Source organism: Oncorhynchus mykiss, chromosome 24 (assembly GCF_013265735.2).
Source record: "Oncorhynchus mykiss isolate Arlee chromosome 24, USDA_OmykA_1.1, whole genome shotgun sequence".
In the NCBI taxonomy this organism is placed as follows: domain Eukaryota; kingdom Metazoa; phylum Chordata; class Actinopteri; order Salmoniformes; family Salmonidae; genus Oncorhynchus; species Oncorhynchus mykiss.
This window is the reverse complement of record NC_048588.1, coordinates 2,422,638-2,543,368: the sequence shown is the minus strand read 5'-3', so window position 1 is coordinate 2,543,368 and position 120,731 is coordinate 2,422,638. Positions and strand designations below refer to the sequence as shown.

At 44.3% G+C, this 120,731-nt stretch overlaps 5 protein-coding genes and 1 non-coding gene across 15 annotated transcripts; 4 read left to right on the top strand and 2 right to left on the bottom strand.

Moving 5' to 3' along the window:
- Window positions 1-758: 758 nt before the first annotated feature.
- Window positions 759-8,993, top strand: LOC118943992 (the record flags this gene model as incomplete). The annotated part of the gene is made up of 10 exons (XM_036961063.1): window positions 759-834; window positions 1,016-1,203; window positions 1,600-1,786; window positions 2,481-2,617; window positions 2,757-2,964; window positions 3,254-3,381; window positions 4,107-4,287; window positions 7,405-7,612; window positions 8,221-8,281; window positions 8,481-8,993. Coding segments are annotated over 10 exons (1,887 nt in total), but the record flags the coding sequence as incomplete, so codon positions are not given.
- Window positions 8,994-13,753: 4,760 nt separating this feature from the next.
- LOC110503545 (ubiquitin conjugation factor E4 A) lies at window positions 13,754-42,641 on the top strand. Its single transcript, XM_021581923.2, has 20 exons — window positions 13,754-13,902; window positions 15,640-15,811; window positions 16,143-16,313; window positions 17,148-17,260; window positions 17,604-17,756; window positions 18,841-19,000; window positions 20,976-21,178; window positions 21,375-21,566; window positions 33,758-34,091; window positions 34,169-34,295; window positions 34,554-34,861; window positions 35,838-35,970; window positions 36,231-36,421; window positions 36,541-36,641; window positions 36,784-36,897; window positions 37,476-37,650; window positions 40,273-40,453; window positions 40,786-40,933; window positions 41,027-41,184; window positions 41,426-42,641. The coding sequence occupies exons 2-20, from the start codon at window positions 15,682-15,684 to the stop codon at window positions 41,553-41,555; spliced, it is 3,222 nt and encodes a 1,073-aa protein (XP_021437598.2). The 5' UTR covers window positions 13,754-13,902; window positions 15,640-15,681; the 3' UTR covers window positions 41,556-42,641.
- Window positions 42,642-46,713: 4,072 nt separating this feature from the next.
- Window positions 46,714-90,791, top strand: LOC110503544 (histone-lysine N-methyltransferase 2A). Of its 5 annotated transcripts, none has more exons than XM_036961876.1 (34): window positions 46,714-47,072; window positions 61,097-61,169; window positions 61,727-65,097; window positions 65,808-65,985; window positions 66,220-66,454; window positions 66,554-66,618; window positions 66,710-67,240; window positions 67,453-67,532; window positions 67,695-67,934; window positions 68,582-68,728; window positions 68,935-69,030; window positions 69,285-69,405; window positions 69,638-69,751; window positions 70,084-70,268; window positions 70,587-70,757; window positions 71,126-71,236; window positions 72,118-72,191; window positions 74,350-74,561; window positions 74,738-74,838; window positions 74,966-75,103; window positions 76,979-77,137; window positions 77,449-77,566; window positions 77,854-77,932; window positions 78,018-78,178; window positions 78,393-78,560; window positions 78,656-83,177; window positions 83,292-83,360; window positions 83,454-83,674; window positions 83,892-83,966; window positions 84,147-84,321; window positions 84,892-84,996; window positions 85,219-85,302; window positions 85,705-85,834; window positions 86,160-90,791. In XM_036961876.1, exons 1-34 carry the CDS (start codon window positions 46,827-46,829, stop codon window positions 86,433-86,435), a joined length of 12,831 nt encoding a protein of 4,276 aa, XP_036817771.1. In that variant the 5' UTR covers window positions 46,714-46,826; the 3' UTR covers window positions 86,436-90,791. The 5 variants fall into 5 exon arrangements, with proteins under 5 accessions (XP_036817771.1, XP_036817769.1, XP_036817770.1 ...); XM_036961874.1 differs by having other exon boundaries at window positions 68,932-69,030; XM_036961875.1 differs by having other exon boundaries at window positions 67,692-67,934.
- A 6,920-nt stretch (window positions 90,792-97,711) lies between these two features.
- Window positions 97,712-105,364, top strand: LOC101268927 (adiponectin 2). Of its 6 annotated transcripts, XM_021581491.2 has the most exons (5): window positions 97,712-98,128; window positions 98,408-98,494; window positions 100,614-101,579; window positions 103,805-104,046; window positions 104,164-105,364. In XM_021581491.2, the coding sequence occupies exons 3-5, from the start codon at window positions 101,536-101,538 to the stop codon at window positions 104,697-104,699; spliced, it is 822 nt and encodes a 273-aa protein (XP_021437166.1). In that variant the 5' UTR covers window positions 97,712-98,128; window positions 98,408-98,494; window positions 100,614-101,535; the 3' UTR covers window positions 104,700-105,364.
- On the bottom strand, window positions 101,490-101,570 carry trnaa-ugc. The gene has a single exon. It is a non-coding gene; the product is annotated as a tRNA-Ala (tRNA).
- Window positions 105,365-113,946: 8,582 nt separating the features above from the next.
- Window positions 113,947-117,930, bottom strand: LOC110503543 (E3 ubiquitin-protein ligase RNF26). The gene has a single exon (XM_021581921.2). It carries the CDS (start codon window positions 117,282-117,284, stop codon window positions 115,929-115,931), a length of 1,356 nt encoding a protein of 451 aa, XP_021437596.1. The 5' UTR covers window positions 117,285-117,930; the 3' UTR covers window positions 113,947-115,928.
- Between the last annotated feature and the right edge of the window lie 2,801 nt (window positions 117,931-120,731).

Below are 120,731 nucleotides of genomic sequence, written 5' to 3'. Positions count from 1 at the left end.
GCACCACCCTCATTTTTAAGCTTCCATTCTGTTATTCAAACAATCAGCATGACAGAATGATCTCCAGCCTTGTCCTCATCAACACTCACACACCTGTGTTAAGGAGAGAATCACTGACATGATGTCAGCTGGTCCTTTTGTGGCAGGGCTAAAATGCAGTGGAAATGTTTTTTGGGGATTCAGTTAATTTGCATGGCAAAGAGGGACTTTGCAATTAATTGCAATTCATCTGATCACTCTTCATATCATTCTGGAGTATATGCAAATTGCCATCATACAAACGGAGGCAGCAGACTTTGTGAAAATTAATATTTCTGTTATTTTCAAAACTTTTGGCCACGACTGTATAGGGTAATGTAAGTAGGCCAGTGACATTTTTATTAATTTAATCCATTTTAAATTTAGGCTGTAACACAACAAAATGTGGAAAAAGTCAAGGGGTGTGAGTACTTTCTGAAGGCACTGTATCTCAGTTGGAGATGAGTAACCTGGATTTTTGGATCAAGGACATACGGGTCATTCCTGGAATCATTACTGCAGAGAAAATAAACTTGAGTAATTTTTGTCATGATCTTTTTTGAGGATGCAGTGGAATTTCCACGGTAAGAGGAGTGATCATAATTGTTTATGTTTTGATGGCTACAAATTGTACTAGAGACAACGTGCATAATACAAAATAGGACATTCGCGAATTTGTCATTACACATTTTGGGCATCCTTAATGCCACTTCATGTTTCAACTTTAACTTTTTTCCATTTTCCTCACTCCAAGATTCACCTTAAATCCGAAAGAGGGGACCGACAATCCAGCTTTAGTCATCTCGGAGAATCCTGGTTTGAGAACGAACAGATCTAAAATGATCCGTCATTTTCCAATGCATGGAAGATGGTCTGATTAACATTAGTTCATCAATCATATAATCAAGATAAGCCTGACTTCTTTAGGTGTCCCCGCACAATGCCCATCCTATGTCAATGACAGTGTTTTGTCTTGCCCTCCAGAGCCAGACCCGAGTCCGACCCTCCTTGCTAAAGTGCAAGGAGGGCCAGAGTTTTGGCTTCCATCTGTGTATGGAGAGGAGCTGCCGGGGCTATGTTGTCCGCCAGGTGGATCCGTGGAGTCCCGCAGAGCTCAGTGGGCTCAAGGACGGGGACCGTGTGCTGGAGGTCAATGAGGACTTCTCCCCAGGGTGTGAACCAGATGTCCCGTTATGAAAGTGGAATCGCTTCTTAAAGCTTTGGCACACAGATTTGAGAGCTGTATGTAATGTGGGTCTAATTCATCACGTGGAGCAGAACCAGACTTTAAGAGACCGGAGAGAACCTCTTCTGTTACAAGGTCTTCAACGGTGTCCTCTGCCTCGCTTTCGTTTGAAAATGAGCCACATTGTTCAAAATGTACAATATGTGGCTTCAATGTGAAAGACTAGCGTCCTGTCCAGGTGGTGTACATGCTCATCAAGCTGCCCCGCGCTACATAAACAGGCTCATTCCCTATGGGCTGTTCTGGCTCGGCTGACCTACTTGGTCTAAACAGAGTCTTTGTTTCTTAGCTGCAGCATGTTCTGCTCTGATTGACATGTGGTGCAGAGGATCCAGGCATGTGGGCTGCAGCTGTTGCTGCTGGTTCTGAAGGGGGAGGAGTATAAGGAGGCGCTGGCCCAGGGACTGGACCTCCAGGCTCTGACCAGGGCTTACCGAGGGGAGACGTGTTCCCGACCCAGGCTGTGTCACATCACCAGAGACTCTGTCTTAGGTCTGGGGATCAGCATCATCCCCATTGAAGGTAGAAACAAGTTTTTCATTCCGTAATCTTTTTTGGCAGATCATTTGCTAGACAGTCGGAAGGAGAGAGGGGGAGATGGTGAGGCCGATAAGCGTGGAGTCCAATTTGAGAAACGGCGGACTATAGATATAGGGTTAGTCGAGAGACGGTCGAGAGATGGTGATGTTTGCCACTCAATCAAACGCTGGCATCTCATCTTTTAAATATCAAAATCTTGTGCAGAGTTCATGTAAATGTTTAGGCCTGCATAGTACGATTATGAGGCTGAAAAGATTTGTCATGGGCCCCAGATGCACTGTTGAGAGCATCTTGACTTCAATTTTAGAAAACAGGGTTCCAAAAGGGTTCTTCGGCTATCCCCATAGGAGAACCCTTTTTGGTTCCAGGTAGAATCCTTTTGGGTTCCATGTAGAACCCTCTGTGTCAAGGGTTCTACCATGAACCAAAAGTGTTCTACCTGGAATCAAAAAGGATTCTTCAAAGCGTTGTTGGTAGTGTATATTGTGTTATAATTTCATATTTTTCTTATTTGATCATTTTTTCATACTTTTTAACTCTGCTTTGTTAAGTAAGCATTTCACGGTAAAGTCTGCATCTTTTGTATTCGGCGCATGTGACAAATAACATTTGATTTGATTACCTACGAGAGGATCTCAGTGAAGGCGTTTGATTGTGCCTGTTTGAATCTCTCCAGGTCAGAAGGGTCGATACACGTTGAGCACAGTAAGTGAGGGCCCTGCAGAGAGGGCAGGGGTGCGTAGTGGAGATAGACTGGTGTGGATCAACGGTGCCATGGTATCAACGCTCACCCATTCAGCTATCAGTAAAATGGTAAGCATTACAGGCCCTCCTTCTCAGAAATGCTCTTGACAGATGTGTGTCTCTGTATATGTCTTAGTAAGTCTGTGTGTGTGCACGTCCAAGCATGTTCCTCACTTCCCCCTCATGTTTAGCGATTTGTACTGCTCAGGTGAAGAAATGTAGCGTCCATGTTACCGTCCTAGTCATCAACAGAGAAAGTGAAGCGAGCTACATCCGGCAGAAACTGCCCATCTTGCCTATCATGGCTGGCTCTCACAATCTGCCACACAGACCTCAAACGATGCATGTGGTCCAGGGGTCAGATGGATACGGCTTCCTATTACGACAAGGGAGGTTGTCATCGGGGGGTCGTAATGGTGAGTGAGAATGATGCACACATATGGTGATGTTTTCTCTTTTGCTAGAAACTTCCATTTGTTGCATGCATGACCATGTTACACGCACCTACTATGACCACCGTATCATTTCTTATTGTCATATCTTAATGTTCCTGACTAAGTCTGTGGAAAATGTGCTGCATAGACAGACATACTCGACACGCTACAAACCTTGTAATAGGACATTAGAAAGACTCATACATGCTTAGAACAAATAATAAGCATTATACCTGCTGGCTGAGCTACATTTTGTTGCTGTTGATTCCAGCTCACCTACTCCGTGAGGTGGATGTGGGGAGTCCAGCAGAAGAGGCTGGTATGCAGGATGGAGACTTGCTGCTGGCGGTCAATGGGCATCCTTCGGAGTCCATGGAGCGTGAGAATATTGTCAGGAAAGTGAGGAAGAGTGGCAAGTGGGTTAGCCTCACCACCATACCCATGCATGAAGAGACTTCTACACGCAGGTGTGTAAGCGGACGGAGGCCATGTGCAGTTTGGAGAATAGGAGTTAAGTGAGTTCTGGTGTTAGAATATTGATTGTTTAGGAATTGTGTCAACTAAAAATACCTTCCCGGTCAAAAAACACTGTCTATTCTGTTTCCTACTGCAGTTGGGTCTATCTCCCCTGCTATTCCATGAGGACAGTCTGCCAAAAGGAGAGGGGATGAGGAAGACACAGTCCCCTTGGCACAAAGATTCAGGATGGGCTGAGTAAAAATGAGCACGGTTCACTTCCCTGTCCAAGACTCTGTGTCCTCGAGAGAGAGAAGAATCAGGCTTTGGGTTTAATCTGGGTTGTGTTCAACATGAGCCTTTCATGGGACTTTCATAGGGCAGGGATTCTTTTGAACATCAACAACATAACACCATGGTCATCTAGCTCTCTCTCATCTATTTGTTGTCATCTCTACCATTATGTTTCCTGACATAAATAGGCCATTTGAAAAATTCCCAATCAAAGTTGTAGTAATGAGTAACAGCTTTCATCAATCAAAAGTTCCCGATATTGATCTGCTGTGTTTTCCACAAGCATTGTTATAATGACCGAGGGTAGGTGTTAAGATGTTTCCTATGAGAAATGAGTGGCACGGTTATGACTGCAGTTTTCTTTTGTCCTGCAGGTGGTGGTAAAGGGCTTAGGACATAGGGCTGGACTGTGGGAAGGGGATGTCGTTGTGGAGGTGAATGGCCAGAATGTGGAGAATGAGTACCTTGAGGACGTTGTGACGCTGATAAAGAAGAGCACGACGACTTTGAAATTACCGGTTGCGGAGAGGTCAGAGTATGAGAGACTCAAACAGAGTGGGCTTCCAATCACTCCTGGGGTCATACTCCACAGGAGAGGAACACTCACATGTACTCACAGACACAGACACAGACACACAGACACACACACAGAAAGAAACAAATGTTAATACAGAACCTACAGATCAATAATATTTAATAATCGAATGCGTTGCAGGTTTTAGAGAAAACAAATGATGCTTTCTTGTGAAGGAATGCTGAGAAGTGACCAAAGTCATTATGAAGACAACATCTCACCTAACAGAGGAGGACCTGGCATTAGCACAGCATCAACAACAACATAGCTGCAATCATTAATTCATGTGCCAGTGATAACACTGCAAAACAACGCAGGATGAAATAAATGAAGCTGTTCCCTCTACTTCTGAATGCAACCTGAAAGAGAAGGGCTGAATTAGATGCCAATATTTTGGCCAGACCCATAGGGCTCTGGTCAAAAGTATTGCACTACAAAGGGGAAAGGGTGCCATTTTGGGGCATAGCCATGGTGAGTCTGCTTTCATCTGAAACATGTCAGAGGATTTAATCCCTTCTCTACACATCTCCCAATCTCACATCTTCTTTTTGAGGACTATTACCGACAGAGCTATGCTAAGGACCTGCTTCTTGCGAAATAGGATTTGCAGAGTAGATTGCACACCGTTTAAATTATTGATATCACTTGTGTGTGAGAAAGGGATAATGAAGTTTAGGTTTATTCTAAGGTGTAATCAAGATAAACTAAAAAAAGATGGGGAAAAACAATAGTGGGGCTCAGTTGAGAATCTATGATCATTATTGTATGTGATGATTCAAGGTGTACAAAGTGTAAAGATCTATAATTAAGTACTTGATAAGCCATACAATTGCATAAAACTAGCTCAATGTACAGTACACTACATTTGGACACCACTTCAAATGAGTGGATTTGTATATTTCAGCCACACCTGGTGCTGACAGGTGTATACAATCGAGCACACCGCCATGCAATCGCCATAGACAAACATTGGCAGTAGAATGGCCCATACTGAAGAGTTCAGTGACTTTTAATGTGGCACTGTTATAGGATGCCACCTTTCCAAGAAGTCAGTTCGTAACATTTCTGCCCAGCAATGTCACATCTAGTGAAAAGCCTTCCTAGAAGAGTGGAGGCTTTTATAGCAGCAAAGGGGGGGACCAACTCCATATTAATGCCCATGATTTTGGAATGAGATGTTTGACGAGCAGGTGTCCATATACTTTTGATCATGTAGCGTATATAAGAAAATTAATTAAATTGATTAAGAGAAACATATTCATGAAAACATTTCACTTTGAACAACTACACCATCTAGTGACCGTTTAAAAGCCTGACTAACGATGGAAATGTGCCTTTTTTGTAGCGTTCAGTGTTACATTGAACATACTGTACATATTGCACTGTATACAACTTCTGCTATTATACTGGCCCTTAGTCTGTGGAAAAGTTGCATAAAACTGCTATTCAATGCATAGAGCTGGCCATGCTCTTTAAGTGAGGTGTTGATGAACATAAATGAAGGTCAGCTGTAATGTAGTAAAGGCAAAATAATGACACATGGAAACAGAAATAATGTCAATGCTAGTTTTTATTTGACGCTACTTTGAAATACCTCTTTTCCAGAGGGAAGGGAAAAAAACAACACAGAAACTAATTTAAGCTGATGTTGGAGAAACTGAAAAAAAAAACAAATCGGGCAAGCTCCTGGAAATACATATATCACTAACAATAACTCAACTAGGTACACTGAAATGTATTTAAAAAACGATTTAAAGCCAAACCTACAATAATCACACTTATGAACTAGTACTTATTAATCCAACCTGCTCTTAAGGACCCACAGGGTGTGCAAGCCTTTGTTCTAGCCCAGTTCTAGCATACACTTTTCTACTAATAAGATAATTAGTAGAAATCAGGTGTGGTAGAACGCAGCTTGAACAAGAACTCACACCTTTTTTTTGTGTTTATTTTTTACCCCTTTTTTTCTCCCCAATTTCGTGGTATCCAATTGGTAGTTACAGTCTTGTCTCATCGCTGTAACTCCCGTACGGACTCGGGAGAGGCGAAGGTCGAGAGCCGTGATCCTCCGAAACACAACCCAACCAAGCAGCACTGCTTCTTGACACAATGCTCACTTAACCCGGTAGCCAGCTGCACCAATTTGTCGGAGGAAACACCCTACACCTGGCAATCTTGTCAGCGTGCACTGCGCCCGGCCCACCACAGGAGTTGCTAGTGCGCGATGGGACAAGGACATCCCTGCCGGCCAAACCATACCTTAACCCAGACGATGCGGGGCTAATTGTACGCTGCCCCATGGGTCTCTCGGTCGCGGCCGGCTGCAACAGGGCCTGAACTCTAACCCAGAATCTCTAGTGGAACAGCTAGCACTGCCTTAGACCACTGCGCCACTCGGGGAGGCAACAAGAACTCACCCCTGATACAAAATACTAACAAATCACAAACTGCTGGGAAACACCCATAAGAAGATGAGTCTTTCAGTACAAAACAATTATTGCTGATGCTGATGGAACTCTCTAGAAAGGCCGCCAAATGAGCAGCAACGCTCCTCTGGGTGTAAATTCTGTGGATTTGGAAACTAGAAGTGCTCCTGAGTAGAATGCACCACTCTTTTACTGTGACACAACCTGCAGATAATTTTGTATCGTGCAATAAATTATAGGAGTACGCACAAAGCCGGCGCTAGAACGAATCAGTTGACGGGCCTTTGATTTCCACCATAGGCATATATGCTTTTTCACCGGACCCCCTATGTGTGCCCGCGCATGCGCGTTAAATTCTAAAATGTATGTCATTGTCACTCCTGCTCCAGCTCTCGACGTTGGCGGTCTACTAACCAGCGGTCCTGGCAACCCACATAGCGGTCCTGGCAACCATCATTGCACACACCTGCCCCTCATCGTTAAGCACACTTGAACTTCATCACCACACTGATTACTCTCCTTTCATATAGCCCTCTGTAGCCTCAGTCATCAGGCAGTATTGGTTTCGATTACATTCAGTAAGCGTCTACGGTTTTGTATTTTCGTAATGTTAATTATTATTAAACCTTCTGCTTCCTGACTCTGTGTATACATTACATAATACTGCCTCAGAAATTATGGAAGCAGTGGAAGATTACACCATCTTCCCTACGGTTGAGGAACAGGGTCATCTACTCCACCAACACCACGACCAGCTGGCTCTACTGGGTACGACCATGAAGGAGGTCCTCCACGTTCTTTACCGCCTTGACACCACCAGTCAGGGTCTCCTACCACGGGCCGTCACTGTGAGCCAGTCCCCCAGCCATCCTCCCCCCAGGTCAGCGATGCCCGACTGTCCCTTCTGGAAAAGTATGATGGCACTGAATCGCAATGCCGTGGTTTCCTCCTGGATGGAATGAGCTGATGCTCCGCACTCTATTCCACGGTGGACTGCGTGAGGAGGTCCAGACGGAGTTGGGATGACAATATATCCTTGGCCATCGCGATGAGAGCATGCATCTGTCTGGATAACCTTCTTCGGGAGTGCCGGTGTCCACCTAGCCACTCACCTCCCTCCTTTGGCTGTTCTGAAGCAGAGCCTGAACCCATGGAGTAAAGGGGCCACACATCTCGACGGCACAATGGCCTAGCCGTAGACAGCTGTCCCTATTGCGGCCGGAAGGGGAACCAGCTTCAATGGTGTCCCAACTCGGGGTCCACTAGAGCAGAGGGACGGCCCTGTGACCTTCCGTCTCCCAGGGTAGGCGTAAGTATTCCATTATCATCGTTTTCCGACAAACTCTTTTTGGTTCCTATTTCGCTGGCAAGAGTTTTCTCTACAGTTCTAGTGGACTCCGGTGCTGCAGGGAACTTTTTCGACCAGGTCCTCGCCTCCTCCCTTAACAGAACTTCATACCTGCTCTCCTCTCCTCTTTCCTGTCCAAGCCCTGGATATGCGACTATTGGGATCCGGCACAATTACGCACACTATGTCAACTCATGTTTGGTATGTACTCAATCCAAATCTCCCCGGCACACCCCAGCAGGGAAACTACTTCCTGTGCCTCAGCAGCCTTGGTCACATCTGTTCATTGACTTTAATGTCTCTTCCCCCACTTCTGATGGTTTTACCACTATTCTGGTGGTTGACTGATTCTCTAAAGCCTGGGGGTTTCTCTCGCTCTGTTCTACCTACTGCTCTCCAGGTCATTGAGGCACTATTCCAGCAAGTCTTCCGGCCCTATGGCTTTCCTAAGGACATTGTTTCTGATGTGGTACCCAATTCACGTTGCGGGTCTGGAAAGCCTTTATGGAGAAGCTGGGGGGGCACGGTCAGCCTCACATCTGGGTGCCGGCCTCAGTCTAACAGGCAGGTGGAGAGGACCAACCAGGAGCTGGGGAGGTTCCTAAGGAGACCGCCCTCTGAAGGATCAGCGGACCGCCACCGCAGTGAGGCTCCCGTGTTCCATTCTGGTGATCACGTCTGGCTCTCCACCAGGAACCTTCCGCTCTTCCTGCCCTGCCAGAAGCTGAGCCCTCGGTTTGTGGGAACCTTGAGGGTCAATGAAGTAACCTATCCTTTAGAGCTCCCCACCAACTCCCGGATCTCACCCTCCTTTCATGTTTCCCTCCGCAGGCTGGTGGTTCCTGCTCCCAACATCATCCGGGTTTCCATCTCCGCCATCCGTTTGGTTTCTCAATCATTGTCATGTGTTTAATCAGCAAAAAAAATCTGAACTAAATTCAACCAAGGCTAGAGCACCAGCCTCAGCCATATGAACACATTGCCATGCTATGTTGTCTTAGGTCTCTTTTATTGTTGTGTTAGCTCTTATTTTTAATCCCCGTCCCCGCAGGAGGCCTTTTGGTAGGCCATCATTGTAAATAAGAATTTGTTCTTAACCGACTACTTAAATAAAAATGTATACACTGTGGAGCTAAAGGAGTGAGTGCATAGAACTCCCAGAGAGCCTGCCTATAGGCCAATGCATCAGTAGGCCAATAACTTCCATGTCAACTAAGTAAAATGCATAGGGCTAAAGCTGACAAATAAAAACAGTCAAATATCCTGATGCAAATTCAGGTTCTTTCAATCCCATTCATCTCTCTACTCTGCCTCCCTTTTCTATTCATCTTGACTTGAGCTATTGCTATAATGAAACATTGTATCAAATTGTCAACTAGATCCAGCCTGAATTTGTCTCTAGCAAACTTACAACACTGGATCAACAAGCCTATTTCAGGCACTGCGCGTTTCCCACACCAGCGAGCACAGGACAGAGAGCTGTTTTAAATGTTTCCACTGGATATATGGAATCATCAGATCATGATATTTAGCTCTTTCACACCAAGGCTTGGTGATTATCAAGGCTGGGAGTGTTGGAAATATTTTTAAAATACTGAGGAACTGTCATTTTTCAATGGCTGTTTAAAAAAAACAGACTTGACTTTCAGTGAGGTGAAGAAACATTACTGAAGCTCAGTTTATGGCGAGTTAAGACGATCAGACATTGGTATTTGGGCACTTTCTGATGTTTGCATACAGCAGGCCAGGAAGGCCTACTTCTATGTATGCTCAGGCACAGGAGCTCTCTCAAAGTTATCAGGGCAGAGGAACCAGACACATGCTCATATGGAGCTTCCAAACAAAAGACAATTAACAAATCAGAACAAAAACTCAATGGTTATGAAATACACCAAAACTTGTTTCTCACAAGTGTAGCAGGTTGTGAACTCCGTAAACAACTTTTCACTAAGAATGAAAACGGTAAATGGCTAATTAATACATGCATTAATATAAATTAATGTAACCAAATGATGGGTGATTAACGGCACATTTACTAGGCCTACTGGTATACATACTATATGTAATGTGAAATTGATAACATTTTACGATCAAAGGGCAAACAATTGGCGGGAGACTCCATATCTTCGCCATACACCCCTCCCCGTCTTCTTGTTGCAACATTTCAAATTATACTCAAGACACACTACCTTCACACATATTTTAGATGCTTTTCACTGACAGCTGCAACCCAATCAGCCCGGCATATTGCAATGCAAGCTGCCCAAATAGGCATAGGCCTACACTATTATTTTTTTTAAAGCTACTGATCCTCTGTGACTAAGTCATGCTTTCTGGTGAAGTACTTTGAATGTTTTTATTTAGACAGGAGTAATTATATAATTTTGGCAAAACATCAATTTACTTTATTAAAACTTGTTGACGCCAGGGGTTCCCCTTGGGGAACGCGTTTTTTTTTTCAATAATATGCCATTTATATCCATAAATTTCCATTTACATTGAATTCATGTTCAGAAAATACTCAAATGTCCGCAGAAAATGTAGGTAGCGCCGCAAGATAACGTAAATAGACATCATAAACTTTGACTAAATATACATGTTCTACATATAGTTAGAAAGATACACTGCTTCTTAATGCAATCGCTTTGTTACATTTATTTTTAACGTTACAGAAATCGGTCACTATTCAATATTCTGAGACGGCGCTCAGATACAAGCTATATTTCTACGCTATGTTGGAGTCAACAGAAACACAGATTTCAGCATAAATATTCCCTTACCTTTGATGGTCTTCGTTCAGAATGTACTGGAAGGGTTCATACTTACCCAAAACATTGTTTGGTTTCAAGTCTTGCGTCTTTGTATTAGCTACTGCTAATAACATCAGCTGAAATGCACCCAAAATGTCCTCTGGTCCAGAAAAGTTGCGCATCAAAACTTCAAAATTACACATTATATGTCGACTAAACAGGTCAAACTAAGTGCAGAACCAAGCTTTAGGATGTTATAAACATAGAAAACAATTTTCTATTCAACCGGTCATTGTTTGTCCTTCTCCGGATTGCTGGAACAAAGGAATGGCTGGGACCAATTCGCGCCCTAACGCACAGGTATTTTCTCGCGGCACTCACTCAATTCACTCCCATAGGGCCAATTCTCGCGGGATTTGAACGATTAAACGCTCTACTGAATGAGGACATCTAGTGGAAGACATAGAAAGTGTCCCCAGATCCATAGCTGGTTGGGAAGGGTGGGGGCGATGACGTCAAAGTTGCCCCAACTTTCATGACCACAAAACTAGTTTGGAAGAATGCCTGCCCTGTGAGTTCTGCTATACTTACAGACATAATTCCAACGGTTTTAGAAGCTTTAGAGTGTTTTCTATCCAATAATAATTATTATATGCATATATTAGCAATTTTTGACAGATTTTTTTTCAGTTTACTATGGGCACGCAATTTCTCCAAAGGGGGCAGTAGTCAGCCATATCTTTAACAGGTTGGGAAGACCGCATCCTTATCAGTGCACTCGCTAACTTTCCTTTCCAATTTGCAAGAGGCTGAAACCAGAGATCTGTAATGACAAGATGCTTATGTCTCCATCCTAACAATTGCTGTAGTTGTCCCAAAGGTGGGAAGGCAGGCGACAAGTTTAGGTCTGTATATTATGCCCATACAAACGCATTGGGCGTATTCTGGACAGATTTTGGCGAGACTGAGCTCTCTCGCTTCGCCTCTTCCTCGTTGCTAAAACTCTCTTACCGTAGGAAGTATCCGATGAGCGAAACAGTGCCCTTCTTCTTCTTAAGAGGTTTAACGGTGGTTGGCATTCAATTTGTTGCATTACCGCCACTCTCTAGACTGGAGTACAACTCCTTTATTCTTTGCTTGAAAAATAAAAAAGTACTAAATAAAATACCCTACCATCTAACACTACACTCACTAATTTCAAAAGTATATACAATAAAATGAACACCACCCTGCTCCACGAATTAAATGTATTTATTCCTACCTCATGCCATCATCCTGAAAGGATGGGACATAAACACATAAACACACCCTGTAACTCTTCTGATGTCAAGTCTCACACACCCAAATACCTCTGCCACCACAACCTCCATTTTCTGCGACTTCCGTTCCATCCCTGCAGTACAGTTGATAGCCATTGCTATAAATGCTAAAAATCCAATCTTACTGAAACTTATATCACTTTTTGGCCAATCCCTCTGTACTGGTATGTCTCTACTACTCTCACCACTTCTCCCTCTGTACTGGTATGTCTCTACTACTCTCACCACTTCTCCCTCTGTACTGGTATGTCTCTACTACTCTCACCACTTCTCCCCTTTAACCCATCTTCCTCTACTTTCTTCATTGCCTCAGCATATGACAACCTCTGCTCTACTCTAACCCTGGAAACCTCAACCTGCTTCCCCCACACGGGACATGTCTGATCCCCAGCTCCATGTGCCCCCCTACAATTAACACATTCCACTACTTTCCCCAATACTACACATTCCTTTGTCTCGTGCCCTTCTGCACATTTCTCACACATTGCACCCTCCCTCCTACACACTGCTGCCACATGACCATAAACTTGACACCTGTAACATCGTAATGTATTCGGCACATGCGCTCATACAGGATAACTCATGTATCCTAACTTCACTTTGTAGGGGAAAGACAACTTCAAGACTCTAAAGAACAGACAAGGACACTTCTGTCTCCCCACCCTGTCTGCTTCGCATCAAACGACGAGCATCACAAACACCAGGAATCATTCCCCTCTACTGGTCAACTTTTATATTCACTGCTACCCCATCACTCCTTTCATTGGTGCCCTTTTCTTGAAAGCGAAACAGTTCAATTTTCTTTCCCCATTCGTCTAACGTCGAACGCCTTCTCCCTCTGCCCGACAGAAACCCAAACAATTATTACCAGACCACTTCTGGTTACCCTCACCGATTCCACATGACCCAACTATTTTTTTCACCCACCGTGAAACCACAAATGGATCAGCCAAAAGGCAAGAGTCCACCTTTTCCATAAACTTCACTCCTACTGTCACAGACTCTTCTTTTTTCTGATCCTCGGTGCATACTTCGGTCTCTGATAACTTCACCGCATCTACCACCTCCGATTCTCCTTCTGTCCAAAACAGCGCCCCTCTCAAATCTTACTATACGTAGTTCATGTATCTGATGCTGTTTGGCCAGAAATAGTATGACATGTCATACTCTTTTGGTCCAGACAGAATCAGATACATGGTCTACACATTCTGGTACAAAGGGGCGCTGTTTCGCGACCAATAAAATATGTGTATGCGTCCAATAAATAATATGATTTGATTCTTCTTTCTGTCGGCGCGCGTCTTGGTCAAATAAATGATAAATATTTCAATATTTGATTTGGACCGACAAGGAGGTACGCTAGGGCGGGCCAGGCCCCCTAAATCCATAACGCCGGCCCTGCACACATAAAAAAAACATTGTTGACCATTTAAGCTTGACATTTTTTTTATTTTTATTTATTTTTACAAATAAACAAATAAATGACATAATATCTTATTTAAACGTTTGAATTATTATTTGTATGATACTAGTATAAAATGTTTCGATAATTGTTCAAATGATCCATCGTTTTCGCACTAATTATTTATTTACAAAGTATACAGGGTGGAACTTTCATTCTGAAAGATTTAAAAAATACGTGACCCGGAAGTACTTAGTTATCCTGCCTGCTTTCAGAGCGGTGCCAGAATCACAGTAGAGGAAATAAAGCATTTCTAGCTAATTTAAATACACGTATCTGCTGTTGTTTCAGGTATGACAATACTCCGATATTTTTGTGTTTGACATTTGTCAAAAGAGTTGGGTTTTGCCCCTTAACTGAAAAAGGACAGCGGTCTTAACAATTTACCTGGCTAATGTAATATAGTCCAGCTGCTAGCCTAACATTAGCTAGCAAGATAGCCAACTAAATACGACGCAAGCGACTGCTAGCTAGCTACTTGAGCGGAACCGGTAAATCACTGACAACTAGCTACATCATCATCATCATCTTGCTTATTGAATCGTTTCTGTAATTGATTCTAGGTATTTAAAGATGCGTAACAGTAGCTAGCTATGTGCCCTCCCTTCAAATAAAACATCACGGAACACCCTTTATTCGTTTGTTGTGATAAAGCTTCATCAAGTCACCAATTGACAACTCGTTAATTAGCCAACCAGGCTATAGCTAGCTAGTCAGCAATCTAACTAGCTATGTTACTAACGAGCGCGTTTGACAGGTGTCAATGTTAGTTTACTGACACTTGAAGTTGACAGAACCTTTCCTATGCAAGATGATGGAAATAATGTTACATTACGCCAAATGAGAGTGTCAGATGGAAGACGTCCATCTGTTGACAGTCTGTCTATGCTGCCTTATTTCAGTCAAACCGTAAACATCCTCATTCATTCAGGACTCTACTGTGAAATGTTTTACAGGGTGCACACGTGAGCCTAATTTGAAAAATGATAGGAGCGCAAAGAAACATTTCAGGTATTAAAGGGACAATCCGTAGTAGAAACAATAACAACGAAGATGCCCCGCCACGGTTACTGTCAACGTTTGAGAGATGCTGCTGGAGAAATGTAACCACACTCGACTTACCACCCATGATAAACAAATTATTGTTTTAACTATGGTTTGAAGTTATACAGTGTTTGTTTACATGTACCTTGTTTACAAACAATGTGGAAAAACAGGCTTATATTTTGGCTTCTAATGGGGCTCATTGGGTCATTTGTTATACTTTTCAAGAATCAATGGGTTTATATAATATATTTATAAGTAAAACAAAATTGATGTAGTATATGCAGATTGCACCTTTAATTATACCAATTGCCACAAAATACAGGGTTTAGGAGAACCAGATTTTTTTTTTTTTTTAAAGGTATGGATATAGCCTACATTGGGCCTGTATGATTCCTAGCTACTCTTGAAGCTCATCTGTAGCTCTCCAATTTTCCTTAATTTCTGTGCCTCGACATGTCTGCATTCTACTAAGGCGGCGGGCAGCTGGACAGGGAAGAAATTATTACCTGGGTGATTTAGTTTTTCTAGTTTTTCTTTTTCTATTGTTTCTACCAAATTCAAATTCCATGTAGCACAGCAAAATATTTAAGATCATATGCCTCCAAAATGGTAGCACTGTAGAGCCCTATCAATAAGCTAATCAGTCAGTCTGTGATTCACAGTTTTCAATAGAAAGTGTTATTAAATCAATTAAAACATTGGGTTCTTGTTATTCCTCAGGTCTGAATGAAAATTCATACTGTATGGGTTTAGCCTAGGGGTACCGCTCTGTTTGAGTTATCGTTCCACTTCTTGCCACGGAGTATAATATAAGGAGTGGATAGTTAGAAAAATAGGTTCTGGATTTTAGAATCTGGGTTCCCTTGCATCCCCAGATTGCCCTCACAGACTGACACGGCGTTTAACACTTGAAACAACTTCTGTAGATTTGTTTGAACTAATCTAGTCCAGTGCGTTACCACAGTGTAACTTTCTGTCCAGGCTGGTGCCAGCACCTGTGGATGGAGTCTATGCTCCAGTGAGATGACTGACCAGGGCAACAACAACCAACACATCTCCCGCAACCCATTCGCTGCCCTTTTCAGCTCCCTCGCCGACGCCAAGCAGTTTGCATCGGGCCAGAAACCACATTCGCACCATGGTGAACCACCCTGTGAGTTAACCCTCCTAAGGAGGAGTTACAAAGCGTGCACGCTTTTGCTCAAGCCCAGCTCTAACACACGTGACCTGACTAATCGGCTGCATGACATGACCTTGATTATCTCAATCGGTGGCGTTTTAGTGCTGGGCTGGAATAAAGGCCTGCAAACCTTATAGCTCCCCAAGGTTGGCCACTCCAGCTCTAATAGTTCCACTGTGTTACTCATTTTGGTCTGTGTCTAACTTAAACATTACTGATATGATGCGGCTCGCTCACTGGCTTGATGCTCGACAATGACCTCATACGGTTTCATATATCTGCTGGCTTATGTCATGTGTTGCAGCGGAGGACTCTGAGGGGAGTCAGTCGGAGTCGGAGAACTCGGACAGCATCGAGGACAATGACGACTCGGTGGCCGAAATCAGCCGCTCCTTCCTGTCGCGGCAGGAACTGTGCGAACAGCTCAACATCAACCACATGATCCAGAGGATCTTCCTCATCACCTTGGACAACAGTAAGTGCGGGAAGTTAGATTGGAGCGTATTAGGGTTTTTACACAATTTCTACTTTGTTTAAGGCACTTTCCCCCCCATTGGAGTAGCAGCGTGATGCCACTTGTCCCTTCTTCTAGTTTACTGAATCTTGTCATGTAAACAACCCCTACTGTTTCCTGGCTGGCTTTATCTGATGTAGCGTAGTGATATGAAGTAAAGCAAATCAGTCTGTTTCCCAGGCAACCATTTATGTGCCCATATACAAGCAACGGCCCAATTCATCACCCATCAACATCCCCATTCTGACTGTCTCCTTTATTCCCCTGTGTTTTCTGTTGATTGATCTGAGGTGCTGATTTGAAACGTGGTTAATGTGTGATTACAGCTTTCTTAAACTCCTTTGTAAGGGAATTCAGTACAACCATCCTTCCTGGCAGTCTTTTCGTCATGACATCTCTCTGTGGCTGTACTAGATTAGATGGAGAGCATCAGCCAACTGACTGACTCAGAGGCTGTGTCATCAAGGGAGTCTACAGGTCCCCGATTACTGTCATCCTCCTCTGCTCATCATCCCTCACTGACTGGCATGAAAGTGCCCCGATGATGGAGCCCCTTTCTGTCAATTTCTAGTCTAAATCTAATTGGCTCGTGCTCATTGGTGATGCCTGACCGCTGGCCTCTTAGTATTCCATTTTAGGGCCGTCCAGTAAAGAATAAATGACTCACCCCAACTTAATACTCATAAACTGGATACTGGAATGAGTCATGAATGACCGTTTCTGCTGTAAGTGAAAAGTAAAATGGTCTTAAGTGTTTGGAGTCTGCTCTTCAACATGTCTGTTGTTTGACCTCAGGTGACCCCAGTCTGAGAGGAGGCAATGGGATTCCGCCACGCTGTGTGTTCCTGGAGGAGATGGCCGCTGAGATTGATGGGCAAGACTGGCTGGACATGGACAACATCGAGCAGGTACAATAGGATTGGACTTTGGGAATGGTGGTAGCGAACTGTTCACTGGTCAGCTCAGTTGACCTCTATGCCATGAGATTCGCATACGGTATACAGTACTGTGTCTTCTTCTCATTACGATTTCCTCGCTGGCTTGTATTTTCAGGGGACTAGGTCTATTATATATACACAGTTCATCGTCTACTCTAAGAAGATGGTATAGTGAAAAATACATAGCGTACAATGTTCATAGGAACGTTATGATCCACAGGGAGCAGAGATCAGTAAATAAGTACATAATGTTCATAGCACAGAATGTTGGCTAAGTTTGACTATTTAAAAAACATTTTTTATCCTGTATTAGGCACTCTTCAACAGATTACTGATGCTGGAGCCAGGGAACCACCTCATCTACATGACCTCGTGTAATGCTGTGAATCTCTCTGCTGACCGAGACGCTGGGGACAAGTGCGCCATACCGTTCCTCTACGCCTGCTACCAGAGAGCCAAGGAAGAGGTGGGGTCACATACACAGCACTCACTCTCATTCCCAATTTCTTCCTCCACGAATTGCCAGCCAGAATTCAGTCAGGAAAAGTGTGCTGTAACAGGCATACACAGTGTACAAAACATTAGGAACACCTGATCTTTCCATAACAGACTTGCCAGGGGAATCCAGGTGAAAGAAGGTATGATCCCTTATTGATGTCACTTGTCAAATCCACTTCAATCCGTGTAGATGGGGCCTCCCGGGTGGCGCGGTGGTCTAAGGGATCATCATCAGTGGTCTAAGGGATCATAGCTTTCACCTGGATTCCCCTGGCAAGTCCGTCATGGAAAGAGCACTGTGTATGCTGTGCCACCAGAGATTCTGGGTTCAAGCCCAGGCTCTGTCGTAGCCGGCCGCGACCGGGAGGCCCATGGGTGCACGCTGACCAGGTCGCCAGGTGTACGGTGTTTCCTCCGACACATTGGTGCGGCTGGCTTCCGGGTTGGATGTGCATTGTGTCAAGAAGCAGTGCGGTTGGGTCGTGTTTCGGAGGACGCATGGCTCTCGACATTCGCCTCTCCTGAGTCCGTATGGGAGTTGCAGTGATGAGACAAGACTGTAACTACTACCAATTGGATACCACGAAATTGGGGAGAAAAAAAGGGTAAAATAAAAAAATCAGTGTAGATGAAGCGGAGAAGACAGGTTAAAGAAGGATTTTTAAGCCTTGATACAATTGAGACATGGACATGTGGCATTCAGAGGGTGAATGGGCAAGACAAAATATTTAAGTGCTTTTGAACGGGATATGGTAGTAAGTGCCCTTAATGTTTTCTACACTCAGTGCCTAAACCATGGTGTATAGGACAATGTAAAATGAAAATATCAGAGCCTGCACAGTTCGGTTTGCCACAATAGTGTGAAAAGATAAATCGTTTTACTGAACATAATGAGGATAAAGATAGGATAAGGATAAATCTGCTGTTTATTTCTAGATCATTTCAGTCTGCATATAGGCAAAATAAAACATGTTTAGTTTGTGCTCCATCGCTGACAATGATGTGACAAATTCCTAACCTCCCTGCTCCCTCCTGACATTACACACCCCCAGGTCACCAAAGTACCGGAGAAGCTGCTGTCGTATGCGGTGCGCTGTAAGAACCTGACGGTGTCCAACACGCGCACAGTCCTGCTCACCCCCGAGATCTACATCAGCCAGAACGTGTATGAGCAGCTACTGGATTTGCTGCTGGAGGGAGTCGGCGGAGCCCGTGAGTCCATTCAATTATTAAAGCAGCCCAACTGTCTGAGGATCCATCTTCTGTTCTATCTCAGTAGCCAAAGAAAATGGTGTTGTCTGCTGCTCAGGTATCGACTGTTGAGGCCTCCCAAGACAGGATGTGCTGTAACTTAGGCTAGTTTGCCCCTGCTGATGAAATAACTGTTACTGTTTACTGCTTTGAACTTGTCGATCTGCATTTATGAGAGTACAATATCCTCACTTTGCTATGTGTTGTTGTTATGTGGTTTGTGTCCGGAAAATGGTGGGAAAGAGGCCTGTACAATTCAGAGAATATACTTTACTGATCTGTTAAGTTATTTTTCCTAATATACAGTACCAGTCAAAAGTTCGGACAGCTACTCATTCCAGGGATTTTATTTATTTATGGAATATAAATGGAATCATGTAGAAACCATAAAAGTTTGAGATTCTTCAAACTAGCCACCCTTTGCCATTCTCTCAACCAGCTTCATGAGGTAGTCACCTGGAATGCATTTCAATTAACTGGTGTGCCTTCTAAAACGTTTATTTGTGGGATTTCTTTCTTTCTTTAATGCATTTGAGCCAATCTGTTGTGTTGTGACAAGGTAGGGGTATACAGAAGATAGCCCTATATTATGGCAAGAACAGCTCAAACAAGCAAAAACAAACGACAGTCCATCATTACTTTAAGACATGAAGGTCAGTCAATATGGAACATTTCAAGAACTTTGAAAGTTTATTCAAGCGTAGTTGCAAAAACCCTCAAATGCCATGATGAAACTTGCCCTCATGAGGACCGCCACAGGAATGGAAGTCCCAGAGTTATCTCTGTTGTAGAGGATAAGTTCATTAGTTACCAGCCTCAGAAATTGCAGCCCAATTAAATGCTTAACAGAGTTCAAGTAACAGACGCATCTCAACATCAACTGTTTAGAGGAGACTGTGTGAATCAGGCCTTCATGGTCGAATTGCTGCAACAAAACCATTACTAAAGGACACCAATAATAATAAGAAGAGACTTGCTTGGGCCAAGAAACATGAACAATGTACATTAGACCAGTGGAAATCTGTCCTTTGGTCTGATGAGTCCAAATTTGAGATTTTTGGTTCCAACTGCCGTATCTTTGTGAGACGCAGAGTAGGTGAACGGATGATTTCTGCATGTGTGATTCCCACCGTGAGGCATGGATGAGGAGGTGTGATGGTGTGGCGGTGCTTTGCTGGTGACACTCTGTGATTTTTATTTTATTCAAGGCACACTTAACCAGCATGGCTACCATAGCATTCTGCAGCGATAAGCCATCCCGTCTGGTTTGCGCTTAGTGGGAATATAATTTGTCTTTCAACAGGACAATGGCCAAACACACCTCAGGCTGTGTAAGGGCTATTTGACCAAGAGGGAGGATGATGGAGTGCTGCGTCAGATGACCTGGCCTTCACAATCACCCGACCTCAACCCAATTGAGATGGTTTGGGATGAGTTGGACCGCAGAATGAAGGAAAAGCAGTCAACAAGTGCTCAGCATATGTGGGAACTCCTTCAAGAGTTGGAAAAGCATTCCAGGTGAAGCTGGTTGAGAGAATGGCAAGAGTGTGCAAAGCTGTAATCAAGGCAAAGGGTGGCTACTTTGAAGAATCTCAAATTTAAAATAGATTTAGATTTGTTAAACTTTTTTTGTGGTTACTACATGATTCCATATGTGTTATTTCATAGTTTCGATGTCTTCACTATTATTCTACAATGTAGAAAATAGTAAAAAATAAAGAAAAACCCTATAATGAGTAGCTCTGTCCAAACATTTGACTGGTACTGTATACCTAAACCCTTTTATGAGCCAGGAAATGTATGGTTCTGTAAAGTACAGTATATTCTCTGCATTAAACAGGCCTATTATACAGGGTTTTTACTTTTCTATACCTATGCCCCTTTTTGAGCCAAGAAGTACCCTGACATTAAGTGTGGTTTCTGTTGTGCGTTGCAGAGCTGGAGGAGGTGGTGGAGTTCGTGGAGGAGGTGATCGCTGGCCTGTTGGCTGACCAGGAGGTGCGCACCTTCAGCGAGGTGATCGGGCCTGTGCTCGATATCTTCCAAGGCCGTGTGAAAGATTTGGATCTCTGCCAGCTGCTACTCTTCTCCTACTTGGACCTGCTCCTCTACTTCAGCCGGCAAAAAGATATCGCTACGGTCAGGGGCCGTAATGCATTGTCATCACTCCTCTGGACTGTTTTCTACAACCCTGATTATATTCTATGTTGTTCTATTTATAACAAGAGTATTATTATTTTAACAACTGCATTCATATGTCTACGATAGACAACCTTGATCTCAAAAGTAGTTTACTCTTTGCTAATATAATATACTTCAAATTGTCTTCCTCCAGGTATTGGTGGAGCACATCCAACCCAAAGATCCCAACAATGGGCTTCAGTATCAGAAGACCCTCCTTGGCACTGTGTTGAATATCTCTTGCCTGCTGAAGACCCCGGGGGTGGTGGAGGGTCACGGATTCTTCCTAAACCCGTCACGCTCCAGTCCACAGGAAATGAAGGTCCAGGAATCCAACATACACCAGGTAAGGGCTCTAGAAATAGAGGCTTTGGTCAAAAGTATTGCCCTATATAGAGAATAGGGTATTATTTGGGATGGACCCCTAACCTTATCATCTTCTATGTCTCCAAAACTCCACTTAGGCCTACATCCAGCTTACTGCCAAGAGTCAGACAGATTCTAAGGGTCAGACACTAGCTTAGTCTAAGCTTATGTTTGAGTCACTCTCACTCAGATATCATGTGAACGTGACATAAGTCCTGGCAAAATGTGCAGAATTGCTGGAAATTAGCTTTAAACTGAAAAAATAAATACAAAATCACCTCATAGCAAAATGTGTAGAATTTGAGGATATTACCTTCGAAACTGCAATATTTTCTCTCCACCCCATGGCAAAATGAGTAGAATTGCATGAAATGACTTTTAAAAATGTGGAGAATTGCTGAAAGTTTTACTTTAACAATGCATAAACAATTATCCGCTGCCAAGAGGGCGGGCACTAAAATGTTTTGTTTCTCCCCGAAAGGCCAGATCGCTTCTGCCTGATGAGCTTCCCCGAAATTTACCGGAACTTTCCAACACCTTTCCCATATTTAAATATTTTTTGGCTACCCAACCAAATTAACATAGAAATGTAAGTTATAGATCTGTCATTCTCATTGAAAGCAAGTCTAAGAAGCGGTATATATGTTCTATGTGCACTACTTTTATGCTTCCCGGTCTTAAATTTCATTTTTGCGTCCTTTAATTTCGGTTTTGTGCACCAGCTGAAAATTCAATATTTTGGATTATGCAAAATGTATTTCATAGCGTTTTCATAGCAATTTTAGCAACCAGTAAATGGCGTAGCGATTTCTGCATAGTGCTTATTTAAGTCATTTGAAACATATTCAAGTTATTAGCCTTATGAACATATCAACTTGGTTGCAGTTTCTGTGCCACCACGCTTCAATAATTTTTTATGCATCTTTAATACTGGTAATCAGAATGTGTTGTTTGGTGTCAAGTTATATGGCTACAATTTGAGTAATTTTTTAAGTGTGATTTTATGATTGCTTACTACAACACAAGTCAATTGTTTGCTTCAAGATATCTCTAGTAGAACCCATGTCCTCAACACCCAGACTAGCTGCAGGGTGCTAGAGTGGAGACCATAAAACACAGCATTTGCAAGACAGAAATAGTAAATAATTGTTACATAGCCAACAAATAAGGTGAATACATGCATTTTCCCTCACAGTAATTTTTAAGTTTGATTTTATGATTGCTTACTACGAAGATGTTGTTTAAAGATCCCCAAAAAACGATTGTTTACCTTTTTTATATTTCTAAATCATGTCTATTTCTTCGGCCCGCGGCCCACTACTCAGATTATATGTTGGCACACCAAGACCAAAAGTTTGACCACCCCTGTTTTAAACAGCATTTTGATCCGTTTCAGACAAAAACAGGGTATCATAGTATTCAGGGGTATTTATAAAAATAAAAAAAATCTGAATTGAACAAGAAATGGCATGCTGAAATGATCCACTGACAACATAACATGGGGCTTTGTCAGGAGAGTTCACCACAAGATCTTATAAACACACCAGTAGAACAACAAGTGTAGGTTACAGCGTTGTTAAGTGATTACCTCTTGTCCAGAGTATGTGAGTGGAGAGGTTCCAACCAACTCAATGCACCAATTACACAGCTCTACCCGGGGAAGTCCCATTTAGTTCTCTTATAGTTCTATTTTCATGATTCATTAAGTTTGCGTCGTTCATGTGACCGACCAATACCTCACAAGGCTTCTTCTCTCTAAGCTGAGACCTTGAAACTGAGATATCCCTTTCTCAAAACAAGGTTCTGGGTGTACTGACAAATTTCAGATACTGATAGTGAAGATTTGTTCAATCAGTCACTTGCATGAACACAGAAATTGGTTATTAGAAAAGCACAAACATAAACATGTCCATCACATTCCATCCTCTTATCACTTTTGTGATAAGTCATTCCATTTTAAGGTAAGCATTAGATTTTAGCTTCTATATCATATTTCTATTAAAGTAAGGGAGATCAACACATAAAACCAGACACTTCATCATTTCAAACGCTTCATCCTGGGTTATACAGTCATTCTGGGTTATACTTGTAAAACCATTGCTGTAGAATGTTTTTACTTAAGACCGCTTCATACAGTTACACAAATGCTTCATTACACAATTTAATTGATTGATTCTGGCAATGACATTTCAGCTGGAGCCTTTGTTGCGAGTGGCATGTTAATTACAGATCTGTATCTCAATGCATTTCTAGTATAAAGTACTATACATTTCGCAGTGTGCAGACCTCCACAGTCAGTCTGATACCCCAAATAAACAATTTTGGAAGAGCCTAAATTCTTCGAGAGAAGACAGACCAGAACAACAGTTTAGTTTAGGGCATTTCTGATTCAGGAAATCCATACAAATGATTTACTGTATGACAAATGTCAAATTATTCACTGATTTCTAAGACAAATGCCAAAGAGAATACCAACGCCCAGTTGAAACCATTTTTTATACACCCCTATCATCTTGGCGATCTCACCGCAGAGTTACAGGGTCAGGGAGTCAGAGGGCGTATCCTTAGGGAGAAATCCCGCTCATCCATCAGACCCAGTCTGGTGAGATTTGTTATTGAAGCAAGACAAAAACAAAGAAAACAACAAAACAGCAATACATTTCTTCATTTAAAACTAGAGGTGGGGAAAACTTCAATCCATTTGAAGTAACTGTCACCATTACCAACATTATATTTTTCCTTTTATAGGCAGGCATGTGAACAAAATCAATTTGCATATTTACCAAAGGGCCCCGGGGGACTGGTAATTCCCCCTTTGAAACACATGACTAACTGTGATTCATGCATCACAAAAAAAACACTGCCTTTTAAATCAAGATAACAAATCAAATTAGAATTACGACCCTTGATGACTCCATCTTAACTTAATTGTATCCCATAAGGTAATTGTAAAATAGACTAGAGACAGGTGTCCCTCATTCAGGGGCAGCTCTCTCTCTGTCTCTTGTTCCGAATCACACATAGGACTGTTAATAAATTATACTCTTCTTCCTAATTATCTAGTGTTTACATAGCCGATTTAAATCTCACCCAATGTCTCAAGTCTTTCTAGTGAGGGTGATCAGGCCTCACCAGAAAGTCAGATCAGAGGTCAGGCAGCCCTATTAAGTGAGTGTTTGTTTCCCTGTAAATCAGACATTATTTAAAGATATTTCAAACATTTTGTGTATCAGGTTTACATTGGGGTTTTCAGTGCATTTGTTATCAAGATCATTTATATGTGTGCAACCAAAAGTCTGACATTAGAAACTTCAGAAATGTTCATTTGTGTACCCTTTAAGTTGCATCATTTCTAACCCGTGAAAAATCCACGAAAACAGAAATAAAAAGACCCCACACAATAAATCAAACAAGCATATTAACCGCTAACAAATATTAATCAACAGGTGGGTTGTGTGTGGGTGCTGGCGTATGTGTGGTAAAAATTGTAGGGTAAAAATAAACAAAATGGCCAGACCTTACCCATCAAGCTGAATAGGTACCTTCTAAAGTAAGCAATCCCAGAATCCCTTTCTTGTAATCAATGTTATTTTGACCTGGTGCATTGACATACAGTTCTGTACGAACTGTCCCTGGGACATAAACTAGTCAAAAGATGAAACCTGTTGTTTAACAAATCTGCTAGTACCTTCAAAAAGTTGGTGCTGGCTTATGAGCTCAATATTCGGTACTAAAAACATTTACCTGGATTTACTTCATTCTGAACACAGTTCCAAGTAATGGAAACATATATTTGTTTAAGAGGACATTACCTTCTTTTTTAAAACACTGGTGCTACGCAAACTATAGAATTTAGAAATTGTCAAAAAAATGTCTTATTCAATTATTCATACCTCTGTCCCAAATGTCCACACTGTGTCTCTTACAGCCTGTTTGAGTTCAGTGTGTACTGGCGGCCATCTATTGTTCCACAGGATGCTTATCTCTAACCCAAACACCAGATAGCGGCCTCTAATTTAATATCAGTCCCAATGCTCAATCCCTCTGTTTGTCATGTGACCTTGTATTGAAATATTTACTTCAAATTACTAAGATATTGCATTATCAGAGTGCTATCTGAAAGCCAATTACCATTCACTTTGTTACTTTCACTAGTCTCCATATCTATTTCCTTCAAATAGGACTCCCTTCTTCCCAATTGGAAGACCTTCTCAATATATTACTACTAATACACATGGATCACTCTCAAACCAAGTTCTGCTTTTCCCCCTATTGCAAGGTTTTAAACAAAACAAAACAAACATGATATCTTTCTCCATATTGTAAGGGATTGTTTTAATTTGTCTACCCTAACGATGTTACTCTATTTTTATTAACAATCTCTGTTGGATATTCACTTTCTACTTCATACTTATTAAATGTCTTATTTTAAGATTCATACAGTTGAAGTCGGAAGTTTACATACACCTTTGCCAAAAACATTTAAACTCAGTTTTTCACAATTCCTGACATTTAATCAGAGTAAAAATTATCTTGTCTTTGGTCAGTTAGGATCACCACTTTATTTTAAGAATGTGAAATGTCAGAATAATAGTAGAGAATTATTTATATAATATTTTATTTATTTCATCACATTCCCAGTGGGTCAGAAGTTTACATACACTCAATTAGTATTTGGTAGCATTGCTTTTAAATTATTTAACTTGGGTCAAATGTTTTGGGTAGACTTCCACAAGCTTCCCACAATAAGTTCTGTGAATTTTGGCCCATTCCCCCTGACAGAGCTGGTGTAACTGAGTCAGGTTTGTAGGCCTCCTTGCTCGCACACACTTTTTCAGTTCTGCCCACAAATGTTCTATAGGATTGAGGTCAGGGCTTTGTGATGGCCACTCCAATACCTCGACTTTGTTGTCCTTAAGCCATTTTGCTACAACTTTGGAAGTATGCTTTAACTTCCTGACTTGATGTCTTGAGATATTGCTTCAATAGATCCACATAATTTTCCATCCTCATGGTGCCATCTATTTTGTGAAATGCACCAGTCCATCCTGCAGCAAAGCTCCCCCACAACATGACGCAGCCACCCCAGTGCTTCACGGTTGGGATGGTGTTCTTCTGCTTGCAAGCCTCCCCCTTTTTCCTCCAAACATAACAATGGTCATTATGTCCAAACAGTTCTATTTTTGTTTCATCAGACCAGAGGACATTTCTCCAAAAAGTATGTTCTTGTCCCCATGTGCAGTTGCAAACCGTAGTCTGGCGGTTTTATAGCAGTGGCTTCTTCCTTGCTGAGCGGCCTTTCAGTTTTATTTTTACTTGACCTTTATTTAGGTTATGTCATTATAGGACTTGTTTTACTGTTGATATAGATGCTTTTGTACCTGTTCCCTCCGGCATCTTCACAAGGTCTTTTGTTGTTGTTCTGGGATTGATTTGCACTTTTCGCATCAAAGTACGTTCATCTCTAGGAGACAGAACGCGTCTCCTTCCTGAGGAGTATGACGGCTGCGTGGTCCCATGGTGTTTATACTTACGTACTATTGTTTGTACAGATGTACGTGGTTCCTTTAGGCGTTTGGAAATTGCTCCCAAGGATGAACCAGACTTGTGGAGGTCTACAATTTTTTTTCTGAGGTCTTGGCTGATTTATTTTAATTTCCCTATGATGTCAAGAAAAGAGATACTGAGTTTGAAGGTAGGTGTTGAAATACATCCACAGGTACACCTCCAATTGACTCAAATGATGTCAATTAGCCTATCAGAAGCTTCTAAAGCCATGACATCATTTTCTGTAATTTTCCAAGCTGTTTAAAGGCAGTCAACTTAGTGTAAACTTCTGACCCACTGGAATTGTGATACAGTGAGTTATGTACGTGAAATTATCTGTCTGTAAACAATTGTTGAAAAATGTATTGTGTCATGCACAAACTAGATGTCCTAACCGACTTGCCAAAACTCTAGTTTGTTAACAAGAAATTTGTGGAGTGGTTGAAAACAAGTTTTAATGAATCCAACCTAAGTGTATGTAAACTTCCGACTTCAACTGTATGTAATGCTTTGGAGGGATCAATGTGTGTTAACTGGTCTAGCACTGTCTATCAGTCCCCTGTAGATGGCATGCCCTGTCCATAATAAGTCTGGCACCTTAGACAGCATAGACACAAATTGGTTTTGAACATCATCATTTGGGATATCAACTTAAACTCCATCGTAAAGTAAATTGTAGCCTTAAGTTTAGTTGTTCAACATTCATTGGTTCTATTTATAGTTGTAATGGTTAGGGGTAAGTCAAGTCCCGTACCTTTACCAAAAGTGGATAAATGCCAATCTTTGTCTTAGACTCTATTTCCCAGACTCTTTAGATAGTCATACAAGGCCTTAACCTTATCTTTATCTAATGATCCATAAAGAGACCACTCTGAACATTTGTCAGAATACTTTTTACACCACTTACAGTGGGGCAAAAAAGTATTTAGTCAGCCACCAATTGTGCAAGTTCTCTCACTTAAAAAGATGAGAGGCCTGTAATTTTCATCATAGGTACACTTCAACTATGACAGACAAAATGAGATAGAAAAAATCCAGAAAATCACATTGTAGGATTTTTAATGAATTTATTTGCAAATTATGGTGGAAAATAAGTATTTGGTCACCTACAAACAAGCAGGATTTCTGTCTCTCACAGACCTGTAACTTCTTCTTTAAGAGGCTCCTCTGTCCTCCACTCGTTACCTGTATTAATGGCACCTGTTTGAACTTGTTATCAGTATAAAAGACACCGGTCCACAACCTCAAACAGTCACACTCCAAACTCCACTATGGCCAAGACCAAAGAGCTGTCAAAGGACACCAGAAACAAAATTGTAGACCTGCACCAGGCTGGGAAGACTGAATCTGCATTAGGTAAGCGGCTTGGTTTGAAGAAATCAACTGTGGGAGCAATTATTAGGAAATGGAAGACATACAAGACCACTGATAATCTCCCTCGATCTGGGGCTCCACGCAAGATCTCATCCCGTGGGGTCAAAATGATCAAAAGAGCGGTGAGCAAAAATCCCAGAACCACACGGGGGGACCTAGTGAATGACCTGCAGAGAGCTGGGACCAAAGTAACAAAGCCTACCATCAGTAACACACTACGCCACCAGGGACTCAAATCCTGCAGTGCCAGACGTGTCCCCCTGCTTAAGCCAGTACATGTCCAGGCCCGTCTGAAGTTTGCTAGAGAGCATTTGGATGATCCAGAAGAAGATTGGGAGAATGTCATATGGTCAGATGAAACCAAAATATAACTTTTTGGTAAAAACTCAACTCGTCGTGTTTGGAGGACAAAGAATGCTGAGTTGCATCCAAAGAACACCATACCTACTGTGAAGCATGGGGGTGGAAACATCATGCTTTGGGGCTGTTTTTCTGCAAAGGGACTAGGACGACTGATCCGTGTAAAGGAAAGAATGAATGGGGCAATGTATCGTGAGATTTTAAGTGAAGCATTTCAAGGTCCTGGAGTGGCCTAGCCAGTCTCCAGATCTCAACCCCATAAAAAATCTTTGGAGGGAGTTGAAAGTCCATGTTGCCCAGCAACAGCCCCAAAACATCACTGCTCTAGAGGAGATCTGCATGGAGGAATGGGCCAAAATACCAGCAACAGTGTGTGAAAACCTTGTGAAGACTTACAGAAAACGTTTGACCTCTGTCATTGCCAACAAAGGGTATATAACAAAGTATTGAGATAAACTTTAGTTATTGACCAAATACTTATTTTCCACCATAATTTGCAAATAAATTCATTAAAATTCCTACAATGTGATTTTCTGGATTTTGTTTTCTGTTTTTGTCTGTCATAGTTGAAGTGTACCTATGATGAAAATTACAGGCCTCTCTCATCTTTTTAAGTGGGAGAACATGCACAATTGGTGGCTGACAAAATACTTTTTTGCCCCACTGTACGTACATCTACGTGTGGGTGTGCAAGTTGTATATTATTGTTTTTGTTCCTGTTCATCAGATATCTTGTAACCCATTATACTCAATATTATGTTACTTTATCTCTAGTAACCCATTATACATTTGTGTTACATCACAGATTACTCTTCTACACCAGTGTTCTATACATACAGAGGTTTAAATATTCACTCCAGTGTACTATTTGACAGCAAATTGGAATAGTACTCTTTCATATTTCCATACAGAATCTCTATATAAAGTTATAAATCTTTGGTTATTCACATCCATAGCAACTATCACAGCACAGCAGCCCGAGAGGTACACATATCTTTCATATCGAGGAAATCAGTGTCCGGGGACTGTTATCCTCTCAATTTTTTGAGATCGATGGGCCGGTGGTGGACAGAACCCCTAGATAACGTTATGGATCTAAAAACTCAGCTCACACAACTGGTTGGGGTATTCATTCTTTCGTTATTTAACTATAGTTAGGTATTCACATCAACACCACTCCATGTGCATCCTATGCACCATATGTATCTATACATATAAAACAACACCCCGTGCTTAATAACACTTGTGCTATTATTAGTAGTCCCAGACTCAATCAGCTTATTATCCAAATTTAAATCTTAATAGTAGTAATTTCAATCAATTTATTATCCAAATTTCAATCAGCTTAATATGTAATTTCTCATATCGCACAACGATTCTTTGTCGTTACTTCCTATGCACCATATGTATCTTCACTATACATATAGAATAGCACCTTGTGCTATTATCAGTGGCTGCAGACCACGTAGACACTTATCTTATTAATGCCTACAGACAGCTGTCAGCAAGGCATGGTACCGTTACTTGCCCTCACTCTAGTCTTCTGTCTTATGTATCATTGCCACGGTTCCTCTAGTTTCTGCAGTCCCAATAGTCTCTTAAATATCTATAGTCCCTGAGCATCCATAGTCCCTATAGCATCACAGTCCCAATAGCATCCATAGTATCTACAGTGCCTTGCGAAAGTATTCGGCCCCCTTGAACTTTGCGACCTTTTGCCACATTTCAGGCTTCAAACATAAAGATATAAAACTGTATTTTTTTGTGAAGAATCAATAACAAGTGGGACACAATCATGAAGTGGAACGACATTTATTGGATATTTCAAACTTTTTTAACAAATCAAAAACTGAAAAATTGGGCGTGCAAAATTATTCAGCCCCCTTAAGTTAATACTTTGTAGCGCCACCTTTTGCTGTGATTACAGCTGTAAGTCGCTTGGGGTATGTCTCTATCAGTTTTGCACATCGAGAGACTGAAATTTTTTCCCGTTCCTCCTTGCAAAACAGCTCGAGCTCAGTGAGGTTGGATGGCGAGCATTTGTGAACAGCAGTTTTCAGTTCTTTCCACAGATTCTCGATTGGATTCAGGTCTGGACTTTGACTTGGCCATTCTAACACCTGGATATGTTTATTTTTGAACCATTCCATTGTAGATTTTGCTTTATGTTTTGGATCATTGTCTTGTTGGAAGACAAATCTCCGTCCCAGTCTCAGGTCTTTTGCAGACTCCATCAGGTTTTCTTCCAGAATGGTCCTGTATTTGGCTCCATCCATCTTCCCATCAATTTTAACCATCTTCCCTGTCCCTGCTGAAGAAAAGCAGGCCCAAACCATGATGCTGCCACCACCATGTTTGACAGTGGGGATGGTGTGTTCAGCTGTGTTGCTTTTACGCCAAACATAACGTTTTGCATTGTTGCCAAAATGTTCAATTTTGGTTTCATCTGACCAGAGCACCTTCTTCCACATGTTTGGTGTGTCTCCCAGGTGGCTTGTGGCAAACTTTAACACTTTTTAGGGATATCTTTAAGAAATTGCTTTCTTCTTGCCGCTCTTCCATAAAGGCCAGCTTTGTGCAATATACGACTGATTGTTGTCCTATGGACAGAGTCTCCCACCTCAGCTGTAGATCTCTGCAGTTTATCCAGAGTGATCATGGGCCTCTTGGCTGCATCTCTGATCAGTCTTCTCCTTGTATGAGCTGAAAGTTTAGAGGGACGGCCAGGTCTTGGTAGATTTGCAGTGGTCTGATACTCCTTCCATTTCAATATTATCGCTTGCACAGTGCTCCTTGGGATGTTTAAAGCTTGGGAAATCTTTTTGTATCCAAATCCGGCTTTAAACTTCTTCACAACAGTATCTCGGACCTGTCTGGTGTGTTCCTTGTTCTTCATGATGCTCTCTGCGCTTTTAACGGACCTCTGAGACTATCACAGTGCAGGTGCATTTATACGGAGACTTGATTACACACAGGTGGATTGTATTTATCATCATTAGTCATTTAGGTCAACATTGGATCATTCAGAGATCCTCACTGAACTTCTGGAGCGAGTTTGCTGCACTGAAAGTAAAGGGGCTGAATAATTTTGCACGCCCAATTTTTCAGTTTTTGATTTGTTCAAAAAGTTTGAAATATCCAATAAATGTCGTTCCACTTCATGATTGTGTCCCACTTGTTGTTGATTCTTCACAAAAAAATACAGTTTTATATCTATCTTTATGTTTGAAGCCTGAAATGTGGCAAAAGGTCGCAAAGTTCAAGGGGGCCGAATACTTTCGCAAGGCACTGTATGGTCCCTATAGCATCATAGTCCCTACAGCATCTATAGTCCCTCAGCATCCGTAGTATCAATAGTTTATATAATCATAAATGCTATGGTCTCTATAGACTCTATAGTCTTGCCGCATAAACAGAATAACACACTCAGTAACTCCACACTCACACAACTTTCACATCCACTACATGCTATTACTTGACTTAGGATTAGTGGTACCCTCTCCTCCTTCATTTTAGTTTTTTAGCAAAAACAAATGTTGCCCCCTTTTTCTTCCCAATTTTTGCGATATCCAATTGCGATCCAGTTACGATCTTGTCTCATTGCTGCAACTCCCCAACGGGCTCGCAAGAGGCGAAGGTTGAGTCATGCGTCCTCTGAAACATGCGTCTTAACACCCGTCCGTTTAACTCAGAAGCCAGCTGCACCAATGTGCCGGAGGAAACACCATTCAACTGACAACCTGAAGTCAGCCTGCAGGCACCCGGCCGGCCATGAGTCACTAGAGTGCGATGAGCCAAGTAATGCCCCCCCCCCCCCCCCCCCCCCCCCGGCTAAACCCTCTACTAACGAGGATGATGCTGGGCCAATTGTGCGCCGACCTATGCTCCACCGGTTTTCCTCGCACACCCCCCACTGGAAAGCTCCGCAGGCAGAATCAATCATACAGTTCGTGACGCCAATTCGATCTCTTAAAAGTTTAGTTAATTTTTGTTCTATTATCTATCTATATCCATAATTTATTTTGGCTCAATAATCCTGGCATTTTCCCACTTTCGAGGAGCTTTCCATTTTGATAGGGTTATTTTGCCTAAAAACCTTTAGGCCTACCTAATAGAAGAGGAAAAAAACAACTCCATCTCATCCACAGCCTGGCAAGAGTGGCCAAAAGGGTGTTTAGCATCCCCAGTGGCTCTGCAGGTGTGGAGAGGGTATTCTCTGCTGCTGGTCTGCTCTCCAGGCACCATCGCATGAGCCTGAAGCCACAGACTGGCCAAACTCATGTTTGTTAATTAATTACACTGAGCCTAATAAGGCATTTTTCATCAAATTTGTATTTAATTTGAGAGAAGTCAGAGCCGATATGCACAATTTATAGACTATAATGATTTAATACAACAAATGCTTAAATGTTGAGAGCTTCATGTCCCTACCAGCCTATGGTGTCGTACTCGCAAATGCTTCCCAATATATTTCTTTGTAGGCTATAGCCTTGAAATAATATAGCCTAAATAATTAATTTTCGTTCCTTCTTAAGCTCCCTGTCTGGATCCTGATCTATTTAGAGTTTTATATGCTGTTTAATATGACAGGTAGCATATTTGAAATGGTGAGCGCTTCTAAATTACTTGTCATTCAAATCATATGGTTTGGTTTCAATACTTCAAAACCAAATGGTAGATCCAGATAGTCACGAAATTAGATGGGTGTTGGTTAAATTGTGATTTTAATGAATGGAGCGAATTTGGAGCAGCAGCGTGCGTGGAGCGGTTTTTAGCGAAGTGGTTGAAAATGACATGGAGTGCCGGAGCTTGCGCACCGCTCCATGAGTAATGAGCGGGATTTCCGACCACTCAACTTCGCTCACTTACTCTGCTCTCCTTTCCTCCCAGTTCATGGACCAGTTTCATGACAAGCTGCACCAGCTCCTGAAGAACCTGCTGCAGCAGTCAGGTGAGACGCGCCATCTGCTGCTCTCCTGGCTGGGCGGCTGCCTGCAGGCCAATGCCGGGCGCGCCAAGATCTGGGCCAACCAGATGCCCGAGATCTTCTTCCAGATGTACGCCTCAGATGCCTTCTTCCTCAACCTGGGCGCCGCGCTGCTCAAGCTGTGCCAGCCCTTTTGCCGGCCGCGCTCGCCCAAGCTGCTCACCTTCAACCCCACCTACTGCGCCCTCAAGGAGCTCAGCGAGGAGGAGCGGCGCAACCGCAACGTGCATGCCAGAGGTGTGTGTGTATATGCGTGCATGCGTGTCTGGGTCATTGGATATCCTTTTTACATAATAAAATCTCTATTTTATTAGGTCTGGACAAAGAGACGTGTCTCGTCCCCCTTCCCCCCCAGCAGTCGGTGGAGTACGCCCAGTCATACAGCCTCCTCACTGAGAACCTCATTCTCACCCAGATGACCCTGCACCTAGGCTTCCACAGGTAACTAACTGGCCCTGTTCAGAAGGGTGCAACGTTAGAGAACATTCAGATATAATGCAAATTATAGGATAGATATGATTGTCTTTCAAGTAGAATAGGGAATCATGTCAGGTCCATTCTCATAGTGTAATCCTTCATAACAGCTGAGCCATGTGTACTGTATCTAATGTTGTGAACTGGACCTTGACAAATTTCCGTTGTTCGCTCTAACATATGGTTATTAAAGTTGTATTGTGTCTTCTCCTTGCCTCTCCCTAGACTCCACGAGCAGATGGTGAAGATGAACCAGTCGCTCCACCGGCTGCAGGGTACATGGCGGGAGGCCCAGCTCACGGGCGGACCGGCGGCCGAGCAGCTCCGCGAGCAGTTCGAGCGCCTCATGACGGTCTACCTGTCGACCAAGGCAGCAGCCACCCAGCCGGGCATGCTGCAGTGCTGCCTCAACCTGCAGGCGTCCAGCGCCACACTCCTGGTTCAACTGGGCCTTAGCAACCAGGGGCCCGAGCACGCCCAGCTCTCCTTCCCCCTGCCGCCGCTACACAACAGCCTGCTCTGTCACATGCCAGGTAGTTAGCCCTCCCTCCCTCTGTCATTTTACTTTTTTGATTTTATTTAGCTGGGCGACTTAGTCATGGCATTTAACTAAGGTAGGAAAGACAACCAAGTACCACAGTCATTGCAGGTCAAACTTTCCGTCAACCTTACTTACTTAGACCAATCACCCCATGAGGAGCACAGGCCATCAAGAACTCAACTTTTGGCAGTCATTTCAAAGTTGACACCATATCTTCAGTCATTTGAAAGATGCTCTTATGCTGGCTTGCAGTCAGTGCGTACAATAGAGGTTTTCAACCAGTGTGCCACTACAGGGACTCTCAGGTGTGCCGCAAATGTTTTCCTAATCTTGATAATTGTTTTGAACACTCACTTATAAACTTGACCCGTGGAGTGGGCGCACCAGTGCCGCTCAGATAATACATTGAATGGCACATGGTTACATCTGTATCGTTGTTTCAAGTCCAGTTAGCTCAGGCTGTTGTTACATTTGTATCATTTGAGGGGCACGCATCACGAGCAAAGTCATTTGTATCATTTTACTTTACCTGTGAGAACCATTAGCACAGACAAGTCTGATTAGGCTTAGCTGTACAACAGCCGCTGCCATAGAAACAAACGGAACATGGCTTTGTGGCGGTGGTTGCACAAGTACAATGGAGAAAACCGCTCGTCTGTAGCGGCTGTTGACAGTGCTATAAAATGACAGTGCTATAAAAGAGTTGTGAGAGAATAACACATATGTCGGGAGCAGAGGAGGCTGGTGGTAGTACCTATAGGAGGTTGGACTCATTGTAATTGCTGGAATGGAATTAATGGAAACACCTAACACATCAATCACATGGAAATGTTTGATTCCATTCCAGCCATTTAAAACGAGCCCGTCCTCCTATAGCCCCTCCCACCAGCCTCCTCTGGTGGAGAGTGTCTTAAAAGGATGACTAGTAGGAGGGGTTGGTTATCACAAGGATTCTTGTACGTCTGCAGAGTTCTTTGCGGAGAACTTGGGAGATTTCTTTGTCTTCCTCCGCCGCTTCGCCGACGAGGTCCTGGAGTCTTCTGCTGAGAGCTTGGAGCAGGTCCTCAACTTCATCACTGTGTTCATGGGAAACGTGGAGAGGTAGGGGAAAGAGAGGGAGATGCCTTGAGTTCATCCACGCACACATGCACAGTACTCGGCCACATGTTTACACCTCTGTGCATAATATCCATGTGTCCTGGTACACACAATGCCTTGAGGTCTGTTTATCTCAATTGTGGATCCCCATCGGCTGTTACCACAGTCACTCTTCTGGATGTGATATTCCTAAAGGGTTTTATGTGTCTACCATTTGGACTCATCTATGTTCCTATTGTGTTACCCTTTACCCATGTACCCAGGATGAAGAACCCTCATTTGCGGGCAAAGCTGGCAGAGGTGCTGGAGGCGGTGATGCCCCACATGGAGCCGGCATCGGCCGGCTCGGCCCAGCCAGTCATGTTCCAGCGTCAAAGGGTCTTCTGCTCCTACCGCCACGCCCCTCACCTGGCCGAGGCGCTCATCGCTGTGTTTGTGGACATTGAGTTCACTGGTGGGTTTAGTGTGTGTGTGCGGCATATGTGTGTGTTTGTGCGTGCTAGAATCTAAACCTTTGTGATGAAGCTCAAGTGCATGCGTGATGTCACTTATGTTATTGACTTTTCTCCTCAGGTGATCCTCACCAGTTTGAACAGAAGTTCAACTACAGGAGACCTATGTATCCCATCCTCAAGTACATGTGGGGGAAGGAGAGCTACAGAGAGAGCATTAAGGCAAGCTCATTTCCCTTTTTCTTTCTTAGTTACCTAGATGGTACCACATGTGGAGTCGTCCTTATTGAAGACACACGGTATTGTTCTTCAGTTCTGCACCATTATGTACCAAAATGCTTATGTGGAATGTTGTTTACTTCAGAGTCTTGCTGTTTATGCTTCCGAGAACCTCGAAGCCATGAATCCTCCACTCTTCCTGCGGTATCTGAATCTCCTGATGAACGACGCCATCTTCCTACTCGACGAAGCTATACAGGTGAGAAACTGTCAGCGTTTAGCTCTCGTTTTATGAAAAGGACATTCCTGGTATTGACTTATAGCCATCTCAGTGGCGGCTGGTGCCACTTTAAATTGGAGGTCGGTTTTATTTTAATGGCTAGAATGGAGCCAACAAACGGTATTAAACACATTTCTATGTGTTTGATACCATTCTATTCATTCCATTCCGACCATTGCTATAAGTCGTCCTCACCTTAACAGCCTCTACTAATCCATCTTTTTTTATGGGGGGCAGAGGCAAATAAAAGACTGTAAAAACACCAGCAAATCAGCTACAATTGGTTTTCATTTTGGAAATCTGCTCCAAAGTATTCCCACGCATACTAAAGAGATACTCGTAAGCAAAGTTTTGAAATGCTTATGTTTTAGTCAAATATTATATATGTTTGGGCTTCTTGTGGTCAATTTGCCATCTGCAATTTGCCATCCGCTCAAGAAGAAATTGGCCCGCGATTGAATCTAGTTGATGTCCTCTAGTTTACAAGAAGATCCTACATTTCAACTGTGTCAGATGTTGTCACTACTTCTGTCTGGCCTGGTCCTTGTCGGTGGTAGTACCTGAGCAAGATCAAGCTACTACAGCTGGAGAAGGACCATGGCGAGTGGGAGGGCCTGGCTCCTGATGCCCTCAGAGAGAAGGAGTCCAGTCTGCAGATGTTGGGACAGCTGGCACGCTTCCATAACATCATGTCCAACGAGACCATCGGCACACTGGCTTTCCTCACATCAGGTTAGTTGGAGAAGGAGGATGAATGGATAGCAATGATTGGATAACGTCTTGGACATACGTCTCTACCTAGAGCTACACACACTATGGGTGTTTGTGTATTTTTGTTGATATCGTTGTCCAATTCATTGTTAGTGAAACCATAAGCAGAATTAAGAGATTGCCCTGTTAAAGGTGAATGGCAATCATTTATATTTGATGGCATTGTGTTGTACAACTGACGATACAGACATTAGGAACACCTTTCTCATATTGAGTTGCATCCCCTTTTGTCCTCGGGAACAGCTTCAATTCATTTTTTTTTTATTTTTTTTTTATTTCACCTTTATTTAACCAGGTAGGCTAGTTGAGAACAAGTTCTCATTTGCAACTGCGACCTGGCCAAGATAAGGCATAGCAGTGTGAACAGACAACACAGAGTTACACATGGAGTAAACAATTAACAAGTCAATAACACAGTAGAAAAAAAGGGGAGTCTATATATACATTGTGTGCAAAAGGCATGAGGTAGGCAAATAATTACAATTATGCAGATTAACACTGGAGTGATAAATGATCAGATGGTTATGTACAGGTAGAGATATTGGTGTGCAAAAGAGCAGAAAAATAAAAATAAATAAATAAAAACAGTATGGGGGTGAGGTAGGTGAAAATGGGTGGGCTATTTACCAATAGACTATGTACAGCTGCAGCGATCGGTTAGCTGCTCAGATAGCAGATGTTTGAAGTTGGTGAGGGAGATAAAAGTCTCCAACTTCAGCGATTTTTGCAATTCGTTCCAGTCACAGGCAGCAGAGAACTGGAACGAAAGGCGGCCAAATGAGGTGTTGGCTTTAGGGATGATCAGTGAGATACACCTGCTGGAGCGCGTGCTACGGATGGGTGTTGCCATCGTAACCAGTGAACTGAGATAAGGCGGAGCTTTACCTAGCATGGACTTGTAGATGACCTGGAGCCAGTGGGTCTGGCGACGAATATGTAGCGAGGGCCAGCCGACTAGAGCATACAAGTCGCAGTGGTGGGTGGTATAAGGTGCTTTAGTGACAAAACGGATGGCACTGTGATAAACTGCATCCAGTTTGCTGAGTAGAGTGTTGGAAGCAATTTTGTAGATGACGTCGCCGAAGTCGAGGATCGGTAGGATAGTCAGTTTTACTAGGGTAAGTTTGGCGGCGTGAGTGAAGGAGGCTTTGTTGCGGAATAGAAAGCCGACTCTTGATTTGATTTTCGATTGGAGATGTTTGATATGGGTCTGGAAGGAGAGTTTAGAGTCTAGCCAGACACCTAGGTACTTATAGATGTCCACATATTCAAGGTCGGAACCATCCAGGGTGGTGATGCTGGTCAGGCGTGCGGGTGCAGGCAGCGAACGGTTGAAAAGCATGCATTTGGTTTTACTAGCGTTTAAGAGCAGTTGGAGGCCACGGAAGGAGTGCTGTATGGCATTGAAGCTCGTTTGGAGGTTAGATAGCACAGTGTCCAAGGACGGGCCGGAAGTATATAGAATGGTGTCGTCTGCGTAGAGGTGGATCAGGGAATCGCCCGCAGCATGAGAAACATCATTGATATATACAGAGAAAAGAGTCGGCCCGAGAATTGAACCCTGTGGCACCCCCATAGAGACTGCCAGAGGACCGGACAGCATGCCCTCCGATTTGACACACTGAACTCTGTCTGCAAAGTAATTGGTGAACCAGGCAAGGCAGTCATCCGAAAAACCGAGGCTACTGAGTCTGCCGATAAGAATACGGTGATTGACAGAGTCGAAAGCCTTGGCAAGGTCTATGAAGACGGCTGCACAGTACTGTCTTTTATCGATGGCGGTTATGATATCGTTTAGTACCTTGAGCGTGGCTGAGGTACACCCGTGACCGGCTCGGAAACCAGATTGCACAGCGGAGAAGGTACGGTGGGATTCAAGATGGTCAGTGACCTGTTTGTTGACTAGGCTTTCGAAAACCTTAGATAGGCAGGGCAGGATGGATATAGGTCTGTAACAGTTTGGGTCCAGGGTGTCGCCCCCTTTGAAGAGGGGGATGACTGCGGCAGCTTTCCAATCCTTGGGGATCTCAGACGATATGAAAGAGAGGTTGAACAGGCTGGTAATAGGGGTTGCGACAATGGCGGCGGATAGTCATCAGGGCATGGACTCTACAAGGTGTCGAAAGCGTTCCATAGGGATGCTGGCCCATGTTGACTCCAATGCCTCCCGCAGTTGTCAAGTTGGCTGGATGTCCTTTGGGTGGTGGACCATTCTTGATACACATGGGAAACTGCTGAGCATGAAAACCCCAGCTGCATTGCAGTTCTTGACACACTCAAACTTGTGCGTTTGGCACCTTCTACCATACCCCGTTCAAAGGCACTTAAATATTTTGTCTTGCCCATTCACCCTTTGAATGGCACACACACAATCCATGTCTCAAGGTTTAAAGATCTTTCTTTACCCTGTCTCCTCCCCTTCATCTACACTGATTGAAGTGGATTTAACAAGTGGGATTATAGCTTCCACCTGGATTCACCTGGTTAGTCTCTGTCAAGCAGGTGTTTCTAATGTTTTGTACACTCAGTGTATATGAATATATTGAAACTCATACTCGCTTCTCCCTCTCCATGATATCCCAGAGATCAAGGGTATTTTTGTTCACCCTTTCATGGCCGAGAGGATCATCTCCATGCTCAACCACTTCCTGCAGCACCTGGTCGGACCCAAGATGGGTGCCCTGAAGGTGAAAGACTTCAGCGAGTTTGACTTCAAGCCCCAACAACTAGTTTCCGATATCTGCAACATCTACCTTAACCTGGGGTACGTTTCAAAACTGCAATATTTCAAGGCTAAGACAAGGCTCAAGTAATTTGAGTTGAAATTCGCTTGTTTCTTCAATCTGTACTTCAGACCTGTATTCTGATAGTATTTGAAATCCTTCAAATACTTTGAGCGTCTGCCTGAAGTGCCAGGTGGGACGGGTTTGCATGTTTTGCATGGTTCCATTGGTTCTATTGTGCCAGGCAAGCACAGTCAGGCAAAGCTAAATTAGTTTGTACACTTTGTTAAGTACCATTTGAATCCATGTGTGGCATATGAGGTGGCTATTTGGTTTTTAGTGATTCTAACAATGTCTGTTTTCTCTTTGGCAGTGATGAAGAGAATTTCTGTGCCACTGTCCCAAAAGACGGGCGCTCCTACTCTCCCACGCTCTTCTCTCAGACTGTCCGAGTCCTGAAGAAGATCAACAAGCCCGGAGAAGTTATTGTGGGTTTCGGGCTCCTTGCTGACAAAATAAAGGTTAGATCTGTAGTAGTATAAAATCATATTATACTGTACCACTATGCCCTCTCCATAGCATAACCCTAAATGAATAACTACTTCCTGTCTTAGTCTCATGCAGACCGACAGCTGCAGGATGAGGAAACATACGCGGACGCCCCGGACGAGTTCCTGGACCCCATTATGTCCACGCTGATGCTCGACCCTGTGCTGCTCCCCTCTTCCAATGTCACGGTCGATCGCTCGACTATAGCACGGCACTTACTCAGGTGAGTGATTCCTTTAGGAGTAGTATGTCTACGTGCTGCTGGTTTATTCCAGGGGCTGTATGCATCAAGCATTTCAGAGTAGGAGTGCTGATCTAGGATCAGGTCTCCCCTTGTCCATGTAGTCTTATTCATTGTGATCTAAAATGCAAAATCAGCAGTCTTACTCTGAGATGCTTAAAGCATATGGCCCGAGATCACGTTTTTTGTACGATATCAGGTATCAATTTTCATTTCCCTACAGTGATCAGACAGACCCATTCAACCGCAGCCCACTCACAATGGACCAGATCCGGCCCAACGAGGAGCTGAAGCAACAGATCTTACAGTGGCTGGCCCAGCAGGAGCGGCTACAGATGGGCCCTAGTGGCTAGCCCTGGAAACTTCTCAAATAAACTATGATTGTACCATACCTTCCCTCACCTCCTTACCGACAGTAGTATGCTCCACTTTGACTCATCCATGTGTGCTTGCCTTCAAGCTTCGGACTTCAAACCACATGAGAGACTGTTATCTCCCTCTCATGCAGCGCACTTGTCACTTAAAAACCCTCCCCAGTCAATGGAAGATCCCAGGTCTCAGAAACTGTCAGGAGAGCAGGTAGTGGTACAATTGAAAACTGAGTTGCACTGCTACATTGATATGCTCTATGGTGGTTTGGAATTCTGCCCCCTGCTTCAGAGAATATACTGTTTACTATCAGTGGTTGCAGTCTGGTCAGAACCATTGGTCAAACTGGAAAATAGTTGTTTAGCAATTCCTAAATGATCATCAGCTCTGCCAAATGTTTTATATTTTAAAAGTAGGCAAAGTATACTGAAAACTTGTAGTTCAGAACAAAATAATGTCTTATTAATTTCCCCTTGTCTCTATAGTAACCATAGTCTATATGCACCATCCATCTATGAACCTAAACAAGATTATCTGATGTTATTTAGCATTTACCATTAAAATAATGTGTTATGCAAGCATATAATACCCATAAAATAAAATGTGGTTAAACCAATCTTCATTGAAAGAATCGGTGCCTAAAACCACCAGCCTTGCTTTAATTTCATCAAATGAGACCAGACATTTTTCAAGTTATTATTTTGTGTCTTTGTTCCATTTATGATATTAAATGCGCCGTCAATGGATATGTCTTATATCCTAAACAAGAGATGGTATAGACCGTGGAGGAGACAGGGTGTCACTTGCTTTGGTTATTTACAAACTTGTGTGAGTTGCTCTTGTTTGGAATTTGAGACTTAATTCAAGTAAATTGTGATTTGCTAAAGAAATGAGTAGAACTTGGGAAAGAATACCCATTTGATAGCATGCATTTGTATATGGCATATCTATCAACTTAATGATTACCAGGGTGAAATTATAATGCAATATTTTAAATGTCAAAATGTATTTGGAATGTACAGTATGACTAATAAATAAAAAGCTTTGATGTGTTACAGTATCAAGCTTTCAACAAGTGTTTGCATTACTTTTTCCAGTACCATAATAACTGGCAATAACCAAGTATGGTTATTAATTGGTAGATGTTTGTACGCGAACAGTCACTCATTTATTCCTAATACTCACATACTAAAGTTACCATAACATAACGATAATTGAATGGTATTAGGCACTGAACAAGAAAGTACTTCCTAATTAACACTATCCAGTTACACTTAACACAAATAGAAATGCAACATGTAAAGTGTTGGTCCCATGTTTCATGAGCTGAAATTGAAGATCCCAGAAATTGTCCATATGCACAAAAAGCGTATTTCCCTCAAATGTTGTGCACAAATTTGTTAACATCCCTGTTAGTGAGCATTTCTCCTTTTGAATGTTCATTTCTCTACTACTTCTCTAAAACGTTGTTTTAGAAAATTTGGAAGTAAGTCCAACCGGTCTCACAACCGCAGACCATGTGTTACCATGCCAGCCCAGGACCTCCACATCCAGGTTCTTCTCCTAGGGAGTCATCAGAGATAAAGCCACCCGGACAGCTGATGAAACTGTGGGTTTGACCAACTGAAGAATTTCTTCACAAACTGTCAGAAACCATCTCAGGGAAACTCATCTGCATGCTCGTCATCCTCACCAGGGTCTTGACCTGACTGCAGTTCGGTGTCGTAACCGACTTAGATGGCCACTGGCACGCTGGAGAGATAAATCCCGGTTTCAACTCTACCGGGCAGATGGCAGACAGCTTGTATGGCAGTGTGCAGGCGAGCGGTTTGCTTATGTCAATGTTGTGAACAGAGTGCTTTATGGTATGGGTAGGTACAAGCTAAGGACAATAAACACAATTGCATTTTATCAATGGCAATTTGAAGGCACATCGCTGTGCCATTAATTCGCCATTATCAACATGTTTTAGCATGATAATGCACAGCCCCATGTCGCAAGGATTTGTACACAGTTCCTGGAAGCTGAATATGTCCCAGTTCTTCCCTGACCTGCATACTCACCAGAAATGTCACCTATTGAGCATGTTTGGAATGCTCTGGATTGACGTGTACGTCAGAGTGTTCCAGTTCCTGACAATATACAGCAACATCATACAGCAACATTGCACAGCCATTTAAGAGGAGTGGGACAACATTCCACAGGCCACAATCGACAGCCTGATCAACTCTTATGCAAATGAGATATGCCACGCTGCATGAAGCAAATGGTGCTCACACTAGATACTGACTGGTTTTCTGATCCACGCTCCTACGTTTTTTGTAAGGTATCTGTGACCAACAGATGCATATCTGTATTCCCAGTCATGTGAAATCCATAGATTAGGGCCTAATGAATTTGATTCAATTGAGTGATTCTCTTATATGAACTGTAAAGTAGTCAAATCTTTGAAAGTGTTGCATGTTGCATTTATAATTTTGTTCAGAGTAGCTAAGTACAGCCATTTAGTGATTTGGTTGTTCTAATACACGCTTCTACACACACTTTTTTATTGTTCGACGGTATCTGTACAAAAATTGGAATAGAAAACAAATGTCGACCAATAAAAAAAGTGTGTTGAAGCGTGTACTTGACCAACCAAATTACTCAGTTTATCATGAGTCTTGTGTAATTTTACAAAGATCACTATTACCTTGGTTTGAACCATTTTCTGAGGCCCTATGGGAAATCAACACTGAACGGTGCGGGTCACTTTCAGGTTTTAGCAAACAGTATCAGGGGGTGATTTCAATTTTAAGTGGTGTAAGATCATATCAAACTTTACAAGGCAACAGTTAACATGTCACCCCCACAAATGATGCAGTGCACCCATTGGGCCAAACAGTGTAATTTTGTAGATGACAGATCTCTATGCCAAATCCCTTCATTCACCCAAGTTTCGTCAAAATGGGGCCAGTGGTGTCTGAGATATCGCGTGGGTTAGCTAGACATATCCCTGAGCATGTGTGCCAATTGTCAGATCTGACTGTTAGCATCATGTGTACCAAATTGTGTTGCAATATGAATATCCTTCACTGATTTATATGCATTTACAGTGGCAAGAAAAAATATGTGAACCCTTTGGAATTACCCGGATTTCTGCATAAATTGGTCATCAAATTTGATCTGATCATCTAAGTCACAACAAAAGACAAACATTGTGTGCTTAAATACAATAATTTGTGTTATTAGTTTTTCTTGTCGATATTGAATACATAATTTAAACATTCACAATGTAGATTGGAAAAATATGTGAATCCCTAGGCTAATGGCTTCTCTAAAAGCTAATTGGAGTCAGGAGTCAGCTAACCTGGAGTCCAATCAATGAGACAAGATTCGGGATGTTGGTCAGAACTGCCTTGCCCTATAAAAAACACTCACAAAATTTGAGCTTGCTATTCACAAGAAGCATTGTGAACCATGCCTCAAACAAAAGAGCTCTCAGAAGACCTAAGATTTAGAATTGTTGACTTGCATAAAGCTGGAAAGGGTTACACAAGTATCTCTAAAAGCATTGATGTTCATCAGTCCACAGTAAGACAAATGGTCTATAAATGGAGAAAGTTCAGCACTGGTGCTACTCTCCCTAGGAGTGGTTGTCCTGCAAAGATGACTGCAAGAGCACAGCATTCCCAAGTTTATCAAGACATTTTGATGGAGAATGTTAGGCTATCTGTCTGCCAATTGAAGTTCAACAGAAGTTGGGTGATGCAACAGGACAACGACCCGAAACAGAATGTCTTCAACAGGAGAAAATAAGCCTTCTGGAGTTGCCCAGTCAGAGTCCTGACCTCAACCTGATTGAGATGCTGTGGCATGACCAAGAGAACAGTTCACACCAGACAGCCCAAGAATATTGCTGAACTGAAACAGTTTTGTAAATAGAAATGGCCCAAATTTCCTCCTGACCATTGTGCAGGTCTGATCCGCAACTACGGAAAACATTTGGTTGAGGTGATTGCTGCCAAAGGAAGGTCAACCAGTTATTAAATCCAAGGGTTCACACTTTTTCCACCCTAAACTGTGAATGTTTACACTGTGTGTTCAATAAAGACATGAAAACGTGTAATTGTTTGAGTGTTATTAGTATAAGCAGACTGTTTGTATATTGTTGTGACCTAGATGATCAGTTCAAAATGTATGACCAATTTGTGCAGAAATCCATGTATTTCCAAAGGGTTCACATACTTTTTCTTGCCACTGTATGCCAAGAATGTTTATTGGTCAAACGCAACCATGTTTAAGGTACAAGTCTGCCAGGGGCATCTGGCTCAGGCCCAGGAGGCAGGCCGGTTCCAAATCGAAAGCAATAAACTTTTAGCCGGTCAAAACAGCCTACACGGGCGCCCAGGCGAGATTAATTGAACCCTGTTGATTTGTTGGATATGATTTTAAACCATATAATTAGTTGTTCGTTGCAATTGCCCCTTTGTTTCTAGTTATTTGCCAGGTATGGTAGGTATGGCACCTCTTTCGAAAATATTGTGGACTTTTCTATTATGAACAAATACATTGACTGGATTGATTATTCATTGTATTGGTTATGATGAAATCCCTACTGAATATTTGACATCGACTGTTCTCTTTAGTGGCTTTTGTTTATATATTTATTTAACAAATTAATGAGCCGAAATGTCTTGAGTCAATAAATATTCAATAATTTAATCAAATTTTTGAGATGGATCAAGCGTCAGTAGTTTAGAACTGTTATATGTGTTTTTCCGGCACGGCCCTGGAACGTGTTTAGTTAAGCTTTGCCTTCAGAAAGTATTCACACCCCTTGAATTTTTCCATATTTTGTTGTGTTACAGCCTCAATTTAAAATTAATCTTTTTTTTTGTGGCACTAGTCTACACACAATACCCCATAATGTCAAAGTGGCATTTTTTTTTTACAAATTAATGAGCCGAAATGTCTTGAGTCAATAAGTATTCAATAATTTAATCCGATTTTTGAGATTGATCAAGCGTCAGTAGTTTAGAACTGTTATGTGTTTTTCCGGCACGGCCCTGGAACGTGTTTAGTTAAGCTTTGGCTATAAACTGATTGACTAGGAACATTGAAGAAATGCGTATTCGGGGCCACTTTATGCCCACCCCGCAACATGGTTACGGATGTTTTTCACGTTGGTGAGTGGCTGGGGGTTATGCGAAATGCTGGTTCAGGGCCACGCCCACTGAGTTCTCTGATCTTAGGGCAGACAGGCATAGTGTAAAATGGCGCACAGCTGTCGGTGGCGGTTCCCCGCTCGGCCCGGAGGGAGCAGCAACTTAGGCACCGGGAGGAGAGCGGGCCGAATCCGGGTCACGGCCTCCCTCCGAAGTGGCACTGGGACCCACCCGAACACGGCTGGGCTCGGGCCCGGCTTTGATGCAGCGTTACAGGTCTCATCTGCTATCGGTTGCAACCTGCAGACATTTCGGGATGTTTTGGGGGAGTCGAGTGGTTCAAGCAGCGGGGAGGTAAGCGAAACACCAACTTGATTGTGGTTGGTTGTTAGCTAACTTGTTAACGTTAAATAGCTTCAAGGAGGAAGGTAACATTAAGTGCCCACACTCGCTAGCAATGTTAAACAGTAACGTTAGTACCAAGGAGTTGGATGATGCTGCCTCTGTATGCGGTGTTAGGAGTGTGACCTAACTTGTCAACGCCAATAAGCCAACTTTTTGTTTGGCCTTCATCCCCTCACTGGCTATCAAGCCCATCAACATGCTTCAATCCATGTGCTGCTGTTACTACCCCTTTTACAGTGATGAACCACAAGTCACAACAAGGATGCCCGTGTAGGATTAGTAACGTTAGTTAGCCGAGAAGCACTGACGGTGCTGATGTTGCAAAGAGTTAAAAGTAGCCTGCTCTCTTTCTAGCCACACTTTGGCCAAAGTAAATAAATTGACTCTCTGGTTGTCCAATATTGCCACAGAAGCGAAAATTGAAGGATGGGATCCAAAGCTAAGCCATCGTTAGTTGGCTTAATTGTGGGGTGGTGACTTGTAGAGAGAGAGCATCATATCACAATCAACTCTTCAGATTTCAGAATTAGGTCTTACGAGCCTGTTTGCTACAGTATAACTAGCTTAACAGCTTTAACTTCATCGTTATTTAGCTAACGTTATCTCCGTTTTTTTTAACTGTCTGTGATGTTAGTGTTACATTGACTTACAGTCGCATGGGACCTCCCGGTTAGCGAGCGAGGCTCCTGTTTGAAAACAAAACATGTCAACTTGGGGAGGACAAGGAACCTGAACTTAATGTTTTTGATACTTGCTAAGGCACCTGGCTAGCTAACGTCATTTATACCCACCTCGTTTGAATTGCCCTAGCGTGGTAACGTTACACGCGTTAGTTAGCTTAGCATTAAACGCCGATATTGACGCGTTCAAGAAGCTACGGTTGTCACCAGCTTGCTGCGAGGTGTCAGTGCATAATGCTAATGTTGGCTAACCTTAGAACGAGGCTATTTACCTTGCCTAAATGATCAGCTAGCTAGCATGTATTCATCTTTCTGCCTTGATCCACGCATCTAAAGTTGCTAGGCGCTAGTTGGAAACGACGTTATTAGCGATTTGGGTTTGACTAATGGTCTGTTTAGCTCGCTAGGTGATGGATTTAGGTTGTAGTAGAACTCGCACATTTTGGCTAAGTGTTTAGCTCATGAACCTCTACCACGCTACGCACTTACTACGCGTAACTAGCTATCGCTGATACATAGGAAAATGGGAGGTGGACATGTTTTCCCCCCCCCTCTACACACAGTGCGTAGTACCAAAATAATGTCGGAATTGTGGACATATGATGCCGTGCTAGCGAACTACAATTGTTGGTGGCCTGAAGGATTCGCCAGTATCATGTATGTTTGATGCGTGTTACTCCAAATGTAATCTTTCTAGTACTGTGAGCTCGCAAGCTACAATACGATGCCTTTTTGACGGACCTTGTGATTGTGGGGGTGCGTTCGGTTTAGCGCACTACCATCTTTATTTTTTCATGAAGAGCACGCGTTCAGTGCAGTGTAAGTGTAGACCCTAGTGTGGTAGATCGGGACACGGAGGTTAACTCACCACTTTATCAACGTTGTAAGATGTACTGTTATATTAGAGTACATGTTGGTGTTATTCAGATTTGATGTTTAGATCATATTCTGAGTGTTCTCTAGTCCATTACTCATGTGTGTGATTTCAATGAGCCATTTATCATAAGACCTATTGTGAAACTGGAAACGCCTATTCTGTCCTGTGTGTGTGTACACCTCGTACCATCACTAGTAGATTACCAGAAAGGTTAATATAATTTACTTTGATGTTGGCCAGTGCTATAGAAATGAGTCCCCCTGCCTGGGCTAACACTTTAGGAAGGGGGATCAACATGTCCCGCTCCCTCTATCCCAAGACACACAAAGAGGGGGGGGGGGGGGGGGGGGCGCGCACTATCTGGGATGCGGTGGGACAGGGCCAAAATCCCAGTGGAACTTGCCGCTCGTGGAAGTTGTAGACACAGAGTTGTGATTTCATTCAGAGTGGATGTTGCGCCTGGGCAGGATTGTTCTGGCTCATCACAGCCTGCTGAGCTCACAGAGCAGCCGGACGCTGAGCCCCTCCTTCCAGGCAGACCCGTATCCACTTCAGCCACACAGGGGCTGTCTGAGCTCAACTTTTCTTCTGACAGCTGCCACTTTGGAATATATTAGCCAAGCCTTTTGGAATCCCTCAAAAGAGGGCTTGTAGACCATTGTTGTTCAAATGGCAGTGTTTGTAGGCTATTGAATTTACTGTTAAAAAAACAATTTATTTTATTGATCCAGTCAAATGATGGTTGTTTATTTAAGCGCCCATTTGTCATAGTTGTATTTTTGGGGACATTTGTTTGCCCCCCCCCCCAAAAAAAAAAATCAGTCTCGCTGTCGTTTTGTCTTGGAATTGAACCCGTCTCTCTCTTGGCTCAGATTAAGACCGATGTCAATCCCTCACACAAGTGCAGCTGAATAGATGTCATCAGAGGGAATACTTTGCCCCACTGGTTTTTGCTAAATTTTGTGTTTGGAGGAAGGGGTCCAGCAGGTGTTTGCCCTATTTATATGGCAGAGCTTTGTCTGCTTTTATTCCAGCTTTCATGAAGTGCAGACGGCTGAAAGAGCACAGGCACGGATATCAAAGGGGACGAGCGACGCTTCCTCCCCCAGGGACTATGCTGGGAGGAGAATTAGTCACAGGCCCTCCCATCCACGGCTTTATTCTGCTCTAGCAGGCGACCAAAGGATTTTTGCCTCTGCTTTCAGAGCTGTGAGAAAGCCGTCAATTGTGTGTCTGTTTGGGGCTGGTCCCCCAGACTTTATGTCCCTTATTCCACCTCGCAGGAGGTGTGTCCTCATCTTTGTTTTTATTAGGGTGCCGGTTGGAGCTGCCTCTCCCTGCCCCGTGGGAGTGAGGTGTTGGGATCATGAGCCATCGATCCATCTCCTTGTCGGTGTGTGTGTGGGCAAATGTGAACCAATGTTTTAGTTTTTTTTTTACCTAGTGTTTTGGCACCCGAGAGAGACTAATATCACGTTTTTTTGTGGGACACTCAAAATTCCTCTTCTTTCTTGAGTTTGTCAAATTCTTCAGAGGCCCACCATTGTGAGTCATTGGCCAGAGCCACCTGAGAGGAATTCCCCAGTGGCCTTTTAGTAGGAATGTGTCACCGGAAGGGCATATACAGTATGATCTCCCCAATTGAAGTTCAAAGGAGGGATGGAGTATCGATAGTAAATTGGAGTGAAGCCTCTAGCCCTTAATTTGGCTGCTCCAAATTACTATCATGAGAATATGATCATTAGGCCAATTTGTCCATACCCAGCTCCAGGCCATTTTTTTTATTTATTGGTTTTTGGTTGGATTTAGTCTTATAGCCCACATTAAATAATACAGTTGTGAAGTACAAAATATCATGCCGTTTTTATTCTGCCCGACGTTCATTGCATCAATCTCAATTGTTAAATAAACAGATTGAGTTCTCCCTGTGATCGTGACCTTATTCCCTGACCACATTCACAATTTCGAGACTTTCTTTGCACATTTTATCTTGGCATACATTTTTTTTCTGACGTCTCTCGCCACTAACTTGGGTTTAAACATCACAGTCTCAGGTTAGTGCAGTGATGTACAAGGACAGTCTGATGTACATCACTTGATATACAAGGACAGGCAAAAGGCAGATGTCTCACAAGATTATACCGCATGAATTGTTTCCAATTATGAGGAAAGCATCAAAGTTAAAACTAACTTAACAGTGCTTGTATTTAAAGGGGACTTGAGGTTCTCTAGACATTTAGAATCCCTGGATGTTTGGAGCTGATTTCTACCGCTTTTAAATATCCCAGGGCTGAGAGTTAATGATCGGTTTTTCTACTTGATGTGGAGGTTACAGGGAGTGTGTGTCAGTAGCCCTGATGAGCAGAGCAGCTGTCTGTGACTCTTATTTACCTTGCTTTTTAAAGGGGGCTACTACAGGGACCTTTCTTCTTTGCCTGGTCTTTAAAATTATCGTTGAAATTAAATTTTTGAAACTAGGCAAATACATTTTAATAAACATTTAGCTGAACATCACTAACTGGGGTTTTATTTTTTTCAGGTTATCATCTGATTTTTATAGAACAATCATAATTGGGCTTCTCACCTTGCCAAATATACACCCACGTACTAGTGATGCATAGCAGAATACCTCAAACCACTTCTACATCCGGTCTGATGGTTCTGCGCTTGCAGGGGACAGGCCCAACTAGCAGACCGAAACATGAACATCTCCGCTATGAGTCGGACCTGTTGCTCTGTCTGAACTAATCTATGAGGAAAAGCTTGGCAATGCATGATGTGGTAGTGTAGGTTAAAATTTGCATGTTGTGGATGGGGAAACAAAAGGAAGCAGGGGGTAAAAAAAAATATGGACAGTCTGAGTACACTACACAAGCTTTTCTTGTCACCTTCTTCTGACTAGGTTTCATCCCCTTTCTCTCCTTGGCCTGCTTCTTTGTTTACTACACTTTACATTTGATAAATTTAGTAGATGCTCCAGAGCAACTTACAGGAGCAATTAAGGCCTTGCTCAAGAGCACATAGACAGATTTTTTCACCTAGTCGGCTTGGGGAGTCGAACCAGCTACCTTTTGGTTACTGGCCCAATGTTCTTAACCTCTAGGCTACCTGCCACCCCTGTCCTAGCGAGCCCATAGGCCCTTTTGGTTTTGCAGCACACTGCTCTCCCCGGCCTGCCCGTGGGCATGGAGCGAGTTTGTGCGTCTCTCGCGCATGGCTGGCTGCATGGGGGAGTAAGAGGCGTGTGTGTGTGTGGGAGGCTTGTTTAGATTGGGATTTTGATTGCGTCTGTGGCAGCGTGTTCATCCCCTTTTCATGCTCGCAGTCCCCCTGGAAGCATGCACAGGCTCAGTTGCTGTACCAGGTGGTCAAGATGCTGCTCCCCCTTCACACAACATGCTTTTCTGCCCATCCTCCTTCCCCCTCCTGTTTTGGCTCTGTTTACATCTTGCGGTGTGGTTCACGCGGAGGGAGGAGTGTGTGTGTGTGTGATGTCATCGAGCTACTCGTGTTCTGTTCTGTCACGTTCCGCCCCCTTAGCACTCTCCAACCAACCAACACCTATAACAACTTGCCTGAGAAGATTCTGAGAAATGCTGCCTGTATGAACTCTAGCACAGTGTCAGAGTTGAAGTAAGAGATGGCTAGATTGAAAGATTCTGGTATCAGAGGGCAACATGATTAACAAAATTAGCGTCTGCTACTATATTGCAAATTATCGACACTTGTCGTCATCACCAAAAATGTAGGCTGTATTCCAAATGAAATTGCTGCTGACTGAATGTTTTCTGATCAAAATATTAATAGTATATGGGACGTTAACAAGTTGGCAGTGCTATTCAGGTTGGAATTAAGACTAGTGTGGACTCCTCGACAGCAGCCGCTCTACAAATGGGGCCGAAGGGACTTAAACTGCAGCCCCATATTCTGCTATAAATAAAGATTATGAAATGACACACCCCTACCCCTCTGGCACGAGAAGTGACACTAAAGACTTCCAGAGGAACTCTGAGATATTAATCATCTCACCAGCCCTGCGGGGCTGGTTGGCTGGGGATGCTTTATGGACTGTGGCTAGTTGAGTTAAGGCCTCGCTACGGTGGCATGCAAAGGTGGGCATCTAAGGCCTATGTGTCTGACCTGCATGTATGAGATATCTTTGGCCTCTCAAGTTGCCCAAGTCTAATGGTCTGTAGTACTGACAGTCATAAACAACAATACTTGTGCTATATAAATGGAAGTTTGCTGTTAAACTTAGTCATTTTGCGGTTGATGAGCGGGGTCCCACCTTGGTGTTGGAGGACATTGACTCTGTCTGCTTCCTGTTTTATCTATAATTACTGTTACACACTCATCCTGTGGCCCAGATGTAATTACAAATGGAGGGTCCTGGAGACCGAATAATATTCCATTTCTGTCCAATTCCAATTGAGCAGATCTTTAATTGAATCAATCCAAGGACACACTTCCTGGTCATATGAGTGACTTGTTTTATATCCTGATATAAAACATCCCACACCCCACTGTAGAGACTGCACTGATTAGGTCCACCATCATCATGTATACTTGTAGACAAGGGAACCATATGGCACCCTATTCCCTGCTACTTTTGACCAGAGCCCTATGGGCCCTGTTCAAAAGTAAATCAAATGTATTTATATAGCCCTTCGTACATCAGCTGATATCTCAAAGTGCTGTACAGAAACCCAGCCTAAAACCCCAAACGGCAAGCAATGCAGGTGTAGAAGCACGGTGGCTAGGAAAAAGTCCCTAGAAAGGAGGTGCACTAAACAGGCAATATGGTTCCATTTGAGGTGCATCCTAGTCAACTGAGAGCTCCATTGGATTTTGTTGACCTCACTATGAGTCATGGTTAACATGCTGTCTGCGTAGCTTTGGAATTATTGCCTTCAGGTAACTCTTACCGCTAGAGATGGCCTCGTTCACTGTGCCTTACCTCAACATTAGGCGAGAGTTAAACATTTGAGGAAATTAAAATAAGTAAGTGTGTCTGTGTTATGTCAGGAGATGAGTCCCATCAGGCCCTCTCAAAGATTACATGACTGAGTGGGTGACATCACGGCTGATGTCAGGCAGCCTAGCAACTGCTACTGCTAAGGCTACCTGTGTGACCTGATGGGACTTCCTGGAAGTGATGAAAAACAAATATCATGCTCAACGGTGCCATAGACATCATTAAATACATCTGTGTAGCCTTATTGGTCTGTGACCATCATATGCTACATGCAACATTTATCTAGTTAGGCATATGGGCAATTTTCCTTTTGAGGTATAGGCTACTAAAAAGCCCTTAATTGACAGGGGTCCTGTTAATGCAGAATTGAGTTTTTCACCCAGGGAAAAAAAAAAAAAAAAGAGAATGGCTAAGAAATATCTTGCTGTGTTTTGTAAACACAGATCTTAAATGTTTCTTATTGTAACTTCTGTTCGGCACTGGAAACATTCTCTCAACTCTTATTTTTCCTTAACTGTTTTGTTGGTTAAAAGGGCTTTTAAGTAAGAATTTGACTAAGGTCTATTGTGACAAATAAAATTTGGTAACATTTAGAAATATCCTGGCCATCGGATTTGCTTTTTTATTGTAAGCTCGTTTACTTATGTGGCTGATGGCCAAATAGCTTTGCACTTCTGTTCTCATGTTTTTTATTTAATTTAACTAGGCAAGTCAGTTAAGAACAAATTCTTATTTTCAATGACCGCCTAAGAACATTCGGCAGAATGACAGATTTTTACCTTGTCAGCTCGGGGATTTGATCTTGCAATCTTTCGGTTACTAGTCCAATACTCTAACCACTAGACTACCTGCCGTCCCTGATGAAAACGAAGCTATTTTCTGCTGAATGTTTTCCACTAATGTATTTTCTGTTAAGGGAAAAGTATAGTTTATCGAAGCAACAACAAAAAAATGATATAAAACGCAGGTGAAATGGTTTTATAAAATGCAGGTGAAATGGTTTAATAAAATATAAAATGCAGGTGAAATGGCTTAATAAAATGCAGGTGAAATGGCTTAATAAAATGCAGGTGAAATGGTTTAATAAAATATAAAACGCAGGTGAAATGGTTTAATAAAATATAAAACGCAGGTGAAATGGCTTAATAAAATGCAGGTGAAATGGCTTAATAAAATATAAAATGCAGGTGAAATGGTTTAATAAAATATAAAATGCAGGTGAAATGGCTTAATAAAATATAAAATGCAGGTGAAATGGCTTAATAAAATATAAAATGCAGGTGAAATGGCTTAATAAAATGCAGGTGAAATGGCTTAATAAAATATAAAATGCAGGTGAAATGGCTTAATAAAATATAAAACGCAGGTGAAATGGTTTAATAAAATATAAAATGCAGGTGAAATGGTTTAATAAAATATAAAATGCAGGTGAAATGGCTTAATAAAATATAAAATGCAGGTGAAATGGCTTAATAAAATGCAGGTGAAATGGCTTAATAAAATATAAAATGCAGGTGAAATGGTTTAATAAAATATAAAATGCAGGTGAAATGGCTTAATAAAATATAAAATGCAGGTGAAATGGCTTAATAAAATATAAAACGCAGGTGAAATGGCTTAATAAAATATAAAATGCAGGTGAAATGGCTTAATAAAATATAAAATGCAGGTGAAATGGCTTAATAAAATATAAAACGCAGGTGAAATGGTTTAATAAAATATAAAATGCAGGTGAAATGGCTTAATAAAATATAAAATGCAGGTGAAATGGCTTAATAAAATATAAAACGCAGGTGAAATGGTTTAATAAAATATAAAATGCAGGTGAAATGGCTTAATAAAATATAAAATGCAGGTGAAATGGCTTAATAAAATGCAGGTGAAATGGCTTAATAAAATATAAAATGCAGGTGAAATGGTTTAATAAAATATAAAATGCAGGTGAAATGGTTTAATAAAATATAAAATGCAGGTGAAATGGCTTAATAAAATGCAGGTGAAATGGCTTAATAAAATATAAAATGCAGGTGAAATGGCTTAATAAAATATAAAACGCAGGTGAAATGGCTTAATAAAATATAAAATGCAGGTGAAATGGCTTAATAAAATATAAAATGCAGGTGAAATGGCTTAATAAAATGCAGGTGAAATGGTTTAATAAAATATAAAATGCAGGTGAAATGGCTTAATAAAATATAAAATGCAGGTGAAATGGCTTAATAAAATGCAGGTGAAATGGTTTAATAAAATATAAAATGCAGGTGAAATGGCTTAATAAAATATAAAATGCAGGTGAAATGGCTTAATAAAATGCAGGTGAAATGGTTTAATAAAATATAAAATGCAGGTGAAATGGCTTAATAAAATGCAGGTGAAATGGTTTAATAAAATATAAAATGCAGGTGAAATGGCTTAATAAAATGCAGGTGAAATGGCTTAATAAAATATAAAACGCAGGTGAAATGGTTTAAAATGCAGATAAAAACATGATTTTAATGTATGGTCTGCGTTTGGAAATGTAGGGTTGCTTAGGGTTGCACATTTTGGGGAATAATCAGAGGTGGAAACTTTCCGTGGAAATTAACGATATATTTTATTATTATATTACATTTTTTAAATTTAGGAAAATCCTCGTTCCGATCTCCTAACCCACAATATGTAAATGTACAGAAGAGGTTGCTGATGGTTTATGTTTAGACCAGCATTGCTTAGCAATATAATCTTGCTATGCTAGCTATGCTTATCTCAGGGATTTACCTAAAATGACACTTAAGTTGCAACTTATTCTGTTTAGATTTATTAGATGCTAATTGAACACTTTATCCGTGGGATACTCCTCAGTTCATATGTTAGAATTTCTAGAATCGTGAGATTCTACGTACAGTTGGGATTTTATTTTTGTTTTACCTCTTGTTTGAGGTCAAAAGTGCATAGTTCTGGCATCGGCCAGTTTATTTTTTATTTTTTCCTCTCCAATTTGTTGAGGGGGGGGGGGGGGGGTTAGTCAGTTGGATACTGCTCGGGTGTAGGTACTACATAAACTGATCGTGATGGTGCCCCGTTTTCTCTCCAATTTTGGATCCAGTTGTTAGTAATTAGTATCTTGTCTCATTGCTACAACTCCCGTACGGGCTCGGGAGAGACGAAGGTCTAAAGCCATGCGTCCTCCTCCGAAACACAACCTTCTTATTAACATAGCGCGCCTCCAACCAATGTGTCGGCGGAAACACCGTTGGTTGGCTACCTGGCTACCCCGGACAATTGTGCGTCGCCCCCACGAACCTCCCGGTCGCGGCCGGCTGCGACAGAGCCTGGGCGCGAACCCAGAGTCTCTGGTGGCACAGCCCTAGACCACTGCGCCACCCGCGAGGCCCCTCACTTACCTTTTTTGAGTTACATGTTATGCAGGCCACCATTGGAACTACAAATGAGAGGATGGCGGGGCTTACATTTACTTCCGGGAATGTCAAGGGTTTAAATTAACCAATTATGAGAGGCAAGGCCCTAGCCCACTTGAGCAGCAGTCTGATATTATAAATCAAACCTATTTGATATATGGAGGATCTCTAAACCTACGGGTAGGGAATACTCCTTTTACTCTCATGTTCGCAATGTTTACACTCAAATTGACTACTTTTTGGTTGATGTGAAATTACTCCCCTATACCTGTAATGTGAGGAATCATTACATTATAATCTCTGACCACAGTCCACTCACCTTCTCTCTGAGATTGGGTGACATCGTACCAAACGAGAGGGTCTGGAGGTTGAATCCTCAGCTCCTCACAGAACCAACATTCTGTGAACATCTTAGACCAAATTAAATTTTTCCTTGATACCAATGACAACGGACTTCCCCAGCATTATTGTGGGAAACACTGAAGGCTTATTTGAGAGGCTGTATCATCTCCTTTCAGGCTGCCAGGAGTAGGCAAAACAGAGAAATTGGAACAACAAATTCACTTACTGGATAGTGAAAGTGCTAGCTAGCCATCCATCTATGGAGAAACATAATATTCCAATTTTAAAGAGGTAATTTATCAGGTTCTCACAGCTAAAATTGCTAAATCTTTTCTCTATGCCAAGCAAAAATATTTTGAGTTTGATGACAAACCACACAAATTACTCGCCAGACAACTTAGAAAACATGTGAGTGACCGACTGATTCACAATGTTAAATCTGTATCTGGGGAATTACTCTCTTCCCCCAAAGACATCAATGACAGATTCCGCAAGTTTTACGAGACTCTATATACACATCTAAAGCGGATCCTAACCCCTAATTATGCAAAACTTTTTGAGGGACTGTAATCTCCCTGCCCTGAGCCAGGAAGATTCCAACTTCCTGAATAAGGAAATATCTCTTGGAGAAATTTGCGAAACAATTAAATCTCTACAGAGTGGCAAGACCCCGTGCTCAGATGGATACCCTGGTGAAGTCTATAAATCATTCAGAAACATGCTCTCTCCCTACCTGCACAAAATGTTGTTTCAGGCCAGTGAGGATGGAACTCTCCCACCTACTTTGGATGAGGCGTTCATTACAGTTATACATAAGAAGGGTAAAGATCCGGAAGAGGTAGGGTCATATAGACCAATATCTCTCCTTAATACAGGCTAAAATATTTGCGCAAAAACTCTGGCTAACAGGCTTAGCATTTTAATGGGTAAATTGGTCCATTCAGACTAGACCGGCTTTATCTCTGAAGAATAAGTTTCTGTTAATCTCAGGCGCCTCTTCAACATTATGTATTCGTAGGGGTCACCTAACATGGACCTTGCCGTTATATCTCTTGATGCCGAAAAGGCCTTTGACCAAGTTGAGTGGTCCTATCTATTCAAGGTCCTACAGAAATGTAATATTGGAGATGGGTTCATAAATTGGATCCAGCTTTTATATAGGAACCCCTGTGCGAGAATACTCACTAACCAATCATTGTCGCCCCGATTTAACCTTTTCAGAGGGACAAGGCAGGGTTATGCGCTGTTGCCTATGCTCTTTGCTCTAATTATTGAACATCTTGCTCAGGTGATCAGATCTCATGCAGCAATACACGGCTATAATACTAAAGATAGTCTAAATAAAATGTCACTATACGCAGGTGACATTCTCCTCTATGTAACAGAACCCCAGGCTAGTATCCCAGCTATTCTTGATGTGATTAATTTGTGTGGTACCTTCTCGGGATACAGAATAAATTGGAACGAGTGAATTAATGCCCATATGTTTGCAAAACACCTCTTGGCTAGAATATCTTCCAGTTATGTTCAGAAAAATTTACCTACCAAAGAATTGTAGTTACCAAACAATACTCCTCACTATTTAAAGAGAATTTCCCCTCTCTGGTGCAAAAACTCAAGTCATCTCCATCCCAAAGCCCTTGCTTGGAAGTGTACTTCGCCAGACTGCCAAGAACCTTGCCCTCATCCAGGCCAAGGTGGCGAGACATGCTCGTGATGACACTATAGGCCTTGTTGATCTCTGCACCAGACAGGATGCTCTTGCCAGCATACTTGGGGTGCAACATGTACGCTGCAGTGTGAATGAGCTTCAGGCAGAAGTCTTCATGTTTTTTGATGTATTTCAGAACTGTGGTTTCGTCTGCATAGAGCAACAGGGAAGTGGGCAGGGCAGTATGGATTTCTTCAGACAGGATGGCATTGTCTCCCTAAATCAGTGCAATGGCTACTGCTATAGGTTTCAGGCTGCATACCACTCTCTCCCAAAATACATCATCCAGGAGGATCCTCTTGATGGCGCTGTCCATATCGGCAGACTGTGATATGGCCATTTCTTGGAGCGACTCCTTCCCCTCCAGGAGACTGTCAAGCATGATGACAACACCACCCCAACGGGTGTTGCTGGGGAACTTCAATGTGGTGCTCTTCTCACTTTGCTTGGTGAGGTAGATTGCTGCAATAACTTGATGACTGTTCACATACCTAACCATTTCCTTGGCTCTCTTGTAGAGTGTATCCATTGTTTTCAGTGCCATGATGTCCTTAAGGAGTAGATTCAATGCATGAGCAGCACAGCCAGTGGGTGTAATGTGAGGGTAGGACTCTTCCACTTTTGACCAAGAGGCCTTCATGTTCGCAGCATTGTCTGTCACCAGTGCAAATACCTTCTGTGGTCCAAGGTCATGGATTGCCTTCTGCTCATCTTCAATGTAGAGACCGGTGTGTCTGTCTCTTGTGTCTGTGTTCTTGTAGAATAACGGTTGAGGGGTGAAGATGATCTAGTTAATTATTCCTTGCTCATGAACATTTGACCACCCATCAGATGATTGCAATACAGTCTGCTTTCTCTGATTTGCTTGACCTTCACTTGAACCCTACATCCAGCAAATTAGTAGATATAGCATGTCTGGTTGGAGGGGTGTATGCTGGGAAAAGAAAATTCAGAAATCGCTTCCAATAAACATTGCCTGCAGCATCAGAGGTGAACCAGTTGCATGGACAGTGCGTGCAAGATCTTCATTAGCATTTCTCTGACTGCGTTCCTCCATTGAGTCAAAAACAACTTTGGATTCCAGGAGGATCATGAGCTGTTGCTATCGATAAGGTGGCTGATTCATAATTTTCACCTCAAATAGAAGTAGAGGGACTTTTGTCAGAGGTTGCTTGTTGTGAACGCTGAGGGAACTTTATGCACTTGGCCAGATTATGCATCTTTGCATTCTTCACATGTGATTTGACACAGTATTTGCAAATGTACACAGCTTTTCCTTCTACATTAACTGCAGTAAAATGTCTCCACACATCTGACAGTGCCCGTGGCATTTTCCTGTAAGGATTATATATTTTTTTGTTAAAAAAACAAACAATTCCATGCACAGATAAATCGTTAAGCATTTAGATTAAACAACTCCTTTGTAAAATAAATGTTTTAAAATGAAACGTATGGAAACAGGTAAATTAACACTACTCAGTTAGCAGGCTCAAGCAAGCTAAAACCCACATGGTAGTACAAACTAACAAGTTAGAAATTATTTAAACACACTTCGCTGACTTGTGGTTTTGGCGGCACCGTCTGTTACTCAGCTTTGAGTTGGACAGTTTCAAATTGAGAATGTCTAGCATTCTGACTGAGCCTTGTCCATCTGCTTTAGGCAGCAAATCTGGAAAGCATAGGGAAACGAAATGACTGGAACCCAACTGGAATGAGTCAGCAGCCAGGCGAATGTGAGATTGGACTGCCGTTATTGTCAAGGGGACTAAACTCTGTCCTTGTTTTTGAGTAGTTTCAGTATGGGATGACTGAAGTGTAGAGCTAGGCCTGAACATTGTGGTTTGGGTGGAGCCTTTTGAATTCTGAATCTGTTATTCACTCATCACTTTGACTTGTAAAAAAATAATACATTCATTCTCTTATTCAGTTGAAGTATTTCAGAAAACATTTTGGCCATATTTCATATGTTTCTTGTATTTTCCCTCCATAGGAAGGAGCATTTGGAGGGTTTGGCACAGTCAGTGAACACCGACGAAAACAGAGTCCGCCAAGGACGTTGGCAGGTGAGATTATTTTATTTATGTACACTGCATGACCAAAAGTATGGGGACACCTGCTCGTCCATCTCATTCCAAAATAATGGCCATTAATATGGAGTTGGTTTCCCATTTGCTGCTATAACAGCCTCCACTCTTCTGGGAAGGCTTTCCACTAGATGTTGGAACATTGCTGCAGGGACTTGCTCTCATTCAGCCACGAGCATTAGTGAAGGGCACTGCTGGGTGATTAGGCCTGGTTTGTCGATCGGTGTGGAAGAACTTGACTGGCCTGCAAAGAGCCATGACCTCAACCCCATCGAACGCCTTTGCGATTAATTGGAACGCCGAATGCGAGCCAGGCCTAATCGCCCAACATCCGTGCCCGGCCTCACTAATGCTCTTGTGGCTGAATGGAAGCAAGTCACTGCAGCAATGTTCCAACATCTAGTAGAAGGTGTTCACATAGTTTTGTGTGTGTACACATACACAATCACAATCAATATCTCGTTCTCTTAGAAGTAGTGTTTTGTAGTTCAGCCCCACTTATTTGAAACCCATTCTGTTTCTCTGTTTTATACCAGTTACTCCCACGCAGGAGAAGAAGCCCAGAGGCCGACCCCCACGAGCCCTGACTGCACAGAGAGGGGGCGCAGGCCCTTCCCCTTCGTCTGTCTTGGAGAAACCTGAGGACCAGGAACGGCTTGCGGAGAAGGCCAAGCGGCTGCCCGGGAGGCCGCCTGGCTCCGGAGAGAAGAGGAGAGGCCGTCCTCCAGCCTCTGTCACACAGAGGAGTTGGGAGGCCCGCAGCCATGCAGCCAACAACAATGACAGCAGGCAGGTGGGGCAGGAGCACGCCTCCACAGCTGCACACCGCAAGGTAAGGGCCGAGGACGGGAAGGAGAGGAAGGCCACAAAGAGAACGCCTCTGGGCTCCGTGCAACACGACACAGAGGCCAAGCCTCTCAAAGCGAGCCGCGTGTCCAAGGTGACCAAACTGAAGCGGCTGCGCGAGGTCAAACTGAGCCCGCTCAAGTCGCGGCTCAAGGCCATTGCCAGGAAATGTTTGCCGGTGTCCGGCGTGCCTCGGCGCAGACGAGGACGGCCTCCCTCTGCCGAGCGCCGCAAAGCCGAGGCAGCCGCCGCTGTTGCCCAGGCCTCTGGTTCAGATGAAACCAAACAAAAGGCTTTCAGGGTCCGCCGGGACTCATATAGGGACCCCCACACTCCTCAACAGCAGTCTAAGCTAAGGGCGTCCCACGTTGCTGAGGACGACGACAGCCCCGACGTCCACAGCTCCTCCCCGCCCTCCAGCCCGCTTGCCGAATCCTCTCCTTCCAAGCTGGGCAGGCCACTGAACCTGAGAACCAGCCCTCGCCACGTCAACCCCGTACGGATCGTTCCCCCCTCCAAACGCACTGACGCCACAATCGCCAAGCAGCTGCTGCAGCGCGCTAAGAAAGGTGCGCAGAAAAAGAAACTGTTAGAGAAGGAGGCGGTGGCCATAGAAAGCCAGGGGGGGGCAGGCATGGAGGCCGGCATCCGGAAGAGGAGGAGAACGCAGCTGAAGAACATCAGGCAGTTCATCATGCCCGTGGTGAGCACCGTCTCACTGCGCATCATCAAAACCCCAAAGCGCTTCATCGAGGACGAGGGCAGCTTCGGGGCCCCTCACCCCCACATGAAGATGGCACGGTTTGATGCTGTCCCGCACCCTGTCGCTGCCCCCCAGCCTGCCTTGGCCTCCTCCCCCATGCGGGCGTCTACAGCTGCAGTTGCTACCGCCGCTGCTACAGCCGTGACCGCAGCTCCGGTTGACACCATCCCTCCCCCCGCCACCATCGCAGCCAGCAGTGCTACGGCCGTGGCAGCCAGTCTGCTCAACAACCGCTGCAACAACGGCACCAGCAACGGGCGCTTCAGCAGCAGCGCTGCCTCGTGTGGCTCCAGCGCCATGTCCCAGCACTCCTCCCAGCTCTCGTCGGGCGAGTCGTCCCGCTCCAGCAGCCCCAGCCTGGACGACTCGTCGTGCGACTCCCAGGCTTCGGAGGGCACTCAGGCCCTGTCCGAGCGAGACCACTCCCCGTCCTCCCAGGGAGAGAGGGAGGGGGACTTGCTGCACACCTCCAGGCCGCTGTCGGAGCCCGAGCCGGAGCAGCGGGTGCTGATTGAGAGGGGCCGGCGGGGCCGCAGAGGCCAGGGTGTGGGCAGGGGCAGCCTTGGGGCAAGGGGAAGAGGCAGCCTGGCCACCGGAGGGAAGAAGGCCATCATCAGTCCGGCCACAGGAGTGTTGATGAACAACTCTCAACAGGCTGCCTCCACCGCCTCCTCTTCCCCCCCACCTCCCCCTCTCCTTAGTCCCCCACTGCAGGCCCAGTCAGGCTCCATTACGGCGGAGCATCACCCCCACTCCCCTTGGATCCTGCCCCACCCGTTTCGCCAAGGCCCGTCATTGGTGCTCTCCAGCCTGCAGGACAAGCGAAGGTCCATCTTGAGAGAGCCCACCTTCCGCTGGACATCACGGTCTCGCACCGAACAGCAGTACTTCTCCTCCGCTAAGTACGCCAAGGAGGGCCTTATCCGCAAGCCCATCTTTGACAATTTCCGCCCTCCCCCTCTCACGGCCCAAGACGTAGGTCTAATGCCCCATGGTGCCGGAGGGGTTGCTCCAGCGGGGTACCCCGCGCCAGGCGGTGGGTCCGGAGCGGGCACCCGTCTGTTCTCCCCACTGCACCACCACCACCACCACCAGCAGCACCCCTCGTCCCGCTTCGAGTCACCGCTCCAGAAGCGCAGTCCGCTGCTGCGCGCCCCACGCTTTACTCCCAGCGAGGCACACTCGCGCATCTTTGAGTCGGTCACCTTGCAGTCGTCATCGGGGAGCAGCCCGGGATCGCTGTCTCCCCTCCAGTCCTCTCCCAAGTCAGGCCGGTCGGTGAGACGCAGGAGGAGGAAGACCCTGGGACCCCTGCGTGGTCAGCCCCGGTCTCCCTCACACTCCATGACCACGCGGAGCAGCCAGCCAGGGGCCCCGTCAGGAAAGGCCCCCTCTGAACTGTGTCTGCTGACAGGCTCTGTCTCCACTGGTGCCAGCAGCACCTGTAGCTCCTCCAGCTCTCTGCCCACTAGTGCCTTAACGCCTGCTCCTTTCACTACCTTCTCACCGGGCTCCCTGGGCCTCTCCTCACATGGGCCTTCCTCCTCTGACGGACACAGAGCAGCCGGGAGCCTTGGTGGTGGTACAGGTGGCAACTCCGCCTCTTCCTCCTCTTCCCAACTCTTCCCCCTCTTCACTTCCAGCCCCCAGGAGACAGGCCGCGGTGCCGGGAAAGGGGGGAGAGAGAGGAGCACCTCGGTTTCCCGGGACTCGGCTCCAGTCAAGGAGCTGGAAAGGGAGACTGAGAAAAGCAGAGAACGTGAGAAAGAGAACAAAAGGGAAGGTAGAAAAGATTGGGAGAGGAGAGGGAAGGCGTCCACTCCAGATGCCTCTCCTAATACGACCCCCAGCCTGTTTGCCGTGGAGGGGAGGGACGGGGAGGAGTCTCTGACCTCCGTTGCTCCTAAAAAGACACCTGGGAGGAAGAAGTCTGTGTCCGTGGACTCGGGTACAGAGGCAGCACCTGTAGAAAGGGCTGCAGTCCACTCCTCTATTCCCCCTATCTTGACCAAGGGCCGCGCCTCCAAAAAGACCCGGCCTTCGGAGAGGGGGCCAGAGGCTGAGCCTGGGGAGAAGGAGAAAACAAGTGCCCCTGCCCAGCAGACAGGCCTTCCCCTGGGGCAGACTGGCAGCAAGAAGCCCCCGGCGGTCCCATCCTTGGGCTCCATGCTGGCGCACGCCGAGAAGCTGCCTGTGGCCGACAAGCGGGTGGCAGGCCTGCTGAAGAAGGCCAAAGCGCAGTTGTTCAAGATCGAGAAGAGCAAGTCGCTGAAGTCTCCAGACCATCCTAAAGTTCAGGTTAGTTCCCCTCTTTCTCCCCCTGTTCCTCTCCCCTTCACTGACTATGCTATTTCTGTTGGTTTATTTTTTCTCATCGCTGTCTCAACATAACCACGATAAAATCATTTGACATGATTCTGAGAATCTTTGCTGCCATAAATAGCATTGCGAGTGTTTTGAACACAGACTGAAACTTGATAGCTGGAATCTCCCTGAAAGGGGGTTATAGAAGGGGAATTCTGCCAAGCCACCTTGTACATTATGCAGACAGCCGTGCACAAATTATGTTGAAGTACTCTCCTTCAGAAAACAAAGATGTGTATCTGTTGAGGGAAAAGGGCCTAGAGAAAGATGGTTTACAGATTAGAGCTGTCATGATACTAGTATGGTGATACCTGATTTTCCACCACACAAAAATAAATTTGAAGCAGACTGAACTCTACAGTCCTTTAATAACCTGATGTATGTAAAATATTGTATAGATGGGCAATAGCTTGGAAAATTAACATGTCACTGGGTGATAACAGAAGGCTGTGTTTTTTTGCATCAACTAAGTCTGCTTCATATTTTGTTTCCGTTCCCACGATACAACCCTATTAATATAGATGTCTTTTTTTATTTTTTTTAAATTAAAAAGTACTTGGAAATACACAGTCCCAGAAATTGGGCACTTCAACTCGATCAAGTTACGTTATACTGTGTTGATATCGTTGGCTTTGCTCTGCCAGAGCCAAGAGAGCGACTCTTCGGAGACGTCGGTGCGGGGGCCGCGCATCAAGCACGTGTGTCGGCGTGCCGCTGTGGCCCTGGGCCGCAACCGGGCCGTGTTCCCCGACGACATGCCCACCCTCAGTGCCTTGCCGTGGGAGGAGAGAGAAAAGATCCTGTCTTCCATGGGGAATGATGGTAAGATCCACGTTAAATGGGCACGCCCCCTTTTTGAATATTTGTAATGAAGTAGGACCCACTCGCATACTCAAATGCTCCCCGAACACATCAATGGCATTTCAGGGTAAGGGCCATACCTTATTCTGTTTCATATGTTTCTGGCCTGGTAGTAGAGTGATTTTCCTATTTCCAATTGGGACATTTTGAGTGTCACCATAGTGTGCTGCAAATGTCTCCCAACCCCCACCATAGACAAATCTTCAGTGGCGGGTTCGGAAGAGGCGGAGCCCCAGTCCCCTCCCATCAAGCCTGTGATGAGGCACACCAAGACTATCCAGGAGGGAGGGGCGGTGCCCAGGAAGGGGCGGCGGTCGCGGCGCTGCGGGCAGTGTCCTGGCTGCCAGGTCCCTGAGGACTGCGGAGTCTGCACCAACTGCCTGGACAAGCCCAAGTTCGGGGGCCGCAATATCAAGAAGCAGTGTTGCAAGTAAGTATGAGAATCCCGTTATGTTGAGTTGAGCGATTCCACAATGCCACAACGCCACAATGTTGAATATGTGACTGACTGTATGCGTGTACGTCACAGGGTCCGAAAGTGTCAGAACTTGCAGTGGATGCCTTCTAAGATTTTTCTCCAGAAGCAAGGGAAAGGTCAGTGTCTTTAATAAAGCCTTTTTCCATAAATCCACAATGTCTTCAGTTCTCAGTGTAATTGACGGGATTGCATCATTTGTATTTTTAGGCAAAAAAGACAAGAAGAACAAACTGTCAGAAAAAAAGGAGGCGCTACACCCCGTCAAGGACCCAACAAGCGCTGAGCCTAGTCTCAAACCGGCCCCACCCCCTTTGAAGGAGGAGCCCCCTCACAAAAAGAGTGAAACCCCTCCCCCGAAGCCAGGTGAGGAGAAGCATAAACTGCCACAGTTGCAGTCCCCCCCAGCTGAGAATCCTACCCTCCCAAACGACCAGCCCCCCCAGACCCACAGCTGCGCCACCGCCCTTGGGCAAGACCAGAAACATCTTGCAACGGCACCCACGGGTGCTGCTAGTAGGAAGGAACGAAAGCCTCAGCAGCCCACCCCTCCCTCCTCCCCTTTCTCTTCCTCACCCCAGAGCTCCCCCTCCCCACCAACACCCCAGCCCCCGCAGCAGAGGCCCCAGCCCACCCAGGGGCCTCCAAAAAAGGAGGGAGCAGGGGCTCCCAAGTCTCCACCCACAGAAGCCAAGGGGAAGCCCCAGCAGCAGTGCTTGGCCACACCCATCACAGACACAGGTAGGAGGAGCCATATTGTAATGGTTAGGATTACCCCTTTGTGAAATAGCTAGAAAATAGCTGTTTTCCATTGTATTTTCCCTTGCACACTAGTATATCCTGCTGTTAACACTATGAAATAATATAATTGCATTTCTCTGTTGAAAAGCACTGATTTGCTCTAAATGGCATAGTAGCTATTGTTGGTATTCTTATAACCTGTGTCCCCTCAGCACCCGAAGGGAAGCAAATGAAGAAACAGACTCCTCGCTCTGTCCCGCCACAACCTAAACCCACCAAACCAAAAGAGAAGGTATGTTCTGCAGTTCCCTTTTTGTAAGGCGATGTCAAAGGCAAATGTCTATCATTGGATGGACAATAAAATGATATACAATTTATATTCCATAAGTCCCATGCATGCTCCCTTGGCCTTCATCCCTGACCCCTCTCTCATCCACTTTCCTCTCCCTAGCAGCAGAAGCCGTTAGCCACCAAACCTGAGACCAGTACTTTAAACTTGCTGAGCACTCCCTCGACTGGGGGCACCGCCAAGCAGAAAGTGCCCAGCGACGGAGTGCACAGAATCAGAGTAGATTTTAAGAAGGACCATGATGTGGAAAACGTGTGGGCCACGGGCGGCCTCAGCCTCCTCACCTCTGTGCCAATCACTCCACGGGTCGTCTGCTTCCTCTGTGCCAGCAGTGGCAACGTCGAGGTGAGTCACGAGAGCCTCTTTCTCTCACACCCTCTCACTCACACATAACAACAAATGTGAGAACAGGCTGGCCTTGCTCTCAAAATGAGGGAAAAGGAGCACTTCTTTGTATTTCAAAATAAGAATTGAATAAAGTGAGCTATTCGTCTAACAACATGGTGGAACACCCCCCTGGACATGCCGCTGGTCTATCATGGGGTTGTACCGGACAGCACCAGCGGGCCCACTTCAAGCATTCAACATATGACATATCAAAGGCTACGACTACGGTTGGACGGCATACCGATTTTTCATACCAGGGTATACTGTATTACCAAAGCAATATAAGCAACATGGATCTTAATCCAGGAGTGGATTGATTGTCTCCGCTGTAACCAAGAAGCTTGATCTAGCCACTTAACTAGCAAGTTCGCAAACTAAATGCATAGCTAGAGCCCCGAGCTGGATATCATTTTTTGGCACATCTTAGATAGTTAATTTATAGTTATATAACCGGTGGTGTAGCACGCACCCCTGCAGCCCCCCCATACTGTCGGTATGTCCAATACCTGTTTTCTAACCACATATCCTACTTTAGTACCCATTTGATTAATTTCAACCGTACTGACTGTGCTGCACTGACTGTCCTCCCTCTTATCCTCTTCCAGTTTGTCTTCTGCCAGGTGTGCTGTGAGCCCTTCCATCTCTTCTGCTTGGGGGAGACTGAGCGCCCTCTGGAGGAGCAGTGGGAGGACTGGTGTTGTCGCCGCTGTCGCTTCTGCCACACCTGTGGCCTCCAGCACCAGAAGACTAAAGTAAGGCTCTCCCTTTCGAACGATTTGAGTCTGAGTAACAAAGGCTATTAGAGATTTGGGAGTTTGAGAATACTTTTTGGTTTATCACTATCCCTGTTTTGTCTGGCTCTATTCAATGTCTTCCACCAAGAGGTAGAGATTTACATTTTAGGCCAGGGTAATTAAGTTGCTAACTTGCTTGTCTCCACCTCTTCTTCCCGAAGCAGCAACTTCTGGAGTGTGAGAAGTGCCGAAACAGCTACCACCCTGAGTGCCTGGGACCCAACCATCCCACCAGACCCACCAAGAAGAAACGGGTCTGGGTAAGCATCACGTCATCCTTCCTCATCCAAGCACTAAAATGTGTATTTTTTTTTTTGTTCGTGTATATTCGGGCCAGTAGACCCAAACGTTAAGGCTAGGTGTAGGGATGAAAATTGGATACGTTTTTAGGGTAAGGTTTAGACAGTAACTGCACCCTGGAGACATTTAACGTTTATTTCATATCGACTGCCTTTTGTTTAACCATATTCATTTGTCATGAATTGTCTCTCCTCTGTGCCCTTGTTGTGTCCAGATCTGCACCAAGTGTGTGCGCTGTAAGAGTTGTGGAGCCACAAAACCTGGGAAGGCCTGGGACGCCCAGTGGTCACATGACTTCTCCCGATGTCATGACTGTGCCAAACTCTTTGCTAAAGGTAACTCACAAGCAGGACTATAAATTAAAAGTTTATATTAAAAAATAAAATAAAAAGTTAAGAGCACACATTTCTTGTTGGCAAAGTCCAGGTAGCCCGTTTTGTCAGTCTAGTTTTAGTCCCTAATGAACACGACCCTGGCATCTGTCTCAGTACTATGAAAAGAGTTAGGTTTTGGGGGGAGAGTGTGTGTGTGGTAGCTTTCTATGACACAATGACTTGTGTTTTCCAGGTAACTTCTGCCCCCTTTGCGATAAGTGCTATGATGACGACGACTACGACAGCAAGATGATGCAGTGTGGGAGATGCGACCACTGGGTCCACTCCAAGTGTGAGAACCTCACAGGTTAGCGGGCGCTCTTGTTTCACAACTCGACTCACTGGAAACAATGTCATCTTTCTGTCTGTTTCTCAACACCTCTCCTGTTATGAAGCAATACAGATTTGAACTCTGCACCATTCTTTCTTTTGGCTGCTGTATGTTCACTACTTAAATGTGTTAATCAATTTCAACTTCTGTTGATATACCCAAAAACACTTGTAAAATGTCTTTCCATAGTAATTTACTTCGCATGGACCCGTTGTCAACACTTTTGACACGGAGAATCGACCGATAACCAAACGATAAATGAGTAAAAAGTCAACCTCCCCCTCTACTCCCTTGTCTCCCACTACTAGACGAGATGTATGAGTTGCTGTCCAATCTGCCAGAGAGCGTGGCCTACACCTGCACCAGCTGTACGAAGTGTCAGCCGGCTGAGTGGAGGACGGCCTTGGAGAAGGAGCTGCAGGGCTTGGTCCGCCGGGTCCTCACTGCGCTGCTCAACTCCCGCACCTCCACACACCTGCTCCGCTACAGACAGGTGAGGAGAGGGGATATCTGTGAGAAGGGGATATTGTGTTGCATGTTTAGGGCCGGGGGTTTTTCCTGACCAAGTTGGGAAAGACTTAAAGCTCTGGCTGTTTGGTAGAACCTGGCCAAGTTTTTCCTGCTCATGTGACAGGGTCAGGAAAACCTCTTGGCCCTGGAATGTCAGCTTTAACTAGGGCCTAGAGTTTGTCCTTTTTGGTCACATGAAAAACACCTGGCCCTACAGATTATACCTTGTTTGTTTGTCTGTGAAGTGTAAGGAGAGAGCACATGAAAAGATGTAAACCCCCCCATCTCCATCTCTCGTTAGGCTGTGATGAAGCCGCCTGAGTTGAACCCTGAGACGGAGAGTTTACCCACCCGACGCTCCCCCGAGGGGCCAGACCCCCCAGTCCTGACCGAGGTCGCGCCCCCCAATGACTCCCCACTGGACCTGGAGTCGGTGGAGAAGAAGTTGGACGCGGGGCGCTACAAGTCTGTGGTGAGTCTAAAATCACATCCCACTCGTGTACTCTCACAACCTCACGCCTTCGAAACACATTCAATCAACTTCCCGCTGCGAAAGCTTTGATATTTTCAAACTGTGTCGTCTCAGTCCATTTCAATTATTTCATCCTATCAGCATCCGCCCAGCATTGCGTGATAACACTAGCTATGTGTGTATGAATACACAGCCACATCATCCAGACACCCGAGTAGGGGCATGGTTGCTCAGCCCTGGGGAACTCTCTTCGCTCAGTTCAAACGCAGTTCACTCTCAGAGAGAGAGAGAGAGGGGGGGGGGGGGGGGGGGTAAGGTATGAGATAGAAGGCAGTGTGTCACTCGGTGTGGTGTTTTCTCTCTTTCAGCTTGAATTCAGTGACGACATAGTGAAGATCATCCAGACGGCCATCAACTCAGACGGCGGGCTGCTAGAGAACAGGAAAGCCAATAGCATGGTCAAGTCCTTCTTTATCCGGGTGAGGAGAGCCTACAGGAATCAGCCTATGGAGAACTTGCTCAGCTTCAGTAGTAGTAGTAGTAGTATTCACCCTGATTGAATCCACTGGTAGACACAGGCTGCTTCCCAAATAGTAGGGTTATACTTTTGACAAGGAGCCATACGGCTCTGTGCAAGGTGCAATTTGGGATGCAGCTATAGCTGTTAAAGCCAGAGTCCTCAGTCTATTTCAGCCCAACGGCAGGTGAGATGTAATTCTCCAGTTAATAGACATTGCTATGGATGCACTGACATTACACAAGATTTGCATGATGGTTATAAACATATTTTGAAGCTATACATTGTTTTCTTTTGCCATTTGAGTGATTTTTGGGGTATGGTAAGACAGTGGTGCTAAGCTTATATTCATTCTTCAACTATTGAACAAATGCCCAGGTCTCAGACTGAACCTTTTTAAAGGACCAGTGCAGCTGTTTTTATGTCAATATCAAATCATTTCTGTGTAACAATAAAGTACCTTACTATGTTTTCAATTAAAATGGTCAACAATAGGTTATTAGCAAAGAGCAATTTCTCAAGCATACATTTTGCTATGACTGTCAGAGTGGTCTGAGTGGGGAAAATGAGGTGTTATTGGCAGATGTTTGGAACACTTTCTTATTGGTCTAACTAATTTACTGCATGGTGACATCACCATGGAAGGCCAAAACTCCCATCCCACCAAAACAGGCTTACATTTAAGGTGGTCTTTTCAAATAGCTCTTACACTAAAAGGACATTAGCTTAACTTTCACGGTATTATTCCAACGTCATAGTGTGGAAATGTGTATAAAACACAGAATAATCTGTTTGACTGCACTGGGCCTTTAACATCTATTTCCTCCCCTGTCTCTGTTGCAGCAAATGGAGCGCGTGTTCCCTTGGTTCAAAGTCAAGGAGTCCCGATTCTGGGAAACGCACAAATTCTCCACCAAGTGAGTGTGAACAGCAACATATCAATGAGATTACACAAGACCAATAGATCGGTACACATGCTGCCTGTCGCATTGATGATTCATATTGACTAACTCAATTAATGTGTAACAGTAGATTGGATGAATCAAGAGATGGCTTCTTATTTGCCCCATACCATAAGGTTTTAATCCAATTTTTAAGTGAACTTTTCAAGTACTCTCTGATACATAGGGGCCTACAAGGCACGGGAGCATCTGTGCAAACAAATGACACTGACTGACCTGAGCCCAGTCCATCTATGTTCTCCTCTCCTCTTGCTCCCCAGTGCCTGGATATCATCTTTCCATAGCTCATGCATTGTGCATGCTCCCATTTCCATTGTGAGAAAGGGGCCACCCCGTGTCCCTTTTTGATATATGAGCTTTGAACACTCCTCTGCGGTAGCCCAACCGTTTGACACGCCATTTTAGTCCCTATGTTCAACCGCCAATTGTTAATTGAAATATTTAAAGCGCATGTAGCAGCTATTTCTCAATGCCAGAAACGCATATAGTAACTTGGAAAACATTCCCAAATGGAAAGCTCTTAAATACTTTTTTATTTTATATAATACTGTAATATTGTTCTAAAAGTTGGGTTTGATGTTTTTTTCCAAATCTGCTTCAACTTCAGAAATATTCCCACAACGTACCGTGGTCAGCGTTACACAGTGAGGAAATAAAAATCCATGTTTACCCTTCATATACTTGTGGGTTAAAAAAAAGAGTTGTTGCCGAGTATTATGGGGCTTAGCTAGCAATTGCTTTTGTATTCAAGATGGCCAAGCAACACTTGCTATGCAAATGTGAGTATCTGCCTCTATGGCCACGCAAATGAAACACTTGTTAAAAAGTGGTATACATTTGTAAGAATGAGGCGGGCGAATTGGGCGTCTACTCGTCAATCTGCGGGGCACATTTCATAATTGAGAACCTCCATGGCTTTCAGCATGGAGGGGGGGGGGGGGGCTTCAGCGAAACATTGCTTTTTCAAAGTGGATGCTGTCGCTACCAACAACGTGGTTTTATAAAGTGTTACAAACAGCCAGCAGAGACAGAGAATTGTTCAAGGTTTCACCGGGTAAGTGAAAGAGCTAGTTTACAACCTCTATGCTAGCTGTAAAGCTACCGCATTTAGCTTGTGTCTTCTATCGAAATATCAATTAACACTAAAATAACCAATTTAACACGTCTGCCAGCTGTTGGTAGCTAACTGCTGGTGCTGTCATAATATAGATGGTACAAGCCTATAGGAAACGAGTCGTTTCTGTATTGAGCGCAGTAGCTGGGGCCGAAACTGTGTCGGTGTGCGGATGGTGGGCTAAACCGGAATGCAATGCTTTGGCCATGTGACAATTCACTTTCTGTTTCATCTGCTGCTGGCCTGACTCAAATACGTTTTTCCATATGTAATTAATAAAATGTGATTTTTATTAGATTTTTTATTTTAGTCTTTGATTGTAATTATGTCTGTTGTGAATATTGTAGAAAAATCATCACAGCTGTTTTTCACACTAAAACATGAAGTACAACTTGTGTGCACCAGCTTACATTGTACAATAGACTTCAGTAGACTCACCATGTGAGTCATCAAAATTACCATCTTGGGTTCAGACCTTTCTGACAGTCTCGTGGTTTTTATGTGGGGAGCATAAATTGTACAGTTGTAAACTAACAAATAATTGTTCAATTAGAGTCTATGTATATTAGTTATACGGAACCTACTACATAAATATCTGATGGGCTCTTATTTGCTACCTGGACTTTTTTGTGTTTTGGCTCATTAAAGTTGTTAACCCAATTAGTCAGTCGTTCAGAAGATGATAAACGGTGCGGTTTGGAAATGGGTTTACATTTTGGATCGTTTATGCTCTTGAATATCGACCGAATTCACTGCTTTGGGGTAGAGTTACTTGGGGTAAAACAGGTTGTGTGTGTGTGACCTGTGCAGTTATTGTACTCAATGTGTTAGACCCTGTTCAAATATTCTTACTGTGAAGTACTGTGTTCACTGATCTAAATTGGTTAAATCAATGCAGTAGAAAACCTGCTTTCCCCAATCCAATGTGAACACTTCTTCAAGGGTGGACGGCAGGAAGGATGAATTCAAACAGGGTCTGAGTCTATACTTGTCTTGCAGCAGTGGCCTCCTCCCCAATGCCGTGCTGCCCCCCTCTCTGGACCACAACTATGCCCAGTGGCAGGAGCGTGAGGAGATCGCCCGTGCCGAGCAGCCCCTCAGGAAGAAGATCATTCCGGCCCCTTGCTCCAAGACCCATGTAGAGCCAGACTCCCCCACCTCCCCCCCTCCGCTCAGACCTCTACTTCCTCCACCACTCCCTATGCTCCACGGTGAGTCTACTCAACACAAGTAAAGGGCAACGCCCCGGGACCATAGTAGTGCACTATTCATATGGTGCCATTTGGGATACACTCCTACACTAAGTATGCAATTGATACACTTTCTGATACCATTTCAGTTGCAGGAAATGACGCTGATGTGTTTGACATTCTTGTATTTCTCTCAGACCTGAGCCGTGAAGACAGTCCTGAGCTGCTCCCACCCCCTGGCGTCAGCGACAACCGCCAGTGTGTGCTGTGTCTCAAGTACGGAGATGATCACATCAACGTAAGTAAAAGTTGTGCTAAACAGTCGCTATTAGTTGTGGTACAGCTCTTGGTCGTATTCCCTTTTACTGAAATATATCTTGGTGTTTTCTAAGTACTTTGAGCGTCTGCTGTGTGTCTGGTTGCAGGAGGGCGGCAGGCTGCTGTACATCGGGCAGAACGAGTGGACCCACGTGAACTGTGCCCTGTGGTCAGCCGAGGTATTTGAGGATGACGATGGCTCTCTGAAAAACGTCCACATGGCCGTGATCCGAGGGAAACAGTTGGTAAGACTTATGATCCTAAATACATATTCATACTAGATGTATATTCTTTCTTTTGTATATATAGTGTATATTAATTTAGTATGTGGAAACGCTTTCAAATTAGTGGATTTGGCTATTTCAGCCACACCCGTTGCTGACAGGTGTATAAAGTTGAGCATGCAGCCATGCAATCTCCATAGACAAACATTGGCAGTAGAATGGCCTTACTGAAGTGCTCAGTGACTTTCAACATGGCACCGTTGTAGGATGCCACCTTTCCAGCAAGTCAATTTGTCAAATTTCAGCCCTGCTAGAGCTGCCCCGTTCAACTGTAAGTGATGTTATTGTGATAATTTCTAGGAGCAACAACAGCTCAGCCGTGAAGTGGTAGGCCATAACAAGCTCACAAAACGGGACTGCTGAAGCGGATAGCGTGTAAAAATTCTGTCAGTTGCAACACTCACTACTAAGTTCCAAACTGCCTCTTGAAGCAACATCAGCACAATAACTGTTTGGAGTGTCATGAAAGGGGTTTCCATGGCCGAGCAGCCTCACACAAGCCTAAGATCACCATGCGCAATGCCAAGAGTCAGCTGGAGTGGTGTGAAGCTCGCCGCCATTGGACTCTGGAGCAGAGGAAAGGCGTTCTCTGGAGTAATGAACCACGCTTCACTATCTGGCAGCCCGACGGACAAATCTGTGTTTGACAGATGTCAGGAGAACACTACCTGTATTCTGTATAGTTTGGAAGAGGAGGATTAAGGGTCTGGGCCTGTTTTTCATGGTTTGGGCTAGGCCCTTTTAGTTCCGGTGAAGGGAGATCTTAACGCTACAGCATACAATGACATTGTAGAATATTCTGTGCTACCAACTTTGTGGCAACAGTTTGGGGAAAGCCCTTTACTGTTAAAGCATGACGATGCCCCTGTGCACAAAACAAGGTCTATACAGATATGGTTGTCGTGAGTGTTGGGGAAGAACTTGACTGGCCTGCACAAAGCCCTGACCTGAACCCCATCAAACACCTTTGGGATGAATTGGAACGCTGACTGCGAGCCAGGTCTAATCACCCGACGTCACTAATGCTCTTGTGGCTGAATGGAAGCAAGTGCTCACAGCAGCGTTCCAACATCTATTGGAAAGCCTTCTCAGAAGAGTGTGGGCTGTTAAAGCCGCAAAGAGGGGACCGACTGTATATTAATGCCCATGATTTTGGAGTGAGATGTTCGACAAATGGGTATCTACATACTTTTGGTCATGTAGTGTATGTTTCCCTTAAAAATATGTTGCTATTGTACTTGTAAATTTGCACTTACACATGTGTCTTCTATGCAAGCCAGTTTCTTGGCTAAGAGTTGAGGAAAGACTGACTGCTTTACTTGTTTTTTTTTTATATAAGAAACACTGTTTGAAATTGCGTAGTCAACTTACTCACAGTGCTGACACACACACACTTACCCCACTAGACATGCCACCAGGGGTCTTTTCACAGTCCCCAGGTCCAGAACAAATTCAAGGAAACGTACCATCTTATATAGTGCAAGTGAACAGCAAACCTGGTTTCAAAAAACAAATAAAGCAACACCTCACGGCACAACGCCTCTCCCCCATGTGGCCTACTTGTTATCTGTATGTTCTGACTTGTATGTGGAACTGATAGATGCGCGCGCACACACACTACTACATGTTAATGATTTTAAATGGATGTAAATTGTGAAGTATTTTGTCTCTGTCTTCGTTATGTCGGACCCCAGTAAGACTAGCTGTCGCTAATGGGGATCCTAATGCATCAAATTCTATTATGCATGCCCTCTTGCTAAAAATAGACTGATGGTATATTTATTATTACTAAAATGTTGTTTATCTGTCTTGTGACGTTTGTTTTCCTCTCGGCAGCGCTGCGAGAACTGCCAGCGTCCCGGCGCAACAGTGGGCTGCTGCCTGACCTCCTGCACTAGAAACTACCACTTCATGTGTGCCCGGCAGCGCCACTGTGTCTTCCTGGAGGACAAGAAGGTCTACTGCCAGCGCCACCGGGACCTCATCAAAGGAGAGGTGAGATGCAAAGCTGAACTCCTCCCTTATCTTCTCCAGCCCACCTCCCTTACCCACCTGCAGCATCACAAACAAACATCTAGAACATAAGATATGAAAACTTTACAGATAAACTACCCATTTTTATTATGTCTTTTTTTTTTTTTTTTTATGCTCTGGCTTACTCGTAAAAGGTAAAAACAACATGTATGCATTTAGCCCAACCATTATCTATAGAAACCATATTCCTGCTTGGGTCAAAATGAGGTCGCAGTGAGGAGAAGGGTGCACTTGTGGGCACTTTGTTTGAAATGCATGACTTCCTTGCCCAGGTGGTGTCCGAGTCTGGCTTCGAGGTCACGCGGAGGATCCTGGTAGACCTGGAGGGGATCAGCTTGCGGCGGAAGTTCCTGACCGGCCTTCAGCCGGAGAACATCCACATGATGATAGGTGTGTGTATGTTCATATAAACCCCGCACAGCCATATATAGAGATCTATATGGTTGAGTCCCAAACCGTTATCTGATCATATTTGATCTATTCCAGAGCTAGGCAGCACACCGGCTTCAAATGTTCAACTGCTCATCAAGCCCTTGAATTTGGTAAATCAGCTGCTAGTAGTGAAATGACCAGGAGTCTCCGTGGAGTTTTTTGAGACACTAGCTGGGCCAACAAACATGTTTCTGTATAGCCTCCTTGGATTAAGGGTTTTTAACTCTTCCTTTCTTCCATTGCAGGCTCCATGACAATCGATTGCCTTGGAATGCTGACTGAGCTCTCGGATTGCGAGCGCAAACTCTTCCCCGTCGGCTACCAGTAAGTACCACACAGTGCGCACGGCTTATGTGAAGGAGTCAATGCAACATGACTGATTTTCATTGGTTTGTTTCTGTCACCGCAGGTGTTCCAGGGTGTACTGGAGCACTCTAGATGCCCGGAAGCGCTGTGTCTACACTTGCAGGATCCTGGTGTGTCGTCCCTCTGTGGTGGAGCCTGACCTGAAGAGTGCTCTTCCAGAGGAGAACCGCACCATCTCCCACAGCCCTTTAACTCCCATCTCAGGTGTGAGCCAGAATGCAGAATCACTGCATTATTAATTATTCAAATTTACCCTGCACTACATTTGGTCTAGTATGTAGCCCAGCATGTAAACGCATTGATTACATTTTATTTGTTATGGGTACAGCAGGTATAAATGGTAAATGCTGACTTGCAAGCTCTTCCTCAACAATACAGTATTCTGAAGAATTGGTTGCATTCAACTTTTCATTGACAGAGAAAGTCCCGTCTCCTGTGCCCGAGCCGTTTGACTCCTTGAAGCCCTCTGACCGCCTGTCCCTGCTGCCCTCCAGCCCAAATCCTCCTAAAGTTTACAAACGGAACAGGCACCCCAGCTACCCCCCGTGCCAGCGCTCCCCTGGCTCCAGACCACTTCCATCCCCAGGTATCCCAATTTGCCTCAAACTGTCATTGTAAACTACCATTCACACGTGGAGACATGCAGTATGGTCAAATGTTTGTGTCCATGTTGTTTTGCAGATGGTACCTCCCAGTCTGCCCATGAGATTGTGACGGTGGGGGACCCCCTTCTGAGTTCCGTCCTGAGGAGCATCGGCTCCCGTCGCCACAGCACCTCCTCCCTCTCCCCCCAGCCCAGACAGAAGGTGGTCTCCTCTTCACAGGCCGCTATGAACCAATTGGCCCGGCTCTTCTCTTCCGCCCCACCCATTCCCCTCTCCTCCTCCAGAGACCTGGGTCTGAGGGAGAAGGGGAAGCTACCTGCCAGTGGTGTCCGAACGCAGGGCCGCGACACTAGTTCACTCAGCCCTGGAGGTCAACACAGCAGACGCCGCCACAGCATCTCTGAGATGAAGACAGACGGTGGGAAAGAAAGCGTGCCTGGCAAGCAGGCTATGTGTGAGAACCCTAAACTTTCCCCAATGGCCCCAGAGATGACAGGAGCGAGCCAGGCCTCCCCACCACCAGGTACAGGTTTCCTGACAGGGCACCAAAGGGCGAGCAGCAGCAACTCCCAAGCAGAGAAGGGGAAGCAGGACGGGAAGGACCCAGACCTGTCGGCTGGCGTCACGCTCCTCTCCCGCCACCGCGTCACCACGACCCTGTCCAAGGACAAAGGTGGTGGTAGTAGTAACCTGGCCAAGGAGGGAGGTGTTACCTTGGCGCCAGCTTCTAAAGATGCTGGAAAATTGGGGTCTCCCCAGCCTCCGTTCCACAAAAGCGTCGGGAAGAAGTCCCAGGATTATCTTTTGGGAAAAGCCCCTGCCGCTGCCATGAAGCCCCTGTGGTCTTCAGAGGCTATGGCCGAGGAGGACGCCGTCAAACGGAGCTCCCAAACCACCCCGGCTGTCCCCTCCAGCCATGCGGCCCCCACTACCAAAGACAAGCCCTCCAAAGTCCAAAACATTGACAGCAGAGAGACATCTAAAGAGCGGGAGAAGACTCCTCAGAACAGCAACAAGAACCCCAACAATGCTAAAGAGACTGGTGGAACCATTAACGCTCCAACCCCAACTTCTCAGAACAGCAAGGCTGCGACTCTCAGCAACAACACCAGAGCCACTGGCAAGCAGGAGGTGGAAAAGCTGGAGAATCAAGGAAGCGGGCGATCTGCAAAGAGCAGGGAGAGGTTTTCGAGCCCTGAGAAGAACCGCGCCAGCCTAGAGGCCATAAAGCAGCCCAGGTTAGCCTCAGAGAGAAGCATGAGGGCTTCGCAGGTTCAAGCAAGAGTAACAGCCAACGACATCGCCGCTGCTAGAGACAAGAAGCGGGCTATAGTCAAGGCGTCCCTCACGCCGCTGAAGACCGACCCTAACGGGACCAACACCGTGAGTTCTTCCTCTGACTCCTGCATCACCGCTTCCATCTGTCCCTCGGGCCAGGAGGGACCCCCCCACCGTAAGTCTTCCTGCTCCATGCTCTTCTCACCGCCGGCACGCTCAGAGTCGAACAGCCCGCCACTGCACCCTGAGGACTGCGTGGAAAAGCGCCTCCTAGCTCACTGCACCGAGGACGAGGGGACCAGCGACCGGGACGACCATGCCCTGCTGGAGGAGGAAGGTGGCGACAGGGATAAACATCACGAAGATGACAGCGACTGCGCGGGTTCGACCAAGCGGCGTTACCCGAGGCGCAGCGCCAGAGCCCGCTCCAACATGTTCTTCGGCCTGACTCCTTTCTACGGAGTGCGCTCCTATGGAGAGCAGGATATCCCCTTCTACAGCAGCAGCGGGGACGGGCCCGGGAAGAGGAAGGCTGGAGGCAGCAGGCGCTCCGCCGAAGGCCAGGTGGACGGTGCGGACGATAGGAGTACCTCTTCGGGGGACAGCGGAGAAGAAGAGGAAGGGGGATTCAGCCAGTGTTCCAACAAGGATCCATACTATTACAACTTCACCCGCACCATCATCAACCCCGGCCCCGTGATGCCCTCAATCGAGGGGATGGGCCAGTGCCTGGGGAGGGGCTCTCAGCTGCAGAGCTTCCTGAAGGATGAGGAGGAGGAGAGGGTTGTTGCCGCTGTGGATGAGGGTGTTCCCACCCGGAGCCTCCTGGGCCACCAGCAGATCGGCCAGCTGGACGGCGTTGACGACAGCTCAGAGAGCGACGCCAGCGCAAACACCACCACCACGGCCACCGTTGCGACTTCTTCCCACAAGAGTACGGGTAAGAGGAAGGGCAGAGAGAGGCACACGGAGAAGCTGGAGCATGACTCCGGGAAGGAGGCAGACAATGGCAGTGGAGGGGGTGGGAGCAGCGGTAGCAGCAGCAACAACATCCGAGAAGGGAGGAAGAGCCAGAAGGACAACTCCCTTCCTCTGGGCGGGGTGAAGTCGTCACAGGGACAGGACCCCCTGGAGGCCCAGCTCTCACTTAACACTGACCTTAAGTCGGACTCGGACAACAACAACAGCGACGACTGCGGCAACATCCTGCCCTCGGACATCATGGAGTTTGTCCTCAACACGCCCTCCATGCAGGCCCTGGGGCAGCAGCCTGAGGCCGCCTCCTCTGAGCTCCTTTCCCTGGACGGGGGCTACGGGGTGGGTGTCAACCGCCGCAAAGACATCCTCTTTGAGGACTTCCCCCAGCCACTGGCCAGCACTGAGCCCGTGGAGAGCAGGGTGAACACATCCATCTCGGTGGAAGAGCCGTACGGTCTACCTCTGGAGCTGCCTTCTGACCTCTCTGTCCTGACCACTCGCAGCCCCACGGTCAACAACCAGAACCACGGTGGCCTCATCTCAGAGGGCTCAGAGTGCACCATGCTGTCCCTGGCAGCCTCGGACGAGACAATCACTGAGAAAGGAGGCGAGGACAAGCAGCAGAAAGGAGGGGCCGGCATGTCCCCTGAGAGCCAGCAGGAAGGAAGTGGAGGTAGCCGAGAATCTCAGGTAAGAGGAGGTCACATGACCCCGGTGCAGTTTGAGCACATCACCAGTCCCTCCCTGGGCGAAGTTGTAGAAGCAGGTAACAAGGATCTGACCAGGAGTTCTGGGACCCCAGTCCTACCCAGCTCACCCACCTTGCCTCTCCAGGGACAGAAGTACATCCCTCCTCCATCTTCAGTCAGCCCCAGACCTTCCCATGTGGCCAGCACGGCCGTCCAGACCACCTCCCATTTAAAACCAGGCCCGGAAAAACTCATTGTGATCAACCAGCATCTGCAGCCCCTCTACGTCCTACAGACGCTCCCCAATGGTGTCACTCAGAAGATCCAGATCACCCCATCGTCCAGCGCAACAGGAGTGATGGATACCATGACTCTAACCACAGGGCTCACCACCGGGATAACCACCTCCCAGCCGATCTTTCCTGCTGGGGGTAAAGTGTTGGGCACCATGCCCAATCACCCTCAGATCCATACTTTCACCGGCACCACCCAGACGGGCTTCCAGCCTGGCATTCCCAGCACCACCTCTGGCCTCCTGATTGGGTTACCCTCCCACGAGCCCCAGATTCTGGTGACCGAGGCCGGACGGAGGCATGACCTGGCCCCCAACGTGACCATCGTCTCCAGTGCCTCCATCTCCACGTCCTCGGCTGTGCCCGCATCTGGACACGGCAAGAAGCGACCCATCTCCCGTCTCCAGCCACGGAAGACCAAAAAACTGGCCCGCTCTAGGAGCCAGCCCACCCTGGGCCCGTCTGAAGTGAGACCCAACATGACTCTGATCAACCTGTCCTCGCCACAGATGGCCCAGTCCGAGCTGGGCACCCTGACCACGGCCGCCACCACTTCTCACCGCAAAGTCCCCAACATTATCAAGAGACCCAAATCAGGAGTCATGTACTTTGAGCCCATCCAGCAGAGGATGCCTCTTCCCAGTGGGCAGCCTGGCATCCTGGGCCACGCCTCCTCCACCCACCTGCTTCCCTGTACCGTCTCAGGGCTCAACCCCAACCAGTCAGCAGTGCTGAACATGGTGTCCATGGCTCAGCCTAGTGGGCCCGGAGGCCTCATCACGCCAGGCTCTGTCTCTCTCAGCACCCCGGTGCTCAGCTCCCCCGAAATCACAGGACCCATCAGCAGCCTCCTCTTCAAAGCCAGCCCACACAACCTGCTCCAGTCTGGAGCTCCTCTGATGTCCCAGCTGTGCAGCCCCGCCCAGACCTCCATTGCCAGCAGCATCTGCGTGCTTCCCTCCCATCAGACCATCAGCATGTCTGTCAGACAGCAGGTGGACCCGGAGAGCGGCGTCTTCCAGCGGCAGCAGCACCCGCCAAATGCCAGTGGACAACATGTGGCTCCGGCCCCCAGCCCGGTCCAACAGGATTCCGACAAGGGACACCTGGTCGGAGTGCTCTCCCAGAGTTCCAGCTCTCAAAGCTCACACACCATGCCTAAATCCAGGTCCTCCTCAGAGCAGAAACAAGAGCTGACGTGTAGCGCTGCCGTAACGGCATCCACCTGCTCGGGGAAAGGCAAGCAGAAAGCCAAGCGGACGAGGCAGAGTCCAGACAAGGCCAGCGGGAAGAAACACAAGGGCTGGCTGGCAGAGCCTCCTCGGGAGATGCAGGGAGACCAGCCCACCTCCGTTCCTGGGTAATATTCTCACATAACCGATAACTCATTAAATAATTAACTAGGACTATACTTGAACATACTACAGTTGACACCTGCTGCTTATCCATATTTGAATTCCCTCTACCACTGCAGGTCTAGAGAGACAGTCTCTCCCGAGCCCATGGACACAGGCAAGCCCAGAGAGAGGGGCACCAGCAAAAAGTGAGTAACGCAAGCTTGTCAGCCCTTCCATTCAGTACTATTAACATGTCAATGGATAATGAGATTTAATTTCAAAATGTATTTTATTTGCAGTGATTATTCTGCCAAGTCTGCTGAACCTCCTTCTTTAACCAGTAAAACCAGTGAGTTCCCTGAGGAGAAAAGCGAGACCACTGCTGGTTCTCTACTGGTGGCCAGCCCTGACCAGGAGGGCAGCCGCAGGGACTCTTCTATGGACAGCAAGCCCAAGAAGGGACTCATCTTTGAGATCTGCAGCGACGACGGCTTCCAGATCCGCTGCGAGAGTATCGAAGGTCCACGCAGTTCTAATCTTCTTGTTCTGTTTCCATGTAGCGTAGTTATGACACTCGATGGCAGAAAACGGCGCTAAAGTTATTGAAGTGAATGTGTAACAGGAAAGATCTCTTATTTCAAAATCCTCATACAGCTGAAGTATTACTGTATTTTTAATACTTACACCGAGATGAGACACTAAGCTGACATGTGTTGTCTTCTCCCTCCGTCCCACAGAGGCCTGGAAGTCCCTGACCGATAAAGTCCAGGAGGCCCGCTCCAACGCCAGACTCAAAGAGCTCTCCTTTGAAGGTAAAGTGCCTTTTTTATCAGATTGTATTTTGTTTATGCAGGTTCAACAACTTTTGAGGAATGAAATGGTGACTCATCACTAACTTTTTTTTTTTCCTTTCGTCCTCCACTCCTTCCTTTTTTGTGTTATCTTTCTCTCGATCTTATCTCTTTTCTTTTTGTTTGTTTCTTCTCTCTCAGGAGTGAACGGTCTGCGGATGCTGGGGGTCCTCCACGACGCTGTGGTGTTCCTGCTGGAGCAGCTGTATGGTTCCAGGCACTGTCGCAACTACCGCTTTCGCTTCCACAAGCCCGAGGAGGCCGACGAGCCCCCAATCAACCCCCATGGCTCGGCCCGCGCCGAGCTCAACCACAGGTACGGACACTCCCAGAAGATGGGTGGCTAAGTCACACACAGCCCTCTTCCAATACTTAAAAAGTGCAAGGTGTTAGATTGGTATCCAGACAAATGTACAGTTACTCTCTATCTTTATTATAACAAGAGGCTGCCTGGACCAGCCTCCATGTGCATCCTTCCTTCATCCCGTCCTTAAAGTAATCACTGAGTCATGACTGGACAGGTGAATACCATGTGGTGGAGACCTTACGTTCACCTGATGAATCATGTCTAATGATTACTTCAGGAAGGATGCATTTCTACAGTTTTTGAACTGGGCCCCTGCCTCTTAGCTTTCCTTTTATTGTTGAAGAAATCCAGGTCGATACGTGATCTATGCATTCTACTTCAGCAAACGCAAATCTTGTGAGCCGTTTGTACACTGGCTCTCTTAACTGATGTTTTGGAGCTGGTAACTGTGTATACCCGTTACCAAATCTCAACTCACTATTTGGGGGAGGTCCTTCCTAGGCTTTAGAGAGTCTGCATCATTGAGTTGTATTTGCCTGCGTCATCTGACCTGTCTGCTCCGTCTGTTCCTCGCCACAGGAGGTCTGTGTTTGACATGTTCAACTTCCTGGCCTCCAAGCACCGCCAGCCTCCCGAGTACAACCCCCACGAGGAGGACGAGGAGGTACAGCTCAAGTCTGCTCGGTGAGTCACTCCGCCCTGCTACACAATTCCTGTTTATTTTTAACTTCTGTAAATCAGGAGGACTATCTCTTTCTCCATCTCATCATTACAGTGGACTTGTAGTCTTTCCTCTGGGTTTTCTGATCAACATCCCCGTATCCACCGGTCGGAGCTTCACGGTGTTAGTAGACCATCCTTCCTTCATTGGAACTCTTAACACACTGTGCTACTGTTGTTTTTTAGCCGGGCCACCAGCATGGACCTCCCCATGCCCATGAGGTTCCGACACCTGAAGAGAACTTCCAAGGAGGCGGTGGGGGTCTACAGGTTAGGAAAACGCTGGCTATGTAACGTTTAAGAGGGGAGGGGGGGGGTTTACATTTTTAACTAGGCAAGTCTGTTAAGAACAAATTCTTATTTACAATGATGGACAAACCCGGATGACGCTGGGTCAATTATGCGCCGCTCTATGGTACTCCCAATCATGGCCGAATGTGATGCAGCCTGGAATCGAACCAGGGACTGTGGTGACGCCTCTTGCATTGAGATGTAGTGCCACAGACCGCTGCGCCAGTCAGGAGCACGAATCCCAAATTCAGTGGAATGGTTTTAAAAAGAAAATGAACGACTACTGTAGCTTTGCTATAGCTTGTTCCAGAGAGTGGGGTTAGAAGGTGAAACCCTTTGGTGAACCAGCGGTCACCGAGCCCCTGTGTCCTCCCCTCACAGGTCAGCCATACACGGCCGAGGTCTGTTTTGCAAGAGGAGCATCGACGTGGGGGAGATGGTGATCGAGTACTCGGGCAACGTCATCCGCTCTGTCCTCACCGACAAACGGGAGAAGTACTACGACGGCAAGGTGAGAAGAGAGGCCTCAATGGAACACAGTCCTCTGCTCATACGCTTTGAGTCTTTACAGGGCCACGGTCAATAGGCAAATGTTGCACATAGAAATGTCATGACTAGATCTTGCGTGGGTCCTTATTCTACTTGTCAGAGGCATGTTTGTTCTGCGTAAGGTGTTTGTGTCTGAGTGTTGGGCCCTGCTGTACGTGGTTTTCATGTGTCAACACCACCCTATTAACCGGTCAGGCTCTTCAGTCATTTGATAATGGGTTTTGTTGACTGCAATCCTCGGGCCAATAGCTTCTCACTCTCTTCTCTTCCTGTCCCTTCCTCTACAGGGTGTTGGCTGTTACATGTTCCGCATCGACGACTATGAAGTGGTGGATGCCACCGTGCACGGCAACGCTGCCCGCTTCATCAACCACTCGTGCGAGCCCAATTGCTACTCCCGTGTCATCAACGTGGATGGGCAGAAGCACATCGTCATCTTCGCAACACGTAAAATCTACCGCGGCGAGGAGCTCACCTACGACTACAAGTTTCCTATCGAGGAGCCGGGCAATAAGCTTCCATGCAACTGCGGAACCAAGAAGTGCCGGAAGTTCCTCAACTAGCCCCCCACTCTGATGTGTGATGGGACTGGTGTTAGCGGTCTTTCTCCCACTCTGCCATAGCGGTCGCCTCGACGAGCACGAAGCCATCCATGCACTGCCAGGTCTTAGTGCAGAATGATGCTTCCAGTACTGCGCTCCCTTGTTGCTGTAAGGCTTGGGAAGAAAGGTGTGCTAAGGAACCGGTTAAGTTTGATACGAGCAGGTCTCTGTTTTGGGGAGGGACATTTTTGAAAGAGAACAACCTTATTGTTGTGCCTCCTTTGGTTTTACTTTTGGATCGGATGGTTTCAGACTCTGGGAAGTCCAAGGAAATGGTAACTGAGGTTAGCGATGTTTTCTGTCTCTGAATGATACACAAATTGCCCTTTCATTCTGAATTTTAACATTACCTCACATTATTTTTCTAGATTATATCTCAATTCTGTGTGAGCATAGAATCCATTGATTGTTTCACACGACAATAATTGCCACCTTGTACGTTCCATTTTAAACACCAAAGTGCAATTTGTGGAAGGGAATTTTCTCTGCATTTTAGAAAAAGAACCAGGACGTATTATAACTGATCAGACAATGCTTTTCTCTTGGCCTCATCTGTTTGTACACATCTGCCTGTCGGAATGTGCATTCTGTGCAGCCTTCTGAGTATCTCGCGAGTATCATAAAGAATTGCTTGGGGCTGCTTCACTGTGTGTTCAGCCACTGTAAATAGTTCTAATGCCCGTCCAGAGCAACAAGTCGCAAGATGTGTTAGGAAGAGAAACACTAGAGGGAGCTGTAGTCAAAGCGATAGAAAGAAGCCTGTAGGTTATTTATTTAAGTGTTATGTTGTTATTGTTAATTAATGATAACCGCGAGTGTACTTGTAGAGATGTTGTCGAAGTCAGTCGGTGGTAATTGGATAAAGTCGTGACCGTGACTAGCAAGCTACGCCGAGATTCTGGTGGACTGACAGCTGAGGGGTGAACTTATATTTAGTTTTTTTTTGCTTTAGTAAATGTTATTGTTGGTTTTGTATAGGAAAATGATAAAGGCAGAGCCGTCGATTTGTATCGCAGGTATGCACACATTGTCTTTTGAAATTAGGTTAGGACAGAGTCCGGAATTACAGCAATGAGAACCAAATGTCACCCCCTGAATCTGATTTCCCTTTAATCCCATTTTAAGATCGAAATGATTCTTATTATGGCCTATTTCATGAATTACTTTTGCAAAGGAATTGTCTTTTTATTTGTGTCGAACCAATTTGTTTGAAGTCTTGTCTCTTCTGTCCCTTTTTTTTATGGGAAGAAAAATATCACGCTTGCTTTGAGAATGTAAATAATATGTATATTTTTCTATACAAACGACTAAAAAGCACTCAATAGTGAATAGCACTTAATGTTATGAAATTGTATTTATATTTTTAAGAAATCGTATTTATTGCCATTTTTTGTAGGAAATAGAGGTTTTTCAAACACTAACGCTTGTGCTCTCTTTTTATTGAGCTGCCCTTTTTCCAAGCTGTTTTTTTTCGTTGGCGTTTTTTAATTTTATTTTGTAGCCTGAATGTTTCTTTTTGGATTCCAAAGACTGAAGCTGTCGCTCCCTGCTGAGCCCAGTCCACCAGTAGCTCTATTTGCCAATCTGTTAATTAAGGACATTTCTAATGACTGCCTGTTAGCAGCATGGCATTATTATATGCACTTGAGGGAGTCCATTTGGTTTATTATAATAGCTGTCTGAACTCCTTTTCCCAGCCTTAATTCCACACTACGTGGAGGCTCCAGCCAGTCCATTCAGACTTGGGGCTGCTCGCTGTGTGTAATTCGTTCACTTTCAGCTTTAAAAAAAAAAAAAATTCTCTACAAATTTCAACGTCTCCCTTTAGGGATCAAACGCGCTCCAAAATCTGTTAACTGAAGGACATAAAACACAGTTAACGCCTTCGGTCAAGGACACTAATCATAGCCACATCAGTGCGCCAAGGTTCCCCATGGATTGTACCTTCATGTCTTTCTGTCAGTGTTGCCTTCATATTAATACTGTCAAATGTTTTATGGCATTTACATGAGACCGGCTACACATGGAAAACTTTTTAGAAGCTGGGTAGAAGCTGATTAAGTTAGGAAAGGTTAGAGGCTAAGCTTTACCATTGACCACAATGCAACCGATGTAGGAGTTTGTCCGCTTGCTTGATCTCTCGCTTTGCCTTTTGTTGTAACTGAGCATGCTTCGTTTAGAGAACTCTGACTCGTAAATTGACAGTAGTAGTCCCAGTTTTGGTGGGACATCGGTGTACAAAAAGTGGCTAGGTTGATGACAGGCGTGTATTTCCTTGCATACCTCGAACAAAGCTCACCAAATTGCTGCTTTGTGCAACTCTGGCTCGAGTTGTCCTATAGTGAGCCACTTCAGGCCAGTGACTTTATTTGTTATGTTTTTGGTTTGTAATCCATTTTTCCTCGTACTCTGTTGACTTTATCTTGTAAGGCCGTCGCAGAATCTCGCCAACCCTTACCCTGCCCGGGCTGTGAAGTGAAACAATAACTTTGCCAACACATTGCACTTCAACTGTGACAGAGGCACTGACTTAACATGGGGAAACAACTTTCTACTCCTTGTAAACCCAATGGGTTCCTATGTTTAAAAACCACAAGCACAGATACTGTTTAAGCTCCCTTAGGAATTGTGGCCCCCCCAGCAAAGTGCACTTCTGCTCGACCTTCCCCCAAAGTGTGTTAGGGACGTTCAGAGTGCAGGGACCACTCTGGAGGCCAACACTCTCCTCCACCTCCTTGCAGCCTGGGTTTTGCCAGCTAATTCAGGGATACAGTTTTGGTTCAGCTCTCGCTGTCCTCTTATCCTGGCTAGCCTTAGGGTGAGGCACAGGGTCATGCTGAATTCTGCTGCTGTGTCTTTAATGAATGTATATACAAAAACGGAATTGTGGTGATTTCTGATATCAACCACTTGTTTTCTTTAGTTAAAAAATTTTTTTTAAAAAAACACAGACCGGACTGAAAGATGATCTTACGGGACAGTTTGTTTCATTTCAGAGGGGGAAATGATTTGAGGGACAGCATTCTAAATTAACATCGAAAGGTCACACTGAATAAACTCAGACTTCAAAGATGGCTTTGGTAATCCTTTTACTTAATCCCAAAGGCTTCTGACTCCTACAGATCCACAGCAGTGACGTGTCCGACGTTTTTACAACAACCCATTAGTCAAGTTTTTTTTAAATGGCAAGACTCTTGTTGTTTCTTGGACTTCATAATACCACGCCACACCAGTGGCCCTTGTCCTTCACTTGTAATTATAATAGATCTATATCAAAATATTAACACGTACTTCAGTATCTATACAATATACAGAATGGACAAACTTAGTTACAGTAGCAAACAGCAGGTTTATAATGGTTAATAGCAGTGTTCAATGTACTCTTAATGGTTTTGTGTTACAGTATCAGTTTAGAATAACTAATGTACGGTTTTGTATATTGATATCCAGTACCAGGTGTCCTGCGCCTGTATGTTCCTTTTGGCAGGAGCTTTGCAGTTTTCTTTTCTTTCTTTTTTCTTCTCAAAAATAAACAGTATTTATGTAATGATGCATAAAGTGGTTCTGAACTTCTTGAGGTCAGCCATTTTATTTTGTGTTTTGATTGTTGTAGTGAATGTTTTTTTATTCTTTGTAAATTTTTTTTTTTTACAGGGATTTTAGACTACCTACTTGATTGTGGTATGATTTTGAGTTTGTGGAGACCAGGAAAAAACGAATCCCACCCAAAATGTTATTTTATCCTCTTCCATGTCTCCCTCACCACCCCTCTTCGAAAGCTTTGGTTGTACTTATGTACTATTTTATAGAAAGTGATGATGAAAATAAGTTTTATTTATTTATTTTGTGTACTGGAACGTCCATGAATTTATTTACAGGTCAAGGTAGTTGCTGGAACCTGCTTGAAAGAAGTTGGGGGGGTAAAAATACTGAACTGTATTTGTAATTTTATAATTGTTCCTTGTGTATAGAACTTATCAGCCTGAGATGAGAAGTGGCATCAAGGGGAGTTGGCGGTAGGACTTGGAAATGGTTAAACGGCTCTCTTCCTATGCCTTGAATAGTCTTATTAACACTTCCTCATAAGAATTATGATATTTTTTCCCTGTTAGTTGTACATCAGTGTTCTCTCATGTGTCACAGAAATGAAGGAAAGTTGAACCACATGAGCAAACCGAAAACTACTTAAGGTTGAATGTATAATTAGGAAACACAATTGTACATAACTGTAAAAAGAAAAGTTTCTAATCATGTTTATTTTCTATGCACTTTTTTTATTTAAGTGATAGTTTAAATAATAAACATGTCTCGTTTACTCTTTCTTCAGGCTCTCTCCGTTTCTTTTACTTGTTCTGTCAACCTAGAAAATAGTATTTTTTTTATATTGATACTAGTTAGTGATAACATGCGGGGCCCGGTTTCCTGATGGCGATACAACGTAGGCTTACGAGTATCTAAAAAAAAAAAAAAAAATACAAATAATATAGAATAAATAAATATGCATTGTTCCTACAACCGCCGAAGATGTAACATGCGTTTCCCAAAACACCACGCAAAAAGTGTGTTCCGTAAGTGCGCATGTGTAGATACTCGGGGTTCGAAAGAGACTGAGCTGCTGCTCTGATTTCTACATTCAAATCTTAACCTTTTAACATAATTATTCTACAACACTGACGGATCAGCTCCTAGACAGATCACCTTATGACTGCAATTATTGAGGTGGCTTATTCTATTACTTACCCTATAATGATGCACTAAATTGCATTGATTTGGCACCTTATTGCGCCCGTTACACAATATAAAAAATATTTGCACAGCGTAGCCTACCAAAGAAAACAATTGACTGAACATGAAATTTGATTTCAATATCTTCCTAATATTGAGTTGCACCACCCCCTTTTGCCCTCAAAAGCCTCCAATGGCCCCCACAGTTGTCATGTTGGCTGGACGGCCTTTGTGTGATAGACCGTTACTGATACATGGGAAACTTGAGTGTGGAAAAACCCAGCAGCGTTGCAGTTCTTGACACAAACCGGTGCGTCTGGCACCTACCATACCCTGTTCAAAGGCTTAAATATTTTGTCTTGTCCATGTCTCAAGTTTAAAAATCCTTAATCTGTCTCCTCCCCTTCATCTTTACGAGTGACCTCAATAAGGGATCACAGCTTTCAACCTGGTCAGTCTGTCAAGGAAAGAGCGTCTGTTCAAAATGTTTTGTATACTTTTTAATGCAGTCACCTCGGTTTTAATTTGAAGCATCTTAACTTTCGCTTGATAATTTGCAGGTAACTTGTTCCGAAGTTATTGGTGGTCACAAGTGGCAGATGAACAGCTTGATTCTGTGTGTAGTGGATGTGTATAAAGTGACACGGTAAGGGGGGGGAGAGACATCTAATGACGCACTTAGCAGTCTGAGGCAGTCGTTAAAATAACGACCGTTTTCAAGTGCAACTTTAGTAACGATGGTTTTGGGAAACAGCTCGGAGATTTAACAATGCTCTTAGGAAGGTTCTAATGATGAACTCAGCCTTACGATGCTTTTGGGAAACCGGGCCCAGATCTGTGTCACTCTCCTTGTTCAATTCTCCATTTCTATGTTTATGAACCCCATAAGTGTATCCCACTGACGTAAACTTGTTAAAACTTAGCACTTTTTTATCTAGTTTTTAGACGGCTTAATTTCCTCATGACTTATTTTTAAAGCAGCAGGGTAACGCCAAAGTATTACAAAGCCTAGATTAAGTTGTCAACTCCGAATAAAAATCTAGGTCAAATACTTACGTTGTAATGCAAGTTCCTTCAATTTACAATTTTATGGCAGCTGGGTAGCTCATCTTTTTAAAAGTTGAAACCGCTAACATTTGTCTAAGGTGTCAATCAGTGTGGTCATAGTATTGATGAAACAAGCATACTCAACATGTTCAATGTTGTGGTGACAATGACACCCGCTCCTGGAACCTGTTCTGGAATGCTTTGAACGTAGCTCAGGCGCTCCAAAAACATTACTGTTGCAACAGAGATCTGTGCTTTAAAAAAAAATGTTTGATTGGTTTATAACGATACTGAACAAATGTGTATTAGCAGATAACCATATTTGGTAAATTGAGAAAGCAGGTTGTGTAATAGCCAAATCTGGTTCAGGCAGTGTAGACACCAATTCAAGACTAGCAATTATTTTATACACTGAACAAAAATATAAACCGCAACATGCAAAGAATTTCAAAGATGTTACTGAGGTACAGTTCATATAAGGAAATCAGTCAATTGAAATACATTCATTAGGCCCTAATCTACAGATTTCACATAACTGGGAAAACAGATATGCATCTGTTGGTCACAGATACCTTCAGGTAGGGGGTGTGGATCAGAAAACCAGTCAGTAGCTGGTGTGACCATTTGCCTCATGCAGCTTGACACGTTTTCTTTTGCATAGAGTTGATCAGGCTGTTGATTGTGGAATGTTGTACCACTCCTCTTCAATACCTGTGCGAAGTTGCTGCAAATTAGCGGGAACTGTCGGGTGAGTACACAGGCCATGGAAGAACTGGGACATTTTCAATTTGCCCACTGAAGTCAGTTACGAAGCCAAACTATAGTCAGGTCAAGACCCTGGTCAGGATGACCAGCATGCATATGAGCTTCCCTGAGATGGTTTCTGACAGTTAGTGCAGAAATTCTTTGGTTGTGCAAACCCACAGTTTCATCAGCTGTCCGGGTGGCTGGTCTCAGACATCTGGTGAAGGTGAAGAAGCCAGATGTGGTCCTGGGCTGGTGTTTTTACACGTGGTCTGCGGTTCTGTGGCTGGTTGGATGTACTGCCAAATTCTCTAAAGCAACGTTGGAAGGCAGCTTATGGTAAATAAATTAACATATTCTCTGGCAACTGCTCTGGTGGACATTCCTGCAGTCAGCATGCCAATTTCACACTCCCTCGACTTGAAACATCTGTGGCATTGTGTTGTGACACAACTGCACATTTTAGAGTGGCCTTTTATTGTCCCCAGCACAAGGTGCACCTGTGTAATGATCATGCTGTTTCAATCAGCATCAATCTTGATATGCCACACCTGTCAGGTGGGATAGATATTTTTTCTGAAAAGGAGCAATGCTCACTTTGTGCATATGGAACATTTCTGGGATTTTTTATTTCAGCGTATGAAACATGGGACCAACACTTTTACATGTTGCATTGATATTTTTGTTCAGTATATTTTTATTCGTAAGAATATTTGGTGTTGTGGCATGCAGTGCATTCGGAAAGTATTCAGACCCCTTTTTCCAAAAAATTTTCAAATTACAGCCTTCTAAAATTGATTAAATAAAATATATATATAAATCTACACACAATACCCCATGATGACAAAGCAAATACAGGTTTTTAGAAAAACAGAAATACCTTATTTACATAAGTATTCAGACCCTTTGCAATGAGACTTGAAATTGAGCTCAGGTTCATCCTGTTTCCATTCATCATCCTTGATGTTTCTACAGCTTGATTGGAGTCCACCTGTGGTCAATCCAGTTGATTGGACATTATTTGGAAAGGAACACACCTGTCTATATAAGGTCCCACTGTTGACAGTGCATGTCAGAGCAAAAACCAGGCCATGAGGTCGAAGGAATTGTCTGTTGAGCTCAGAGAAAGTATTGTGTCGAGGCACAGATCTGGTGAAGGGTACAAAAAATGTTCTGCAGCGTTGAAGGTCCCCAAGAACACAGTGGCCTCCATCATTCCTAAATGGAAGAGGTTTGGAACCACCAAGACTCTTCCTAGAGATAGCCACCAAGCAAAACTGAGCCATCAGGGGAGAAGGGCCTTGGTCAGAAAGATGACTAAAGGACTCTCAGACCATGAGAAACAAGATTCTCTGGCCTGAATGCCAAGCGTAATGTCTAGAGGAAACCTGGCACCATCCCTACGGTGACTCATGGTGGTGGCAGTATCACGCTGTGGGGATGTTTTTCAATGGCAAAAACTGGGAGACTAGTCACGATTGCGGGAAAGATGAACAGAGCAAAGTACAGAGAGATCCTTGATGAAAACCAGCTCATGACCTCAGACTGGGGCCAAGGTTCACCTTCCAACAGGACAACAACCCTAAGCACACAGCCAACACAATGCAGGACTGGCTTCGTGACAAGCCTCTGAGTGGCCCAGCCAGAGCCTGCACTTGAACCCGATCGAACATCTCTGGAGAGACCTGAAAATAGCTGTGCCGCGACACTCCCCATCCAACCTGACAGAGGTTGAGAGGATCTGCAGAGAAGAATGGGGGGAAACCCCTCAAATACAGGTGTGCCGAGCTTGTAGCGTCATACCCAAGAAGCCTCGAGGCTGCAATTGCTGCCAAAGTTGCTTCAACAAATTACTGAGTAAAGGTTCTGAATACTTATGTAAATGTGTTATTTCAGTTTTTCTGTGTTAATGTGGTATTGTCTGTGTAGATTGGGGAGAAAAAAACAATTTATTCAATTTTAGAATAAGGCTGTAACATAACAAAATGTAGAAAAAGTCAAGGGGTCTCTATAGTAGTATTATTCTATTCCTATAGCTCTGGCTCTATGTGGATTATACAAACCAGAATACTGACAGAAGGTCATTTGAGTGAACTATCTGGTTATGTGAAGTATCTATACCATCCAGTCTGTTTTTCTTTTTCTTTAAGTCTGCAGACCAAGTCCTTCCTCATCCTGCAACTCGCTAATCTTCATCGCGTAGTCTCTCTCTCTCTCTCTCTCTCTCTGCTCTGTCTTTGAACGTCTCTTGCCCTCTCCACACACTGTCTCACATCATCCCGTTTCTCTTGCATTCTTCAGGTTTTTCTTTCCAGCTCGATCAATGCCTCCTTGTAATTCTTTCCTTATCTCCTCTTTCCATAATCTCTCACCTGCTCCATTTCATCATTGGCCCTCTTCTCCATGGACTCCCTCTCTCTCTCCTGGTCCTTCTCTTCCTTTTCTATTCTCTCTGTCTTCTCATTCACCCCTCCCCTTTTCTCTCAATTTCCTTTCTCTCTGTTGTCTTCTCCTTCATTCTCTCAATCCACTCTCTGACTCTTCATCTCTGACTTCCACTTCTCTTCCAACTCCACCTTTTAATCCGCTTCACCTCCTACTCTTTCTTCTCCATTTCCCCCTTCTCTCTGGACCTCATTCTCCAGCTTCACTTTCTCCACCTCTCTCATCTTCTCATCACATCTTCTCCATCACTCCTTCCACAAGTCTGTCCACATCCCCCACTCTCTCTTTGTTTTTACATTTATCTTCTCTTCCCCCAACTTCAATCAATTCTCTCACTCTCTTCACCTTGGTCTTCCACTTCTCCCGTCTCCACCTTCACTAGCTCCAGCTCTTTCTTGTCCTCCCCCTCTTTACTTCCATCTTCTCCTCCACATCCAACTTCACCCCCCCCCCCCACCTCATTCCCTTTCTCAAACAGCACTTTCTTCAGCTCCTACTTTGCCTTCTCTTCCACATCTGCTAAATATTTATCCTGTTTTTGTACATTTTCTTCTCTTCAACCTTTTCGACCTTATTCCTGTTCTCAAACTTCTCTTCCTCCTCTTCCAACTACAACTTTCCAACTTTTCCAATATTTCCAGTTCCTCTTTCTGCCCATCCGGCCTCCCCCTCCATCTCCACTTCATTGTCCTACTCCCTCACTCTCCTCTTTGTCCTTCTCCACGACATCTCTCAGCATTGCCACCTCCTTCTCCTTCCTCTCAGCCTCCTCCCTCCTCCTCCATTTCCTCTTTTGTGCTCTCCAATCCCTTTTTTTTCTAACACCTTTTTTATTTCAATCTTCTCTCACTCCTTCTGGATCATCTCCAACAGTCCACAGAGAACCTTCCGTGTCTTCTTTCATCTCTGCATCCATCCACACTCTTAACTGTACATCTCCTTTCTTTCCTCTGGCTCTCTCGCTCCATCTGAGGAATGAGTATGTGACTGAAGCTTTGAAGGTAGAGGCACGCTAGTATCAGGGGGGCGGGGGTGATCTGGTTAGTTGATTTGAGGAATCCCAGTTCTGGGAGAAGAATATCTAGTGAAATGTGATGTGCTCAGAGGGCTGCCGTCAGGAATATATCCAGATGACACCTGTCGTTGTGCCTTGGAGCACTAAGTACCAATGCTGCTCTGGCGCTGACTCGCTCTGTGTATGGTGTGGGCTGGGTTAGGTACTGGTAAAGGGCTTTTTGTTCTCCTATGAACAATGTCAAAGATCTATTCAGTCTAGTCCAGACTCGTCTGGTCTAGCCAGTTAAAATAAACATGACAAAGTCCGATTTTATCACTAATTCAACAGGGGGGAAGTTGTATGGCATAATTGCGGCTAGCTTTCAAAAGCCTTTTTTTTTAAACTTTTGTCATTTAGCAGACATTCTTACCTAGTGCATCTACTGCCTTGCTCAATGGTACAATCAACACATGTTATACCTCCATGTATTCTACCCAGGTGGTCTTGTGAAATAATGACAGCATAAGTTACACTATTGACAACCTGCACAATATATTCAGTGCAGAATTTGAAATGTTATAGTTCCGTGACATTTGTGAGTCATTCATGCCACTCGCTTAGGCCCAAAACAGATATATTTGTCAAAAACATAATCATTTCAAACCTTGCTTACATTTGTACACAATCACAATCTATTATGCTTGAGAATACTTTGGAACAGATTCCCAAAATAAAAATCACTTTTCTAATGTTTTTACAGTCTTTTGTGTCCAAACGAGCAGGGGGAAAAAATGGACTGATTGTCTAATGGTAGTTGAAACCATATATAAATCTACACCACCTCAGTGCAGTTATGGCTACTGGCCTCAACGCAAGGCTTGTGAAGTCCTCTGTGAAACAGTTCAATTGCCTCGAGTGAAAAGGGAAAAGTCTAGGTCTGGGATTTTAAAGAGCAATTGCCAACCTCTCCTTGTCCCATAAAACAGTGAAGTAGTGTACAGACCAAACCAAACCCATGTGTAGAAACATGGGAGGTTCCAACCGACATGTGACCAAGCCTCAGCAGTCCCATCAACGTAGTCTGTACCTGTAAGCGGTGTCATCAGTGAAGTACTACTAACTGGTGTCTTTGTAAATGCTGTAGCAGACTTTAGGGACACATACATGCTGTTTTGCGTGGCAAGACAGCGATCATAGTGAGTGATAGTTCAGTAAAATAAGTCACATCCTCTTTAAGAGGGTCTGCCAATGGTTAAGTGAAATGTGGGATGTTTTCCGACTATTTCACATTCCTCAATCAGCTCAAAACTGACACGAGGAGAGGATTCCAGCCAAAGTCTCTTTTGCTTCAATTTCTGAAGAAAATCGGAGGAAAGAACAACATTGCTTCACTCTAAGACAACATCATTTCAAGTATCTCCCTGTATCTTTACGCTCGTGAAACCGATCAAATATCTCCGCGTTTAAGCTAATAAAGAAGAATTCTCTGATCCTAAAGGCCTTACTGCTTTTTGAGGAGTTCACAATATGACGCTTAGGCTGTAACAGCAGTTAACATTATTGCTTGAGTTTTCCAGGACTATGCCTCAGTGTTTCGTGGCTACATATCCCTGACCAGTGACCACAACAGTCTGATCTCTCCCACTGTTTATGTTGGGGAAAGAAATTCCTCCAGTGTCGAATCTTAAAATCTGATGTAATCTGCCAACCTTTTATCCTCGCTGCACCTACTTTTCCCCCACTCACTCGCGTTCCTCATTTCTCAACCTCTCCCTCACTCTTGTTTGATCCTGATCTTTTTTTATTGAAGACTTATTTTCCCCTTTATTATTTGCGCTGGCGAGACTTCAAATATTTCCCTCATACTCAAACTGTCTTTTCCTTTCCCTCTCTCTCTCTCTCTCCCACCCTCCCTTTCTAATTTGCTTTTATTACCGTTTCCTTTCAAGACAGAGTTCTCCTTTTTTCCCCCCAGACTCTTTGGCTAAAGCATAACTTCGACTGTTTTCACTTCAGCACAAGGCAAAGACTGCAGCTCCTGAGGACTTTTGGACGTTAACTGGTAAACTTTATTTTCACATAATTCCTGATTGAAAATAGTTTTATATATTCACTGTCTGCTGTGAGTAGGTGTGGTTCCACATTATCTACAATAAGGAAAAATATCTATTTTCCATTGATAATCTTTTGCTGCTACTCAAACAGTCAGTAAAGGAATGGAGGAATTTATGTTTCACAGGCAACTCATTTTGTTTTGCAAATGCATTGATGAATTCCTGTGTAATTGGAATATACAGTGGAGAGAACAAGTATTTGATACACTGACGATTTTGCAGGTTTTCCTACTTACAAAGCATGTAGAGGTCTGTAATTTTTATCATAGGTACACTTCAACTGTGAGAGACGGAATCTAAAACAAAAATCCAGAAAATCACATTGTATGATTTTTAAGTAATTAATTTGCATTTTATTGCATGACACAAGTATTTGATCACCTACCAATCAGTAATAATTCTGTCTCTCATAGATCTGTTAGTTTTTCTTTAAGAAGCCCTCCTGTTCTCCACCCATTACCTGTATTAACTGCACCTGTTTGAACTCATTACCTGTATAAAAGACACCTGTCCACAGACTCACTCAAACAGACTCCAACCTCTCTCCACAATGGCCAAGACCAGAGAGCTGTGTAAGGACATCAGGGATAAAATTGTAGACCTGCACAAGGCTGGGATGGGCAACAAGACAATAGGCAAGCAGCTTGGTGAGAAGGCAACAACTGTTGGCGCAATTATTAGAAAATGGAAGAAGTTCAAGATGACGGTCAATCACCCTCGGTCTGGGGCAAGATCTCACCTCGTGGGGCATCAATGATCATGAGGAAGGTGAGGGATCAGCCCAGAACTACACGGCAGGACCTGGTCAATGACCTGAAGAGTGCTGGGACCACGGTCTCAAAGAAAACCATTAGTAACACACTACGTCATCATGGATTAAAATCCTGCAGCGCACGCAAGGTCCCCCTGCTCAAGCCAGCGCATGTCCAGGCCCGTCTGAAGTTTGCCAATGACCATCTGGATGATCCAGAGGAGGAATGGGAGATGGTCATGTGGTCTGATGAGACAAAAATAGAGCTTTTTGGTCTAAACTCCACTCGCCGTGTTTGGACGAAGAAGAAGAATGAGTACAACCCCAACAACACCATCCCAACAGTGAAGCATAGAGGTGGAAACATCATTCTTTGGGGATGCTTTTATGCAAAGGAGACAGGACGACTGCACCGTATTGAGGGAAGGATGGATGGGGCCATGTATCGCAAGATCTTGGCCAACAACCTACTTCCCTCAGTAAGAGCATTGAAGATGGGTCGTGGCTGGGTCTTCCAGCATGACAACGACCCGAAACACACAGCCAGGGCAACTAAGGAGTGGCTCCGCAAGAAGCATCTCAAGGTCCTGGAGTGGCCTAGCCAGTCTCCAGACCTGAACCCAATAGAACATCTTTGGAGGGAGCTGAAAGTCCGTATTGCCCAGCGACAGCCTCGAAACCTGAAGGAGCTGGAGAAGGTCTGTATGGAGGAGTGGGCCAAAATCCCTGCTGCAGTGTGTGCAAGAACTACAGGAAACGTATGATCTCTTTAATTGCAAACAAAGGTTTCAGTACCAAATATTAAGTTCTGCTTTTCTGACTTATGTCATGCAATAAAATGCCAATTAATTACTTAAAAATCATACGTGATTTTCTGCATTTTTGTTTTAGATTCCGTCTCTCACAGTTGAAGTGTACCTATGATAAAAATTACAGACCTCTACATGCTTTGTAAGTAGGAAAACCTGCAAAATCGGCAATGTATCAAATACTTGTTCTCCCCACTGTACATGTTTTATTGAAGTAACAAATAGTATCCTATTCAAATAGTATACATTTTTTCTAACCGGTCATAGAACTGCTGTTATCCTCATCAGAAACGTGCTGTACTGTGATTCTTTGTGATACTGCCAACATCCCCTCTGTTATTGGATGATTAGTTGCTCAGAAAGTTGCAACAATACATACTGAGGTATTATTGTATTTTGCATATTGTATTCCCACAAAAAAAAGGGACTTTGTAGTCAATATAGGGATACAGTGGTCTGCAGCTTCTCAGATTCCAGTGTTTATCCTGTCTGTCTGTTCTTCCTCAGAATGCTGACACGTCTTTCGGCTAGTTTCTCCACAGGCCAGACCTCTGTGCTCGGAACAGGTCTTTAAATGCTGTCATAAAGAATACAGCAGCTGTGGCTGAAATATACCACTGACTCACGATGGCTGCACTGAGCTGAAAATAACCTGGAAGACAGGATTTCATATTATCTGGCCTTAATGTAATACTTGCTTGTAGTGAGCACACTACAGGCTGAAAGTCCTTACTCGAAGATAGTTTTATTAGATGTCTAAAACGGACGTTTGAATATGGGCATATTCTGTGGTAGTAATTTTACATTTTCAACGTGAGCATTCTTTTGTGTGATCAAGTTGCACAGTTCTCTGCCACATGGCTCACTCTTGCTATCAGGAAATTGATTGTGAAGTGCTCTGGAGACATGCCCTGCCGTTCCCCGTGTCTGTTTTCTCAGGCCTTGTGAGACCCGTCCTGTGATGCAGTCCCATGGTAGCCAACAGTGTCCGTCTGTAGTTCATGCTGTCAGTTGTTCACATCTGGCTCCTCTCTTTCCCAGCACTGCTAATAAAGGAGGGGGCGGAGACACTCTGTCCCTCACTTCAAAACCCTCAGGCTTACTCACACACAGACGACACAGACAGACACAGACACGATCCTGAACTCACACCAAAAGGAAAGCAGGGATTAACACTGAGATTTTGTTTTGAACAGTGTAAATAATGATTGCTTCCATTCTGGCACTGCTGCTCTCGTTAACATTTAATGTGAAACAGCTGTTTTAAAAATAAGTCTACTGACGCCAACAGATATTTAACAGTATCACATTTCAGTAATTTAGCATACGCTCTCATCCAGATCAGTAGTGCGTGAATACATTTTCCTATTGTTTTTCCATACTGGTCCCACGTGGGAATCGAACCCACAACCCTGGCGTTGCAAGCACCATGCTCTACCAACTACCAACTGAGCCACACGGGACTTATATAGGGTATGGTCATAATCTTATTGCCCTTATAGCCTTTTAAAAGTATGATGCCTGTCGGCCATACAGTGCATTCGGAAAAAATTCAGACCCCTTCACCTTTTTAAACATTTTGTTCCGTTACAGCCTTTTTCTAAAATGAATCCAATAAAAATAAATCCTCAATCTACACACGATACCCCGTAATGACAAAGTGAAACAAATGTTTGAAATATTTGCTAATAATAAAAAAATACCAAAACAAAATACCTTATTTACATAAGTATTTAGACCCTTTAAAATGAGACTTGAAATTGAGCAATTGTGTTAAATTCAATTGATTGCACATGATTTGGAAAGGCACACACCGGTCTATATAAGGTCCCACAGTTGACAGTACAAGTCAGAGCAAAAACCAAGCCATGAAGTTGAAGGAATTGTCCTTGGAGCTCCGAGACAGCATTGTGTCGAGGGACAGAACTGGGGAAGGGTACCAAAAAATGTCTGCTTCATTGAAGGTCCCCAAGAACACAGTGGCCTCCATCATTCTTAAATGGAAGAAGTTTGGAACCACCAAGACTTCCTAGAGCTAGGCCGTCCGAGCGAGCAATCGATGAGCAATCAAGGGAAAAAGGCCTTGGTCAGGGAGGTGACCAAGAACCTGATGGTCACTCTGACAGAGTTCCAGAGTTCCTCTGTGGAGATGGGAGAACCTGCCAGAAGGACAACCATCTCTGTAGCACTCCACCAATCAGGCCTTTATGGAATGGCCAGACGGAAGCTATTCATTAAACTGCATGACAGCCCGCTTGGAGTGTGCCAAAAGGCATCTAAAGACTCTCAGACCATGAGAAACAAGATTGTCTGGTCTGATGAAACCAAGCTTGAACTCTTTGGCCTGAATGCCAAGCCTCACATCTGGAGGAAACCTGGCACCATCCCTACGGTGACGCATGGTGGTGGCAGCATCATGCTGTGGGGATGTTTTTCAGTGGCAGGGACTGGGAGACTAGTCAGGATAGAAGAAAAGGTGAACAGAGGAAAGTATAGAGAGATACTTGATGAAAACATGCTCCAAGAGCGCTCATGAGCTCAGACTGGGGTGAGGGTTCACTCTAAGCACACAATGACCCTAAGTACACAGCCAAAACAACGCAAGAGTGGTTCTGGACAAGTCTCTGAATGTCCTTGAGTGGCTCAGCCAGAGCCCTGACTTGAACCTGATCTCTGGAGAGACCTGAGAATAGCTGTGCAGCGATACTCCCCATCCACCCTGACAGAGCTTGAGAGGATCTGGAGAGAAGAATGTAAGAAACTCCCCAAATACAGATGTGCCAAGCTTGTAGCGTCATACGAGACGACTCGAGGCTGTAATCGCTGCCAAAGGTGCTTCAACAAAGTACTTAGTAAAGGGTCTGAATACCAATGCGATATTTCAGTTTATTTTTAATAATGTTGCCCAGATTTCTAAAAACCTGTTTTTGCATTATGGGGTATTGTGTGTAGACTGATACAAAAAAAAAAAACAGATTTAATCCATTTTAAAATACGGATGGAATGTAACAAAATGTGGAAAGTCAAGGGGTCTGAATACTTTCCGAATGCACTGTAGGTACTGTGTATGCTCTTGTTAACTGTACCGGGGGCCTATTCTCTCAAAGGTTTGTGTCCGTGGTATGAGGCGTCTTATGTTATTTTTAGATGGTTATTCCAGTTCCGTCACTCCCTCTCTCCAGTTGCATGATTTCCCCTGGTCATCTGACCCCTCCTCTTAGCTGTGTCCAGTTGAGTGAGAGTCCAAGACCTTTCGCTACACATGTGACCAATGGGAAAGGAGTTGAACGTCTGTATTCACACTACACAAGTCAGTGTAGTCAATAATGTATGTCAATAAGAAAAGCTGATTCAGTCTTTAATATATGACAGCCGTTACACTACATTACAGGTTATTTTTCTGCTATCATTTCATGTCATAATTCTTTGAAGGATATTTCCATTGATTTCAGCACATAGCATTTATGGGTTCAATAGTTTGTGTAATTAGGTTTCCTTGTGATTATGTAACCCTTGCACTGTTGTGCATCTCATAACATCTGCAGAACAAATCAATGAACACCATAGCTATTTATACACTCACAGATGAAACACTGAGGATCCCCTGGAGAAGTCAGTTCTGGAGAATAGAATATCAAGCAGAAAATATATTTTTCATTCCTTCATGTTGACAGAGAATGTTTCCCTCCTCTACATAGTAGCATTGAAATGACATCACTCCAGCTGTTGCCCCTCCTCCTCCTCCTCCCTGTTCTACTGGTCAACTTCTCCAGCCAACTAGACGACAACAAGATCCCGCCCAGTCTGTGTACGGGACACCCAGGTATCCCAGGTACTCCTGGGGTGCACGGTAGTGCTGGCCAACCAGGAAGAGATGGGAGGGATGGGCGTGATTCTGTCCCTGGGGAGAAGGGAGAGAAGGGAGGCAGGGGAGAGACAGGTACAGTGCACCATACTTTCTACTATATAGATCCATGAGTCTTCCCCTGGTTCAATTGGTTCAATTGTTATTGTATGAACAGTAGTAACAGCATTGTGTTTTTACCCTCTTCTAAAGGCGAGTCAGGCTTTAGAGGCCTCACTGGAGATCAGGGGAACCCTGGAGATAAAGGAGACAGGGGGCAGTCGGGGGAGTGCGCCATCGCTCCCAAATCAGCCTTCAGCGCCAAGTTGTCCGAGGGCCGCACCATGCCCGTGGCGGCGGAAGACGCTGTGCGCTTTGACAAGGTAACGCTAAACGAGCAGGGCGACTTCAACGCGGAAACAGGACGCTTCACCTGCAAAGTGCCCGGCGTCTATTACTTTGCGGTCCACGCCACCGTCTACCGGGCCAGCCTGCAGTTTGACCTGATGAAGAACGGTCTCACAATGGCGTCCTACTTCCAGTTCTATGGGAACTGGCCCAAGCCAGCATCTTTGTCCGGAGGCTCGCTGTTGCACCTCATCCCGGGCGACCAGGTGTGGGTGCAGATGGCATTGGGAGAGTACAGTGGTTTCTACTCCAGCTCTAAGACTGACAGCACTTTCACTGGCTTCCTGGTGTACTCGGACTGGAAAAACTCTGCTGTCTTCGCCAAGGGCGAAGTGGTATAGACATTGCGGGGACCAAGTCTGGTGTTGTGGCTAGGGGGGGATCCTCCCCCAGAAAATATTTGAAAACGTTAAACTAATTTACTGCCTTTCTACATGATTCATGGCCTCTCTAGAAGGTTATTAGAAAACTCTGGTTATTGCATAAACACATTAAGCAAGGTTACAGAAATAGCAGTAGGCTATGGCACATACCATACTGATGAGTTGTGATGATGAATCAGGTGAACTGTAGTGCTTTCAGTTGTGCTTCAGGTTAGCCATTTGACTGCTGCTGTGCAATGGTGAATCGTTTTTACAGACTTTCTGACGGTGGCCCTACATGTATCATTGTTTTTTTTGCCTTTACAAACAAGGATGGCCTATGGGGTTTAAATGAGACATGTTGGCTCCTGCAGTTGGCAGGAATTGTGAAAATAAGAAGGTTATATGTTCCGTTGTGGTGGAGGTGTAACGAGGATTCAATAAGGCATCAAACATGTTTGTGAGCTATTTAGGGCTTCCAACCGTGACATCACTGATTTGATGTCATGAAACCTAGCCAGTACTTTGTGCAAAAAAATGAATTGAAAATAATTCTAACTGAAGCCCTAAAATACTTTTCACAATCTTTTAACTTATGTCTGTGCAACCTTCACTTATGTCACAAATAAAAATGTTAACTTTCATGACTGGCTTTAATACCTAATACTCTGACCAGGTAAGTACATTTATGACAACACAAAAAAACAAGGACCAACAACTGAGATGACATCAGTTACTAGGTGCTCAACAAGGACAATATGCCTGGTTCATCGTTAGATATAGCTAGATTAATTAATTAATGACAAGCTGACAGCTATATTCTTTTCTCTTTCTAAGATGTATTTTTTACTATCCAAGAAGACCCCCTAAAAGTGAAAAGAGTATCAAGCGTGGAGTATTTTCCACTGGGGCCCTTGTTGAATTCAGTCTAATGACATCACCAAACATGGGCTCCTCTCTTAAAGCAGAACTCACAGTAGGCAGAACTAGTGCCACAGCCACCCCACCAGCATTGTTTAAGGCGAGGAGATGTCGCGCAGAATGCTGGGGGGGGGGGGGGGGTACATTGACAGACTCTTAGCTGCAGACAGACAGTTGACCTTTGCACTGACAAAACCAGCGGAGTGCTTCTCTGACTGTTAAACATTCTCACTCTGAGACAAGGAACTCACATTCTCCCCTTCGCCTCAAACTCTTGGACAAAATGATGTTCCCAAAATACACTTTAATGGTTTTTGCCCTGAAGAGATGAGGAGATGGAGAGTTAATCAATCTTCCCCTCACATCCCTCTTTTCTATTCGTTCAGGCCCTGTAAATCTCTCCCCCTCTCTCCCTGACGGAAAGACTGCCAAACAGGGATGAAGGAGACAGTGATGTCATTCATTGACATAGCAAGCATGGGTGAGTGTCTAGAGGAGGGAAGTCAGAGAACATGATGAGCAAAGGAACAGACTTTGAAACTCTTTGCCTGAGTTTCCTCCCTGTCTTAAGAGCATTTAAAATACAAAGATACTGTATCACAACACATTCAGATCTTGTGTCTTAAACTTTATGAGGCTAAATCTATTGCCTGCCTGGGGTTAATGATAGAGAGTGGTAAGCGTAATGCATTACTAAAAGGGTAAGAAAAAAATATATATGGTGAGAAGGAGAGCCACTTTGTCCACAAGATGGCAGAGTTGTATCACCACAACACACCAGTGCCTCATTCAAACCGATTTTTGCCCATTCCTTGGTCGCTGGAGGGAACATCTGTTACCAAGTGCCTCAAATATAAGAATTCACATGTAATTTGTGAGCCAATTCATCTTGGTAGAATATAATAACAGATAACAGCTGTACAAACAGTCTTTATGGGTTAAAGTGCCCTGATGGTTATCACAACAGTAGCTAAACGTTTAAATGAATAAAACAGATATCAACTTATGGTCCACTTCCATTTCCCTCATCCGGCCCAGCTCCAGCCCATAAACTCTCCTCTCATTAAATGTTTATTCAACGTGTCCTCTCCTTGTTTCTGGTTCTACTTTTAATCCATCACAAAGTGAAGATTTCTACTGGAGTTTGGAGCAGTCCATGGCCCTACTGTGTCGGCGTGGGCATTGAGAGAGCTTTTTCAATCGTTCCCATTGGCTCAGGAACTATGGAATGTGTGTACTGCATAACGGTAAGATAAACTGAAGCAGAGAGAAGCCTACACTCACACTTCCTTTTAGAGCTAGGCCCTGGGCCAAGTGCATACGCCTGTCTACAGTGTGAATAAGATGACCTCTTAGAACAGGTCATGTCCATTGGTGCTGCACTCAGAAACGGGAATGATTAGGGAACTATTTATATTTTCTCTCAGATATGTTTAGACCATAAAATTGTGTGCACCCCCTTTATGTTCTCTACCACTTAATCTGTCATTGAACCCTGGACATTGTATGTCATCGCCAAATAGCACCATCCCGTTGATGCGAACCACGATTTGTTTGCCATTCTGACCGACAAAAATCCTGTTCTCAGATATGCCTTTGCTGACATCTATGCACATCCCTCTGTCAAGGAACAGTAGAATGTGTATGTTTCCTTTGGTGATGTGACGGTGTCCTCTTAGGGATTGTCACTGGAGTCAAATACCTAACCTCAAAGACTTGGCCCCACGTCAGCGGCACTGCACACTGGTCCAATGTGGCCTTACAATCCTCAAAACATATTTGATCACTCCACGGGATCTCTCGTAATGTGTTAATCTTTGATAAAAATATTTTTTTTTTACAGAATTGACAGTATAGCACTTCTACTGGTATGTACTGTTAAAGGAGTAGTAGAGCTGGTTTGGCAGGTCAAACTACATGGCCTCGTCACTAAAGAACATAGACTTCATTGTCCCTCACATTAAGGTCATTAATGCTCTCGGGGACAACGTACAAGTGTACGAAGGAGGGTTCTGAAACACACTCCTGTTTCCTCAATGAGATTGAAAAACACAGAAATTATGCTACTAGCGTTTCATTATTTAAGGCATATGAATAAGGAAAACAGGTCAATTCAAAACTGCAATGTCTCTCTGTTGAATGTCCATCTTCAGGTGTCTGCTTAGCTAAACCATAAGGGCAGGATTCAATCCGATCAGGTATTGTCGACAATGTGCTTTTTAAAGGTAACGGAAATATGCTCTCCTCTACATACAACGAGGATGTCTTCCCTGTAATGCACAGCGTTGCGATTGCCTGCAATGACAACAAGCTCAGTCCGATGACATACAACGACATAAACATTGAATGGAGACTTGATGAGAGATAATGCTTAATGTGGTATTGGATGGGATTCCTAGGGGTGTTCACTTCACCCATCGCCAGGGGTATAAGGAACGGGAACAACCCCAAGACGAACCTCGGGGCAGTGGAAAAAGCCACGGTAAACCCTCTTGTCTGCGGCTGTCAATGCTCAATGCAACACAGTACACCTCAAAGTAACTTGCTTGTTCCGTAATCAAAACACTTATCCAAGATGGGGTCACTCGTGATCGTAAAGAAATGGATCCAACGGAATCTCCGGTGTCTCTCCACAGTGGCCATTTGCGTTGACTGCAGTTTATATAGGTCAGATGTCATAATGCGGATCATGTCATCAAACTGTACGCTATAGTGGATGACGCAATGGAAACAGTCAGAAAACTATACCGGGATAGCACTGTTTTCCTTTGTTATTGTCTCAAGTAGATCATGCTCACGCACAGACGTCAGTTTAACGTCTAGTTTTGATTAACATTTGGTTGACTTGTCAACTAACATGAAAAAATAAACAGTTTTCCGTGTTGATTCAATGTCTTCGCATAGAGTTTTTGGTTGAAATTACGTGGAAATAACATTGATTCAACCAGTTTTCCCCAGTGGGGCTGGTCAGACTATTTACATTGAACCCCCCCACCCCCCATTTGTTTTTACACTGTTGCTAACTTACTGTTTATTATCTATGCATAGTCATCTTACCCCTACCTACATGTACAAATGACCTCAACTAACCTGTACCCCCACACATTGTTAGATAAATAAGGTTTGATTTGATTCTACATAGCAGCCCTTACAACATTGTGCTCTGTGAAAATGAAACATGTAATGCAAATAGGTAGGGGAGTGGATCAGAAAACCAGTCAGTATCTGGTGTGACCACCATTTGCCTCATGCAGCATGACACATCTCATTCGAATAGAGTTGATCAGGCTGTTAATTATGGCCTGTGAAATGTTGCCACACTCCTCTTCAATGGCTGTTACGAAGTTGCTGGATTTTGGTGGGAACTGGAACACGCTGTCGTACACATCGATCCAGAGCATCCAAAACAGGCTCAATGGCTGACACATCTGGTGAGGTTGCAGGCCATGGAAGAACTGTGACAATTTCAGCTTCCAGGAATTGTGTACAGATCCTTGCGACATGGAGCCGTGCATTATCATGCTGAAACATGAGGTGATGGCGGAGGATGAATGGCACGACAATGAGCATCAGGATCTCGTCATGGTATCTCTGTGCATTCAAATTGCCATCAATAAAATGCAATTGTCCGTAGCTTATGCCTGCCCATACCATAACCCCAACGCCACCATGGGACACTCTGTTCACAACGTTCAGCAAATCCCTCGCCCACACAACGCCATACACACGGTCTGCCATCTGCCCGGTGCAGTTAAAACCGGAATTAATTCATGAAGAGCACACTTGTTCAGCATGCAAGTGGCCATCGAAGGTTAGCTTTTGCCAACTGAAGTCGTTTACGACGCCCAACTGCAATCAGGTCAAGACCCTGGTGAGGACGACGAGCATGCAGATGAGCTTCCCTGAGACGGTTTGTGAAAGCTTGTGCAGAAATTATTCCATTGTGCAAACCCACAGTTTCATCAGCTGTTGGGATGCTGGTCTCAGACGATCCCTCAGGGGAAGAAGTTGGATGTGGAGGACATGGGCTGCGGCGCCAGTTGGAAGTACTGCCAAATTCTCTAAAATGTTGAAGGCGGCTTATGGTAGAGAAATTAAATTTAAATTCTCTGGCAACAGCTCTGGCGGACATTCCTGCAGTCTGCATAACAATTGCACACTCCCTCAAAACTTGAAACATCTGTGGCATTGTGTTGTGTGACAAAACTGCACATTTTACATTGTTTATATGCTTTTATATACAGTGCCTTGCGAAAGTATTCGGCCCCCTTGAACTTGGCGACCTTTTGCCACATTTCAGGCTTCAAACATAAAGATATAAAACTGTATTTTTTTTTTTTGTGAAGAATCAACAACAAGTGGGACACAATCATGAAGTGGAACGACATTTATTTGATATTTCAAACTTTTTTAATAATTCAAAAACTGAAAAATTGGGCGTGCAAAATTATTCAGCCCCTTTACTTTCAGTGCAGCAAACTCTCTCCAGAAGTTCAGTGAGGATCTCTGAATGATCCAATGTTGACCTAAATGACTAATGATGATAAATACAATCCACCTGTGTGTAATCAAGTCTCCGTATAAATGCACCTGCACTGTGATAGTCTCAGAGGTCCGTTAAAAGCGCAGAGCATCATGAAGAACAAGGAACACACCAGGCAGGTCCGAGATACTGTTGTGAAGAAGTTTAAAGCCGGATTTGGATACAAAAAGATTTCCCAAGCTTTAAACATCCCAAGGAGCACTGTGCAAGCGATAATATTGAAATGGAAGGAGTATCAGACCACTGCAAATCTACCAAGACCTGGCCGTCCCTCTAAACTTTCAGCTCATACAAGGAGAAGACTGATCAGAGATGCAGCCAAGAGGCCCACGATCACTCTGGATGAACTGCAGAGATCTACAGCTGAGGTGGGAGACTCTGTCCATAGGACAACAATCAGTCGTATATTGCACAAATCTGGACTTTATGGAAGAGTGGCAAGAAGAAAGCCATTTCTTAAAGATATCCCTAAAAAGTGTTGTTTTAAGTTTGCCACACGCCACCTGGGAGACACACCAAACATGTGGAAGAAGGTGCTCTGGTCAGATGAAACCAAAATTGAACTTTTTGGCAACAATGCAAAACATTATGTTTGGCGTAAAAGCAACACAGCTCATCACCCTAAACACACCATCCCCACTGTCAAACATGGTGGTGGCAGCATCATGGTTTGGGCCTGCTTTTCTTCAGCAGGGACAGGGGAGATGGTTAAAATTGATGGGAAGATGGATGGAGCCAAATACAGGACCATTCTGGAAGAAAACCTGATGGAGTCTGCAAAAGACCTGAGACTGGGACGGAGATTTGTCTTCCAACAAGACAATGATCCAAAACATAAAGCAAAATCTACAATGGAATGGTTCAAAAATAAACATATCCAGGTGTTAGAATGGCCAAGTCAAAGTCCAGACCTGAATCCAATCGAGAATCTGTGGAAAGAACTGAAAACTGCTGTTCACAAATGCTCTCCATCCAACCTCACTGAGCTCGAGCTGTTTTGCAAGGAGGAATGGGAAAAAATTTCAGTATCTCAATGTGCAAAACTGATAGAGACATACCCCAAGCGACTTACAGCTGTAATCGCAGCAAAAGGTGGCGCTACAAAGTATTAACTTAAGGGGGCTGAATAATTTTGCACGCCCAATTTTTCAGTTTTTGATTTGTTAAAAAAGTTTGAAATATCCAATAAATGTCGTTCCACTTCATGATTGTGTCCCACTTGTTGTTGATTCTTCACAAAAAAATACAGTTTTATGTTTGAAGCCTGAAATGTGGCAAAAGGTCGCAAAGTTCAAGGGGGCCGAATACTTTCGCAAGGCACTGTATATAGTGTGGAGTCCCTATTTAGAAGGGACTTTGGGAATTAAGTCCATGATGTCATAAACCACAAAACTCTAGTGAAGGGAGGAAGTGGTTCCACTTCCTAGAGGAGGTGGTTCACAATGTCCAGCAGAGCCCCCTTTCCTGACCCCCTCCTACACCTATCACTCCCAGCTGCTGTTCTTCAGTTTCCCTCTCCTCACAGATGGGGAAGTCTAGGGAAGTGGAAGGTTACTTTCTCCCATTCAGAGATATTATCACCAGGGTTAGCATAATGGCTACATTTATACTGCCTTCAGAAAGTATTCAGACCCCTTCACTTTTTCCACATTTTGTTATGTTACAGCCTTATTCTAAAATGGATTCAATCATTTTCAATCTACAAACAATATCCCATAATGACAGTGCAAAAACAGGTTTCTTTATGCAAATGTGTGTGTATATATATATATATATAAAAAATAAGTAAATATTACATTTACATAAGTGTTCAGACCCTTTACTCAGTACTTTGTTGAAGCACCTTTGGCAGAAATTACAGCCTCAAGTATTTTTGGGTATGAGGCAACAAGCATGGCACACCTGTATTTGGGGAGTTTCTCCCATTCTTCTCTACAGATCCTTTCAAGCTCTGTCAGGTTGGATGAGGAGCGTCGCTGCACAGCTATTTTCAGGTCTCTCCAGAGATGTTTGATTGGGTTCAAGTCCGTGCTCTGGTTGGGCCACTCAAGGACATTCAGAGACTTTCCCAAAGCCACTCCTGCATTGTCTTGGCTGTGTGCATAGGGTCATTGTCCTATTGGAAGGTGAACCTTCGCCCCAGTCTGAGGTCATGAGCACTCTGGAGCAGGTTTCATCAAGGATCTCTCTGTACTTTGCTCTGTTCATCTTTCCCTCAATCCTGACTAGTCTCCCAGTACCTGCTGCTGAAAAACATCCCCACAGCATAATGTTGCCACCACCATGTGTCACCGTAGGGATGGTGCCAGGTTTCCTCCAGACGTGACACTTGGCATTCAGTTCAAAGATTTCAATCTTGGTTTCATCAGACCAGATAATCTTGTTTCTCATGGTCTGAGAGTCTTTAGGTGCCTTTTGGCAAACTCCAAGCAAGCTGTCATGTGCCGTTAAATTAGGAGTGGCTTCCATCTGGCCACTACCATAAAGCCCTGATTGATGAAATGCTGCAGAGATGGGAAAACCTTCCAGAAGGACAACCATCTCCACAGAGGAACTCTGGAGCTCTGTCAGAGTGACCATCAGGTTCTTGGTCACCTCCCTGACCAAAGCCCTTCTCCCCCGATTGCTCAGTTTTTCAGGGCGGCCAGCTCTAGGAAGAGTCTTGGGGGTAACAAACTTCTTTCATTTAAGAATGATGGAGGGCCACCCTTCCCCCAATCTGTGCCTTAACACAATCCTGCCTCTGAGCTCTATGAAAAATTCCTTCGACCTCATGGCTTTGTTTTCGCTCTTACATGTACTGTGAACTGTGGGACATTATATAGACAGGTGTGTGCCTTTCCAAATCATGTCCAATTGACTTTACCACAGGTGGACTCCAATCAAGTTGTAGAAACATCTCAATGATGATCAATGGAAACAGGATGCCCCTGAGCCCAATTTCAAGTCTCATTTCTGGACCCCAGGAAGAGTAGCTGCTGCTTTTGCAACAGCTAATGCCGATCCTAATAAAATACCAAATAGTAAAGAGACTGAATACTTATGTAAGTAGGGTATTACATTTTTTTCATATATACATTTGCAAAACTGTCTAAAAACCTGTTTTCGCTTTGTATTGTGTGTAGATTGATGGGGGAAATGTTTTAATAAATCCATTTTAGAATAAGGCTGTAACATAACAAAATGTGAAAAAGTCCAGGAGTCTGAATACTTTCTGAATGCACTGTATATGGAATCTTCAACATCTCCATTCTACTTGGTTTTCACAAAAATCTAGCAGTTTAGTGAACTTCAGAGTGGTGGATCAATATAGAAATGGTGGCAATGGTGGCATAGCAATGGTAGGAAATATGGGTTTTAACTCAAAATGTTTGCTGGAAACACTGAATTTGACACAACACATTACCAATGTCTAGTGCGTGTAATGCGAAACCCTTACTTGGGGATTCATTGGTCAAGAGGACCGGAATCAATTACACATTCAACATTGGTTTATCAACAAGGAAATAATAGCCTTGATTATCTCGTAGATGCTGAAGCATCTAGTGCTGATATGATCTATTATGATGAGAAAAATATCCAGTGAAACAGAACTGGCCGTGGTTCTCTTTCTGGTGGATTGTGATCAGGTTTGCTCACACAAGCTGGTAAACCCAGTCTGTAACAAAAACACAGTTGATTGACTGCTCTGAACTGGAACGCGAAGTAAACAGTGAAAATACATAAAATAAATGGTTTTCCCACAATAGAAAAATACAGAAAAACCGTACCAAAAGATATGTTTGTTTATTGCCTCACAGACATTTGTCATTCGCATTAGTGAATCTGGCCACATTCATAAACCTTTATAAAATAAAATACATGCTTACAATTAAGTCATTTAGCGGACTCTTATTCAGAGACTTACAGGAACAATAAGGGTTAAGTGCCTTGCTAAAAGGCACAGACAGATTTTTCACCTAGTCAGCTCGGGATTCGAACCAGCGACCTTTCAGTTACTGCCCCGACACTCTTAACTGCTAGGCTACCTGCTACCCCATTCATGGCTTATTGCAATGTCCCATCACTTGTGCCATGTCCCCCGGATACACAGGTCAGTCTTCCTAGATAAAATAAGCTGTGTGAATGGCAACATGTGTGGTCTGTGATAAGAGTCCACTGTATCTGTAGATAGGAATGTCACGCAATGAATAAAGGCCTTTGGGGAAACCTGACAGGAAAAGAGGTCAAAACCAGAATATAACCTAGGATTTACTCTGGACTAAAATATATGCCCATCTTTTTTCATAGATTAGTATCAATACAATGTCACGTCATAGACAATTCCTGGGCCCAACTTTTTTCTCTCCAGATTTTTATCAAGATGTCACATCATAGACAATTGTTGGTTTCATAATTACTATAAAAATATCAAAAAAATGGGGCCGCTTGAAAATTGTTGGTTTGGTACTAGATAAAAGGGATAAAGGGCAAAATTATTGAATGAGTGATTACAGAACCTGTTGAAATAACAGAAATGTTACAGAATTCTAATTGGAACAAAGACATTAGGAAATGATTGTAGGCTACACAATGTCAATGAGACTTAAACAACCACAGAAGGACATCAGTGACACTGTGGTTCACGTTCGAGGTTGTCTGTCACAATATTGAAGTCACTCCGTCATGTTTGACCCCCAAAAAATCTTACGGGCAGAGCCTATCCAAGATGTATTTATGAAACCTTGGTCCAAAAAAAAGGCATATCAAATATGCCTTTTATTGTCACTTAAACAGGCCTTTCTCCAACACTTGCAAACTAATTCAATAACCATTTGCAGTTTGTGTAACATGGCATTTCACAGAGCTTTGATCAATACTTATTTTGAGCAAAGAGAGAAAAAAAATAGAAACAAGGAATTATGAAGCCATTACTGACTAATGGTGGTCATTTTGAACAGCATGTCAATGTTTGATCACAAGACAAAAACATTACAATAACTATAAAGGAGAATATACCTTGTGTGGAGCATAAATTAGGTAGCGTTCATATGTCAGCATAGTGGAAAGAACTGGCTACACTACAGTGATCCAAATGATGGCATAATCATTAGAACAAAACAAACGTTTGCAATATGACAAGACATAGATCTGGTAAATCATTTCTCTTGACACTGATATTTTTTTAGACAACCATAGCTTATGAAATTAACCCCTGATCCCACAATACAAAATAATTTCACACTTTTTACAGGTCCCTGAATATGAACTGCTTGGAACAATATTGGCTATTGACAAATTGCATTTGAGAGGTTGTCACCATTTAAATCTAAGCATAGGCTACAAAAAGTGTTCTTACGATAACATTTCGTACTGTACTGACGCCAGCGCTTTAAACTTCCATTGAATGCGTTCAAACTGAACCTATGCTGAATAAAGGAATTTAACTGCTACACAGCAAACATTCCTTTAAGTTCACACACACCACATACAGTTTGGAATGACCATGAAGTGTTCTGTAATATGAACAAGCAAGTATAAAAATAAATGTAGGCAAGCACTGCCATGGTTGTCTGAACAAAACACAGGCATCATTTAAGACATCAGCCATGGGCGACAAGCAATTCAAGCACAGTGGACTGGACTTGGATAGCAGTGTGCCTGAGCTGCAATGTAGCCTAAAGTCTCTGCACATTCGAAACCTGAGATTCAACATGTTAACAATGCAGCGCTCTGGGCCACACACCCCTCCCTCGTTCGGTCCCTCACAGATACACATCCATGGTATTAAGGATCATATGGCGGCAGAGCGGACAGTTCTGCTGGTAGATGGGCTGGCGCAGCAATATGTTGGTACAGTCCCGACACAAACACAGGTGGCGGCAAGGCAGCAGCACCACTGTCTTAGTACTGTCCTGGCAGATTATGCACTTCTTCCTCTCTTCCTGCTCCTGGAGCAGAGTCAGTAGGCTGTCCTTTGGGGGACCCTTGGAGCTGGTGCCCCCCTCCTCTGAGGAGAGCTTATGTTTCTGTATAGGCCTGTATGTGCCGCTAGAGCTGGGGAATGCTAGGTCCCACAGGTCATCCATTAGCTGGCGAGGCCGAGAAGCGCGTTCAGCGCGTGGTGCAGTGTCTCCTGCTCTACCGTCCGGAAGAGCCCTCTGCTCTCTGTCACTGGGTTCAGGTTGCCTGGTGTGGCCCTCACCCCTCACTCTGATGTTCCTGTAGACTGGTGTTATCGTTTGGTATAGGAGGCTGGCCTGCCGCTGAAGCCTTTGCCACACGCCCCTCCCCAGCATGCAGAGGCGATGGAGCACCCTCTGTAGGACCTGCAAGGTGGGGAAAGAGTTGAAGTAACCGACGGCGTGGCGGGCTCCAAAACGGGTCAGCTCAGGGTTCATGTAGATTGTGGCGGTGACAACAATGGCAGCCGTAAGAATGAGGCCATAAATGTTCAGGAGGAAGACGCTGACGAAAATGTGTCCGAGCAAGCCTAGGAACTCCAGGGCTAGCCTGACGGGAGTCCAGAGTACGACTGAGGTGCCGACCAGGCTGCTGTAGAGGAAGGTGAAGAGTGTGAGGGTGAGCTCCATAGCCTTCTGCAGTGGGTAGGAGACCGCCTCCCACATGCTGACTACAACAGAGTAGACGTTCTGTGTCCCGATGAGCAGCAGGTTGACCACCGTGTTGACCAGGTAGAGCACCAGGCTGACTGCAATGCCACAGCCCTCCCACACCTGCTGCAGCAAGCAGAGGCCACACAGCAGCCCACGGTGGAAGAGATCCCTGACATGCAAGAGAACATGTGAGGACAAGTAGCCCACCATTTTGAAACTCTCCAAAATACCTCCCAAGAGCTGCAGCCAGCGCCCTAACATGTTAACTGTGCCCTGGGCCAGAAGTGATACGCTGTCCATCATGGCAACCATGCAGAACACAGTGAAGTTCCAGCACTTCACCATTGAGTTGGTCAGTAGCATGGGTAGCTTATTCACAAAGTTGATACATGCCGCCAGGAGCCGTATCACTGAATGGACTATTAAGAAATTTAGGTCCAGGAGGAAGAATATGAAATCGAAACATTTCCCAATAGTGCAAAAGACAAGGTTCACCAGACCCATGATACAGCTCTTACTCGAGTTGGTCCACTGTCTTGATCAATTAACTTTGTCTGGCCAGCAAAGGTTACATAGCTAGCTAGATAACGTTAGCTACCTCGTCCTCGGATGCGTTCACTTCTCCTTCGGTTCAATTAACCAGTTTAGCTAGCTAGCATAACAAAGCTAGCTCTACTAGCTAACATAACTATCTGCCAAACACGTTGGTCGGGCACATTCCAGTTGCAATTTGAAATAACCAGCTGTGCAACCGCGTTTGTTTTGGCTAAAGGGCGAACATATGCACACATTGTAATCAGCGGATGTTTACTTTCAAACTTGAGCTGGCTATAGTAACTAGCTAGCTCTTCGGTTAGCCGATTAGCTAACAAACTGTTCTTCCTAAATAAATTCCCGTCTTGCGATCACAAAATGTTCCATCTCCTCATGCCCCGTCTTCAATAACGTATATCCTTGTGCAAAATCCACCACAATCCAATGCAAGACAAAGGAAGTTGACGACGAAAAGTCACAAAACAGACACGGGCTGTTACCTGTACGGTGGCCGCCATAATGGTTTCGGTTTGGTCACATGATCTTCTCCTCCAACGAATCACGTCCGCGAAGCGTGTTACTCTAAACGTCTTCTTCTTTCTTCTTCTTCTTCTTCTTCTTCTTCTTCTTCTTCTTCTTCTTCTTCGAGGTTTAACGGCAGTTGGCATCCAATATATTTTGCATTACCGCCACTTACTAGATTGGAGTACAACTCCCTTATACTTTCCTTTATTTAAAAAAATATATATATTATTATTTTTTTTAAATATATTTTTAAATACCTTACCATCTAACACTACACTCACAAAAAAATAACACCACCCTACTCCATTATTTAAATATATTTAGGGCCTCCCGGGTGGGACTCATCTTTATCCTGACCCTCGGTGCAAGCCTCGACATCATCACTTCAACATCATTCACTTTTATTTCTCCTCCTGTCTTCATCTCACTTTGCTTACACTTTATACCATTCTTCTTTAACAAACCATCTCCCTTTTTTCAGCCATTTCCTCCCTCTCTCTCTCTTAGACCTCCTCTGCCTCTCTTTTTCGCTCCATTCCTCCTCCATATTCCAAGTATACATCTCCTTATTCTAATACTGCACTTGTCCTGACATACATCTTGTTCCTGCTTTCTCAAGGAACGCCATTTGACCGGCTGTCACAATCTCCGTAAAATGAGCACAAACCCCTCGAGATCTAATCAAAATTCATTCCCTGAATTGAAGTCAATGTACATAGTTGGAAAATGACTTTGATGAAACTACATTCAACAATTCTACCGGTGCGCTGGTTTTTGCGTGACTGATTTTTTGGGACTAATCATAATTACACAAGTGTGCACGTTCACCTATAGGCAGGGGCGCAACTTTGGTTTTAGAAGTATTAGTATTTTTAGTTTAAAAAAATGAATTCACTCCAAACAGCCTACCCGACCACTCGGAGGCGTCCGCATGGTCCTAAAGCACACCGTTGCCCCAGTTTTGTATCACATTTCAATGATAAAACAGTGAAAAATGCAAATTCAGAATGTGGGAGAGGGAGGACATGCCCCCCCCCCGTCCCCTATGAAAGTTACGCCCCTGCCTATAGGGTACATGGCTAGATTTGTTCTGGGTTGCCGAGATTGCAAGGCGAACACCAAATTATCTCAGATGACGATTAGGACTAAATGTCATAGAATTTTGCATGCCTTTGATCCACAAATAACTAAGCAATAAACTTCCCATCAATGAGGTGAACAAAAAATCTCAAATGGGCCTTGGGAGTCGGAAGTTTTTTGAAGGCCTCAGTATACTTAAAAATTAATCTCTTAAATTATTGTTTAGATTTTACACAGTAGGTATACACCTCCAGCAAGCTACTTACTTAAACTCCAAAGGGGCATTCGTTCTAAGGAGGATCTAGATTTTCATCTTAACCAAGACAAATATGTTTATTTTCCATACTCTTACAAAACCCAGTCAGAGGTTTATCGGTAGTATGGAACGGCGTATCCCTATTTCACCATACAAAGACAAGCAGCCGATGACCGACAGGAGCATTTTTTCCTCACATTAAACATTTGTCAGTGACGACAGTCCCACAATTTACAGCCTCATGCTCTAGAGCCAAAATGGAAACGGTCTCGTTAGAGGCCCTGGGTAAAAGAAACAAACAATATTGAAATGGATCCCAGATTGGAGAACAACAGAAGACACCAGGATGGGTCCCATGGTAAAATAAGAAAACACCTTGACGCACTTCCCACTTCCTACCCGCTAAGGACTAATTTTCTACAATTGTTTTTCCCGCCTACCACTTTATTTCCATGCTGTACAGAGAATGTGACTGGCTGACCCTCCCTTACATCCTTCTACATGATCGGCAGGCCTGATTGCGGTATGGGCTGAAAAAAAGAGGGTCATCCTTTTAACACAGGAAGTGAGGCACTGAGAAATATCAGAAAAAAAATAAAACTACTGTTGAACGTGGAAATTCCCCAGGAGTACATTCTTGGTCTGTGAAAGTTTCCCTTCCCAGGACCATGGGGATGGTTTTACTTGGTCGACATGGTCGTCACTTGTTAGCTCAATTTCATTTCTAATGTTAGAAAGCCATGCTCAATGTTATGATTCATGTAAAAAACTTTTTAGGAATGAGTACAGAGATTTGCACATTTTCTTGTAAATACCCCTTTGACATTCTAAAAATAGACATTACAGATGTGATAAACTGAGCTAGAACTCAGTTAGAATGGATGGACTCACTCTTCATGGTTTGGGGTAGGATTGGACATGCCCTGAAACACTGTCTGTGGGACGTGTAATGATTAATAGCCTCTAATTACCAGTAATCACCATGGAGACAGGGATTTGCAAAAGCTTGCGTCTCTTATCAAAGTGTCCCTTTGTCACAGTTCATGTTATTGTGATGGAGTTTAGTAGAAACAGGACTCCAAATATCTCTCCCACTCTTCCCCCAAGCCCTCTTGCCCCCTGCACACACTCCGTGCTCCCACCCTTGTGCACATTGGACAATGGCACTCTCTCATTCGAACAGACAACCCCAAAACAACTTGCTCTTGGGTCTGGCCTGGAAAGAATGACTTATTTTCCTCTTTCCTTCCTCTAGGCTCTCCTTAGAACTTAAGCTATCTCTTTCCACCACAGAGAGCGAGCGCCATAACAAACAAGAACAGTGTCCAATCATCAATTACACTCGTGCAGGGACCAGGGTACACTAGTGGTATGTGCTAAGGGTGCTAGCCTAGAGAATATGTCGAAGGGGAAATGCCAGGGCAACCGGATTCATGGACAAAATGTAAGTGTGTTTATTCCCAACGGACGTAGATTAAGATTCTCATGGGTATTAAGTTTAATGTAAAGGGACACAAAGACAACCATCAATAAAGCACTTCCAAAACATCACCTAA

Bases quoted from the DNA above. Each gene is read 5' to 3' on its own strand.
- LOC110503545 (XM_021581923.2), top strand. From the start codon at position 15,682: ATGACTGACCAGGGCAACAACAACCAACACATCTCCCGCAACCCATTC. The intron at 36,422-36,540 runs GTGGGTTTAGTG...TTTTCTCCTCAG, and splicing joins TGTGGACATTGAGTTCACTG to GTGATCCTCACCAGTTTGAA. The intron at 36,642-36,783 runs GCAAGCTCATTT...TGTTTACTTCAG, and splicing joins GCTACAGAGAGAGCATTAAG to AGTCTTGCTGTTTATGCTTC.
- LOC110503544 (XM_036961873.1), top strand. From the start codon at position 46,827: ATGGCGCACAGCTGTCGGTGGCGGTTCCCCGCTCGGCCCGGAGGGAGC. The intron at 68,729-68,931 runs GTAAGGCTCTCC...TTCTTCCCGAAG, and splicing joins TCCAGCACCAGAAGACTAAA to CAGCAACTTCTGGAGTGTGA. The intron at 84,997-85,218 runs GTGAGTCACTCC...GTTGTTTTTTAG, and splicing joins GTACAGCTCAAGTCTGCTCG to CCGGGCCACCAGCATGGACC.
- LOC101268927 (XM_021581491.2), top strand. From the start codon at position 101,536: ATGCTCTACCAACTACCAACTGAGCCACACGGGACTTATATAGG. The intron at 101,580-103,804 runs GTATGGTCATAA...TCCTCTACATAG, and splicing joins CCACACGGGACTTATATAGG to TAGCATTGAAATGACATCAC. The intron at 104,047-104,163 runs GTACAGTGCACC...CCTCTTCTAAAG, and splicing joins GGGAGGCAGGGGAGAGACAG to GCGAGTCAGGCTTTAGAGGC.
- LOC110503543 (XM_021581921.2), bottom strand. From the start codon at position 117,284: ATGGGTCTGGTGAACCTTGTCTTTTGCACTATTGGGAAATGTTTCGAT.